Source organism: Plecotus auritus (genome assembly GCF_963455305.1).
Source record: "Plecotus auritus genome assembly, chromosome: 4".
In the NCBI taxonomy this organism is placed as follows: domain Eukaryota; kingdom Metazoa; phylum Chordata; class Mammalia; order Chiroptera; family Vespertilionidae; genus Plecotus; species Plecotus auritus.
In genome coordinates, this window is record NC_137775.1 from 98,290,424 (window position 1) to 98,404,925 (window position 114,502).

At 48.9% G+C, this 114,502-nt stretch overlaps 1 protein-coding gene and 1 pseudogene across 3 annotated transcripts; one reads left to right on the top strand and one right to left on the bottom strand.

Moving 5' to 3' along the window:
- Positions 1–23,580: 23,580 nt before the first annotated feature.
- PPARD (peroxisome proliferator activated receptor delta) lies at positions 23,581–106,279 on the bottom strand. 2 transcript variants are annotated; one of them, XM_080663376.1, is made up of 9 exons: positions 106,140–106,279; positions 101,745–101,828; positions 40,172–40,398; positions 29,307–29,461; positions 28,415–28,553; positions 26,978–27,180; positions 26,355–26,805; positions 25,495–25,743; positions 23,581–24,244 (listed from the first exon to the last, which is right to left on the bottom strand). In XM_080663376.1, exons 3-8 carry the CDS (start codon positions 40,299–40,301, stop codon positions 25,496–25,498), a joined length of 1,326 nt encoding a protein of 441 aa, XP_080519502.1. In that variant the 5' UTR covers positions 40,302–40,398; positions 101,745–101,828; positions 106,140–106,279; the 3' UTR covers positions 23,581–24,244; position 25,495. The 2 variants fall into 2 exon arrangements, with proteins under 2 accessions (XP_080519502.1, XP_080519501.1); XM_080663375.1 differs by having other exon boundaries at positions 23,581–25,743; positions 106,100–106,242.
- On the top strand, positions 60,140–60,398 carry LOC308246173 (small nuclear ribonucleoprotein F-like; annotated as a pseudogene). Its single transcript has one exon. The product of its transcript is annotated as a small nuclear ribonucleoprotein F-like (transcript).
- Positions 106,280–114,502: the final 8,223 nt, after the last annotated feature.

A 114,502-nucleotide genomic window follows, 5' to 3' on the forward strand; every position in this document is an offset into this window, starting at 1 on the left:
AAGGGAGCTGCTTCACAAAGGCCAAAATAGCAGCAAAGAGATTTTTTAAAAATATATATTTTTATTGATTTCAGAGAGGGAGAGAGATAGAAACATCAGTGATGAGAGAGAATCATTGATCGGCTGCTTCCTGCATGCCCCACACTGGGGATCAAGACTGCAATCCTGGCATGTGCCCTGATGAGGAATCAAAATCTGACCTAGTTCATAGGCCAATGCTAAACACTGAGCCATGCCAGCCGGGCAGCAATTTTAACTTTATAGGAGATGTTTTTGGTCCTCAAATGACAAGCTGCTGCTGGGGCTGACTCTAACAGGTTGTGGGCAGAGCCAAGAATGCCAAACAGCCTTCAATGCCTTGCCCATTCTCAACTACCAGCTTTACTTCATGCTGGTTCTAGTTTGTGCCCACCAAGTTCTGCATTCTGTTTGTTTTGTTTTGTTAATTCTCACCCAAGGATATTTTTCCGTTGAAGTGGAAGGAATGGGGAGAGACAAAGAGAGAAACATCAATGTGAGAGATCTATTGGTTGCATCCTGCACTAGGGCCAGGAATCAAGCCTGCAACTGAGGTACATGCCCTTGATCAGGATTGAATCTGCAAGCCTTCAGTTTTCAGGCCGAGGCTCTATCCACTGAGCCAAACTGGCTAGGGCTAGTTCTACATTCTTGACAATGCAAGGAGAGCAGGGAGGAAAGTTCTAAGCGTGGATCATGAACCCTGGGGGATCCTCTGCACACTTTTATGGGGTCTGTGATGTCACTAATATTTTCATAATTCTAAAATGTTACTTGCCCTTTGCACTCATTCTCTTATGAGTGTTAAGTCACGTTTTCCAGAGGCTAAGTGATGGGTGACACTGCAGCAGGTTGAATGCAGAAGCCACCTTTGGTTGGGGGATGGGACACCTGGGCTATGAGCAGACACTCCTCAGATCCAGCACGGTGGCTTAGGTGCATTTTATTGGCTTTCTGTCAGAATCCTTTTACAAAAGGGCAAAGTTAAAATCCAGGTCCCTAGTAAGGCAGTGAGAACCCTTCCCCTTCCCCCAGACCCTCCACCCTTCTCATGTTCATGGAGGTGGAGAGGGGGCTAATTCCATCCCACATAGTGGGCTCCATTAACGTCATAGACATCATACAAGTTTTACATTTGTCACAGACATGTGTTAGAAACCCCAAAAGGGGAAAGACTTACCACCTAGCACACCCTGCCCCTCAGCCCCATCCCCACACGTGGGTCCTGGCTATAGGAGCCCACAGTTACAGGATCCCACCATTAAGAACTGGTGTGATCCAGCAGGATTCTAACCCCAGGAAGGCCGCGGCCAGGTTATAATCCAGGAACATCCCATCCTCCAGCAGCGCTGTTGGGCCCAGCACCTGGAAGGGGAGAGAGGTCAGTGAGAAGCTATCTGCTTCAACCTCAATTGACTCAGGAACAGGGAACTGGGCTCACACTTACGATCAGGCTAGTTGTACATTGCACAAAGGTGCCAAACTTAAGTGGGCTCCATTACCGTCATAGATATCATACAGGTTTTACATTTGTCACAGTTGTGTTAGGAACCATGACCAGCAGCCTCTCCCGCACCCACATCCCTGCTGTTACCATCTCACTCCCGGAGGCCAGCTGTGTGCAATCTGGGCCGGGAGGACTCAAGGACTGGCAGGGAGGAGCCGAGGATGGGGCCTTGTCTGGGAGCTGGTGCAGGTAGATGCAGTCAGACTTGAAGGGGCAGCGGTCATTCCCCCGCGCGAAGTACCGGCATCGGATCTGGCTAGGAGGAGAGGACACCTTCAAGCCCTGTTGCCCAGGGACAGGGGCACTCTGGCTGACACACGGGTTTGGTAGGTTGAACACAGCACAGAGGCAGGCACCACCAGCGTCGCAGTGTTGATGTTACAGTTATTACATCGGCTTTCCAGCAGGTGGCAGGAAAGTCTCAAGGGGCGCCTTTCTCTGATCCCCCACAGTCTCGCCTCAGCCAGCAGTGATGCTGGGAATCTCTTTCCTCCTTTGAGCTAGTTTCAGTAATGCCACCAAAGGGGGGATTGCAGATAACCTAACATGTGTCTCTGTAACCAAGGCAAGGGGTAGTCTTATGATTTGGCAGTTAATGAAATTGATTAAGAAGTTTCCCCACTGCCGAAACCGGTTTGGCTCAGTAAATAGAGCGTCGGCCTGCGGACTGAAGGGTCCCGGGTTCGATTCCGGTCAAGGGCATGTACCTTGGTTGCGGGCACATCCCCCGTGGGAGCTGTGCAGGAGGCAACTGATGGATGTTTCTCTCTCATTGATGTTTCTAACGCTCTATTCCTCTCCCTTCCTCTCTGTAAAATATCAATAAAATATATTAAAAAAAAAAAAAAAGAAGTTTCCCCACTTCTGAGATGTCAAATGGGCAACTTGTGATCCACTTAAGTATGACCAGCTTTCTTCCTGTGAGAAAGACAGGTAGAGGGATAGAGTGCATGTCTGCAGCCTCTTTCCTGCATTGTCACTGCTGGATTCCAACACAGCTGTCTTTCCCACTTCCTCTGGTGCCAGGGGCCGCAGGACCCCACTGGCCACCCACACTGGAAGCCTGGGAATCCCTCTAAACGGCCGGCCATCCCTCTTTCCCCCTCACCCTCCCTTTCCCCCTCCTCCTCACATCTGACCAAAGCTAGCATCAGGACCACTCCATCCCAATAGCCTTTCAACTTGTGCACATTCCCACCAGCTTCCCCCTTCCCCCCCCGCCCCCTCCCACCCCTCCCGTGACAGCAGCAGCCCTGCAGTCACCAATGCTGGAAACATTTGTCATCTTACAGGTTCCTTTCAACCTCGTGGGCAGTTGGCCACCCAGATCTGGCCCTTCTTCCTCTCAAGTCAGTATCCCCCCCTCCCGCACCCCCCCCAACACACTCACACACTCCTAGCATGCACTGTGAGTCCCAATGCCGGGTGCAAACCCACTTCCTCACTCACGTCACACAGACCAGGCCTCAGTTTCTTGTTCTGCAGTGTAGGGATACTAAGAGCCCCCACTTTGTGGAGCTTACAGTGTGTACAAGTCTGTCATACATAATAGCCCTCCATCTACCTGGTCCCTCTGACACCCGGGCCTGGATGCTCCCAGCTGCCAGCATTCCCCACCTGGACCTCTCCCTGCCTGGGCTCTCCTCCCCTGAGGACCCCACTCCGTGCATCACCAGCACAGACACTCCCCTCTGTGGGACTCAGCCAAGTCTCTGTGTTAGTCACTTGGTTGACGGGGCGGTTACAGTTCTTGGGAAAAATCCAGGTGTCTTCCCAACAAGGCTGAGTGTCTTATAGGTAGACTAGACCTTCTTTATCCCACCCTTTATCCAAAAATACTTTGCATAGTGCAAGTGCAATAAACTCTTTGGGAAGGTGAAATTAAGAAACAGATTTTGGATAAATGCCTACCCTTCCCAAGAGATGAAAAAACTGCCCACATGTCCCTGTCTCCAAGGGCTGCCTGTTAGTTTCCTCAGAGACCCCTGTTTTCAAAGATCATCTAAGCCAGTGGTTGGCAAACTCATTAGTCAACAGAGCCAAATATCAACAGCACAACGATTGAAATTTCTTTTGAGAGCCAAATTTTTTAAACTTAAACTTCTTCTAACGCCACTTCTTCAAAATAGACTCGCCCAGGCCATGGTATTTTGTGGAAGATCCACACTCAAGGGGCCAAAGAGCTGCATGCGGCTCGCGAGCCGCGGTTTGCCGACCACGGATCTAAGCAAACAACATATATTCACACCAATTTGCTTTTCTGCTTTAAAACAATCTATATATATATAAAAGCCTAAGCAACCGCTAAGATGGAACGACCAGAACGACCAGTCACTATGACACACGCTGACCAATAGGGGGCAGATGCTCAATGCAGGAGCTGCCCCCAGCCCTCAGGCTCCCAATGCCGATGGGGCCTGCTGGCCAACCTACTGGTTTCTCCCCCTGGCTGGCAGGCCCCGATTGCCCAATTGGGGCCGGCCCCTGGGCTGGGACAGGTAATCGTGGGTGGGTGATAGCGGACACAGCCCCTTTCCCAGGGGTCCGAGGGCCGGCTCCCTCCTCAGGGCCAGCAGTCAACCTCCTGGGTCCCTCCTCCTGTCCCTACCCCCGGCCAGCAGGCCCCGATCAGCCCACTGCCCGCCTGCCCACCGCGGTGGCAGTTGGCCCCTCCCCTTGGCTGGCAGGTCCTGACTGCCCAATTGGGCCTGGGCCCTGGGCTGGGATGGGGAGCTGGGGGTGGGTGGTGGCAGATGCGGGCAGCGAAGGAAGGCGGGGGGGGAAGGCAGGGAGGTGGGGAGGCGGGGAACCGCGTGGTGGCAGACATGGACAGCGAGGGAAGGAGGAGGTGGGGAACCTGATCAGCCCTGATCGCCAGCCAGGCCTAGGGACCCCACCTGTGCACGAATTTCGTGCACCAGGCCCCTAGTCTGAAATAAAAGCCAGGCAGAGACTGAGTGGCCTGTATCACTTCTGAGCCAGGCTGGAAGAGAAACTGCAGTTTATTTATTGGGCTCTTGGAAATAGTGGAAACAGCTCAGTCCTTGCCTTCCATCTCCATCACTCTGAACCTCCAGGATTTGGGGGACCCGGGTGGGGAACCATGGCCAAGCTGGAATGGGTCAGAGGCGGTTCTCCCCTCTTCCCTAAATCCCGTCCCCCCGCTTCCAGCCTCACCTGGTCCGAGCCTTGAAGTTCCTGATGAGTTGCTCCTTCTCGGCCCCCTCGCTCACCCAGAATTTGTGTGGGATGATGTAGCTGGAATAGACACGGCACTGGGGACAGGCCCTGGAGGTAGGAGAACAGTCATAGCTCACAGGCCGGCCTTGAGGCCCACGTCCCTCTGGGGTGTTTCTCTCCCCCACTGCTGGCCTCTCCATGACACTGACTTGATGACATCCAGCGGGAAGTGCTGGCGGCTCTTCCGCCAGGTGCGCAGGCAGCCCAGGCAGTGGGCATGTGTGCAGTTGGGCAGGATGCCGAAGATCCGCTTGCCCTCTGGCTTGTCCCACACCTTGTCCATGCAGATGCCACACACGACATTCCGGCTGTCCTGCTCCCTCTACAGTCATGGGCAGGGTCAGAGAACATCATGCACGCATGCATGCGCATGCACACGCGCACACACACACACACACACACACACACACACACACGTGCGCACATGTACGCTGCCACCCCAAATACAGTCCCAGGGACCACAGAGCCCTCCTCCAGCAGGTCTGGGCATCCTAGAGGCCCGGCATGGCCTCCTCTGCCCCTCCCCCACCCATTTCCTGCTGTACCTCAAGGTCCATGCTCTGAAGTTGGGCCCAGAGCTCCTGGACAGGGTCTGACTTAGGCCGAGACTTCTGGGAGTAGCTGTGATCTCCATCAGCTGTCAGGGAAAACTGGATCCGTTCATTCATTCACTCACTCATGGGGCATCTGTTTGGCTGCTGCATGCAAGCTCTGTGGGTGCACGAAGTCCTGCCCCCAAGAGCTCAGAGTCCCATCAGAATTACACTGAGTGGCCAGATTATTATGATCTCTGAACGCATAATAATCTGGCCACTCAGTGTATATCCTATATAATAAAAGGCTAATATGCAAATTGTCCCCTCAACCAGGAGTTCGACCAGCAGGCAGGCCGGCCAACTGCCCATGTCCCCTCCCTCTGGCCAGGCTGGCTGGACCCCACCCATGCACAAATTCATGCACCGGGCCTCTAATATATATATATATATATATATATATATATATATATATATATATATATATATTCCTATATAATAAAAGGGTAATATGCAAACCTATCGAATGGCGGAACAACTGGTCGCTATGATGTGCACTGACCACCAGGGGGCAGACGCTCAACACAGGAGCTGCCCCCAGTCCTGCTGGCCACCTCTCGGTACCTTCCCCTTGGCCAGCAGGCTCCGATTGCCCGATGGCAAATGGGGGACTGGGGGTGGGTGGCGGCGGGTGTGGGCAGCACCAGGCCAAGGCCCCTGACCCACCAGTTGCCCCTCATACAGAGGGCGACTCACAGTGGGGGGTGGGGCAGACAAGCTGGCAGGAATGGCGACCTCTTGGTCCCTCCCCATGGCCTGCAGGCTCTGGTTGCCCAATGGGGAATGGGGAACTGGCGGTGGGTGGCAGCGAGCAGTGGGGCCACCTGCCGGCAGCCAGGTAAGATGGCCCTGATCACAGGCCAGGCCTAGGGACTGTACCTGTGCACGAATTTTGTGCACCGGGCCTCTAGTGTATACACACACACACACACACACACACACACACACACACACACTGAGTGACCAGATTATTATGCATTCAGAGATCATAATAATCTGGCCACTGAGTGTATGTCTCTAATGCAACTACTTATAACTGTGCTGCCCACGACAGCAGCCACTTGCCACAGTGGCTGCTGAGGCCTGAAATGGAGCTGGCCCAATCAGATGTGCTGGAACGCACATGGAGACTTTGGAGCTTAATACCAAAGAAAACTAAAATGTTTCAGTAATAATTTTTATATTGATTACATGTTGAAATCATAGTTTCGATAGTATATATACACTAAAGGCCCGGTGCACGAAGTTCGCGCATGGCGGGGGGGTGTCCCTCAGCCCAGCCTGCACCCTATCAATCTGGGACCCCTCAGGGGATGTCATCCTAAACTGGCAGTCAGATATCCCTCTCGCAATCTGGGACCGTTGGCTCCTAACTGCTTGCCTGCCTGCCAGCCTGATCACCCCTAACTGCCTCTGCCTTGGCCCCGCCACCATGGCTTTGTCCGGAAGGACAGGACATCTGGTCTAATTAACATATTACCCTTTTATTAGTATAGCTATACCTCTTGATATATTAGGTAAAATGAAACATTATTAAAATTAAATTTACCTGTTGTTTTATATTTTTCTTTAGTGTGGCTACTAGAAAGTTTTACATTACATATGTGAATTGTAAAATATGTGAACTTTGGAAAACAATTGGCAGGTCCTCAAAATATTAAACATGTTACCATACAGTCCAGTAATTCTACTTCTAGGTGTAATTACTGGATTGTATGGTAACATTTCTCTACCCAAGAGAAATAAAAATATATGTCCACACAAAACTTTGTACATGAATGCTCATTAACAATATTATTCATAATAGCCAAAAAGCAAAAACAACCCAAATGTCCACCAATTGATGAATGAATAAAACAGAAGCAGCATATCTATACAGCAGGACATTAATTGGCCACAAAAAAGTATGAAGTACTGCTCCATGATACATGAAACTAGAAAATAATATGCTGAGCCCAGGCAGTATTATTTTGAGCATCGACCTATGAACCAGGAGGTCACAGTTTGATTCCTGGTAAAGGCACATGCCTGGGTTGCAGGCTCAATCTCCAGTGTGGGGCATGCAGGAGGCAGCCAATCAATGATTCTCTCTCATCACTGATGTTTCTATTTCTCTCTCCCTCTCCCTTCCTCTCTCTGACATTATATATATATATATATATATATATATATATATATTTAAAAAAAGAAAATATTATGCTGACTAAAAGAAGACAGACCCAAAGGCCACATATTATATCATTCTATTTATATGAAATGTCCAGAATAGGCAAGTCCACAGAGACGGACAGTAGATTAGTGGTTGCTAGTGGTGGATGGAGAGTGATTGCTAATGAGTTTCTTTTTGGAGTGATGAAAACCTTCTAAAATTAGATAGCAGTAATGTTTGTACAGCTCTGAATATACTATATTACATTGAATTATATGCTTTAAATTGTTAAAGTTTTGGTTTGTGAATTATATCTCAATAACGCTGTAACCAAAAAAAGTATGTATGTGACATGTTTCTGGTAGATAGGGCTGATTACAGCAATACTATAGTTTATAAAACAACCACTAACATTTAATGTTTCCTCTATGCCAGGTATGCTAAGCACATCACACATATGAATCATCACACTCTCACACCACTTCATGCGGTAGGTACTATTATCAGTGCCCTTTTGTAGACGAGGCAGTGGAAGCCCAGAGAGGTTAAGTGACTTGTCCATGATCACACAGCTATTAAGTAGTGGAGCTGACATTTGAGACTGTGGTTTGACTCCACAGGCACCAAGGTATTCTGCTTCTAGAACACAGAGAGCAGTGGGGGGTGGAGTGGGGAGGGGGATTTCCCTCTGGCTGGGAATCTTGAGGAGGGAGAGGGATGGAAGGAAGTCTGGCTCTGAGACAGAGCAGGAACCCCATCTCAGATCCCACTTGTGCTCACCGCTGTGCCCCTGATGACTCACATGATGTCAATAGGAACTTCCAGGAACTGACACCAAGCTCCTCATTCTGGCTGGCCAGCCCCTCGAGGCCAGGCTCTGTGTCCCAGACAGCCTCAGCCTCGGCCTCAGCCCCACTCCAACCCACAGCCACTGAGGGCAAGTAGGTGGGCTCAGAGCCCCTGCGGGTCAGCCCCAGCAGGGGTCCTGGCTGGGTGACAAGTGGCTCCGAATGGCGTCGGCCCCACTGCAAGTGACCCAGGGGCTGCGGGTGCTGATAGCTGTGTGGGGAGGAGAACGGGGAGGAGACAGGGGATAGCCTCTCCAGGGCCTGGAGCTAGCTTGGCCTGGAGTGTGGGGCTGAGAGGGGAGAAGAAGTCTGGGGAGAAGCATGGCCCACAAAGGGACAGTCCTCCTGTGTCCCCACCCCACTCCCTTGGACGAGAAGCAGTGCTCACCTGCACCGATCTCCATGGAAGCAGAATCCTCGCTGGAAGTATCTGCAGACCTGGGATGCCTTCCTGTCTTGAGCAAAGTGGCAGCTGGACCCCGAGTGACGGGCCCCTCGGGTAAAGGTCCTAAAAGATCATCAGAGTCAGTCATATCAGTCATAGAGAGGCTGTGTGATGGGAGAAGGACACAGACTCCAGAGTTGGTTCTGTGTTCAAATCATAGCTCCACTGGGTGGGTAACCCACCCTGAGATGTGAGGGTGAAAATGCCTCAGGGTTGTTGGGAGGGTTTTTGAGTATTTTGCACAATGCACATAGCAGGTGCTTAGTAAATCACAGTGGTTACTATTACTTCCTCCAAGTGCTAGTGCTGTGGTCCTGGAGTCAGATTCTGGATTCAAATGCTGGTCCCAGAGCTGGCTTTGGGGCACAGACCTGTGCGGTCATGTGCTTTAATGCTCTGCTGTTGCCGTTTTGAAATTATTAAATTTTTGAACAAGGGGCCCCGATTTTCATTCTGTGCTGGTTTCCACAGGTCGTATGGCCGGCTCTGCCTGGTATTTCTTGGTAATGTGAGTGTGGACAAGGCATACAAATGAGAAAATGCATGTGAAGTACCTGGCGTACAGCAAGCCCTCAATAAATATTAGCTGCTATCATCACTCCACTGTTATCGTTATCATCCCCACCACCATCATCATCATCACTATTACAGGGGTTTTCGAGGGTCAGGGTGTGGGGCAGGAAGAGGCTGAGTTAGGCAAATGTTTATTGAGGGTCTACTATGTACCCAGGCCTGAGCCTGGGGCAGGTACAAGGTGGAGAGGACTGCTGCTCTTGGCATGTGCTTCCTTGCCTGGAGGGGAGTAAGCCCACAGGTGAAGTGACAAGGGCATCAGGGACGGGACAGAAGTCAGATACTAGTCCCCAGAGAACACAGACTGCTGGCCCAAGCAGAGGGTCTACCATAGAGTGGCCCGCACCATTCCCCAGGAGGTCAGAGAGTGAGGCCCTGGCAGAGAAGCCGGCGGAGGGATGGAAAGATGGGTGACAGGCACCCTCTTTTTGTTGTTGTTAATCCTCACCTGAGGATGTTATTCCATTGATTTTTAGGGAAAGTGGATATAGAGAGCACCTGGGAAAGGCCCCTGAGCTGATTGTCATCTGAATCCAGCGGTGCCTGGCAGAGCCATGCCCTGGAAACATACCTTGCCAGAGGCAGGTGTGTTGTCAGCCTGACCTTCAGCTCAGGCGCCAGGGGGTGGGTTTCATTATCTAAATCCAGCCAAGCACCAGGAACAAACACGATTATCCCGGCCCACAGAAGTGACAATTACAAAGAAGCCACAAGAATGCACATAATCTCCTTTGTCTTGGGCTTTAGTAAAACTTCCTGATATTTTGCTGTATCTGCTCTGGGTCACTGTCTCTCCATCAGAGGACAGCTGTCCCACCCGGCCCCAGCTTTTTCCTTCTATCTCTGTGTCTCTTTCTTTCATTTTGTCAATCCCCAGCCGCCCCTACACAGGAACCGGACCGCTCTCTAGCCACGCTGGATGTGGAAAAGAGAGAAATATTTATAAGTGGAAGGGAGGGGGACAGACAGAGAGAGAGAAACATCAATGTGAGAGAGCCCTGACCAAGGCCGGGGATCGAGCCTGCAACCCAGGTATGTGCCCTTGACTGGAATTGAACCCCACGGGACCCTTCAGTCTGCAGGCCGACACTCTATCCACTGACCCAAACTGGCTAGAGCGACAGGCACCCTCTTGCTGGTGTTGGACTGTTGTCACATGTCCTTTATCTACAACAGGAGCCCCTGGACCAGGGAACCTGCCTAGAAACTCTGTTGAGGTGACAGAGCAGAGAAGCAAGAAACCAGGGCCAGGACTGGGGAGGCCAGTGAGGCACTCGCCTCAGATACAAACTTCAGGGGACACCCATAAAACTCAGTGATAAATGGAAATCACACTTCAGAGCAATTTTAAAAAGATCAAAATTAATGCAAATACAATTCACAATGAACAAAAGATCAAACTTTTAAATAACTACAGGATTCAACTTTAAAAAGACAGGATTCAACCCTGCACCACTTACCTGATTCACCTGCCCCAGTGCAGGCCCAGCAGCCAGGGCACAGAGAACCAAGACAAGGGCAGATGTGCAAAGGGCTCCAGCAGAAATAAATGGCTGGTGGGCGGTGGGGTGGGGGGAGGGAGAAGAGGGGTGGCAGAGTGGGGGAACTGCTTCAGACAGGTGGCCAGGAAGGCCTTGGAGGAGGGGCCAGCAGTAATAGTCATGATTACAATCATGATTATTACATAATAATAACAGTAGTTGTTATTTTTATGGAAGCTTTTTAAAATATATATATTTTATTGATTCCAGAGAGGAAGGGAGAGGGAGAGAGAGAGAAACATAAATGATGAGAATCATGGATTGGCTGCCTCCCACATACCTCCCACTGGGGACCGAGCCCGAAACCTGGGCATGTGCCCAGACCGGGAACTGAACCGTGACCTCCTGGTTCATAGGTTGACACTCAGCCACTGAGCACACTGGCTGGGCTTATGGAAGCTTATAAAGGGGCCAGAGATATCAAGTGAGATCTTTAAATAGTGATTTCTGATGGCAGACCACTGTAATTTTTGGCATTTAATACTATTAACAAAGTGCCTTTCATTTCCATACACTTATTTGTGTGAACAAGATTCCTCAGTGCTCCCATTTATAATAATCACAAGTTGCAATTGATGTTGAACCCTGCCTTAATTTAGCAGTAAGTAATATATACCCATGGATACATGAGTTTTGGGGGGAAACAAAAACAATAGTCCCATCTACAGCAGGAGAAATTTTTCTAAAGAAAAATATTTTTATTATTTAGTAATTAACTGCTAAAGTGTATAATATATTTAAGTTGTTTTAATCAATTGAGTACTACTTATACCTAAATCTAGAAAATAAATTTTTGTTTCACAAATGTTTTCTTGCAGGAACATATAATATTGTGATCAGTAAAAGACTTCTGAGAGTAAAAATATTTATATTAGGATAAAATTCTAATGGGGGAGTAGAATAGAATAGGTATTCAAGGAGAAAAAGGAATTATGTAAAACTGTAAGAGCCTGTTTATATACTTTTAAATGGATGACACTATATGTTAAATTGCTCTAGTATTTAGATACCACTGGATACATGACAAGAATAATGTACTTATTCAAATCCACTGGCTCACCTGCCATTTCTGGTCCACTGCCCACACAGCAAATTCACTGGCAGGGCCGCATGCAAGCAGCCTGAAATACCTGGGAGCAGATTATACGCGGCGACACCTGTGGTGCCCTGCAGCCATTCTCACTGCTGGCCTTGGGAAAGCAGATGCCCGCAGGAAGACCCAGTTTTTGTGGGCTGACTGCTCTAAACACATCCCTCAAAATCCTGCTTGGTCCTAGCTGGTTTGGCTCAGTGGATAGAGCATCGGCCTGCGGACTGAAGGGTCCCAGGTTCATTCCCAGTCAGGGGCATATACCTGGGTTGTGGGCTCGATCCCCAGTGGGGATCAAGCAGGAGGTGGCTGATCCATGATTCTCTTGCATCATTGATGTTTCTCTCTCTCCCTTCCTCTCTAAAATCAATAAAAATCAGAAGATAAATCCTGCCTGAAGGGCCAGTCTTGGGGAAGAAAGGTTCAGAAATGGTGAAAGCATTTGATTCAGTGATGTAACTTCTCTTAAAACACCTTTAAAAGACCTTTTGGCCCTGGTCGGGGAGCTCAGTTGGTTACAGCATCCTGAGAGGCCAAGGTTGAGGGTTTGAGCCCTGGTCAGGGCACATACAAGAATTAACTAATGGGTGCATAAGTTAGTGGAACAACAAATTGATGTTTTTTTTTTTTTCCCTCTCTATCTAAAATCAATAAATAAAATTTAAAAAAATAATAAAAGTATTTTGGAATTAAAAAGTATAATAAAATCGTTTTATTTTTAAATGGGTAGGTAGAGGGGTGAGATGGAAATGAGAGTCGCTGTGGAAGGGGTGGGTGACCATGAGAGGAGGGCCCCTCATCTCTTAGTAACCCTTAGAGGAAGGGTTCACAGGCCTCCTGTCCCCAGTCCACCAATGGAAGCCTCTGGGAGGGAAGATGTGCCGGGAAAATTTTGCCTTTTCCCCAAAGACCACCAATAAGGCTGACCTCCAGGACAGCCTAGAGAGGCCACCCTACTAGGTCCTCCCACCTGGTAAGGCTCTCCCAGAACAGCCAGAGGGGCTCTCAGCCCATTAGAGGAAGTTAAGGGCTCTGTAATCAAATTGATCTGAGAAACTCTTCCTTCTGTGGTTTCTTGAGCCATGTTGCATCCTGCTTATTGTACATTAACACATTAAAGGCCCTAATAAGTTCTGCAATGGAACATGTTTGATTTGACCTAGCATTGCTTAAACTTGCTTTTGTTGTTTGTTTAGGCCCTCTACCCACAAACACTTAAATTACCAATAAAACACATTTTGTTTGGAGAAATGTCAAATTAGTTCATTTAATCCTCAAAACAAGCGTTGAAAGTCCAGAGTCATTTTTTGTTTCAAAATCTAAGGCTCAGAGATGAAAAGTAACAGACCTGGTACTATAACCCAAGTGTCCTCACTTAGCCCAACCCTCTAATTAACTGCGATTGCCTTGTCAGGGGTGAGGGCTGCTGGATTTGGGGAATTTCTCAAGCTAAATTCTGAAGCCAAGGGGTGGGGACAGAGGAGGCAGCAGAGGGACTTGGTGGCTGGGGGGCTGGAGCAGTGGACCCCTGAACAGTGAGCCTGGGCAATCAGGACCCGACTGTTGGGATGGGGCTGGGGGATGGCAGGGTGGGGGGTGGGGGTGGGTAGAAGAAGGGCAGGGACTAAGGAGGGTGGGATTGGGGAAGTAAGGGGAAGGTGGAGCCCTCTGACCAGGGTTTTGAAACTTGAGAGCCCAAACTTAGTCTAGGCCCCTACCTCCCTGGCTGTGCCCAAAGCTCAGGACAGAACAAGGAACATCTCCTTCAGTGAGCACCTCCTTGGTCTCTGTCTCCCTCTAGCTACCTGGCTGCCTTTCTCCCACTAAAAGGAGCCAGAAAACTACTCCACACCGAGACCTAAGACGTACAGTTATCTCTCCTTTACCCAAACTTCAGTTCTCTCTGGGGAACCGATCTCTTCCAGCTGTTGGCAAATTGAATTTGTAAGGTATTCGACTCCAACGGGAGGCCTAGTGAGGTAGGGCGCCCGAAAGAATGACTCTCTAATGGTGTAATGTTCCATCTCAAGTTTCCATTCAAATGTTTGTGAGCACCTGGCACCGCGCAAAGTGCTGGACTGCAAAGGTGATCAGGAAACCAGACCTCACCGCGGGGAGCTGTGCGCGTTTCCAGGCAGAGAAGCCTTTGTGGGTGGAAGAGAAAGCAGACAAGTGGCAATCCCTGCCTAAATGGTCAAACGCTGAGCTAGCCTCGACAGCTGTGCATCCTTAGTACACCTTTTACCCACTCTGGTCTCAGACTCCTTCTCTGGACTCTGAGGGGCTGGGGGATGATCTCTAGACCCTTCCAAAGTTGGGGTACAGGACAAGGAAGCCCCTCTTCATCTAAATTCACCCCCAAATTCTTAGAGAATGGGCTTTCAATGGCCAGGCCAAATCTCAAATGACTTTTCCCCACCTTCTTGTGTCCCCCTGAGACCCAGATTCCTACCTGAATGGCCACCGGGAGTGGGGTCTGTCCTCCCCACCATGGCTGCCGCCGCCGCCGCCGCCGCCGCCACCGCCATCCAACCCTGCAGCGTCCATCCCAGCTGCAGCCCCTAGTGCAAGTCAGGCAGTGCTCTCTGGTGCCCTTTATCCCTCCCTCTCTGGGCAGGGCCAGTGGGAGGCGGGGCTCTGCGGCCAGGCCCACCCCTTCCCAGGACCCCAGGCCAGCAGGCCAGAGGGCTTGAAGGGTGAAGGCAAGAGGGCCCTGGACCAGGGATGTCAGTGGGATGGGCATGAAGGCCTTCAGGGATCCCTCGGTGAGTCCTGAGAGAAACTGGGGGTTGGTTTAAGTACTTTAAGCAGGGGTCCTGAAACTTTTTAAACAGGGGGCCAGTTCACTGTCCCTCAGACCGTTGGAGGGCCGGACTATAGTTTAAAAAAAAAACTATGAACAAATTCCTATGCACACTGCACATATCTTATTTTGAAGTAAAAAAAAAACAAAACGGGAACAAATACAATATTTAAAATGAAGAACAAGTAAAGTTAAATCAACAAAGTTACCAGTATTTCAATGGGAACTATGGGCCTGCTTTTGGCTAATGAGATGGTCAATGTCCGGTTCCATACTTGTCACTGCTAGTCGTAACAAGTGATGCAAGTGTGCATCAGTTAGCCTAGATCTGGTTGGAGATTTCAGATGTTTCATTCTGGAAAAAGTCTGTTCACAGACATAAGTGCTGCCAAAGACGATTGCCATTTTGAGTGCATGGTTCCTGAGATTAGGCTATGTCTCAGAGGGGAGAGATGCATAGAAATTAGGAAGGCTGCTTGACTTGAATGCGTCTTTCAGAGAATCACAATTCTGCAGTTTAGCCAGTTCCATTTGGTAAATTGTATCCACATTTTCAATGTCAATAGAAAGTGGGTTACGGAAAAGCTGTATGTCCTGTTCATGGAGATGAAGCTCTTTATATCTAAATTGGAACTCCTTTTGCAACTTTTCCAGTGAATCCACACATGTTTTGTTTGGGAATGCAACCAATGGTTTTTCTGCTAACAGATTTTGAATTGTGGGGAGATGGCAGAAATTTTCCTCCTTCACTTGTTTGATGAGGAGGCCTAATTTTACTTCAAATGCTTTCACATGTGATTGCATATCACAGATGAGCTTCCCCTTTCCTTGAAGTTGCACATTGAAACTGTTGAGTAGCTCTGTTACATCTGTCAGAAAGGCAAGGTGCCATTTCCATTCTGCATCATTGAGCTCTGGTACTTCTTTGTTTTTTGAAAGCAGAAAAGCTGTAATCTGTGGAAGTAAGTCATAGAAATGTTTCAAAACTCTCCCTCAACTCAGCCAATGGACTTCTGTGTGGTACAGAACATCTTCATAGGCAACATTTAGCTCAGACAGAAATTCCTGAAATTGTCTGTGGTTTAGTGCATTAGCTCTAATGAAGTTAACACCAGATACCACAATTTTCATAACAGAGTCCCACTTCAGTGATTTACTACACAGCACTTGTTGGTAGATGAGGCAGTGTATGGCTATTGGATGAGAATGGTTATGTTTGTCCATCTCTTGGTTAATGCAAGCAATTACTCCTTTCTTTGACCCCACCATGCTAGGAGCACCATCAGTTGTCACACTGGCTAGTTTAGCCCAGTCCAGCTCCAAACCATTCACAGTCTGGCAAACCTTTTCATAGATATCCTCTCCTGTAGTTGTTCCTTTGATGCTTTGCAGTGCAGCAAGCTCTTCTGTGACTTCGAAATAGTCATTCGCCCCACGAATAAAAATTAGAAGTTGTGCAGAATCACGAACATCATTACTTTCGTCGAGTGCCAAGGAAAAATAGGAAAGTTTTTTTGCGGAGTTTTGCAAATGCTGATGCAAATTGTCTCCCATTTCTTCAATCCTTCGTGTAATTGTAGGTCCTGAAAGACTCACTGTACTAAATAAATCGGCCTCCTCTGGACACATCTCTTTGGCAACAGAAAGAAGGCATTCTTTAACAAATTCTCCCTCCACAAATGGTCTGCCAGTGCATGCTATTAGCTTGGCAACTTGAAAACTTGCTCGCAGTGATGAAATATTTAGCTGCTTCTGCTTCACAAAAGTATTTTGCTGAGTTGTCAATGTATTTTTCAGTTTTAATATTTTATCTTTTCTCACTTCTCTGACCAAACAATCATATTTATCTTTATGTTGAGTTTGATAGTGTCAATGCAAATTGTATTCTTTGCACACAACACTATATTCTGGCATATCAAACACACAGCTCTTTCCTTGTACTGCATGAAAAAGTAATCATAAGTCCACTGTTCTTTGAATATCCTACACTCCGAGTCAATTTTTCTCTTTCTTGATATCATTGTTTCCTAGGGATTCCAAATTGCTATTAGTAAAATACCAATATACATATACAGCGCTACAAAAACAATATACCAGCAATAACTTTGCCCACACAGAGACATATAGACTGCACTGCCCATCAATGCAGTCTGATCAGTGTACATCAATGCAGCCTTGCCAGTCCACATCATTTCAGCCTCACCAGTGCCCATATTGGTGGAACTCCGCTTTTACCTCAGGCTCACACTGGTGCGGAGCCGGTTCCTCCACCACCTTTCCAGTTCACACTACCCTGTGCGAACCGCACTGCGATCTATGAACTCGCACAGGAATCTGATCGCATGGGTGAGAAGACCCATGCGATCAGATTCCACTGCAGGAAAAAAGAAGGCACGTATGCCTTTTTTCTTCCGAATCTAATGCAAGTTCAGCCATACAAGCATATGGCTGAACTCGCACTGCTCAGAGATCGCAACAGTGTGAACTGGGGCTTACACAGCACACAACATACAACATCATACACAACTGAATATCAATCAAAATATAAATGCACTTACTGTCAATTAAATTGGGTTTCCTACTCCTCGGCTGTCTGCAGAGCCGAATTAAGTTCCCATGGGGCCCTAGGCAGATTACCAGTTTGGGGCCCCCATGCGATAACACTGAGCACTGACCATTTGCATTAACACTGAACACTGACTATTTGCATTACCTCTGAGTGCTGACCACTTGCATTACCTCTGAGCACTGACAATTTGCATTAGCACTGAGCGCTGACTATTTGCGTTATCACTGTGATGCAACCCCCCTAGAAACCACCCCCAACCAACTAACCAACTTAAAAAAAGGCTCTCCTAACTTCAAAAAAAAGGCGCCCCCTATCTGCAAAAAAAAGACCTCCTAACTTCAGAAAAAAAAGCCCCCCCCCCCCCCCGCTTAACCGCAAAAAAAAGGCCCTACTAACTGCAAAATAAAAAAAATAGACCTCCTAACTTCAAAAAAAAAAAAAAATCCTAACTTGTTCTTACCTCAGTCCTCAGGCAGCAGCAGGCTCTGCACAGGCAAGCTCGTGACTCATCGAGAGACAGAGCGAAGGAGGGGAGTTGGAGAGTGCGGTGCACATTCCTCACATGCGCACTGCGGGCCCAGGATGAGCTGGCTGCTAAGCAGGACAGGCAGCGGCGGCAAAAAGACCCAGCAGGCTGGATAAATGTCCTCGGCGGGCCGCATGTGGCCCGCGGGCCGTAGTTTGAGGACCCCTGACTTTAAGGGTCCAGGAAGGCGGGTGACTTGGGAGGGGCTCATGGGAACCAAGGACCTGGGAGTTAGGAGGCTGAGTCCTAGGGCTGGTGTCTGAGGGGAATTTCTAACTGAGGAGGCCAGAGGGGAGCTTCCCCCCAACTCAGGGCAGTGTGAACCCCACATGTGGAGCTGAAGTTGATGGACAGGTCAGAGGGTGGGCTGGGAGCCTCTGGAGCCTCCAGAGATGGTATGAGCCAGGTGAGGACTGCAGGGAGGCGTGTCAACTGGCCATGACCTGGACAGACCCAAGAGGCTCTGGGGACCTGCCTCCAGGCCCAAGATGTTCTTCCTACAAAAAGTCACTGTGCCTGGTCTGTGTTTGTCATGGAAGCCAGCATGTATCCTGGTCAGACGATATTAGACTAGTGCAGATGGCTCAGCAGGGGCCCTGAGAGGTGGCGGGAGGGGTTGCCTGAGGCGCTTTCCAATGAGGATGTTCCCATTGGGTCAGCCCATCAGAGGGCTCTCCTGGGCCTTGAGCTGCCTGGTGGACTCAGAGCTTGTAGTGGGAGGACCTTGGGCTGGGCCTTGGAGGGTGGGGGGTAGGGGAAGGAGGGCCATGAGCTTTAACAGCCCTTCAAGCTCTGACTATTTCTAAGACACCCTCTATTCCCATCTCACTCCTCCAAAGCCAATGCTCTCTCCAATATGCTGCACTGTCCCACGAGGGTGGTAAATTGGGAAAATTTTAAATCAGCAAATAAGAGGAATTTACTTAAATATTAAAGGAGAGCCCCAACCGATTTGGCTCAGAGGACAGAGCATCAGCCTGTGGACTGAAGGGTCTCCAGTTTGATTCTGGTCAGGGGCACGTACCTGAGTTGCAGGCTCCTCCCCGGCCCGGGCCCTGGTCAGGTCTAGTGCAGGAGGCAACCAATCGATGTGTTTCTTTCACATTGATGTTTCTCTCTGTCTTTCCCTCTCTCTTCCACTCTCTCTAAAAGTCAATGGAAAAATATCCTTGGGTGAGGATTAAAAAATAAGTAAATAAATAAATAATTAGAGATTTTAAAATTGAATTTAAACAACTTCCTATGTTTATCAATAAATTGAGACACTAGATTGGGAAACCAATAGTCTTGAACATCTAGTTACTTCTTTAACTTTTGCTGGATCAAAAATATTTAAAATTTTTTCATAGGTGCTGCCAGTGTGCGGTCTATAAATCTGTGCCAGTTTGTACTCCCACCAATAGCATGAGGGAGCCTGTTTCTGCACAGCCTTGCAGCACAGTTATCGAGCATTTTAGGATTTGTTAGTTTGGTAAGTAAAAATCTGTATCTCGTAGTGTTAGGGTTTTTTTTGGGCTGGTGACACGGGCTGTGAAAGAATTCACAACTAAAAGAAGAGATACACGTAGAGAGAAAGGGCCAGTGAATTGCTAATCAACACAAAGGCAAGGAATAAAAAACTGCTCCCACCTTTTCAAGCCTTGGACAAGGAAGGAAGGGGCATTTTCGGGCTGTTGTTGTTGCTAGGTGAAATTGAGCAGACATTGCGGGGGGGGGGGGTTGTCTTTGTTAGTTTTTAAATTTATTTTAAGGTATATATTTTTATTGATTTTAGAGAGGCAGGGAGAGGGAGAAATAGAAACATCAATGATGAGAGAGAATCATTGATCCGCTGCCTCCTGCATACCCTCTACTGGGGATCAAGCCTGCAACCCAGGCATGTGCCCTTGACCAGAATTGAACCCAGGACCCTTCAGTCCGAAGGCCAATGCTCTATCCACTGAGCCAAACCAGCTAGGGCTCTTTGTTAGTTTTTTTAGGAGATAGTCCGCACAGATGTCCTAGGGAGGTGTCTTATTAGTATTTTTTCAAAGTCTGTAAAAATATTTTTAGAGCAGAAGTTATGAAGAGTTCAAAAGAGACTTGTTTGAATAGTAATTGGTTATATAGGCTTTTTAAGATTTATTTTGTTTTAATTTTATTTACAAGGAATATTTAGATCGTTTTAGTCAGCCCCTTAGGGCATAGAAGCCAAGTTATATAGTTGCCATTTGGCTTTGCCTATAAGGGTTTGGGTAAATTTTTTAAGTTTCTGAGGTCCCCAAAATGTCTCGAGGTTGTTTTAGTATATTGTCTATTTCTCTTACCATGAGTGAGGTTAAACATCTTTTCATATATTTAAGTATTTATTTTTCTGTTCATATCCTTTGCTATTTTTCTATCAGATTATTAACCTCTTGCTCATTGATTTATATATTAGGGAAATTAACCCTCTGATTATGTGACAATTTTTTACATGGTTGATTTAAATTTCTTTTTTTTCCCCCCAGGAAGAAATTTAAAAAATGTGCATATGGTAAAATTTTCATTTTTATTTTTAAAAATATATTTTTATTGATTTCAGAAAGGAAGGGAGGGAGAGATAGAAACATCGATGAGAGAGAATCATTGATTGGCTGCCTCTTGCATGCCCCCTACTGAGGATTGAGCCCACAACCAGGGCATATGCCCTAGACCAGAATCAAACCCAGGACTCTTGAGTCCACAGGCCGACCTCTATCCTTTGAACCAAGCCAGTTAGGGCTAAACTTTTCATTTAAAAAACTAGTGACCCGGTGCACGAAATTCATGCACATTAAAAGGGGATTAGAGGAAATAATTTAATATTGCTATTTGCCCTTTCTCTATAATATGTGTCAGAGATGAAAGAAAACTAGTAAAATGTGTATGAAAACCTTCCTCCTGTCAGAGTCTGGGGCTCACCATGGGAACCAGAGTCAAGTCCCTGCCCACCCACATGCACCTCAAAATTGCGTGAGACCCAGACCTGGCTGGACCCCCACATTGGGCTAGATCAGCGGTTCTCAACCTGTGGGTCACGACCCCTTCAGGGGTCGAACAACCCTTTCACAGGGGTCGCCTAAGACCATCGGAAAACACAGATATTTACGTTACGATTCATAACAGTAGCAAAATTACAGTTATGAAGTAGCAATGAAAATAATTTTATGGTTGGGGGTCACCACAACATGAGGAACTGTATTAAAGGGTCGAGGCCTTAGGAAGGTTGAGAACCACTGGGCTAGGTCCAGACCTGGCCAGTCCCACCCTTGGCAAGCCCTGCCGGGCAGGAGGCATAGCCTCGGGTCCCTTGGCCCGATGCCAGGACGGGGGGCATGGCCTGAGATCCCCCAGCCCAGACCGGGGCGGGGGGGGGGCGTGCCTTGAGGTCCTCTGTCAAGCCCTGCCAAGTGGGGGACATGGCCTGAGATCCCCTGTCAAGCCCTTGGGTGGGGGGCATGGCCTAAGGTCCCCTGTCAAGCCCTGCCAGGTGGGGGGGGCGCAGCCTCAGGTCCCCTGTCAAGTCCCACCAGCAGGGGGGCACAGCCTCAGGTCCCCCATCAAGCCCTGCTGGGCAGGGGTGCGGCCTGAGTTCCCCTGACCCAGCACTGGGGTTGCACCTTGAGGTCCCCCGTCAAGCCCCGCCAGGGTGTGGTCTGAGGTCCCCTGGCCTGGTGCTGGGGTGGGGGGCGCGGCCTGAAGTCCCCTGTCAAGCCCCACCTGGTGGGGGGCGTGGCCTGAGGTCCCCTGGCTTGGCGCTGGGGCGGGAGGAGCAGCCTGAGGTCCCCTAGCCCAGCACTAGGACGGGAAGTGCACCTTGAGGTCCCCCGTCAAGCCCTTGGGTGGGGGGCATGACCTGAGATCCCGTCAAGCCCCAAGGGGGCGGGGGAGGGCATAGCCTTTGGTTCCTGCTGATTGCTCGTTAAGGCTCCTTATGGGAACTTGGCCTCAGCTGTGGGTGCAGCCATATTTGTGACAGAGAGATGGTCAATTAGCATATTCCCTCTTTATTAGATAGGATTGCAACAATAGAACCTTCTAATTCTCTTAAGGTTTTCTTCTTTTTTAGTCTAAATATTTGATTCATTTGTCCTGAGAATCATTAAAAATAGACCAGGTGCCCAGCTGGCATGGTTCAGTGGTTGAGCATTGACCTATGAACCAAGAGGTCATGGTTCAATTCGGGGCATGCAGAAAGCAGGCAATCAATGATTCTCTCTCATCATTGATGTTTCTGTCTCTCTCTCCCTCTCCCTTCCTCTCTGAAATCAATAAAGATATATTAAAGCCCTAACCAGTTTGGCTCAGTGGATAGAGTGTCGGCCTGCGGACTGAAGGGTCCCAAGGTTCGATTCCGGTCAAGGGCATGTACCTTGGTTGTGGGCACATACCCAGTAGGGGGTGTGCAGGAGGCAGCTGATCGATGTTTCTCTCTCATCGATGTTTCTAACTCTATCCCTCTCCCTTCCTCTCTGTAAAAAATCAATAAAATATATTTTTAAAAAAAGAAAGAAAAATTAAAGCAGATGTTAAAAAGTCTCTTTTGCTTCACCCATATCCAGAATCTTTTACAGATGACCAACTATGATCCCCAAGGTTTTGTTCATGGGTAAAAAGCAGAGAGCCTAAGGCCCTGGATGGGGCTGCGCTGCTGGCTGAGTGAGCCAGGCACACTCCCTACTCTGGTCGCACTTCCTCACCTTTAAAACAGCAGGAAGTCCTATTTGCCTCAGAGGCTGTGGTGAGGACGAGGTGATAAATGCACAACGCCTGGCACAAAACAGAAGCTTAATAAAGAACATCCCTAGTGATAGTGACTGGCCGGAGTGATGGGGCTCACCCTTGGCAGCACTCGCAGCCGGGAACAGAACACTGGGTCTGAGACTGAGCTGCACCTGTGTGTGTGCTGTCTAGGTGATTGGTGTTCTGTGCTCTTACCTCGTAGCATCGGGAAGAGGACTGGCCTTTCGCAACTGAGCCACAGTCCTCAATGATTTTCTCCCACCGATGGTGTAGGAAAGGAGAGGGAGGTGAGAAAAATAAACCAAGCAAACCAGAAGACTACATCGTGAACCAGGCGCTCAATTTCAGGGACGCCCCTTCCAAGCCTTCCTCCTCCCTCCTCCTAACCCGGGCCTGTCACTCCCAGCGGAGATGAGTCAGATGGCTCTGGTCCGCTGGCCCGAGGAGGACACAGGGAGGCGAGTGCGAGACGACCGCCACCTTAACCTGTGGGCTGGCTGGGACAGCTCCCCTCCGGCCGTGTGTGTACTTTATGCTCATTAGCCGCTGGGTCTGGCTCTTCCCCTGCTCCTCTATGCTACAGCGACTGGAGTCCTGCAAACCACACTCCTAGCTTCCGTTACAGCTGCTTTTCCCTCCCCCATCTTCCCCTTGGCTGTCCTTCCCGCCACAGGGACGGCACTTCTGGCAGGAGCAGCGAAGTTCCAGATGTGTCTCCCCGCCCACACACACCCCAAAGTCAATGCAGGGCAGGGATGGCACCTTCTCAGTGGTGAGCAGAGAGGGTGAAAGGGAGCTCCCACAAGCCAGGACCTGCCAGCACCCCAAAGTCTCATCTGCCAACTTTTTCCTTCCTCTCTGTGCACCAGATACAGAGGAGGGGGAGCAGATCAGCCCCCAGGAAAAACACACAGAGAACCGAGTCAGCCCAAGTCAACTCTTAAATACTTAATTCCCATTTATTTAACGTTCCATCAATCTGTGTACACTATTTATATTAAAAACACAGGAAACTGGGGCTCCTAGCAAAAATATACATTTCCATTTTGGAGATTGTTCAGACACGGAGAAGAGCTGTTTTCTCAGCACTAGAGCTGGGAGTGGGGGCGGGCACAGCGCCTCTCCCTCACAGTGCTGGCCCAAGGGAGCCCCTCGGCCAAACCCCGGTCAGCGAGGGTAGGATGGGAGAGGGAAGCCAGTAGAGAGTGGTCCTGGGCATGGAAGGCACAGCGCTGGCAGAACGGGCACTGGCCTTGTCCTCTCTTCAGGGCATTTCCTCCCAGAGCTGTAGCCGGGCAGCAAGGCCCCTCCCGAAGGAGCAGACAGGACCAGGAAGCCTGGGCTCTGCACCAGGTTCTCAGAGACCCTAGCCAGCTTCCTCCCTGGCAGCAGCCTCGGGCTCTGGCCTCCTCCTCAGACAGCACATCAGCTGAGCCTCAGCCCCTGCTCTGCATTAGGTGGGCGCTGAGTACCTCTGCGGAGGGGCGGGGGAGGGGCTGGGGAGTAGGGTGGCCTGGCGAGGTCCCGGTCACCAGGGGCTGTGCAGGGCGTTCCAGGAGACCAGCTGGGCTGAAGACAGGGGAAGGGAGGGTAGCAGAGCTGTGGGGACAGATGGATGTCTCAATCAGCAGGACCAGTTTATCCCTGGCACCTTCCCCGTGAGCAGGTGCTGGGCTGACATAGCAGGACGCCCCTGCTGACCAAGGATGTGGCCCAGCCCTGGAACAGGGGCCCAGCCCTGCCCATCCACCTGCAGGCCCCTCTGGGCACGAATCCACCTAGAGAAGGGGGTGTGTGGAACCTGCAGATAAAGTGAATCAGTGCTTGTGGTATGCAACGGAGTGGCAGCTCCAGGAGTGCGTGGCATGAGTTGCAGTGAGCTGGAGCCAGTGCCAGTGCCCCCAGCTGGAGATAGGATGTCATTGGGGGTGAGGCTGGGGAGAGGCAAGGGCTGTGATGTCGACAGAACACAGGTGGCGAGGCTGCTGCAGGCTAGTGGGGAGGGTGGGTGCTGGTGGAGGGCAACCCTGAGGCCTGCTCACTGCTTCCCCGCCAACCTGCACCTGCCTGGAGGCTCACTCCTCTTCATGGGGGTGTGGGGCCCCCACCTGCAGGGAACCCACCTCCTTCCAGACTGGGGGGAGGTCCCCCAGCGGCCAGCGCAGGGGGCCATCAGCAAAACTGGCCTGGAAGACCAGTGAAAAGACCAAAAAGGATGTTGGTGTGAGTGGGGCTGGGGTACGTGGCTGAAGTGGGGTTGGCTGGGTCAGGGGTGCCAGCCTCAGGGTGGGGGTACATGACAGTCTCAGGGAGGCATCCTGGCCTGCAGGGCAGGGACCCAGCGACCAAGGCCACGGCTACAGTCAGCCCAGGTCCTGCTCGGCTTCCCCAGGAAGCCGGGCCCAGAGCTTAGTGTTTCTTTGGGCAGCTCCAGCCTTGCTGCGAGGAGCAATGAGGCCTCTGCCCCTGCGGACGACTGGTGCAGAGGGCAGGCCCACTCCCTCTGCACTGGGGCAGGGGACAAAAGCAGAAGTCCTGTCCTGTGCTGCTGGTGAGATAATACAAACAGTCTCACAGGAAGACAAAGAGGGACAGATGTGGGGATTGGGGGAGAAGGAGGGCCAGGGAGGAAGGAAGAAAAAGAACAAAGAGAAGAAAGAGGAACTGAGGAGAGAGGGAGGAAGGGACCATGGGGAGTGAGGCATGGGTCTGATCACAGGAGTGTGTGATCAGGCGCCATGCTGAGTGCGCCCGTGGCCAACGGGGAAGTCCCATGTGGCCCCTGTCCAGCGCTGTCCCTGCCCCTGGTTCTCGGCCCCAAGGCCTGCTGGGAGGCCCTGGGTGTGCACCTCAGTACATGTCCTTGTAGATCTCCTGGAGCAGGGGGTGCAGTGAGGTCTCCGTCTCAGTCTTCTTGATCCGCTGCATCATCTGGGCATGCTCGGTAACCAGCTGCCGCAGGTCAGCCATCTTCTGCAGCAGTTTGGGGAAGAGGTACTGGGCGTCGGGGTGGTTGGCGTGCAGGTGGAACTCGAGGGCACGCAGGATGGTGTCCTGGATGGCCTCCACCTGGGACACGTTCATGAGGCCTGGCCGGTCTGTGGGGACACAGGGCCCAGGTGTGGGAGGGAGCAGGCACGCACGGGTCTCAGGTGGCAGAGGAGCACTGCTACCCACCCAGCATGGGGACCTGGCTCAGGGCACAGCAGGCCTCCTGGTCGTGACAGACTCGAGCCCCGTCCTGCCAGGGACAGTCCCCCCTCCTTTGTTTTCCTGGCTCAGTTTAGTCTCATGGCAACTTGGCCTGGATTCACATCCCGGCTCTACCAGGCGAGCGGTGAGGCCTGGGCGAGTTTCCTCACCTGCAAACTGGGGAAAACGGAAGCACCTGTGCACAGGGTGGTTGTGAGGATCAAATGAGTTATAATCTGGGAAAGGGAACTAGAACAGTACCTGGTTTGAAGTAAGCCAGTGTCAGCATAGTAATTATTACAATTATTGTGTTGGAATTGAAAAATATCAGTAAAATACAGATTTCTCCACCACCAGAAACAGCCCCATCAGCATGTTGGTCTGCGTCCCTTTGGTCTTTTTCTATCTCATCTCCATCTACCTAAGACAGAGCAGGTCCTGCACGTACAGCGGTGCCTCACACGTTCCACTGCCATCATCACACGCATACTTCCCCACGGTGTCCGACCTCGCTTACCTCCACACAGAATGATGGCTGCGATGAAGAGAGCCAGGTCACTGTCGTCGAGTTCCAGGGCATTGAACTTGACAGCAAACTCAAACTTGGGCTCAATGATATCACTGAAGGGCTTGCGGAGGCTGCGCAGGAACTCCCGGGTGACAAACCCCGTGCCATTGGCCACCAATAGCCCATCCTTGTTGACAATGGAGGCCAGCATGGCGAAGATGGCTTCGTGCACTCCGTACTTGAGAAGGGTCACCTGGTCGTTGAGGAAGAGGTTGCCGAAGCTGGGGATGCTCTTGGCGAACTCGGTGAGCTCACGCACGGTCTCCACCGTGGTGCACTGGCAGCGGTAGAAGACGTGCACGCTGATCTCCTTGTAGGGTGGCAAGCCGTTCACCAGCTGCTTCCACACCAGGCCCTTCTCTGCCTGCCACAGCGTCTCGATGTCGTGGATCACAAAGGGCTGAAAACCAGGCCCCATTAGAAGCCAGGCCTCGGGGACCCCATGTGTGCTCCCCATACTCCCTGCCTATACCATGAAGTTAGGGGAGGGAGGAGGTCCAGTTCTCCCAAGAGTCTGGAGGGCGGCAGGGGCCCCGAGCCAGGGACGCCGCCATGTGAGGAGTGACACTCACCGCTGTGTGGCTGGTCTTGCCGGTGAGGATGCCGCGGGCCTTCTTCTTGGTCATGTTGAAGTTTTTCAGGTAGGCGTTGTAGATGTGCTTGGAGAAGGCCTTCAGGTCAGCCACCTGTGGGTTGTGCTGACTCCCTTCACTCGCCGTCAGCCCTGCCACCAGCTTCCTCTTCTCGGCCTCTGGCATCCGGCCAAAGCGGATGGCTGCATGGGGAGCAGGGGTGGGGGCAGGAGTCATCGAAGAGTCCATGCAGGGCCAGCATCCCTAACCTCCTCATCCCTGCACAGGCCAAAGGCCTGAGAAATTCTAGAGGCAGCCAGCTGGAATGTTGGGGGACCCTCCAGAATGTAAGCTCCAGGGACAGGGGTCTGTCTGTCTGTCCTGTTCAGTTCCCACACACAAAGGCCCTAACTCGTGGAGCGCCTTGCCGCGCGGCCAAGAGGGGTGCGGAGTGGCAGGTGGAAACAGTCTGGGCAGCGGCCTGTGCCCAAGCCCCAGCTCCACAGCTTACTCGCCTCGAGACTTCAGACAGGCCACAGGCCACTCCGTCTTCTTTCTAATCAGAGAATCGGGGCTGACACTTAAAGCTCAGAGCAATTAGATAATTCCCTTGTAAGCACTTAATTGTCATCCTTAGTAATGGAACAGGAAAAAAAATCTGGCTTCTCTCAGAGAAAAAGCGAGAAGAATCAGCCCTGAGATCTCTCGGGGAGTCCCCTCACTTCAGCCAAGTAATGGGGGGCCCAGGCAGATACAGAGGGGAGGGATCAAACCACAGACCCCCAATCCCATCACCTAAGAAAAATCAGCAGATGGAGACTCAGATACTGCCCCCCTCAAAGATGCAAGGCAGTTAGTGCATCATCCATGGGTGTAGACATTTAAACAGGAGGCTCTCCTTGTCCTCTGGGGGTGTGACCCAGAAGGTAGAGGGGGCAGGTGGGCTTTGCAAAATCCTACTCTATGGGGTCTGAAGACAAGACGTGCCAGCTGCCAGAAGCCTGGAGCACAGGGCAGGGCAGGCTGTCTCCCAGGGGGGCTGGCCTCCAGGAAACGCCTGCCTGCTCCTGGCAGCTGGCACGCGTGGCCACTTACTGGCTCCCGCCTGCCCTCAGTAACCAGGAAGGGCAGAGAGGTCCCAGGCCTCCCCAGGGGCTTTCCATGCTGTGCCTGGCTTGAGGTCCTGGGAGTTGGGGTCAGTTCCTGCTGTCTGGGCCAGACAGGGTGAGCCTCAGGTATAGAGGTGGGCATAGCCCGACCTGGCACCCATGGGCTAGGGTGTGCTGGCTCTGAGACTCAGGTCCAGATCAGCCAGGTCAGCAGCGGACACAGCAGGGCCCATGGCTTGCCAGGCACACGGAGGTGCCCCTTTCTGTTCCGAGACTGGCTTCGCGGTGTGGGGCTGGTGGCCGTGCTTGCACGTGGGCGGGCTCTCACCGTTGTGTGACATGCCCAGTGCCAGGCACTTCTGGAAGCGGCAGTACTGGCACTTGTTGCGGTTCTTCTTCTGGATCTTGCAGCTCCGCTCACACTTCTCGTATTCCAGCTTCATGCGGATCGTCCGCCGGAAGAAGCCCTGCAGGATGGTGTACAGGGAGGAAAGGCCACAGGGAAGGGAGAGAGCCACCTGGGTGTACTGGGGCCCAAGTGTGCATGAAGATGTAGAAACTCCTGAACTCTGGAAATAGGAGGGGAATTTTGTTGGAAGGAAGTGGGAGAAGGTGAACAATTCTAAAACTCTTGAAATAATTAAAATAATATGCCATATTATGCATATTAAATATGCCTCTTTGTTAATCTGGTAACAAAACTGAATCATGACTAACTTGATTTATTCATAAATGTATCTGGTTCTGTGTATTTTCTAGGTAGTGGTTTAATAAAATAATATGTGAAAATGTGATGGGTGTGCGGTGAGGAGAAAGAACCCAAAAGAAATGTAACATTTCTTTTTTCTCCCCTCAAAGAGCCCCCTTCAGGCTTAGAGGTGCAGGAACCGGACCTCAGGAAGAAGCCCCAGCCTAAGGCCCGCCCCTTTCTGTCTTTCCCAGCCGTGTCCCCAGGGGGCGCAAGAGGCCAGGGAGCCCAGGTCAGTGGCTAGGTCAGCGGCTAAGGTGCCTGGCAGGGCAGCCCTGACAGGAAACCCTCCTCTCCAGCAGGCCCAGAGCTGAGGCTTGGAATGAGCCCAAGGCCCTGGCGGTTGCCCAGGCAGGAATTCCACCGTGGGTATTATCAGGGACCCACCCCTGGCAGGGAAAGCCTTTTTGGCAAGTTAACTCACCATGTGGCCACAGCCCTGCCGGCCAGCCAGCACTCCCACTGCCCCTACCTTGCAACCCTCGCACGCATGGACGCCGTAGTGGAAGCCCGACGCCTTGTCCCCGCACACGCGGCACTCCATGTTGAGACTGCTGCCCGGGGCCCCGTCACAGCCTGTCTGCAGCTGGTCCAGCAGTGAGGGTGGGGAGGCGCTCCGGGAGAGGTCTGCAGACACACGACACGGGCACTTCACATTCTGCCGCCTGAGCCCGTGTTTCTCACACAGCCCTGGCTCAGCCATTTAAGAGCTGTGTGCCACGCGGGCCAACCTTTCTGAGACCAGTTTCTTCGTATGGAATGTGGGGTTGACAGCGTCTCTGGGAAGATGGCGAAGTTTCCAAAGCATCCCCCCAGAGCTGGCACAGCAGGTGTCCCAGAAATGGCAGCTCTTCCTGTGGGGGGTGAAGCAGTGCCTTCCTGGGCTGGCCGAGCCCATGGAGAGGAGAGAGTATGAAGGGATGGCTGTGTTTTGGGTGGAGGGGAGGAAGCAGAGTCTCTTTATTTATTTATTTTTATTGATTGCAGAGAGGAAGGGAGAGGGAAAAAGAGAAACATCAATGATGAGAGAGAATCATTGATCAGCTGCCTCCTGCACACCCCCTATTGGGGATCAAGCCCACAACCCAGGCATGTGCCCTGGACCGGAATCGAACCCAGGACCGGAATCGAACCCAGGACCCTTCAGTCTGCAGGTGGACGCTCTATCCACTGAGCCAAACCTGATAGGGCAGAAGAGTCTCTTTAGATTGTCCTTAGGAAGGGGCCCACATGGGGTGTGGAGTGTATTTTGAGAAGATGGCAGAGTGCAGATCCGGGAAGTCTGATTCTTGCATGGACTGCACAGATGCTTGTAAAGGCACTCCCAAGCTCAAGTTCACTCCCACGAAACGTGCTCACACAGGAAGAGCGTAGGTGTCAGCCACACTGGTTGGGCAGCACCCTGAATTTCCAGTGTTTTTCTATTAAATGTACAGATGTCTGAACCAGGTGCTGACTTAGCAAGGAGTGCACTTGGCATGGCAACGACTTCAGGGCATACACACCGTCGGAGGACTTAGTAAGAACGGCTGGGAGTCTCTTCTGAATCTCTCCTTTGTGCACTCAGAAGTGAGCCCTGCCCGTGGAAAGGGGCCCTGCACTGAGCCCCAGCCTCCTGACCCCACCTGTCCTGCCTCTGCCACGCTAGTCTGCCCATCTGCTGCTCTCTGCTGTCTTCCCTGATGACCAAGCAAGTGCTTGGGGCAGGGTCCACATCCCAAATCAGAGCATCAGGGCTAGGAGACCCAAGCCCAGACCTAACATTTTCCACTCCCCAAAATATCTGATTTTCCCCACTGTAGGGTAACCTTCTTCCCCTTCCTCCCCCGCGCCCCCCGGTCCAGGAGTGACAGGAGGAAAGCTGCCACCCAGCCCCCCGTCCTGGACACAGAAGGGGAGCACAACCAGACCACAGCAGAGGACCGCGCCTCTGCCCTCCCTGGCGGGTGAGGCAGGGGTGACACAAGTTCCTGGTTCCTAAAACTGCCTGCCCTGTCCCAGAGCCTCAGCTCCCAACCTTCAGTCATTCCAAGGTGTATACCGCCCAAGCCCACAGATGGGGAGAGTGGGCTCCTCCATCTCCTGGGCAAGGAGCTGCAGGGAGACTGCAGCCTGGGACGGCAAGGCTGCATGGTCCCCCGGACAGCCTGTGTTACACAGTGCTGGGCTCCGCCACTACAGTAAGGCCATGGGCAGGTCCTCAAGGTGCCAGGGCATCCTGGCCAGAGGGGCACACGGCCTCTCCTGGAGGCACTGTAGCAGGGGCAGGAGAAGTCCCATTCCCAGTTGGGAGAAAAGAGGCACCGTGTAAAACCCTGTGCAGAGACCTGCGCAGATGCTGGCCCAGAGGGTTCCGGCACTTCCTGCTCTGTGGGCTGTGTGCACGTGGGCTTTGTGGCCCTTGTAACCATCAGTGTTGTTTCTGTGGCTGCACGTTTGCCTCCTCTGCTAGACTCAGAGTGTCCCGAGTCACGTCCCCTTTAGATCTCAAGCCACAGGGACCAGTTGCCTCAGTGTTCCCACCTCTTGGTGCTTCCTCGTTCTCCTTTGTGGCCCTGGGGACTTGGCAGTTGTCTGGTCATTTGGTTGCTGCTGTTGCTGCATGTGGCAATGCCACCCTCTCTGTTTTTTTAAAATTAAAAATATATTTTTATTGATTTCAGAGAGGAAGGAAGAGGAAGAGAGAGATAGAAATATCAATGATGAGAGAGAATCATTTATCAGCTGCCTCCTGCAAACCCCCCACTAGGGATCGAGCCCACAACCTGAGCATGTGCCCTTGACTGAAATCAAATCCAGGACCCTTCAGTCTGCAGGCCGACCCTCTATCCACTGAGCCAAAGCAGCTGGGGCTGTCACCCTCTCTTTTCACTCAACAGACATTGACGAGCACATGCTTGTGCAGGGCAGGACCCAGACCCTGCCCTCAACTAGCGGAGGTAAGAAAGGGCTAAGAAAGCTGGAGCAGTGCAGCGCGCAGCCACACCAGCCCAGGCAGGCAGAGTGTGCAGCGCTGCAAGAGAGCATCACCGGGGCATGAGGGCCAGGAAGGTGGCTGCTCCCTCTCTGGCCCTAAGGTGAGTGCTTTGGGGCTCAGTTGTTTGGAGTGTTGTCCTGTACACTGAGGGGTTGCAGGTTCAATTCCCAGTAAGGGAACCTCCTAGGTTGTGGGCTTCATCCCTGGTTGGGGCAACCTGTTTCTCTCCCTCTCTTCCTTCCTCGCTAAGAATCAATAAAACATAACCTCAGGTGAGGATTAAGAAAAAGGTGCATGTTTTAGATCAGCGGTTGCCAGGTGGACGCTCTATCCACTGAGCCAAACCTGATAGGGCAGAAGAGTCTCTAGTGTCAGTAGTGTCTGCGACCATTGGTGGTCTATGAGGTCCAAAAGGTTGGTGACCGCTGGTTTAAGGAAACCTTTAGATCAGCAGTCACCAACTGCTGGTCCGTGACCATTGGTGGTCTGTGGGGTCCGAAAGACTGGCGACCGACCACTGGTTTGGATGACCTCCAAGGCAGCTTCCCGGAGCTCAGGCAGCAGGCAGGGGTAAGAATGCGGCCCAGGAGCCCTGCAGCCCAACTGCAATCGGTGTCCTATGCTCAAAACCCAGCTCTACCTCTGGGCCTCAGTTTCTTCCCCTGTAAAGGGGAGAACTCTCTGTCTCAGAGAGTCACAGTGAGAATCCAGGAATTAATACAGAGAAAGCTCCTGGACTCGGAAGTGTGGTGTAAATCCCAGCTCAAGCGCGGGTGATGCTCACTAGAAAGCTGCCATCCACAGTTTCTGAGCCTGTGACCCAAATGGCAGGATCATGCCTCTCTCTTCCTCGTTCTGGTGTCTCTTTCCCCTACAGCTTCACAGAAACCCAAGATATGTGTGTGTTTGTGCGTGTGTGTGTGTGGGGCGGGGGGTGTCTCTGTTTATGAGCCTCCGGAACAAGACCCAGCCACCTCTCTCGTCGCCTGGCCTGCTGCTGGCCCCTGGCTCAGGGGTGTCAGGATTACCCCAAACCCTGGGAGAAGCCAAGATACCCAAGCCCTACTGGCTGCGGAGTCAGCCAGAGCTCTGGGTTGTGAGGTGAGACCCGGGCAGGAAGAGCTGCAAACTGCACTGGGGAGAAACAGGCCCAGGGCGGGGGGCTGGGGTCCCTGGGAGAGGTCCTGCCCCAGGGGGTGAACAGTTGTAGGCTGTTGAACTTGAGGGCAGTCAGGGAGGCCTGGCAGTCTCAGGGCGACAGGACAAGGGCACCCCCTGCCTATCTGAGAATATGGAAACACAAATGACTGGTACACCAGACAGAGAGAGGCAGGGTGATGCGGCGCTGGGTGGGCAGCAAGCAGTGCACGCATCCCGCAGGGGCGCCTTCTGTTGTGGGGTGTATCGGGGATACTGAGGTGGTGGTGGTGTTGGGGTGGGTTTCCCAAAGATAAAGGTTTCTTTCTGGTTGACCACCTGGCTTAAGGGTTTATCCTCAAATCTCCATCATATCCTACCTGAACGTAATGATGGTGGGATGCCCCATCCTAGGGACCAGGTTCTCAAGGTTCCATCACCTCCCATGACCTCCGGTGGGGGCCGGGTCCTGAGAAGCCCTCCCCACACCGGGGACCCCTGCCTCAGTGCCCCTAAGGCAGCCAGAGGAAGTGCCCTGGGCTTGCTGTTTGAGGGCCACTGCCTGCACAGCCGCTCTCTCCAGCCCGCCCAGCGCATCCTCTCTTAGCCCCTCCCCTGCTCTCAGGAAATGCACTTGCTTACTCGATGGCCATCATGTGGGCCCTAAGCCCTGCCTCTGAACTTCCCCTCTAGCCACACCCTGCCTGTCCCCCACCCCCAAATGTCTCTTACCTTTACCACCCCTAGGAGAGGCAGGGGAAAGAACCAGCGTTTATCAAGCCCCCACAAAATGCCAAGCACTTTAGTGTCGATGCCTGTATCATTCATATGGCTCTAGAAGACAGTAACTGCCCCCATTTAAAGATGAGGGCACTGAAGCTCGGTGAGGCTCAGGGATTCACCCAAGGTCACCTGAATAATGGTGGGACTGGAACCGGAACCTAAACCTGACTTCCCTGCAACCGTTGTGTGTCTGCACCAGTCACACCTCTCTCAGCACATGCCTGCTGTGCCCTAGGCACTCCACCGGGTACTTTACATCATCAAAACCACCTTTCCAGCAGGTCTTCTTATCCCCATTTTATAGGCAAGACAACAGAGGCTCAGAAGGTTAAGTAACATGCTGACAGTGGCTGATGGTTAATGTGATGTGCCTACTTGGCCAGGCCATGGTACCCAGTTTTTGGTCAAACATCAGTCCCGATGTTGCTGCGGAGATATTTCTACGGGGTAATTAACATTCAAACCATCACTCTGTGATGGGAGCAGGCCTCCTGCAGGAAGGAGGAATTCTGTCTCCAGACTGTATCTGGGCTTCAACATCAACTTCCCTGGATGTCCACCCTGCTGGCCTCTCCTATAGTTTTGACTCGCTAGTCCTCACAGCTGCTTGAGCCAAGTCCTTAAAATAAAACTCCCAGTCTCCCTCCCTCGCTCTCTATACACACTCTCACACACACGTGCTATTGGATTTGTTTCTCTAGAGAACCCTAACACAGCGGTGGTGAGGTTTATATCTCGCCTTGGGGCTTACCCGCTGCACTCTTCAACTTCCCATACATATAAACACGTGCTCATTCTACTGATCAATATTGTGATTATGATAAACAACGAGACACACCACTGCTGGGAATGACACTGTGCATCACTCACTGTTTGGACTTCGCATAAACACTAGCCCCTCCCCCAGAGAGTGAAGTATCAGTGGCACTATCTTTGATTACAAGTTGGGCAAAAAGACACTACTGACCTTACTCCTTCACTAAGTGCGGCTGAGTACCCCTGGGTGTCTAGGCTCCATTGCTAGAGGCATGCTGTTGTCTGACTGTGGGGGCCCAGAGGGGCTGGCCCTATCTATTTACTTTGCTGGCAGAACCCCACAGAGCACAGCTTCTGAAGTCAGGGCCAATTCTGCAGGGTTACCCACCAGCCTCCTTACTCCTGCTGTCCTGTGGGCTCCTCTGGGCAGCCACCCAGCCTCGCCCGCTGAATGGCTGCCTGAACACCCACTAAGCATTTGCTGAGAGGAGGTGCCAAGACCAAGAGGAAAGACACTTTATCTTCCTCAGCCTCACACTAGGCCCCTGACCTTTTTCTCGGGGTGACTGGAATGTTCATCACTGAAAAGAGGGGGGTGAAGACAGGAGTGGGGTGTGAGCACCAGCTCCAGCTCCCCCGCCTCCACCCAGTCCGGGACCCTGGGCATGTGAGTGTCCTGAGTGCTAACAACGAGGCCTGTCCTCCCTGCCTCCCTGCGGGGGAGGAGGAGGTGCTGGCAGGTTCAGAGATGCAGTCTGTGCAGAAGCTCTGGAGGGTCAGGAGGAAGCAACTGTGCAGCCTTCCTACTGTTTCAGGCTTGAGCGGCATGCCATCTTCACGGGTCCCCGAGGGGACTCTGGAGGGTAAAGTCACAGACTCATGGGGTGGGACAGGGAACCAGCAGGTGCCAAGACCTGTGGCGTGTACCAGCATCATTTACTCCTCACCTGGCTGGCCCTTGTGGTGGGTAGGATGAAGCCTTTAAGGTGAGGAGACTGGCATGGTGAGGGCCACAGCTCCTCATGCAGACCTGGGACTCCTGCCCTGGTGTGAGATCCCCAACACGGACAGGTGAGGCTGCCTCCAGAGCCCTCACCTGCAGCCTTTTTGTTTTTAACCTTTTAAAGAAAAGCAATTTAATCGCTTTTAAAAGTATGAGAGCACTCCAGGCTTGCTGGGAAAAACACACAGGGTGTGGAGCAGCTTATGGCAGATCCTCTCCACCCATGAGCCGACTTGTGAGTCAGCCCCTCTCGTCCGTTGTGTCTACTCCCCAGTGCCTTCTATGATGCATAAGGACTGTTTTTAGGTTTTCAGCTGATGGAGTGGAGATTCCTTTTTATTACTATTACTAGAGGCCCGGTGCACGAAATTTGTGCACGGGGGCGGGGGGTGGTTGTCCCTCAGCCCAGCCTGCACCCTCTCCTATCTGGGACCCCTCGAGGGATGTCCAACTGCCCGTTTAAGCCCGATCCTGGTGGGATCGGGCCTAAATGGGCAGTCGGACATCCCTCTCACAATCCAGGACTGCTGGCTCCCAACTGCTCGCCTGCCTGCCTTCCTGATTGCCCCTAACCGCTTCTGCCTGCCAGCCTGATCACCCCCTAACCACTCCCCTGCCAGCCTGATTGATGCCTAACTGCTCCCCTGCCAGCCTGTTTGCCCCTAATTGCCCTCCCCTGCAGGCCTGGTCACCCCTAACTGCCCTCCCCTGCAGGCCTGGTCACCCCTAACTGCCCTCCCCTGCAGGCCTGGTCACCCCTAACTGCCCTCCCCTGAAGGCCTGGTGCCCCCCAACTGCTCTCCCCTGCAGGCCTGGGTCCCTCCCAACTGCCTTTCCCTGCAGGCCTGGTCGCCCCCAACTTCCCTCCTCTGTCGGCTTGGTCACCCCTAACTGCCCTCCCCTGCAGGCTTGATCGCCCCCAACTGCCCTCCCTTGCAGGCCTGGTTCCTCCCAACTGCCCTCCCCTGCTGACCATCTTGTGTCCACATGGGGGCAGGATCTTTGACCACATGGGGGCAGCCATCTTGTGTGTTGGAGTGATGGTCAATCTGCATATTACACTTTTATTAGATAGGATAGAGGCCTGGTGCATGGGTGGGGACCGGCTGGTTTGCCCTGAAGGGTGTCCCGGATCAGGGTGGGGGTTCCCTTGGGGAGTGGGGTGGCCTGGGCGAGGGGCCTGTGATGGTTTGCTGGCGACCCAAGCGGAGGCCCTGGTATCTGGGGTTTATTTATCTTCTACAATTGAAACTTTGTAGCCTGGAGCAGAGCCAAGCCTTATGCTTGCTCCATGGTGGCAGCCATTTCTGTTGCGATTTATGTATCTTCTATAATTGAAACTTTGTAGCCTTAAGCAGAGGCCTGAGCCGGCCAGGGTGTGCGGAAAGCTTGGCTTCCTCCATTGCCGGGGGCAACCCTAGCCTCCTGCTCTTTCCAGCTCCCTGGCTGCCGCCATTTCTGTTTGGGTTTATGTATCTTCTATCATTGAAACTTTGTAGCCTTGAGTGGAGGCCTAGGCCGGCAAGGGCAGGCGGAAAGCTTGGCTTCCTCCATTGCCAGGGAAACCCAAGCCTCCCTCCTGCTCTCTGTGGCCATAGCCATCTTGGTTGGGTTTATTTGCATATTCGCTGATTGGCTTGTGGGTGTGGCTTGTGGGTGTAGCAGAGTGATGGTTAATTTGTATATTACTCTTTTATTAGATAGGAGGAGGATTACTGATATTTTTGAGAGAGGGAGGGAGGGAGGAAGAGAGGGGGAGAGTGAGAGGGAGAAATATCAATCGGCTGCCTCCTGCATGCCTCCTACTGGGAATTGAGCCCAAAACCTAGGTATGTGCCCTGACCGGAAATTGAACCCTTGACCTTTTGGTGCACAGGACGATGACCAACTGAGCCACACCAGCCAGGGCATACGTAAGAATTTTTAAACATTGGGATGTCCAATTTGTCAGGAATGTGCTCCCCTGTCAGCACACTCAGACCTACCTTATCCTTTTCAATGACTCGAGCATTCCACAATATGGCTCTACCACAGTTTACATAACCAGTTCCCCACAGATGGGTGCTTTCCAATTTTTGCTTTCATGAACAGTGCTGCAGTAAACAAGTGTGGACATCTCCGTGCACACAGAGCGAGTGTTTACAGGGACACACTCCTAGGAGGGGACGTAGGGCCCAGGGAACGCACATGCAAAGTGCTGGCTGCTGCCCTCCACTCCCATGGCTACAGGGCCGTGTCCTCATGCTCTGGCCAACACGTCCTCTCTGCCAATCTCACCTGAAGACACCTTCTTTGATTGGGGAGACTGAAAAATGTTTTGTGTTTTCTAGCCATTTGTATTTGTCCTACCGAGAACTGCCTATTTCTACTTTTCTGTTGCGTGGCTTGTCTTGTACTCTGTGGGAAGTTTCCTATATTACGGCTTTAACATATGGTAATTATGTTAAACAATCCCTTCCTATTTCAATTACTGAACAAGGAAGTCTTTTTACCTCCACTTCACTGATGTATTTTTTTTTAAAATATATTTTATTGATATTTCACAGAAAGGAAGGGAGAGGGATAGAGAGCTAGAAACATCGATGAGAGAGAAACATCGAGCAGCTGCCTCCTGCACACCTCCCACTGGGGATGTGCCCGCAACCAAGGTACATGCCCTTGACCGGAATCGAACCCGGGACTTTTCAGTCCACAGTCCGACGCTCTATCCACTGAGCCAAACCGGTTTCGGCATTCACTGATGTATTGATAAACGGAATCCATCAAGCACAGGGTGGCTGGGCAAATTCTTCCCCAGACATCCCCCCTCGTGCCCTAAATCCCACTGATAAAACTCCCCAGATGCTGTCACCGCGCCCACCTCACCCTGCCTGTGGGCCCAGGCACGCTGGTCTGCATGTGAATAGCAGGGTCGCTTGAGGGGGGTAGGAAACCCCAGGACAGGACATTAGTCTGCGGGTGAGTTCTACGTACGTGCCTGGGCCCAGCTATAGGGCCAGGGAAAGCAGTGAGGCCACAAACCCGTGCCCTCTTATTCCCTTTCCTCTTTTGATGTCCTCAGTGACATCACTTGCTCATTATGAGCCCCCAATGTCTTCCCTCTGTATCCTACCCCTCCTCACCTGTCTCAAGTTCAGAGCAGTATGTTAGTGCTGAGGGACTGATCATGCCTGGCTAGCCAATCCTCTCCTCTGAGAAAGGCTGGGTCCCCAAAGCCATCCCAGCCACCAGCCAACGAACAGCGGGGCGGTTACCTTCAGGATAGGGGATACCTTTTCTTGGGCCCTGAAATCACACATGCCTACTTTGGTCATTCCTGGGTGTCTGGTGGGGTCAGAGGGCCTGGGTGATGGCTCTTCCTCACCCTACCCACCACGTGCCTGAAGAGGAAGCTCTGAAAAACCCAGGACTTGCTTTGCAGGTTGAAAGCAGCATAGCTCAAGGATTCGGGCTTAGTGCAGGCCAAGGTAGGAGCCTGTCCTACCTCAACAGTGCCTCCCCATAGCCTTAACTCGTTTTACTGATTTTTAGAGAGAGAGGAAGGGGGGAAGAGGGGGGAGGGGGAACATCAATGTGAAAGTGAAGTATGTTTTTATTGATTTCAGGGAGAGGAAGAGAGAGGGAGAGATAGAAACATTAATGATGAGAGAATCATTGACTGCTTTCTGCATGCCCCCTACTGGGGATCCAGCCGGCAACCTGAGCAGGTGCCCTGACAGCAAAAGGAACTGGAAACCTGTTTTGGTAAACAGGACAACGCCCAAGCAACTGAGCCACACCCGCCAGAGCCCCCCCACCTTAACTTTTAACTCTGACACCACCCACCACCTTCTCCTCAGGCAGGCACAGGGATCCAGAGCCCATCCTTATGAGACAGGCCTGCTCCTCTGCCTTGAATCAGCAGCTGTGGCAGCATCTCCATCAGCTGAAACCAGCAGCAAGGTCAGGGTGTCCCCTCCTGGCAGTATATCCTGGCCCTGAGTTCCTCCCCGAGGGAAGGGAGCAAGGACCAGCAGGCTTGTGATGGCACTCAGGCAGCTGGGCAGGGACAGGGTAAGCCAGGGGCTGAGAGAAGTGGGTCTAAGAGCCCTTGAAGGTGGACACAATGCCATGATGGGATGATGAAGATGCTGACAGAGAGTAAAAGGTACCAGAGAAAACTGCCTACACTGCTGCTGACAGTGGATAAATAAAGGGAACCAACAAGTGAAATAAGAGGAGCTAAAAACTGGCTGCACAAAAGTAATATTCGTTACAGTTAATCACAGCAACTGCTCAGCACTGATGCCGCATACAGTGCAGCTCGATGGCGTGTACAATTAGCACAAGACAACGGAGCTGTGTGTTCTGAGTGATCATAACAATCACAGCTACAGGGATCTTTCTAGTGTGTGGTGGTTAATCAGATGGGTCCCTTGCAGTAGTGGTGGTGGAACAACCATGACAACATGCATGATGCACGCAAATTCCAGTAACTCTCACAGAGGCCACTCTCCATCCCCTGGGATCCTGCCTGGTGTACAGAAAGAAGTGGTGCTCCTGCCCACAGTCCTGCAGCTGATGAGCAGCACAGCGGGGACTGAGCCAGGCGTGCGGCTTCAGCACTACTGGAGCCCTATGACTGCTCCTCTGCACTCCCTGAGGCTGTGTGAGGGCCAGCTTCTGTCCCCGCCCTCCTCACCTGTGTAGCTGCTGGAGGGAAGCGGGTGCTCTGGTTCTCCATTGAGCTTTGCGGCTCCTTGTGTCTCTGCCACTTCCTCTTTCTCCTCCTCTTCCCGGACCTCAGGGGCTTCCTCCGGTGGCTGCTCCATGGCTGATTTCCCCTCGGCGCCACGCCTGCAGGCCCGGTCATAGCTCTGGCATCATCTGGGTCTGGACGCAGTTGGACCCCAGGGCAGTTCCGTCAGCCTGGGCAAAGGGGAAGACAGGAAGAGGATGAGGGCGGTGAGAGTGGGGCATGACTCAGGGCCATCCGGGGCCAGCAGAGCAGGAGCACCTCACCTGCAGGGCTCTCCCATGGTCTCCATTCCTCGCATCAAGGTCACTTCCCTTCCCACCCTTTGCCCACTGGCTCTTGCAGCAGGTCTGTGGGGCTCAGAGAAGTTCCTATCACCCAGATGGGGTGACACAGCCCTCTGCTACCTTTCCCTGCCTCCTCTGCAGCATCCTGCCCTTTGAGTTCCTGAGTCTTCAGGAGACACACGAAAAAGCCTTGAGGGGCTTTTCAAATGCTCAGTCCCCCTGGAGATCCTGCTACGCATCACACCTCCCAGCCCCTTCCTGCCGCACCAGTACCCAGGTCCTAGAATCACTGCCCTCCAAAGCCACCTTCGTGAAGGAAGTGTTAGGGTGGATAAAAGGCGAGAGCTCCCACCAGGCTCGCTCACAGCGACAGCAGATCTGCAGAGCCATCAGGCAAGGGGAGACACACTCTGTCCTGGCATCTCTCAAACAGTGGGTTCCTAGATGGTGACCCCCATGTTTACACCACCAGGAAGAGATGGTTCTAACCCTCTACAACTAAGATATTGTCACAAATGCCACAGTTAGAGGTGTAAGTGCCTGAGGGGAAGTCTTCCTGGCAGGGAACAGTAGGGCGAGGTCCCGAGAGGGGTGGGTTTTGACCAGGGGAGATGGTAAGGAACTCCGCTTGGGGATACAGCTTAAAAAAAGACTTGGAGGCAGCACAGTGGGGAGCAGAGAGGAGTCCTGTTGGCTGGGGAGTGGGGTGCTAGGAGAGAGGACCTGGCAGGGTGGTGGTGGGGAAGGTGGGTTGTGGCCAGGCATGTGTGCTTCAGTGCCCTGGCCCGGGGAGTGAAACTGACCTCATCCCACGTCAGGACAGGCCTGGAAGGATCAGGAGCAGAAAAGACCTGCTCTAGAGAGATTCAAGCATCTGTAGAACGCCTTATCTTGAGGTCCCACAGGCACTCAAACTCAACCTATCCCAACGGAACCCACTGTCTTCCCCCACTCCCCCTTCTCTGTAACCCCCATTTCAGTGACCCACAGGCCCATCTACCCACTTGTCAAAGCCAGAAGGCAGAAGCCATTGGAGACTCCTCCCTCTTGCTCACCCTGCTCCAGCTTGCAAACTTGGCTGTACTGGAGCCAGCAGGGAGTGTGATGATCTGGATGTCTGCACTCCTCCCTGGGAGCAGCTTGGACATTTTTGTTTTAATTCCCCTGGTGATTCCTTCCCATCAGGCCTTCATCTTCCCCTGCTTGGACTGACACAATAACCTCTCAGTTGGTCTTCCGAAGGCAGTTTGGAAATTCAGCCCTAGAGTCTAAGAGCTGGGGAGTTGGAAACCTATAGTTGGGGGCATCCTTGTTGATGTGACAGACACAGGAAGGGATTCAGTTCACCAAGGGAGACAGTGACATATCAGGGAAGGACAGAGGAAGAGGCACCAGAGCAGACAATGGGGCAGTGGCCAGAGGCAGGATGGACTTGGGACAGCCTGGCGTCTCAGAGCCAAGGGAAGGGCTGTTTTTCAGGGGGAAGGGGTCAACTGGCTCAAATGCTACCGAGTTTTAAGGGCGATAAAGTGATCCCACTGGATTCAGTGACTGTGAGGTCATCAACGACCTCGGGGAAACAAGTTTCAGCCAAGTGGTTGGGATGGAAACCGGGGCTCTAAGAATTAGTGCTAGTGAGGAAGCTGGGACAGTGGATGGAGATTAATTTTTGGTGACTATGTCAGGGAAAGAAATGTATACACACTAGATTGAGAAAGTAGTAAAGCTGGGGAGAGGTTTTTCATAATAAAGGAAACTCAAATAAATTGTGGGCAGAGGAGAGGTCTGCGGGGAAAGACAGGAAGATTCAAGGGGGAAGCCAGGGCAGGATGACTGATGGGAAGAGAATGATTCAAGGGCCCAGGATGAGGAAAATACAAAGAAGCATCACAGCAGTGTGTGTATGGGGGGCGGGGGTAAAGTTCATGTGGCATGGCCTCACTGAGAGTAGAAGATGGGACTTGAAGAAAGCAAAGGGCTCGGGGGAGGAGAGGCACTCTGGCAAACATGGTAGGGAATGAGCTGGAAAATAAAAAGAATTAAAGGAAAGCTAATATAATTGAAACAGGGAGGTACTGGCACTTGAACAGACAATCAATAAAGAGAATGCAGAAGTCTATAAATAGATGCAAACACATATGGAGCTTTAATATGTTATAACGACAGCACTTCAAATCAAAGGGAAAGGTGGATCCTTCAATAAATGGTATGTATTGATCCCTACCTTACACCTTATACCAAGAAAGGGCCAAACAAATCAATGATTTTAAAGTTAAAACAAACATACACTATACCAATAGTCTGGAGAAGGGGGGAAGAGCTAAGAATGACACAAAATCCATAAAACTTTATGGGTTAAAAGAGTATGGGTAAAGATTAATACATTTGATTACAAAAAAACATAAACTTTCTACACAGTAAAAAAAAAGCATAAGAAAGAAACAGATAATAAATTGAGAAAAAGATTTGCAGCTCTCATCAGATAAAGGGCTAATTTCCCTAAATAGTTCCTGCAAATTAATAAGCAAAAGACCAGCAATCCAATAATAAAATGGGCCAAGGATATAAAAAATGTATACAGAGCCCAGCTGGTGTGGCTCAGTTGACTGAGCATTGTCCCATGCACCAAGAGGTGGCTGGTTCGATTCCTGGTCAGGCACATGCCTGGGTTTTGAGCTCAACCTCCAGTAGGGAACATGCAGAAGGCAGCTGATCAATGTTTCTACTATCTCATTGATGTTTCTATCTCATCCTCTCCTTCTCCCTTCCTCTTTCTCTCTCTAAAAAAAAAAAAAAAAAAAAAAAAAAATCAAAAAAAAATCAATCAAAACATATTTTAAAAATGCATACAGAAAAGCTATACCTGTAGCTCTTAAATATGTGAAAAGATGCTCATCATTCATAAAAAGAGAAATGCAAATTAAAACAACACTGAAATACACTTTTTAAGATCAGATTAAAACAAATGCTAACACATTGTTGCTAACCATGTGGAAATATAATCTCACACATCCCTGGTGGAAAGGTAAACAGTGCAACCTCTAAAGAGGCTAATTTGGCTACATCTATCCAAATTACAAGCACACATTCCCTTTGACCCAGAAACACTACTTGCAGCTTGTAACATAAGCTATACTTCCACTGGAGCAAAATAACACAATGTATTAGTACAAAGTTACTCATTACAGTATTATTTGACTAGTACGAAGTGGGGAACCACCTCGAAGTCCATTAACAAGGGCCTTATGAAATAAATCATGACATGAAAACATGCAGTTCTATGCAGCCACAAAGAACAATGACGTCATGGACTGGTAATGAAAGTCAAATACACAAGGAAAATTTTCAAAGGTAACAAGATACCATGCATAGGAACATGTAACTTCCAAATTATTACGGCAGGATGGGGAAACTTAGAAGTCATGTGGAGCGCTAGCTTTCTGCCTGAGAAAAAAGTCTCACAGATAGGACTATGGAGACAGAACAACTAAATGCAACATAGGATGGTGGACTGGGTCCTGAAACAGAACGGACAGTGGTGGAAAAACTGGGAAGTTCCAGACAATTCTGCTGAGCTGAGTGAATGGCGTTGTCCAGTGCCCATCTTAGTTTTGGAAGGGGCATGATGCTTACGTATGATGTCAATGTTGGGGAAAGCGGATGACACCCGAAGGAGCCTGGTCACTGTTCTGTGGAGCTGCGGAACTAGCCCTGAACGCCCACCTCAGACTACTTGTTAGGTGAACACATTAAAGGCCTGTTTTCCACGGCATTGCATACAGCTGAACACAGTCCTAAGTGAGACAGGACATAAGGACCCTTAGCTACGGAGAGTGGGACTGTGGGGAGGGGCTGCTGACAACACTGGCAAAGGACCTTGGCGATCACCGAGGGCAGTCTGTGACTGCCGAGGAATGTATTTAACTCTCTAAAGAAATCAGCTTTTGTCCAAATCACAAGGACCAAAGACATTGATTCTTCGTGTTTCACGGAACTGAAACGTCTGGAGGTAGAGGGGCAGGGGCTGGTGAGGGAGGAGACCCTCAGCCAGGCCCATGCATGAAGGGCTGCAGGAGGTTTCTGAGGAGTAGCATCAAGAGGATGAGCAGCTCGATGACAGAGGGCCAGACAATGTAATATCTACTAGCCATGAGCTCAGTGGTGGCACTGGCCAGAGGGGTGAGTGGACACAGGGAAATGCACACCAGTGGTGATGAGCCAGTGAGTGGGGGACATGAAGATTTGGGGGTTCCCCCTAGCAGGTAGAAACAGAGGAGCAAAAACTGCAACACTGCCTTGTATAGATACTTGACAAAATATTTTCTCACACATTGCCTCATGACCTCTGAGTGACCTTGGGAGTTGGGAGGCAGAGTTCATTGTCATGACTGAATCCTGGAGGGCGGGGGAGGCACCTGCTGGGTACATGATAAAGAGGCCCTGCTCAATCCTCCAAGCCCCATAAGGAGAGCCTTGTGTGCTCCCCTGGGCAGATGAGGGAAATGACAAAAACCCAGGCCCGCAGAGCCTGACAGGGTGTCCTTGCAACACACCACAGGATGACATCGATGACCATGGGGTTTCGGACATAATGGAGTGGCAGCCTGGCTAGGCCTTGGCGATCTGTGTGCCCAATACCCCTGAGCCTCAGCTTCTGCTTCCCCATGAGTTGGCTGGTTAGGTCACCATGCTCAGGGCTACTGTTCTCAGAGTCTGGGGTGCACATGGCAGTTGGAGTTTTGGATTCAGGGCCAGGGTTCCTGGATTCCAGCCTGGAATGTCTCTCTGGCTGTGACCTCTTAAGGACACCAGCGGAAGGGGGAGGGGAGCCGCAGTCTGGTTACTCCAAAACCCACAAACATCCCTTGGGCTGTTTCGTATTTAGATGCAACCACAGTACTGTGCCCATCCCTGCATTTTGCTAGAAGCCATCCACCAGCATCAAGGCTGCCCCACACCCACCACTGTTCCTAGTTTGTCTGGCAAGGAGCTACTCTGACACTCCACCCCCGCTCCCCAGGCCCAGGCCCACAGGCTGGATTTTCCCAGGTAGCTGCCACTCACCACTGGCCTTGCAATGAATCCTATTCTCCTCTTCCCTCTTCAGGCCTGGCACTAAAAATAGCACATGTGGCACTAGGTTTAAATTTTAAGTGGCTGTGCTGAGAAATCCTGGTCTTCGCTGTGCCCCACCCCTGCACTGTGCCAGTGCCACCAACTCTGATCATGGCAGAGCTTCACCCCTTAGGAGGTTGGTGCTGACCTCAGACAGGTAAGGGTCCTGCAGCCGGAGTGGGGAGGCCTGCTCTGCTGCCCCTTGGGGACAAAAAGTAGTATCTAGCAAAAGAATTTTTACCAAACAAATGCCTGGACTGCTCTGACCCTGGTGCGGCGCGCGCACGCACACATACACACACACCTGCAGCACACATGTGACCCCAGTGTTTCCATTCCAAGACCCTTTGCCCCAAGAAGAAACTCAGGCCTTTTGGGAGCTAAGCGGGGGGAGGGGGCATAACTCCATTCAGTTCCCATTGGGCAGGTAAAGTTAGGAGCTTACACCAAGTGACCCAGAGCTCTAGAGACGTCTGGTCTAGGACCCGAGCAACAAAGCCACCTAGAGCCTTAACCTTTCCAAGTCTAGTTGTCCTCAGGAAATGGAGCCTTCCTGACTCCTGCCACTGGCAGGCTGTACTTCTGAGTGGGCTCAGTGAGTGTGCCGGGGCCCCCTCACCATGTGGCACAGCCTCAGAGGCCTCGCTGGTCACCAGACCCCAGGCATGGTCACAGCTGCAGAGCCTCAGGCTCACCACTTCCATCACCATGGTCCTTCCATTCTCCAGGGCTTACTACACACCAGGTAGGTCCATGTGTGCAAACACATCTCATCCTCACAACAACCCTGAGTCAGGTACTATTCCTATCTCCATTTAACTGACGAGGAAAGTGTGGAACAGAGGGAAAGTAACTGCTCCAGGTCACACATTAACGGAAGGAGCAGGATTTGAGCCCAGGCAGGTTGGCTCAAGTCCCAATCACTATGCTGTACTCCGTCGTGGTGCTGGGTGAGCCTGGACCCGAAGCTGGTACGTCCCTGCCCAGCTGGGGCCCTGAGGGCTGGAAGCTGCTCTTAGACTCAGTCTGGAGCCATCACCCCTGAAACCTCTGTCTAGCCGCCAGGTGCTATTTCTGTCAAGAACACCCCGATCAAAGCCCTCTGGACACTCCCTACTAGAAGACAACCGCTGTGTGCTAAAGACAGCCACCGGCGCTGGTCCTGGCTCCCTCTCCAGCCCATCCCACGCGCCCAAGTTCCTACAGCACTCCCTGAACATGGGGCTCAGCCTGGAATGCTGCTCCTCTACCAGCTGGGCCTGCTCCTTCAGACCCACCTGCACCTCCTCCTTCCGGAAGCTCTCCTTGACCGGCTCCATTCTGTTCCTTCCTGCTGCAACCCTGACCCAGACCCTCCAGCTCTGCAATTACTGTGCCAAACTGCCAGTGTGTTAACTGGTCTGTCCTCACCACGTTATCAGTATCCCAGGCAGTGCCCTCTATCTTGCCAAGGTAGGACCCAGCGCCCGGCACAGGGCTCGGCATTTAGTGGGTATTCAACATACACTTGTTGAATGAACATGCAGACTAAAAGCATTAACCACTGTCACACTGTTCTCAGTCACAGTATTTTCTACTGTACTGATTCTCATGTATTACTGCCTTTGAGATGCAGTATCTCACAGAAATTAATTCCACTGATTTCTGTGTGAGGCCTGGATTCAAACCCTGCTTCTGCGCCCCCTGCCCCCCTCACCCTCCAAGTTCAGGTGAAGACACCAGCCCCTCCGAGTTTCTCAGCCCTAAAACTGGGACACCACCTAACCTGAGCAGCTGTCCTAAGGATTAAACACACACACTGCTTACTAGTGCTGGCATACAGTAAGTGTCCAACAAAGAGGGAATGTGGCTGCTGCTGTTATTGTCAGCTCATTTTAGGGACTGAATGGAGCAAGTGGTATCCAGGCCCAGAACTGTACCAGCCTATTGGAATTCCAGGGACATAATCACACAGTTTCCCACTCCTTCCTTACAATCCACTGTGGGAACTGAGAACTGACAGGGAGCTCCCTACTCTGGCCCAGGCTTTGCTGTTTAGAGAGATGAGTCCAAACCCTCTCCACTTCTCCCCGCTCCGCCCCCCCACCGCATAGCGGACCCAGTTGCTTTATTTCCTCCCCCTGTCCCCCATAGCGGACAAGGGTCAGCAGCCCTAGGCCCACGTCTCAGGACCAGCTAGCTGTAAGGGAGGCCATGAGAGAATGGGCCTGATTCATTCTCTCCCAAGCTTTCCAGTCTGGGTACTGACCAATGCCCTGGTTTCCCTGAAGAGCAACTCCAGGGTGCTCTCTCCCCCCATCTGCCAATCCGGGCACCCCACTCTCCTCAGGGCACGCAAGGGGCCTGTGTGGCTTTCTTGCTGGAATGGACCCACCCCAGCAGTTCGACCCTAGGCGTGGCCTGGGGCTGATTTTGTTCAGAGTGCTAGAACCAGAGAAAAGATAACCAGGAGGCCACCCTGCCCCTCACCTCCGGGGTTCTTCCAATGCCACCAGGAGTCAGGCCCTAAGCCTCGTGGGCTGTGGAGTGCAGCTAAACTAAAATAAAAGGAAAAGCTGGCCTCAGGGAGCTACTGAGAATGTGCCTGGAGAGAGATCCGAGTGGGAAAGAGGCTGTCACCAGGGACCAGCAAGGCACCCCTGAGGGTGCCTGCAGCCCAAGCAGGGGAGACTCCAGCCAGCGACTCCCCGTCCCAGCCGCCTCTGCCTGTAGCCACTGAAGACTGAGGAGAGGCTAAAAATCTACAGTTTTCACAAGAAACACAACCTCAACATGGTTCTTTTTTCTGAGCGGGAGTTATAGGTGATCCGAGTGGGAAAGAGGCTGTCACCAGGGCCCCTTCCAGAACCTTCTCATCCCAGGACCTCGGTGCTATGGCTGCTGATGCCACCGATGCCCCTCCACTCTTCCTCTGGTCCCTGCCAGCTGCTTTCATTCACTCATTCAGCAAGTATCTGTTAAGCACCCACCACCATGTGCCAGGCCAACACAAATACACAACGAGGAAGCATGGCCAGGCTGTGGAGGACAAGTGCCGGCACAGTGGCAGCACTCTCGGAGCATGCCCCTCTAGGATGGGTACTCAGGAAGGTGTTCCTGAGATGTGGCCTTTGACCCAGAGGCAGGGCAACGGGGAGACAGATGGGAAAGGCCCATCAGAGGGAGGTTGGCATGGACTCTCGGAGGGGTGGAAGGAAGGGCTGTGTGGCTGGCATGCCAGCAAGGCAGGGAGGCTGGTCTAATGGAGGCTGGCAATCCCTCGGGCCTCAAAGGGCAAGTGAAGGGTTTATCCAAAGAGCAGCAGAGAGCCTAGGAGGGTTATGAAGACGATGGACAGGTTCAGAGCTGCATTTGAAAAGAATTCCTCCGGCCACTATGGAGGATGGAGTGGAGATCATTCCGGGGAATCTGAGCCAGGGTTGCAAAGCTAGTGGGGGCACTGGTGGGAGGGAGAGGCCACCTCCTGGATCCCCGGACACCTGCCTCTTCAATTCCTGGGGAGAGCCAGGCTGAGGAGCCAGGCAGGAGAGCCTCACCCAGAGCCGCATGCTCCCCGGGGCCCACCTGTACCGCACCGAGTGAAGCGGCAGGGCAGGGCAGGGCAGGGCAGGGCAGGTCAGAAGAGCTCCATGGGCCCTGCCTGCTGACTCCCTGGCTCAGCCTCCCAGTGCTGTTCTGATCTTGGTGACTCCCAGCTACGACGCACTCCCATCTGGGAGCACAAGTGGCACCTGGCACAGTTGGCAAGAGACCAACTGACTCGAACAGCCACATCCCTAGGCCTGACAACTCCATCCAAGCCCCTCAAACTTCTGACACACATCTCTAGGAACTATGGGCCAGGCATGCTACTCACACCTTTTCTTTTTAAACATCTAAGACTAGGACACCAGCCAGCCCCTTAATGTTCACGAAATAATCTCTCTAATCTCAGGGAGAAGAATGCAGACAAAACTGAGTGTGCTGAGCAACCACACTGCCCTCTGAGGGCAGCTCTGACCAATGCCTCCTGCTGGATGTGGGGACGGAGACTGGTGGCAAGGAAAGGGCAGTGCCCTGACAGGAGGCAGGCCCAGCGAGAGGGAATGAAGCTGACCAGCCCAAGAAAAACGGGACACACAGCTGGAGTTGGAAGGCAGAGGTGTCAGCAGGGCTGAGTGACTCCTGAGCCTCCCCAAGGACAGAGGGGGCCAGAAGAGCCCTCTGCGAAGCCAGGATCAGCCAGTTCAGCCCAGGAGAAACTGTGGCTCCTAAGTCCAAGCTCGCCCTGAAAGTGCTCATGCCTGTAACCTTGTAATTCTCCTCATAGGAAAATGGACTAGGCTGTTCGATGCAGTGCTACTTATAAAAAAGAAATCTATTTTTATAAGAATGAAAATTTTGTATTAATGAAAAATAACAGAAATATCTCAATGTCCAATAGAGAAATGGTTAAATAAATGAGGGCACCCCCAGAAAATGGAGTATTATCCAGCCATGAAACTCACGTTTTCATAGAATATTTAGTAACTTTAGTGGAAAATAGCAGAATTCAATTATATAGCAAATATTCTATAAAAATGACTAGAGAAAGAATGGAAGTTTCCATGTACGATTAGGGCAGCAGGTGATTTACTGTTTTTATGTCACTGTATGTCTTAACCTTTCTGTACTGAACATGTATTATCTCCACCTCACTTGACCTATCAGAGCATGTGATGCATTGCGGAGTCCTTCCTCCGTTATGCCTTCTCCTCTCTTGGCTCCAGGTTTTCCTCTAACCTTGCTGGCTGTTCCTTAGCAATTTTTCTGCTGGAGCCAGTGAGCAATTTCATCCTGACTACTTAGGGTCTTCCTCAATCTACACTCCTCCCTGCATGACTTTATGCTTGCTCGTGGCTTTTGATACCTTCAATATACTGATGGCTCCTATATATTTCTCCAGCCCAGATTCTCTGATATCTCCACATGGATGCCCAATGCTATCACAAGTCTAACACATCCAAACTGAGCCCTTGACCTCGCGCCCCCCGCCCCCACCAACATCATTCCCATCTCAGTAAATGTCAATTGCAAGTTTCTAGTTAGTCAGGCCAAAATGTTGGTGCCAGCAAATCCTGTTGGCTCTGCTTTTAATAAATACCCAGATTTGAATCACTTCTCATCACTTTCACTGCTATGACCCTGGTCCGAGCCAACATCCCCCCCCCCCCCTCTCTCTCTCTTTTTCTTGTTAATCCTCACCCAAGGATATTTTCCCATTGATTTTTAGAGAGAGTGGAAGGGAGGGGAGAGACAGAGAGAAAAACATCGATGTGAGAGAGACACATCTTGGCTGCCTCCCGACTGGGGCTGAGGATCGAGCCTGCAACTAAGGTACGTACCCCCTTGACGGAATTGAACCCACAACCCATGCTTTCCAATCAATCATTAGTCTGGGTATTGACTAATTTGTGTTAGTTTCTTGACAATTGTGGCCTGGCACATGGTGGTAGGTGCTTAACAATATTTGCTGAATGAGTGAATGAAAGCAGCAGGCAGTCTGCAGGCCGACACTCTATCTACTTAGCCAAACGGGCTGGGGCTCTCTCTATCCCTTTTATTGTTGTTAATCCTCACCCAAGGATATTTTTTCCATTGATTTTTAGAGAGAGTGGAAGGGAGAGAGGGAGGGATAGAGGTAGAGAGAGAGAGAAAAACATCGATGAGAAAGAGACACATTGATTGGTTGCCTCCCGAATGCACCCTAACTGGGGCCAAGGATTGAACCTGCAACCCCAGTACACTACATGCCCTTCAGTAGGATTTAAACCCACAGTCCTTTGGTGCTCAGGCCGACATTCTAACCTCTGAACAACACCAGCCAAGGCAAGCCAACATCATGTCTTTCCTGGATTATTGCAATAGCCTCCTTACTGGCTTCACCTCCCCCCACCCCCCCGGCACCCTTCCCACTACAGAGTGATCCTTTTCAGTCAGATCCGCCCCTTCTGTGATCATATCCCTCCAGGAGCTTCCTGTCCATCTTTACACTGGCCTGTGAGGCCTTCCCTCTCCCCTCCTGGTATACTCGGCCAGGCTGGTCTTGATCAGAGCAGGGGCATTTGCCTCACGGGCTTTGCAATTATTCCCTCCAGCTGCAAATGTCCTACCTATTTACATGGTTGGCTGCCTCACCTCCTCAGGGCTTTGCTTAAACATGACAGTCAACCTGACCACAGTCAACCCAGCCCTCCCTTGGGTACTTCCATTTCCCTTCTCTGCTAGTTTTCTCTGTAGCTCTTACCACTATCTGGAATAGTATGCATGCATGCAGGTATACACACATGTATAAAAACATACGTGTGTGTGTGTGTGTGTGTGTGTGTGTGTGTGTGTGTATACACGTATATATGTACTAGAGGCCCGGTGCATGAAAATTCATGCACTGGAGGGGGGGTCCCTCAGCTCGGGCTGCCCCCTCTCACAGTCCAAGAGCCCTCAGGGGCGGGAGGCGATCTGGAGATCAGGGGAAGGCGATGCCCCATCACACCTCTGCTGCTGCCACTGCCGGCAGCACAAACCTCGGCTAGCCCTGGTTACTGGTGCGCCTGCTGCCCCGGCGGGGCTGAGGGGACTGGGCACCACCATCTTATGGTTGTGGGTGTCGCCATCCTTGAGAGCATGGCAGTCAATTAGCATATTCCCTCATTGGCTCTGGGCACCGCCATCTTTGAGGGCGGGGCAGTCAATTAGCATACTCCCTCCTTATTGGCTGTGGACGCCGCCATCTTTGCAATGGCGTGAGGATCAATTAGCATATTTCCTCTCTATTAGATAGGATATGTATTTTTAAAACTCATTTGTTTACTGTTTGTGTCCCCCCAAAAGGATATAAACCCCACAAGGCAGAGATTTTCATGTTAGATTCATACTGATCCTCAAGACAGGGGAGCGACTTGCAGATAGTAAATTTGCTGGATAAATGAATAATTTTTATAACTGGAAAAAAGGATTTCCATTCATGGACCCGCCCCATAGAGATCACCTGTCCTCAGGCTTCAGTTGTCCAGGGTGCCCAGCTGCTCTCAGCCCATCCCAGTCAGACGAGGGGCTCATCGAGATTACAGTTAACAGGTAGAGCTGCGAGCAGGGGACGCAGGAGTCCAGGCAGTGACTCTCCTGCTGCCCTGCCAGGGGACCTTGGAGAGGTAGCTCATTTGTCTTGGCTTCCTTTCCCCCTGCAGAGGGGTGCTGGCTGCGTCTGTCCCCCTTTGACTTTGCAGTCGATTACTGAGCAGACCCCACAAGCAGTGCTCAAAGGAGCCCGGGTCACTCACAGGACGTGGCTCTCTGAAGGGCAGGGAGTGGCGAGGGGGCAGCTAGTCCTCAGGAGCCTTTAATGTTTACACTCCAGTCAGGGAGGAAGATAAGACCAGCACCTGCCATGACTTTGGGTAAGGCTGTACATAAACAGGGGAAGGGAGGAGGGAGGCCAAGTCCTGAGGAGGAGGAAATGGCCTCTGCTGGAGGCCTCAAAGGTTCAAGGCCAAGCAGAGCTGGTTCATCCAGAAATGACCTTACAAGTGAAATATGCTCATTAGAGAAAAAAGAGTTCAGAGAAAAAAATAAAATCAGGAAGTGGTTTTATTTTGTATACAGACTAAGGGGTAGGAGGGGGAAATGCAGGCTCCTAGGCCCCAGAGAGGTGGGTGGCAGGTCCAGAGCAGGCTGGGGAAGCAGGTCACAGCCAAACACACACAGAAGACTACCATGACTCTTTTTACACGGGGCCTACTCAAATTCTGACTGAACCAAACAGCACATAGCGTTTCTGTGTGCCAGGCATGACTGTAAGCTCCTTACGCAGGCATCACAAGTGAGGACTATGAAGCATTTACAGAGGACTAAACCAGAGCAAGGAAGAGGGAAGTAAGTTGTATGACCGCCGGAGCCTGGATGCAGAGCCAGGAGCCGTCTGCCTTCGGGGTGGGGGAGCCCCACGGTACTGCCTCTCGCTTCCATTCCTGAACCCCTAATGCTACAATGTGTCCGTATCCTGGCGAGTGGACCCTTCCTAGTCCCGTCCTGCCTGACCTCTGGGTACACAGGCTCAGCCTGCACCACCTTCCTCCCAAAACCAGCATCCCAGGTGAAACCTCTGTTACTGCAGCATGTGTCATTGAACAGCTTCCCGACTCCTCCTCTCTCTATCACTCCCTCTTAATGCGTGGCCTCTAAAACCCCAATAACCAAGATAAAGCGGAAGTGTCGGAATGGCAATACTTTAAATCAAAAAAGCCTATCTCCTATCTTTTCTCCTAAGTCACTGAGAGGCCAAAGTGTCATCTAGGCGCCATGTGATTAACCCGTGGATAAGACGATTCAGCAGATCAGAGCCCCTGCCCAGGCTCTGCTGCAATCCAGGAGGTGAGAAGAGAGGGAGAGGCTGTATGCCAAGTGCACTCCCAGCCCTGCCAGCACCAGGCTATGCCCCTCTGGGCAACCTCTAACCTCTCTGGCTCATTCTCCCATCTCTGAGATGGGATTAATATCCATGTGCCTTCCCTAAAGAAGGCAGCAAGGCTTAGATGACAGAGTAAATGTGAAAAACATCTGTGTTATATATAATTCACATACCAAAATGTTAATGATGAATATTTCTTAGGGGTAATTTTTATTTCTTCTCTTGTTGCTTATCTGATTTTCCTAAATTTCCTATAATGAACATGTGCTGTGTTTAGTAAACAAACAAAAAAAAAATTGAAAGCATGATACAAACATGAGACATCATTAGTTTAGAAAGTAGCAAGAAGCAGCAGAAGAAGCCGAAGACACCGCCTCTCTCAGGATGTGGCATTCTGGCACTCGGTGTCACGGCGTTCCCTGCCGACCTCCAGAGCAGCGGGCGGTGCGCAGGCAGGACGCCGCACACAGCGAGTGGGTGGACTGCATATCTGCCTGGCGCCCACTGTGTGTAAGAACGCAGACTAGCACACATCTGCCCCACAGCAGCTGTGGAGGGCTCGCAGCCTGGACTGCGAGGGTGGGAAGGAGGAGCGTGAGGTGGGGAGACGGTGACGGCGGGGAGATGGGCGGTTTTCCGTGTCTAGCAGTCTTTCTTTCATAATGAAGCTGAGCAGAAGCTAGTCTCCTTCCAACACTGCTTGCTGCCTCCCTCGCCAAAGCTCTGGTTCCCCCTCGAGTGAAACCGGCTCAGGAGCAAGAAGCTCACCTGGCTCTCCTTCTGTGTTTGCTTTCTGTTCTCCCTTTCCTTGCCAGGCGCACGCCTATCTGGTTGCTCTCTGAGGTCCCTGATAAGGGCCTAGTCAACAAATACTTGAAAAGCATGAAGTCCCCCAAAGAGGGATGGGCGAACCAGAGGTGAGGGAGAGAAAGGACAAATAAGAGAATTCAACCTCAGGGAGCCCAGAGCAGCTTCTGAAACATCAAAGCACCGTGGAGTCAAAGAATCGGCCCAGGCCCTCACCTTCCATCTTCATTTGGCGCTGCCAGCGAGCAGCTCCTGAATGTGTGCCAACACGACAGCCTGCGAGAGCTCAGTGAGGAAGCTGGTCCCAACTGCCCTGGCGCCTCAGGACCCAGGGCCGGCCAGGAGGGTGTGCGGAGCGACGGGGAAGCACTGGAAGTGCCGAGACTGGCGCGACTTAGTGATGACTTGGCGAATTCGTTTAGAAAGCAGAAGGCCTTACACGTCGGGTCATGTCAGCTCCCAGTCTGGATTTCAGCCCCATCTGGCAGGAGGGAGATGGGGTTCCCACAAAAGAATCAAGGTAAATCGCCGAAACCAGTTTGGCTCAGTGGATAGAGCGTCGGCCTGCGGACTGAAAGGTCCCAGGTTCGATTCCGGTCAAGGGCACGTACCTTGGTTGCGGGCACATCCCCAGTAGGGGGTGTGCAGGAGGCAGCTGATCGATGTTTCTCTCTCATCCATGTTTCTAGCTCTCTATCCCTCTCCTCTCTCTTCCTCTCTGTAAAAAATTAATAAAAATATATTAAAAAAAAAAAAAAAAGAATCAAGGTAAAGCCCAGCCACTGCTCCCCAGGTGCTACCTGGAAACACTGCTTTCCTGTGGAGGTGCCCTCTCCAGGGAGCCTTCTGCCCCTGCCTACCTGGCTGCCAGTGCAGTGTGTGTGTGTGTGTGTGTGGGGGGGGGGGGGTCCTCCAAAATGCACTGCGGGAGCAGCTAGAACTCCCAGAACCCCCTCAGGGCCCACCGGGCACCGCCTGCTCCTGGCCAGGCCACTTTGGCCCTGGCCCCGAGTTCATCCCTGTATCCTGCAGACCTGTGAATGTGGGACAAAGACTCTCCTGGACTTTCAACTCTACAGCAAGAGGACAACATGGCCTTAACAGACCGAGCCAGAGCCACTGTTTCCCTCAGAACAACTCCTCAGGGGAAGAAAACATGATGGCATGAGGAGCGACGCTACTCACCAGGTGCTCAGTGCTCCTGCCCTTGGGGAGAGATACTAACCAGGAAAATGACAGGTTGGTGGGCCAGTCGCCAGTGCAGAGGGCTGGCAGGGCAGTCCTGGAGTGCCGTGTCGCCACCATGGCCCTCCTTGCTGGCTGCCTCCTCAAGAACCTCCACCCAAATCCTGGGGCGTGAGAGCACGCAGGTGGTAACTCCCCACCCACAGCGATCTGCTTGTCAAGGCTCTACACACCTTTCCCCCATGAATGATTCCGGTCTCTCTCCATGCCCCCAGGTACCCAGGCAGGCTTAGGCAATACCTTCTCCATCCACCCGATTGCCCTCAGGACTCATGGGCCAACTTGGGGATCCTAGGCACTGACCTTAACCCAGGCCATGGCCAGGTACATGAGGCCTGCACTTCCCTGTCTGGACAGGCAGGGCTGGAACAACACCAGCAGCTCGTCTTTGTAACATCCACATGAAAGTATTTATTCCAAAGGTGGCTGAGCAGCATCCAACTCCTGCCTACCAGTTGCCTGAGGTGCCGGGCCTTCCTAGGGAACAGCCTGCCACATGCAGGAGAGCAACGTGGGCGAGAGGGGTACCTCTCTCTTCCCTTTCATCTTAGATCCCACAAGGGCTGGTGTTCTGCTAGGTTTTCAGCACAGGTACCTAGTGGTTGGTGTCACCATAACGATGATCAGCCACCTTAGAGGAGGCAGACTGACAAAAGGGCAAGTATAGGACTTTAGCCCAAAGAGAACTGGGTTTGAATCCTAGCTTTGCTACTTACCAGCTGAGTGGCCTTGGGCAAAGTGCTTCACCTCTCTGAATGTCTATTTCCTTATATGTACAATGGCTCAGCCCAGGGAGATGACATACTTATCTACAAGTCATGGGGAGAGATGGTTGTAGAGCTTGGTCCCAAATCCCATTTCCTGGCTCACAGGGCTTTTTTGACTACATCAGCGATTTTCAACCGGTGTACTACAGGAATTTTTAAAACATGCAATACCTAACTATTTAGTCAGGGGCACTGACCTCTTTTCCCTTAGATTTCCAAATAAAAAAATGACAACAGCCAGCAAACAATAGCTGTCAGACGTGAATGAATAAAAATTATAGCTATTTTATTTTTCAGATTAGCAAAAAATCTATTTTTTGGTGTGCCACATAATTTTAGTAATTAGTTTATGTGTGCCATGAGATGAAAAGGGTTGAGCATCACTGGACTACATCAAGATGTTTCCCAATAGCAGGTATAAATGACAGAGAAATAGTCTCCTTTCCAAAATGGCTGTCAGCTATCCCAAAAGTCAGTGAAGAGTTCCTTCCAAAGTTCTCTGCCTTCAAAACCTAACCAACCAACCACTACCACCACCAAAACCCCAAAGTTTTCTGCCTTAAAACGAAAGCAGTCTTCACGGCTACCAACTTAACCAGGTGATTACAGTTAGCACCATCTTTACTGGGGCCAACTGGCACCATTAGCTTCCAGATGTGAAGCAACAGGAAGCACTCATCACCCTTGTAAGCTCCCACCAGAAATGTTAATGTAAATTTAATCACAAGGAAACACTCATACAAGCATGGACTGTGGACAATCTATGACACAATGCCAAGAAAATGTAACAGCCCTGGCCAGTGTGGCTCAGTTGGTTGAGCGTCCTCCCATGCACCGAGAGGTCGCTGGTTCAATTCCCAGTCAGGCACATGCCCGGATTGCAGGCTTGATCCCCAGTAGGGGGTGTGCAGGAGGCAGCCGATGGATGTTTCTCTCATCCTATTTCTCTCTTTTTCTTTTTCCTTCTCTTCTCTCTAAAAAATCAATAAAACCATAATTTAAAAAGAAAGAAAGAAAATGTAACTGTTAGCAATTGGTGAACCTTAGTGAAAGAAATGCAAAAATTCAAAGTAGTATTCTTTCAACTTTTCTGTAGCTTTGGCATTTTAAAAAAATATGTTTATTGATTTTAGAGTGTGTAACATTGATGTCAGAAACATTAATCATTTGCCTCCCATATACACCCCAACCAGGGATCAAACCCGCAAGCTAGGTATGTACCCTGACTGGGAATCAAACCCACAACCTTTTGGTGTATAGGACAAAGCTCCAACCAACCGAGCCACCCGACTAGGGCAGCTATGGCCTTTGGGTTAGATAAACAACAGAAAGAAAAAAGGCTGCTTGGCCCTTAGTTTACCACCTGGTTATGAGCCAACAAGGACTCAGCTGTATCATGTTTGATTTTCTCCCCAGTGCCCAGAATATAACAATCCAAGCTCCTATGCCTATTGTTCAAGGCTTGGCACAATAGGGATCTTAGAGTTTTCTAAGCTCATCTTCCGCAGAACTCTACAACCCGAACTATCTTGTCAGCCACAGTGATTTACACAGTGTTTCCCAACAGCCACTGCCAGTGAGCCATTTATTCAGCCAGTAACTTCCATGGAGCACCCTCCGTGGGTCAGGTGCCAAGCTGGTTCCACAGACACTGTGATGGATATGACAGAGCGGCTGCCCTGTGGAGCTTACCTTACAGGTTACCTTTCAACACTTGGCTTTCCTCAAATCCTGCCTTATGACCTCTCTTAACAAGTATTTCCATGCAAGACTTCTTTCCCAACTTTTCTTAGGAAATTTATGTTTCAATGAATCCCAAATTCAGAGACAGATCCCAAATATTGACAAATTGGGAAAATGGGAAAAGGTATAATCTTCTGGTGAGAATTAAAGCTTAACAATCAAACCTTAGAGCTGTTATTGGTTTCAAGGAATCCACTAACTTCACGTTAAAGAAAGAATAAGAAATTAACATGCAGAGTTGAAGGTCAAGGCTGACATTTCTGGGAATCAGGACAGGAGTGCCACAATCTGATCAAGCCTTGCTTGTAGCCATTGCCATGTTGTAAGTGTATATTCATGACCCTGTCTGCTGCTAATGGTGAGTCATTCTTGCAAATATGTGTTAATAATATATTAATATACATAGTATATAGAAATCCTACAAGTAGAATTCTAAGAAGTAAGTTTGGAAACAAGTCCTTAAACTGGCAATTCTGACACGTGACTCTATACAGTGCTGTTAACTTTCTTAGGAGATATACTTGTTAGATTATTCAAACACTACCCAATAATGTTCACTGGAATCTTCTAGCATTTGACTATTTGCTACAGGAAAGAAGAAAAAAAAAAGTTGAGTATTGTGGAATTCTAGGACACAAAATCAGAAACTGATCTTAATCTGAATTAGTAAAAGCAGTGCCCTGGTGCCCTGGCCAGTGTGGCTCAGTTGGTTGGGCATCGTCCCATGCACCAAAAGGTTCCTGGTTCAATTCCTGGTTAGGGCGCATGCCTAGGTTGCAGGTTCATTCCCCCATTGGGGGGTGGGGCATGCAGGAAGCAGCCCATCGATGTTTCCCTCTCACATAAATGTTTCTCTCTTCCTCTAAAAAAAAAATTAATAAAATTTTAAAATAAATAATCAGTATTGGTTAGTAAAGGCAACAGCTAAACCAAAATTGGGGCAAAGGAAGTGTTTTCATCACTAAAAAAGAAAATGAACTTATACAAAGTAACTATACCTCGATGTCCATCTTGAAAATAGTTCTGGATACACGCTTTAACTATTCAACCAACATCAAGTCAAAAAGAAAAAAATTTTTCTACATCTGGAGTATTTGCTATGGAACAAAGATCAAGATTATTAGAAAGGGCAATTAATGTTTTGTGTATTTTACAATTTTATTTTAGACCCACACAAATATTGACTTTTTTAAAAAATCCTCACCTGAGGATATATTTTTTAGATAGAGTAGAAGGGAGAAGGGGGGGGGGTGAGGGAGGGGGGAAAAGAGAGAGAGAGAGAGAGATCCTTGCAAGAGAGACACATCAATCGGTTGCTTCCCACACTTGCCCAATAAGGACTAGGGATTGAGTTTGTAACCAAGTTACCCAGCCATGACCAGGAATTGAATCTGCGAACCTTCGGTCCACGGGCCGGTGCCCTAACCATGAGCCAAACTGGCCAAGGCTGACCAACGGATTTTTTACAAAAGAAAATGGCAATTCAGAAGAGCTGGGTAGCCTACAGCATTTGCTAGTCGTCGCGATGAGTTTGCCTCTCAATCCCAAAACTTACCTCAATAGATTAACAGAAAAGCCAGTAATGGTGAAACAAGTGGGGAATGGAGTACAAAGGTGACCTGGTATCTGTAGATGGCTATATGAACATGCAGCTTGCAAACACTGAAGAATACATAGATGGAGCCTTGTCTGGACACCTGGGTGAAGTTTTAATAAGGTGAAATAATGTCCTTTGTATCAGAGGTGTTGAAGAAGAAAAAGAAGATGGAGAAATGAGAGAATAGCATCTTTTGTGGGAAAACTTTTTTATATATATTTCTAGACAATAAAAATTTGTTTTTTCAAAAAAAAAAAAAAAAGAAAATGGCAATTCAGTAAAAGAGAACAAATTGTCCTTTATTAACTTTTGGTCGAGAATATGTTTGTATATTTTCAGAAAACAACTCCAAGACCATGTGGATTCCTGCAACAGAAAGGAATTGACAGGTCTGCTCCAACCACGAAGACAAGAGGAGAAACAGTCCAGAGATGGGAGACGCTGACGATGCCTTGCCACGCTAGCAGTCAGAAGCTGTGCGATGCAGCAGCTTGCCTAGGACCAAACCAGAGAGGGTCGGACCTGCATTGCTACCATGTGCCCACCATCCAGATATCATTGCTGACATGTACACATAAGGAACTGTTTGACATTGAAACGGGGACTCAGAACTGTTGGACATTGAAATTGGGACTCAAACATTTTTTGTTATTATATGTTTATTTCTAGTCTGCAGAGGCAAGATTTTTTAAAGGAAGGAAAAGGGGAAAAATAGATACAGAAGCAAAGAAGCATTGAACAGACTGTGAAACTACAGTGGGAAGGCAGAGGAGGTTTTGGGGGGGGGGCTGTAAGAGATCAACTGAAGGACTTGTACACATGCATATAAGCATAACCAATGGATAAAAGACACTGGGGAGGGGGCAGGTAAAGGCATGTACTGGGGGGAAGGGGAGGCTGGGGGGAGGTCAATGGGGGAAAAAAAAGAGACATATGTACTACTATTTGTAATACTTCAAACAATTAAAATAAATAAATAAATAAATAAATAAATAAATAAATTTTTTTTTAAAAAAGAGAACAAATTGTTTTGAAACAATAGAAACAACTAAAATGGAAAAAAAAATTTTAAAAGAACCTTGACTTATGCTTTACATCTTTTATAAAATTAACTGAAAATGGATACATCTAAATTAAAAATTATAAAGTTTTTAAAAGAAAACATGGGAAATTCTTTGTGAGCTTGGGTTAGGCAAAAGGTTCTTAGATACAATATCAGAAATAGGATTCATTAAAAATTTTTGAAGCCCAGCCGGTGTGGCTCAGTGGTTGAGTGTTGACCCATGAACAAAGAGGTCCCTGGTTTGATTCCCAGTCAGGACATATGCCCAGTTGTGGGCCTGATCTCCAGTGGGGGTCATGCAGGAGACAGCCAATCGATTATCTCTCTCTCTCATTGGTGTTTCTATCTCTCTAGCCCTCTCCCTTCCTCTCTCTCTAAAATCAATAAAAACATATTAAAATTTTTTAATAAATTGGATTTCATCAAAATTGACTTCTGCTCTTTGAAAGGCACATTAAGAGAATGAAAAGACAAGCCACCCTGCCGAAACCGGTTTGGCTCAGTGGATAGAGCGTCGGCCTGCAGACTGAAGGGTCCCGGGTTCGATTCCGGTCAAAGGCATGTACCTTGGTTGCGGGCATATCCTCAGTGGGAGGTGTGCAGGAGGCAGCTGATCGATGTTTCTCTCTCATCGATGTTTCTAGCTCTCTATCCCTCTCCCTTCCTCTCTGTAAAATATCAATAAAATGTATTTAAAAAAAAAAAAAAGATAAGCCACCCACTGAGAATGTACTTGCAAATCGCTTATCTAACAAAAGACTTGTGTCTAAGATATATAAAGAACTCCCCACACTTAGCAGTAAGAAAACAAACATCTCAATTAAGAAATAGGCAAAAGATCTGAACAGATACTTCACCAGAGAAAATATAGAGATGACAAATAAACACACGAAAATGATGTGCAACATTCTTAGTCATTTGGGAAAAACACCTATAGAATGGCCAAAACAAAACAAAACAAAAATTGACAACACCACATGCGAACAGGGCCATGGAGAAGCTGGAACTCTCGTACATTGCTGGTGGGAAACATCTTGGCAGGTAACCTTATTCTTACCATACACCCGTCAATCCCACTCTTAAGAATTTACCTAAGTGAAATGAAAACCTATGTTCCAACCGGCAAATGAATGTTATTCAAAATTGCCAAAACCCAGAAACAACCTAAATGTGCTTCAAATGAAGAATGGATAAACAAGTTGTGGCCCATCCTTACAATAGAATACTTATTCAATAACAGAAAGGGACAAATCCTGATATATGCAGCAACAACGGATAGGTACAGTCTATACATTGTGCTAAGTGAGACTCAAAAGGCTATGACTCCATTTCTATGAAATTCTGGAAAGAGTAAAACTACAGGAACAGAATAAATAATGGGTTAATGATAAGGTGAGGTTTGACTGCAAAGGAGTAGCACAAGGGAATGTCATTTTTGGGGGTGATAGCACAGTTCTTTATATGGATTATTTATCTGGTGATGATTAATCACTATGGATTTGCCAAAACTCAGAACTGCACACCAAAAAAGGATGAATTTTAGTGTCTGGAAATTTAAAAATAAAAATTTTAAATGTCACATTAAGAATAACTTTTACATATTAAATATTTGTGGCATTATCCTTAAAAACATTAAATGATTTTTATTAGGCATTCATTTATTAAATAAATATTTTTTATTTATTTCAGAGAGAAAGGGAGAGGGAGAGAGAGATATAAACATCAATGATGAGAAAGAATCATTGTCTGCCTCCTGCACGCCCCACACTGGAGATCAAGCCCGCAACCTGTGCATGTGCCCTGACCTTCTGGTTCATAGGTCGACACTCAACCACTGAGCCACGCCAGCCAGGCAAGCATTAATTTTGTTAATGTTCTCTTTCTTTAATATTTTCTACTATCAAATATCTATACTAGGTGAAGGTCATATATACATGTTAATAAAACAATCTTTTTACAATATACTGTTCCCAAATAATAATAAACCATGCATTTACTATTATATATATGCTAGAGGCCCAGTGCATGAAATTTGTGCACGGGGGGGGGGGGGGGGTCCCTCAGCCCAGAATGCACCCCCTCCAATATGGGACCCCTCGAGGCAGTCGGACATCCCTCTCACAATTCAGGACTGCTGGCTACCAACTGCTCACCTGCCTGCTTTCCTGATTGCCCCTAACCGCTTCTGCCTGCCAGCCTGATCACCCCCTAACCACTCCCCTGACAGCCTGTTTGATGCCTAACTGCTCCCCTGCCAGCCCGATTGCCCCTAACTGCCCTCTCCTGCAGGCCTGGTCCCCCCAACTGCCCTCCCCTGCAGGCCTGGTCCCCCCCACCAACTGCTCTCCCCTGCAGGCCTGGGTCCCCCGCAACTGCCCTTCCCTGCAGGCCCGGTCGCCCCCAACTTCCCTCCTCTGCAGGCCTGGTCCCACCCAACTGCCCTCCCCTGCAGGCTTGATTGCCCCCAACTGCCCTCCCTTGCAGGCCTGATCCCTCCCAACTGCCCTCCCCTGCTGGCCATCTTGTGGTGGCCATCTTGTGTCCACCTTGGGGCAGGATCTTTGACCACATAGGGGCAGCCATCTTGTGTGTTGGAGTGATGGCCAATTTGCATATTACTCTTTTATTAGATAGGGTAGAGGCCTGGTGCACAGGTGGGGGCCAGCTGGTTTGCCCTGAAGGGTGTCCCGGATCAGGGTGGGGGTTCCCTTGGGGCGTGGGGTGGCCTGGGCGAGGGGCCTGTGGTGGTTTGCAGGCCGGCCATGCCCCCCGGCGACCCAAGCGGAGGCCCTGGGATCTGGGATTTATCTTCTATAATTGAAACTTTGTGGCCTTGAGCGGAGCCAAGCCTCCTGCTTGCTCCGTGGCCGCAGATATTTTTGTTGGGATTTATTTATCTTCTATAATTGAAACTTTGTAGCCTTGAGTGGAGGCCTAGGCCAGCCAGGGTGTGCGGAAAGCTCGGCTTCCTCCATTACTGGGGAAACCCAAGCCTCCTGCTCTCTCCGTGGCCGCAGCCATCTTGGTTGGGTTAATTTGCATACTCGCTCCAGATTGGCTGATGGGCGTGGCTTGAGGGTGTAATGGAGTGATGGTTAATTTGCATATTACTCTTTTATTAGATAGGATATTTCTTTTACAGGAAAACTTCTGAAACTTTTATCACAGAAAAATAATTCACAGTTTATCATGGTCTCTCATTCTTATTTAAAAACCCATAAATACAGTGTTACAAAAGAGATGACTTTGGGAATTCCCGGGAAATTCTATGCCTCTTCCCCCAAATTGTGAAAGTAAGTGCTGGGAATTTGGCAGCACCAGTCTTGACGCTTTCCCAGGCAGCCTTTCCTAAGACCCCCAGGGCAATCTTCCACCCACCTCCAGCCTGAGCCCCCTTCAATTAACACATCGTTTAGGGATTGATTTGGGGAAACTGCAAAAGCACTAACTTAGACTGCTTCAGGGGGGAGATGCCAAAAAGAGCAAGTGAGAGACTGCCCTTGAGGAGGTGGACGTACAAAGAGCTGCGTGGGGGAGGCCGCACAAGAAGTGGACACTTCAGAGGAAGAAATGTTCCCAATCAGGAGAAGCAGGATGAGTGTGGAGTAGGTGTTACAGCCTTTCTTTCAGCTGGGCCAGAAGGCTGGGAAAGGCACATCCAGGGCAGGCCTCCCCCAATGCCTACAGTTCATCCTGAGGGTAACCTGAAGGCAGCCTATTTAAACCTGGGCTCAGGCCCCAGAAGGCATCAGATTCTGTAACAGGCTGGAGGCAGAAGTGGAAGAGATGAAAACCTCCAGTGAACTCACTCAGAGCATCCCCTGGGGCCTTGTAAGGAACAACAACTGATGCAATTCCACCTTTGTCTGGAGGTGTAAAGCTGAGAGCTGACAGCCTAGGGCCAAAGTGGCAGCTAGGGGTCAGGACCAATGGCAGGTCAATACTGCCCACCCTGTCCTGCGGCCCAAACTGACTCGGGCCTGAGAGAAGCCTGGCTTTCCTGCCTCCCGACAAATATGCAAAACGAAAGTTGGGAGATGCAACCCAAGGAGAAGGCATAAGGACAAGGGCCTATAGGCGCTGCTAGCCTTCCCAGCTCGAACAGATCCACACAGCACATGGCAGGGCTCCCTGGGGCCAGAAAGAACCACACGCACCTCCTTTTTTCCTTTCCTGCCACCCCCACCTGCTCCTCCCCCAACACTTCCTGTACCAATCAATGGGACACCAACCTCTAGTCATATGCTGAAATGCCAATGTCATCTGGTTGTCCCTAATGAGTTTCTTTTCAACCACCCACTGTTCCCTTTCCCTGACCTTGTGGTGGTCCTGGCTCAGGCCCTGCCCACCCCTCACCTGAACCTGCCTCTCACTTCCTTGCCCCAGTCCAGCCTCCCTACTCCTGCTAGTGACATTCCTAAGCCTAGACATGATCCGTCAGACCCCTGCCCACAAATCTCCCATAGCTCCAGTGCCCAAAGAATAAAATTCAACTCCTTAATGTGTCATGCAAGGCCTTCCACAATCTGGCACCAACCTATCAGTCCAACCACAGTGGGTAAAAGCAGTAGTAATGGAAGAGAAACCAAGATGGTGGCATAGGTAAACACCTAAACTACTGCCTCGCACAACAATTTCAAAACTACAACTAAAAGACAAAATGGACATCATCCAGAACCACAGGAAGGCTGGCTGAGTGGAAATTCTACAACTAGAAGGAAAGAGAAAAGCACACTGAGACTCAGAGGAGCTGCAGGAGGCAGAGATACTGAGACACGCATGCGGAGAGGAATGGCAACTGAGTGCGCGGCTGGCTTTCTCAAGCGGGAGGGAGACAAAAGCTCCCGACTGCTCTGAACTCCAGTTCCGGGCGAGACTCTGGGGACCCAGACTCATACGGGGAGAAACTGGACTGTCTGGCAGCAGGCGAAACTCGAGGGCAGCTTTCTCTCAGAGCTGCTTGCAGCAATTACCACGGGACACTGAGACCCAGGGGTCTCTTAGGGCAGGGCTGACGGAAAGCCATGCTGTTTGCTCTGCCCTGAGATCCCGCCCCATGAAGCCATTCCTGTTTGCTCCGCCCTGAGAGTCCACCCCATCCAAGCTGAGCACAGAGGCTTTTGCATAAGAATGGCCTGGTTCTTTGAATTCTAAACTTACCTAACAAACTGCAGCTGAGTCAGTAAGACCCAGAAAACCCAAAAGAAGGCCCAAGGTCCCACAGCAGCTTGCATTGCTTCACAGCTGGGCCTCATCTGGGCACCTCCAAAACCCAAACAAAGAAGAGGAATCTGCAGATCTCTCCATAGCTCCTGCTGGGAAGCCTCAGGCAGAGGCTAAATTAGCACCTCCTTGGAGATCCAAGAGCCAGTGTACCCAGGGGTCAGAGTGGGACCATCCAGATTACAACTCCTCAGATCCATAAGGGTGTGGGGGCAGACTCAGTGAGCACCAAAGCCCCAATGGAGCAAGTCTTGTCTCATAAGGGTATCTCCAGCACAGAAGTTCTCCCATCGTAGACACAGCTGATCCTCACAGCCAATTGGCCTGAAGGTCAATTCCTCCCAGTGATACCAACAACAATCAAGGCTTAACTACAACAAGACTGTGCACACAGCCCACAAAGGGGTGCACCAAGAGTGTCCACCTCAGGTAACTGGGGAGGCTGAGCCACTGGGCCCTATAGGACACCTAGCACACAAAGCCACTCTATCAACTCAGGGAAGCAGCCAAAATGCAGAGACAAAGAAACAGGTCACAAATGAAAGAAATGGAGGAAAGCAAATGATTGGATATAGAGTTCAAAACCATGGTTATATGGTTTTTCAAGAATTTTCTAGAAAAGGCCGATAAATTTAGCGAGACCCTCGAGGATATGAAAAAGGACCAACTAGAAATTAAGCATACACTGACTGAAATAAAAAATAATATACAGAGATCCAACAGCAGACTAGAGGATCACAAGAATCAAGTCAAAGATTTGAAATACAAAGAAGCAAAAACACCCAACCGGAAAAGCAAAAAGAAAAAAGAATCCAAAAATATGAAGATAGTGTAAGGAGCCTCTGGGACAACTTCAAGCGTACCAACATCAGAATTATGGGGGTGCCAGAAGAAGACAGAGAGCAAGATACTGAAAACCTATTTGAATAAATAATAACCAAAAACGTCCCCCACCTGGTGAAAGAAATAGACTTACAAGTCCAGGAAGCGCACAGAACCCCAAACAAAAGGAATCCAAAGAGGACCACACCAAGACACATCATAATTAAAATGCCAAGAGTGCCGAAACCGGTTTGGCTCAGTGGATAGAGCATCAGCCTGCGGACTGAAGGGTCCCAGGTTCGATTCCGGTCAAGGGCACGTGCCTTGGTTGCGGGCACATCCCCAGTGGGGAGTGTGCAGGAGGCAGCTGATCGATGTTTCTCTCTCATCGATGTTTCTGACTCTCTATCCCTCTCCCTTCCTCTCTGTAAAAAATCAATAAAATATATTTAAAAAAAATAAAAAAAAAATAAAATGCCAAGAGCAAAAGACAAAGAGAGAAAATTAAAAGCAGCAAGAGAAAAACAGTTAGTTACCTACAAGGGAGCACCCATACGATTGTCAGCTGATTTCTCAACAGAAACTATGCAGGCCAGACGGGAGTGGCAAGAAATATTCGAAGTGATGAATAGCAAGAACCTACAACCAAGATTACTCTACCCAGCAAAGCTATCATTCAGAATTGAAGGGCAGATCAAGAGCTTCCCAGACAAGAAAAATCTAAAGGAGTTCATCACCACCAAACCAGTATTATATGATGTGCCCCGCCAGCACAGCCAAGGGTTCGGTGAGCCTGAGGGAGGGCCTGTGAAGGATGAAGAAAAGACAGACAAAGAGAATAAGCTGGGTCTCGGTGGATCTTCTGTGCGTGACTAAGACCACAGAACAGACCCAGACTGTAAGCTGATGCTTTATTTTATAGTCAGAGGTAAACAAGGTAATTTACAATGTTCTTGTAAGTTTTACTTGTTTTGGCAGCACTTGCTACACCTCCCACAGCCCATTAGCTACCCAGGAAAGATCTAGGGAGCAGTCACAAAATCAAGCTTAATTATGCTAAGAGGGCTGTGCCCTCTAAGCTGGGACTTGTTTGCGGCTTTGCCAGCACGTCAGTCAGAGGCTTAACCCTATAACCGCTCCCTACAATATGAAATGCTGAAAGGTATTCCTTTAAGAAGCGGAAGAAGAAGAAAAAGGTAAAGATAAAAATTATGAACAACAAATACATATCTATCAACAAGTGAATATAAAAATCAAGTGAATAAAAAATCTGATGAACAGAATAAACTGGTGAATATAATAGAATAAGGGGCATAGAAAGGGAGTGGACTGACAATTCTCGGGGGGAAAGGGGTGTGGGGGGTGCGGGAAGAGACTGGACAAAAATCGTACACCTATGGATGAGGACGGGGGTGGGGAAGGGGAGAGGGGGGGGGTGGGAACCAGGTGGAGGGGAGCTATGGAGGGAAAAAAGAGGAACAATTGTAATAATCTGAACAATAAAGATTTATTAAAAATAAAAAAAAGAGCAGAAGTAATAACAATTCAACGTACTAAGTGCCCACACACCTCCTAATCCTGGTAACAACCAGGATTACCTTTTGATAGACAGAAAACTGAGCACAGGAGGGTTAAGTAACTTGCCCAGGGTCACAGTCCAACCTCATAAGGAACGTACTGGGTTAGAACTAACAACGTTTTAACCCTTCTGACTTCCTTAAAAGATTAAACCCTTAAGGGCTGGGATATACCTTTTTTTAATTGTTGCAGCAAGCTCTCCACTGCCTCACTGACTTCTCAAAAGGAATTGGGTGAGGGGTGCAGACGGAGAGAGGGCAATAGGTATCCCTAAGATGGAAATCAAAGATACTGCGGGTCACATAAATTGTTCCTAAAATTCTCCTTGAGTTCCAAGAAGGAATACCAATGTTTAATGGCATGGAAATTGTATAGAAAGCAGAAGCTGTATTTTTTCTTTCTTACATATGAGTGACTATAGCATCCTGAGACTCCTGATTAATCAATGCAGATAAAACACTCAGACCTACTTACGAGACCCGGAGAAGGATTTTACTGCTATAATGGTTTCATTTCACGATGAGCTGCCAGGGACAGCACATTGTAGCAGATGCCAGGTGCCTGGTGAGGAACACCCCTCCAGATGACGACCCCACTCCTGAGCAGTGTCTCCTGGCAGTGCTATGGCACGTCTAGGAACAGGACACACTCCTGCCACTAGCCTCTCATTGCCTATGGGCCTGGCACCTGGCTCTTCAAACGGGTGGCTCCCATCCCAGAGGCTCCCACTAAGCTGCCAGCTGTTCCCACTTCCTCAAGTTCTAAGGGCTATTCCTGGGGTGAGAAGGAAGGGGCGAAAACAACCCAACAACAATGACAGTGCCGATAAAAGAGAGAGAGCAGGGGAGGGCATAGAGCAGCCGTGGGCAAACTATGGCCCGCGGGCCGGAGCCGAAAGAGCGGAGGGTTCTCTTGCTCTCCCCTCCGCTCCTTTACTTTGAATTTATATTAGTTCACACAAACACTCCATCCATGCTTTTGTTCCGGCCCTCTGGTCCAGTTTAAGAACCCATTGTGGCCCTCGAGTCAAAAAGTTTGCCCACCCCTGGCATAGAGGAACTAAATGGATAAAGTTTGGAGGCTGCTCTGACGAACTCCTGGCAGGTGTGCAAGGCACTTTCTCAAGCCTTCCTCCATACTTCCTCTACCATCCTCACTTTTCACTCCCCTCTGGAATGGGCACTCCTTGACTAGTCCTAATAACTGGCTAAACTAAAGTTGAATAAATGGTGGCAGACCTTGCAAACTCTTTACCCCATTATCAACACCCCCTTCTCCCTTAGTCAGAAAATCCCAATTTTATTTCCAGCAGTCATGTGGATGGCTGAAAGACTTCTCAGCCAGTTCTGCAGCTAGGGGAGGCCAATATGAGAAGAGGAAACTACTGGGTGAACTTCCAGGAAAGGTCCTGAAGAAGGAGACAAACAGCTAGCATCCGTCCTTTTTGTCTCTCCCCTTATTCCTGGAAACCTGACAGGACAGCTAGAGCCCAGGAGCCATCTCAGACCATGACACAACCCAAGGTGGCAGAGCAGAGGGGCCAGCTCTAAACTGTCTTCCCAGATGTCTCTTAAACACCTACAGAGAATAAACCTCTGTTAGGTTAAGCCACTGCTATTTCTGGTCTCTGCTTACAAACTGCCAAATGTAATTTCCAACTGATTCAAGAATAAGCCAATTAAACTTGGTTTTCTTAAATTATGCATCGATGACTTATGCATAATTTCAAAGGTCAGTCACCAACTCTAAACCTTGTAATATAATGATACTTTGCCATTAATTAGGGACATCAGGAAGAGAGACAGAAGCAATACAAGGAAGAGGTAGTAAAAGGTGGACAACATGAGGATAAATAAAGATGATGATGAGGGATGAAGGCAAGAAGGGACCAGGAAAATTAGGAGCAGAGAAGAGGAGATGTGGGGGGAAGGCAGTGTAGGAATACAGGGCAAAGGTGCCAGAACAAAGGAAAGGGGAGACGAGGGGCAGGGTAGAGACCATGGAGAGACAGGGCAGGGGAGAGAAGGGAGAGGGGAGGGTGTCAGGGTGTGCTGTGGCAGCAGTGACCAGGAGCATCGCTCAGGCGGAGCACTGTGCCAGGCCTCTGCGGCTCTGAGATATTAAATAACTTTCCCTCACAGAAAGTGGTTAGAGATAGAAGACTTTCTTGAATGGGAGGAAGGGGGTCATCCTCCTCCCCTCTCTCTTTATGCTATGGCCTGGAATATGGAGGTGATAGCTGGATCCATAGCAGCCATTTTGAACAATAAAGGCAATAGTCATGCCCTAAGAATGGCAGAGCAGGGAACTGGCAGAAACTTAGGTTCTCTATGACCTAGTGGAGCTTCAAGAATTGCCTGATGCTACAAACTATGTAACCCACTTGGAGTCCATCCATAAATCCATCCGTAACTGCTTGCTCCATTTCGTCCAGTCCTCAACAACAGATTCTAAGGCCCATTCCCAGAGATCCTGATTTCACAATCACTTTGAGATATACTCTCCTAGAAAAATGGAGTTGGACTAGAAAAGGTAAAGAAACAATCTGAGAGTCCACAGGAAAACCTTAATGCCTCAAAAGCAGCAATGGCTGGTGACCTGCCCTCAGGAGCCCTTGGAGATCAGCAAGTGACACTGTAAAGTTAACCTTCATTATTTAGAGAAATGGAAGAAAGGAGAAGTTCATAAGGTCACATTTGAGGCCATTCCTTAGAAACATAAAAGGTGGTCCTAGTAATCTCAGACCAGTTTGTATTGATGCTAGAGACCTGCACAGAAAAAGCAGAGGTCACTCTGCTGAAGGGTTGAGGAAGGCAAAGGGAGACAGGCACTTCCGGGAGGGACAGGCATGTGCAAAGGTGCAGGAGCCCAAGGGGACTAGCAGGGGCAAGGTTACCATATGGCAGACATTGCCATTTGACAGATGAGAAAACAGAGGCAGAGAGGATAAAGAACTTGTCCAAAATTACAATTTATAAAAGAATGAATAAAGGTTCTAAATCCAACTTTTAAGCATGTTGAAGTGTGAAGTTTAAGAGTTAAGTTCAACCCTAGCCGGTTTGACTCAGTGGATAGAGCATCAGCCTGTTGACTGAAGGGTCCCAGGTTCAATTCTGGTCAAGGGCACATGCCTGGGTTGCGGGCTCGATCCCCAGCAGGAGGTGTGCAGGAGGCAGCCAATCAATGATTCTTACCACTGATGTTTCTATCTCTCTCTCCCTCTCCCTTCCTCTCTGAAATCAATAAAAATATATAAAAATATATTTTTTTTAAAAAGAGTTAAGTTCATACATGGGAGGCAGGGGCTGCATCATGAAGGGCTTCATCCCCTATGCTAAGGATTTAGACTTGAACTTTCAGCAATATAGTGGACTGAATGTGAAAGCACTTCCCCTTCCCACTACAGTCACCGAGAAATACTACATAAAACCAATGATATACTTAAACATACAGTCAAACTTAAAAGAAAAATAAATGCCCCACGTGCCGAAGTCACAAGAAAAATTGAAACATGAACAGTAAGTGGAACTTATACCAAAGTGACCAGTAGATTTTGAAACCACATACGATGTGATTTAATGCCTCGCTGTGGCTTTGAGCCCTGATATCAAGTGCTGCCCAGTATAGGGAAGCAACAAGAAGCCAGCCATCTCTCCAAGGTTGTGTGGAGGGGGAGGTCAACCATAACAAACTACTAAGCTAGCCCCACCCATTGATATGAACCTGGCTTTACACTAACAGAGTTGGGTGAATGGGTTGCCAAACTGAGAAATGAGCATAAAAACAACCAGGATCAATGAAACACTTATAGCCCCCACCAGAAGCAAACTTCTTTGAGGAATACTTTCACAAACCAGGGCACAAAACTTGCCCATAAAATAGAGTCCATCCCAAAGATGAGCTCACAACCCAGAGTTACAAACTACACAAGAAAATACATCATCAAGAGGGGCAAGCATCAGACACAAAACGATTAAGAATCAGAACTAGCAAAACAATCTGAAAGAGACTGCAAAATGATAAAACATAGATGTTTAAAGAGATAAAGCAGCACACACACACACAAAAAAAAAAAAAACAGAGAGACTTGGGTGGTAGAATGGCCAACTTATGTCTAAGAGGAATTCCAGAAAGCTAGAGGAGGGAAAATGGGAAAGAACCAAAGAGATAATGACTGAGAAGTTCCCAGAATTTTTTTAAAAAAATTAAATGTTAACATTAGAGGGACCTGGGTGAAGAGATATAGAAACCCTGTAAATCTAAATTTATCTAAAATTATTCCAAAATAAAAGTTTTTTAAAGTAAATCTTCAGACAGAACTAGCACAGCAATCCTAATCAAGGAAGTGAAAAACAAATCCAAATGGTTCTAAACAACAGTATATAGAGAAATGTATTAAGTAAATTAAAGTTAAAAACACAGATGTACGCTGTACTATTTTCATATAGTAAAAAGATGAAGGGAAAGAAAAGACTAGAAATAAGATGTATAATTTTCAAACTAGTAAAGAGAATAAATCTCAATCTAACATAAAGCAGAAAAGAAGAAAAACAGGTAAAAAGAAAGAGATATGGAAAGTACTAAAAACGTGATCATATATTTACATAAAATCCCAAAAATGTAAAGTAAACGCATTTGGACAGATTTTTCAGATTAGCCACATTCTGTTTATGAAAGAACCTCCTAAAACATGATGCGACAGAAAGGTTGAATGTGTGAGGCAAATAACCACAAGCTGAGGCAGCATTAGCATTATCAGACTTAAAGGCAAAAGCAGGGGGGATATTAAGGAGGAAGAATCAATAAGACTCGGTGCCTGATTAAAAGAGACACGGAGGAGAGGAGACAAATGGAAGACAATCATCATGTGAGCAAGGACATGGGGACACTCCCATTTAGGTGGAGACTGTGGGAAGAGCAGGTCTGGCAAAAAAATGTAAGTAGTCATTTGGGGCATGATGAATTTCAGGAGCTCTGGAGACCCTCGGGTGAAGATGTCCCATAGCAGTTAACAGATACACTCACAAGGTCAATGGGTTATTCTGGAGTTAAGACTCTCTTTTTTTAAAAAAATATATTTTATTGATTTCAGAGAGGAAGGGAGAGTGAGAGAGAGAGAAAAAAACATCAATGATGAGAGAGAATAATTGATTGGCTGCCTCCTGCATGCCCACCACTGGGGATCGAGCCCGCAACCTGGGCATGTACCCTTGGCCACAATCAAACCCAGGACCCTTCAGTCTGCAGGCTGATGCTCTCTCTATCCACTGAGCCAAACTGGCTAGGGCTCAGAGAAGATTCTTAACAACACTCAGTATTAAGAATGTACATAATTCTTGTTTCTTTATTTTTATTTTTTGTTAATCCTCACCAGAGGATATTTTTCCATTGATCTTCTAAAGCAGTGGTCGGCAAACCACAGCCTACGAGCCACATGCGGCTCTTTGGCCCCTTGAGTGTGGCTCTTCCACAAAATACCACGTGCGGGCGCGCACGTACAGTGCGATTGAAACTTCGTGGCCCATGTGCAGAAGTCGGTTTTCGGCTCTCAAAAGAAATTTCAATCGTTGTACTGTTGATATTTGACTCTGTTGACTAATGAGCTTGCCGACCACTGTCCTAGAGAGAGTGGGAGAAGGAAAGACAGAGAGAAACATTGATGTGAGAGAAACACTGATTGCTTGCTTCCTGCACGCACCCTGACCCGGGGCCCTTTGGTCTGCAGCTGACGCCCTATTCACTGAGCCAAACCGGTTAGGGCTCTTTCTTTAAAAAAAAAAATCCAAAAAGCAACCAAATCCCAGTCCCAGGACTTATCATGACCACGGCAGTAAACCCATGTTTCCCATGATGCCTGGCCCATCCAAGCCCTGCTTCTGCCGGTGGTGAGAAGATGGTGAGAGACTCCGAGTGTGGGAGTGCCTCAGGCTCCCAGAGCCACTGAGTCCCGTAGACAGCGTGGAAAAGCTCTTTGGAAGGAGGAACCCTCTATTTGTGCAGCCACAGGAGAAGCAGACCCACCAGAATGGGGATCAGGAGCCTGACACCCTATGGTTTGCTACTAGTGGGTTGACCACTCCCACTGCTGAATCCCAAAGTTCAATTCAAGTAGTCAGACAGTTCCCAGTGCCCAATCGTGCTCTCAGGTGGAGTAACCATAACACAAGAAAGACTATAACAAGTGCCACCAGAGAAATACCAAAAGCGCTGTGGTCTGAAGAATGGCAAGCCCCTCTGTGCAGCTCACTCATGCAGAACCATGAGTTCATGGAGCAGAGGACACTGGAAATGTGCTTTTTCCAAGTCCCCTTGCTACGTAATTCCGCCCAGTGGCTCAGGCCTCAATGCATCTACCACACTCCACAGTAGAAGATGGTCATTTCTACTAACATTTATCAAGTGCTCACAAATGTGCATCCTTTCATTTAATTCTCCCAGTTACCCTATGAGGTGTGTACCACTGTTGTTCCCATTTTACAAGTGAGGAAATTGAGGCTCAGAGAAGCAAAGGAAACTTTCCCAAGGTCACTGAAGTAGGGTCACAGAGTCTGACTTTGAACCCAGGTCTAACTCCAGAGCCCACACTCCTTTTTGTTTGTGTGTATGTGTGTTTTTAAATATATTTTCATTGATTTCAGAGAGGAAAGGAGAGGGAGAGAGAGATAGAAACATCAATGATGAGAGAGAATCATTGATCAGCTGCCTCCTGCACGCCCCACACTGGAGATCCAGCCCGCAACCCGGGCATATGCACTGATCAGGAATCAAACTGTGACCTCCTGGTTCATAGGTTGACACTCAACCACTGAGCCATGCCAGCTGGGAGAGCCCACACTCTTAACCTTATCTATGCCCATGTTCTGTTTACCCTCCTAGACCATCAACTCTACAGGTCACCATCATGGCCCCTGCCACGGGCAGCACAGAGCACAGTGGACAGACGAGAGCTGCGGCAGGACAACAGAGGGAGAGGCTGGATGTGTCAGAGCTTCCAGGCTTGTCCAAACTTCAGATACTCAATGAACAGGCTGAATGAATCTCTCCAATTACAAAGCACCGTGTCAGGCACAGTGCTACATTACATCATCGGATCCTCAAAAACAATCCATTAGACCCATTTTCCAGAAGGGGAAACTGAAGCTCAGAGGGATAAATAATCTGTCCAAGGCCCTCGGCTAATGAGTGAGAGAACCAGGATTCAAACCCAGACCTGCCTCCAGGGACCACACTTGCAGACACCATGCACACGGCCTTGCTCATCTCCTGTCCTAGGCACTGGGGGAGAGAGGAACTTTTGGACTTGGGAAGTAATGAACATGTAATCACTGTAAATTGGAAACTCTGTCCCTATTTCAGGCCCAGGGACCACAGGAGGCCCATGAGCACAGATTTATGCACATCTGCAGCACCAGGAAGAGTCCTATGAAGCCCTTTTCCAAATAAGGTTACATTCACAGGTTCTGGGGAGTAGGATGTGGACATACTTTTGGGGGGAACCACTATCCAATCCACTACAGGCAGTGAAATCAGAACACTGAGAACAAAACCAAGAGAAGGAGGAGGACACCTGTGGATGGCAGAGAGAGGGGTTCAAGCTGTCATAAGGCTCAGGAACTGAGAGAATGGCACATTATGAAAGAAATGGAGGTGTGGGAAGAGGGGATATAGGAGCTCTGCTTGAAAGAGCACTGCAGCAGGCAGGTGGACACGTGGGCCCAGCATTCTGCAGAGAAGGATTTGGGGCAAGAGGTTCAGTATTGGTATCTATAAGAGGTCACAGCCACAGGAAGGGCCTAGGGGAGAGGGGGAGAGAAGCAGAGAAAGGGCACAAGTCCCCAGGGGCTCACACTCAGGCAGGAGCAAGAGGAACCTGGGCAGCAAAGGTGCAGTCAGAGAGGAAGGGAAAATAGGCCGGAGGGGAGATGTGTCGCTTCTAGAAGCAGGGCCTACCTCTTCCTGCTGTGTATTTCCACAGCCTAATAAGGTACTGCACACAGCTGCTAAAGTAATAATAGGACAGTGAACAATTATGTGAGAGACTGAACATATGAGATTCCTGAGATGCAAATAAAAGAACTAAGGCGTCTGTAACACGGGTGATCTCTGTAGTTTCCAGAGGCAGAGGGAAGGGTTAATGAGGGAAGGCTTGGAGCATACTCCCAGGGAAATGTGATATGAAAACCATGAGAGATGAATAAAAGGATGACCGGCCAGATGTTGTTGAAGGTGACTTCCTAGGGCCTCACCTGACCCCACACAGGGACATATGCGCTCTCTGCTACACAAACGCTGCCTTGCCAAGCAGCTCTCCCTTCCAATCCCAAGTGTATACTCCACCTACTTAAATAAAAAACAAGCAGATGCCGCAACTCATCTTTGAACGAAAGAACAGCTGCAAATCCACGAGTGGGAGGCTGCTGCCATCACCTGGGGAGACCTGTCCCGAATCCCTGGCAACGCTCCTTGTCATGGGTGGTAGCAGACTTTCCCAGACAGGAACTGTGGAGAGGAGCAGCCAGAGGTGACTCAGGTTGTGCTGGCCAGCATGTGGGTGCCAACCACCTCCGAGGGGGCAGACTGAGCTGATTGTGTCAGACTTCCTGGAAATATTTCTTCACTTCTATTTTTGAAGGCACACAACTTCCAGAGTGACATCTCTCCTGATGACTTCAAACGGCACTTCAATCAGCAGCTGAAACCAACATCTTCTTACATATACACCTGACCAACCCAACTTGACTCACTCCCGACAAGTCCACACGCGACAGAAGTGGGCAGAGAATGCCATGCAGCCTCTGTAAGCGCAACAGGAAATGAAGTAACACCACAGGGCTAATGAGGACCAAGGAGGTCAGAGCTCCCAGACACCAGGGCATGTGACCCCTGACTCCCAAACTAACTGGTTCACAGGTCAGAGTGTGTTATATTTCAAAAGATCGCAGGACTTCCTTTACAAATTAACTCAGATTTAGTGAGTCAGGCACTCTCATATACTGCAGAGGGGGTAAATTAGCATACTAACTCTCTGGAATTTGGCAATCTGACAAAATGTATCAATATCCTCACATTATGATTCATTCCAAATTTCACATACATGCATACACACGTGCGTGCTAATACACACTTTTAAAATATACCTATAGCCGGGGCCGGGGTGGTTCAGTGGTTGAGCTTCAACCCATGAACTAAGAGGTCACAGTTCAATTCCCCGGTAAGGTAAGGGCACATGCCTGAGTTGTGGGCTCAATCCCCAGTAGGGGGCATGCAGGAGGCAGCTGAACGATGTTTCTCTCCTATCAATTTTTCTATCTCTGTCCCTCTCCCTAAAATAAAAACGCATTTTAAAAAACACACAAACAAAAACAGTACCTATGAAGTGCAGGACTCTGCCAAGTAGTGTGAAGGCCGTGTTGACAGGACACAGAAGGTGGCCGCCCTCACAGTTCTAGTCAGGGATTCAGACATTTAACCAATAAATTAACAAGATGGTTTCTGAGTACAGGAAGCATTAGATATAATAGTAAAAGTTAAGAAAGAGCCTAAATATTATCAGCAGAACTGGTTAAATATGCTCAGATACACTCATAAGATGGAATACTGCTCTGCAGTTAAAAACACATTCTTGAAAACTATATTCAAATTGCTAGTGATATAAATATTTAAAGCAAGTTTCAAAACAGATTCACTATTATGTTCAGTGGAAGAAGCCAATCACAAAAGACCACATATTGTATGACCCCATTTATATGAAATGTCCAGACTAGGCAAATCTGTAGAAACAGAAAGAAAGGGGAAGAATGGATACAAGATTTCCTTTTGTGATGATGAAAAAGTTCTAAAATTAGATTCTGGTAATGGTTGCACAACTCTGCAAATATACTAAAAACGAACAAATTATACTTTGTTTATTGATCCTATTTTATTTATCTTTCAAAAATTAATTATTTTTATTAAATTTATTGGGGTAACACTGATTAATAACATTATCTAAATTTCAGGTGTACAATATTAGAATCTGACCGAAGTCTAGTTTCCCTCCATTACCATATATTTGACCCTCACTACCTTTTTTTTTTTAATCCTCACCCAAGGTTATGTTTTTACAAGAGGCCCGGTGCACCAATTTGTACACATTGAAAGGAAATTAATTAGAAGATGGCCGGCAGGGCAGGACTGGGTGAGACGGGCGGACATGCCCTGGAGCCAACCTCGCGTAATTCCTCCCCAGCCAGCCGCACCTGGGGTGGCTCCAGGGCTCAAAGGGCGTCCATGGAGTGAGCAAGGTCCCTCTGGCAGGTGGGGTCCCTTGGCCTGGCCTGTGGGGATCAGGCTGAAACTGGCAGTTTGACATCCCCCGAGGGGATCCAGAGTGCGGGAGGGCACTCTTCAAAGTTGCTGTCGCTCAGCAGCTCCTGCATTGAGCGTCTGCCCCCTGGTGGTCAGTGCACGTCATAACTACCGGCCAATAGCTTAGCCTTTTATATAGATTGATTTTATTTTTTATTTTTAAATATATTTTTTAAATTGATTTCAGAGAGGAAGGGAGAGAGAGCGAAACATCAATGATGAGAGAAAATCATTGATTGGCTGCCTCCTGCACGCCCCCTACTGGAGGGGGATCGAGCCCACAACCTGGGCATGTGCCCTTGGCCAGAATCGAACCTGGGACCCTTTAGTCTGCAAGCCGACACTCTACCCACTTAACCAAAATGGCTAGGGCTGTTTTTATTGATTTTAGAGAGAGAGGGGAAGGGAGGGAAAGAGAGAAATATCAATGTGAGAGGGAAACATCCATTGATTGCTTCCTGTATGCACCCTGAGTAGGGATTGAACCCACAACCTAGGTATGTGCCCTGACAGGTAATCAAACCTGAAACCTCTAAAATCAATAAAAACATAGCTAACTAAGCAAAGGAATTTTGCATTCCAGGTAAATCAGAAGAGCAGGTCCTGGTTAGGAAGGATTTGTTGACCGCTACAGAGCTTGCTCCCCTCCACAAACACTTTAAAAGAAAACCAAATGTCACCATAAAGCTCAGACACTATCAAAGAATATCAATTATTTGAACAAATGCAGTTGGAAACCTGGACACTTTCAGGAGTCACTTCCAGGTTGTGAAGTGTGAGGCCCTCATTGGCAGGCCCCTCATGACCTCTAATCAGTGACTACAGGCACCTCTGAGAAGTCAATGGTTCTCCAACCAGGCTCCTCATTCAAGTCAATGGGGAGTTTTAAAATTCCAGGAAATCCTAATTCAAGAGACCTAAGACAAGGCCCAGGAATCTACATTTTCCCTAAAACTCCCTGGTAAATCTGCCAGCTGAGCCATGTCTGGGAATCAATGGACAGACACCATCTGGGACAACTCGCACCAGGGCCAGTCTGCACATCTGGCTGCAAGAATCCCACAGGGCCAGCACTGTGGATCAAAAGTGTAGAGAGGGAAACTCCATGGGGAAATTCCATGAAATTCCATGCACAGTAGACAATCGGTACTGAAAACTGAGGGGCAGCTAGCAAATCCCTAGGACAAAGCCTATTTGGAAGGTTCTCTCAGGCCCACTGATCTTAGGTGCTAACCTGTGAAAAAAAAGTGACAAGTGCAACTTCCTCTCTGGGAGGTCAAAATAAAAATCAGTTCCCTCTAACACACATGAGCCAGCAAGCTTGGCAGCTCCCAAAGAGTCAGAAACAAAAAGAGACACAGTTTGGTGTTGCAGAAAGAGCCCGGGTCTGAGTCACCCAGATCTGGGCTCAAAACCCCCACTCTCCATTACTTACTGGCTGTCTGTGGACTAAATATGGCTACAATCTCTTTACCACTCCTCCCATCAAGAAGTGAAGTCTAGTTTCCCTCCTTGAATCGGACTTGCCCAGTGACTGCCTTCCCAGCAGAATGTGGCAGAGGTCCTGCCACCTGGTCTACAGGCTGCGGAGAGAACAAACAACAACCCCACAGTACCCTTTCACTAACAAGCTCCCACTTTGAGCCCTTTTGGCCAAGGGTACATCTTCATTTATAATGTACAGGAATATTTAAGCTTGCCCTATAATTGGGAAGGACCCTGCCAATAAGTGCCCAATGTTCCAGGATGACTCCCCGTCCCACACCACACCAGTGTCCCCACTGGCCTCTCTTCTTCCTGTTACAGTGTCATCTTTGTCCCAGTCCAAAAAGTCAACCTCTCAGACTCCTCAGCATCTAGGGAAGGGCCAAGACCTGGCTTCCCCAGTCACCCGACCTTTCCATTCCCACCAACAACAAAAGATGGTCTTCAAGGCCAGGCAGACTTGAAGACTTACTAGCTGTGGACCACATGCAAGTTTCTTAACTTCTCTGAGGCTTAGTTTCCTCAGCTACAAACTGAATATAAGTCAGTAGTGCCTTCTTTTTGTGGTCATTTCAAAGATAAGAGAAAGTGCAGCCAAAGTACATAGTACAGAGGTACTTGATACGTAGCCAGTGTTACTACAGGCCAGAAACTTTTACCTGGGTAAACTCAGACATTGCCTAATCAAAGTCTCCACCTGGATATCTCTCACCATTTTGACCCCCTGGTAAAATGCTAACAGATTAACTGCCCCAGATGACAGCTGTCACATTTATTCTCCTGTGCAAAGGCCTTCCATGACTTCAATTGTTCTCAGACCAACCCCAACTTCTCAAACATATATTATTATAATAATGGCTCCATTCATCTTGTCACCCTGGTTTGCAACTTATTATTATTGGAGGCAGCCTTCTAAAATGCCCCACAGTAATGCCTGGTCAGGGCACATACAAGAATCAACCAATGAATGCATAAACAGAACAGCAAAATGATGTCTCTGTCTCTCTCCCTTCCTCTCGCTCTGAAATAAACTAATTAATTAAGTGGCTCACAATTATACCTGCCTCCTAGTATTCATGCCTCCTGGGACAGTGAGTCATTCTGGAACATTGGACACTTGTTGGCAGGGTCCTTCTCAAAAAACCCGGGCACATGCCCTTGACTGGAATCAAACCCAGGACCTTTCAGTCCACAGGCCTATCCACTGAGGCAAGCCGGCTAGGGCAATTAAAAAAAAAAATATATATATATATATGAATGAAGTACCATTACATACGACGACATGGATGAACTTTGTAAACATTATGCTAAGTGAAAGAAGCCAGACACAAAGGCCACATATCATATGAGTCTATTTATAGGAAGTGTCCACAATAGGGAGTCCATACAGAAGGATGGTAGGTTTGTGGTTGCCAGGGGATGGATGAGGGTAGTATTGGGACTTTGGGTTTGTTTTAGCAGTGATGAAAACGTTCTGGAATGAGACAGTGGTGAAGGCTGTATCCTAAAAGAGACAGTATACTAAAAATCACTAAAGTGTGTACTTTATTATTTTTAAAAATGTTTTTTTATTGATTTTTAGAGAGGGAGGAAGGGAGACGGAAAGAGAAGGAGAAACATCTGTGTGAGAGAGAAACATTGATCAGTTGCCTCCTGCATGCCCTCTACCAGGGATTGAGCCGGAAATCCGGGTATGTGCCTTGACTGGGAATTGAACCAGAAACCCCTTGGTGCACAGGGCATGCCCAACCAACTGAGCCTTACCAGCCAGGGCCGAAGTATGTACTTTAAAGTGATGAATTTTATGTTATGTGAAATATATATCAATTTTAAATGCTACCAAAACATATAGAATATAAGAGGAAATAAACTGCTCACATTCTGCCTCATGGCTCAGTGATTTGGAAGCTTGTCCCTACCTACACCCTCCCACTCTGCAAGTCTGTCTGTCATCTTCTCCACCTCTGTGTCCTCAGGCACTCTGGCTGCTCACCAGCCCTTCCTTTCCCCAGGACTTTCTGCTGCCTCACTGCACCCACTCCTTTTCTAGTGAGTCCCCACCTCCTACTCAGACCTATCCAAGACCATCAGTAGGTTGAGATACCAGCCCCAGGAGTCACCCCAGATGAGCTGCCCAATGACCAGGATTGTGGTTATAAGCGTGTGTCAGCTGAGGGATATAGTTTCATATAGGAACTTAATTATAGCTCAGGAGTGGAGGAAGACAGAAGAGCAGTGCAGGCTTTGAGGAACCATACAGGAAGCTACCCAGCCCTGCAGCCTCTCGCCAGGACTGAGATCCACAGGAACAGACAGCTTATGGAAATCATCCACTGTCACGCACCACCAGCCTGTGTGCATACAAGAGTGGCTCAGACAGGCCTTCTCACCTACTGCCAGGGACCCCATGTTATTCTGTAAGAAGTAAAGGGGAGGTGTAGCTTGTTCCTCCCAGAATGCCCTTCTCAATTTCCTCCCTGGTTTTGAGTTGTTTTTCTGGAATGGAATCTGAGCTGTCCATCCAAGGATGCTGGGAACATCTCCCCCGTGCCTGACTACTACTACCCAGAGAAGTGCCATGGAGCAGCTGCTGGCACACAGGTGTCAGAGGCACGTGATGGCCAGGATACCAGACCTGCCAAACCACCTGGCCTCTGCTCCTCCGGGTGGGGAAAGCAGACCAGGTGAAGGTTCATGGAAAGAGCAGGGCCTGGTGCAAGAGCAAATTTCATCAAGACATATTTCTCCCCTATTTCTGGCCCATATGTGGGCCCCTTAGTCTCCAGGCCTCTTCCTGGACAGCTTGCTTGCCATCTCAACAAGAAGTCCTCACAGCTACCTGCTGCCTGCCCTCCCTCTCACTCCCCCATATACCACCCAGTTTGTTCTCACTGCTTCAAGACAGAGCCAGGGACCCAGGCCCTCCTCTCTGTCATTCTTCCCAAGACCTCACCCCCAGCCCAGGCATGCCCCTTCCCATCTCCCCTTTGTGTACCCCGCTTTTCTGAGCTCCTAAGAGGCTTCTCCCTAAAAGCTATAGAAAGATACTTTCTGACTGGAGGTGGTATCCTTTTCCAGGTTCGCATTGAAGGAAGATAGCGAGAGTAGGTAGGGATAGCTGACTTGGGGTGGGGGAGGGGGACAGGAAGAAACATGGATTGGGAGAGGCAGAGACAGACTCCATGCACCTCTCTGCCCTCTACCCTTTAAGCAATTACCAATGAGCAACCAGAGGGCTCTTTCCAAATGCCCCCTTTAAAAAAATTTTTTTTAATTGACTTCAGAGAGAGGAAGGGAGAGGGAGAGAGAGAAACATCAATGATGAGAGAGAATCATTGATCGGCTGCCTCCTGCACACCTCCTCTTGGGGATCGAGACCATAATCCAGGCATGTGCCTGACCAAGAATCAAACCATGACCTCCTGGTTCATGGATTGATGCTCAACCACTGAGACACACTGGATGGGCTCAAATGCCACCCTTTGAACAAAATGCCTTTCTTTGCTCACTCACAAAGGGAAGGTCAGAGAGCAAACAGAGACCTAATAAAACCACCTAAAAAAATGGGAAAGGCAAGTCACAAAACTGAATGTTAAACAATATCCCATTTTTGAAAGAAAAAATAAATATACACAATCATGATAAAATCTGAAAGAACACAGACCAAAATGTAACACATCACTTATAGATGGCATGGTTATTTATAACTTTTATTTTCTTCTCAGTGCTTATCTGTATTTTCTAATCCTATCTAATAAAGAGGGAATATGCTAATTAACCATCACTCCATCACAAAGATGGCTGCACCCACAGCTGAGGCCAAGTTCCCATAAGGAGCCTTAACGAGCAATCAGCAGGGACCTGAGGCTATGCCCTCCCCTGCCCCTGTGGGGCTTGACAGGGGACCTCAGGCTGCGCCCCACACCCTGGCATCAGGCTGGGGAACCTCAGACCGCACCCCTCGCCTGGCAGGGCTTGACGGGGGACTTCAAGGTGCACTTCCTGTCCTGGTGCTGGGCTAGGGGACCTCAGGCTGCTCCCCCCACCCCAGCACCAGGCCAGGGGACCTCAGGCTGCACCCCCCACCAGGTGGGGCTTGACAGTGGACTTCAGGCCCTGCCCCAGCACTGGCCCAGGGGACCTGAGGCTGCACCCCCTCCCCCCGCCTGGCGGGGCTTGATGGGGGGCCTCAGGCCATGCCCCCCACCCAGCAGGGCTTGACAGGAGATCTCAGGCCGTGTCCCCCACCTGGCGGGGCTTGATGGAGGACCTCAAGGCATGCCCCCACCCCGGTCTGGGCTGGGGGACCTCAGGCCACGTGCCCCCGTCCTGGCACTGGGCCAGAAGACCTGAGGCTACGCCCCCTGCCCAGCAGGGCTTGACAAGGGTGGGACTGGCCGGGTCTGGATCTAGCCCATTGCGGGGAGGGGCCGGCCGGGTCTGGGTCTCACGTGATTTTGAGGTGCATGTGGGTGGGCTCGGACTTGACTCTGGGTCCCATGCTGTGCCCCAGACTCTGACAGGAGGAAGGTTTCAATATACATTTTACTAATTTTCTTTCATCTCTGACACTTCTATTATAGAAAAAGGACAAATAGCAATATTAAATTATTTCCTCTAATTAATATCCTTTTAATGTGCACGAGTTTCGTGCACTGGGTCACTAGTTGTCTAATGAATAAGCATTATTTATATAATTAAAATATTTTAAAATAAATTAAAAATCACACACATGTAAACTCTTTGCCCAAGTGTCAGCTCCACATCCTAAAAGAGGCAGTTTCCCATATTCCCACAATCCTGGCCATTGGTGGCCATTAATTTCTAAGTCCCCAAATACAAGTTTCCAAAGGCGCCTCTCATTATTATTAGTTAGATAAACAGCCTGTCAGTGGCAAGCCCTTCCTCCAAAACCTCAGGCCCAACCACCCAGAACCACCTGGCAGTGTCTGCTCCCATGGGACATAGGCTCCGACTGTCTCAGAGCTCACACCCAGAAGTCAGAGCCTCAGAAAGATACAAGAGCAAAAATAGGGCTTGGGGACTACTGACACCTCAGGTTGGAAGACTCCTCACCCTGCCTCCTCTTCCAGAGCTACAGCAGCAGACACCACGGGAATGACCCTGTGGGGTTGAGTTCTGGGCAATCACTGCCCGGAGTCAACAGCCACTCCAGCCAACATCCAGATACAAAGAGAAAGACAAACAGTCTTGAAGTTCTGTTCAGTGCAACCAACAGTTACTGGCACCCATCTACAGTGCTGGGTACCCGTGGTCCAGAGATATGCTAACAATAAAACAATCAACACTTACTGACGGCCTCTTCTGTGCCTTTATGTATGAGCTCTTCTAATCCTCAAGTCATTGCTGAGCAGTAGGATCCATAGTTACTCCCCCTCACTCCCCATTTTACAGATGAGGAAGCCACTGAGGAATAAAGCCTAGCAGAGGCAGAACTTAGTCCCACGCAGTCTGGCTCTTAACCACTACCCCTCTGCATTCCCTCAAAGCCCTTATCCTCAGAAATAGACAGTGAGCTGGAAATACAGAGTGCCACCTGTGGCTTCCTGTTCTGCTCCAGGGGAAAAGCTCATTCCTTTCTGAGAAGCCAAGCCATGAGGAGTGCCTCGTCCCTCTGTCCAAGATGTTCTGGCCTACTGTTGGCTTGAAGCAGGTGGGCACAGTCCTCAGAGCTCAACCAAGGCCACCAATGAGATGCCATCTATGTCTGCCTCTTCTGATTCCCTGCACCTCAACCTCTGCCTCCAGCCAAGAAGGGGGAGCAGAAATAAATATAGCTCTCCAAAAATAAACCAGGATGACAAGGGGCAAGGGAACCAAGTGAAATGCCACTGCTGGTTTCAGCCAGTGAGTCCTACTGGTCTAGGAAGGGTCAGTGTTTGAGCAGGACAGGTCCCCTTCAGCCTCTGCTCACAGCCGGGGGTGCATACTTGTACACATTTGCACTTGACTGGAAAGCCCAGGCCAATGTAACATGAACAGGAACAGCAGAGTTACTGAACTGAGAAAAGGGGCTCCAAAGGGCTCAAACCCCAGCTCCATTATTTGTCAGCTGTGTGACGTCAGCAAGCTATTGAACCTCTCTGATCCTACCTACCCCTCCACCTCTGCAAGTGGGAATAGCACCAATACCCACATCTTGCAGGCTGGTGTGAGGATGAGGAAGCTCCTCTGTTGCAGAAGGACTGGCCCAGGGGAGAATCTGAATAAAGGCAATTTCCCTTCCTTCCTTCTCTCTGTATGTGCATATCTGGGCCAGCTTCTCTTTCTTCTCCCTTCACCAGACTGAAAGCAGGCTAATCAATCACTTAGAGCAGATACTGTGTTTTCTCTTATGAGTCCTTTCCACCCGACATGAGTAGCCCACCAGTTAGCTGGTTATTTCTGTGGTTCTGGAAGGCTGTTCACTGCCTTGGAGCAGATCCAGGCAGCCACTAAGCACAGCCATTCTCAGGGGCTCCTCTGTCAACTGACCTGGAATGAGATGCTGCAGGGGACCCAAAGCCTGCCAGCGTTTTGCTTCTGCTCAGTGAGCAGCGAGACTGCTGTGTTGGAAAGCAGGGAGTGTTCCCTGAAGCCAACTCCAGGCTGGCCAGTCTAGCAGGTATTTTCTTAAATGGAAGAATTAGATTCAGCCAGCCAGTCCTCTGTGGGGAGGCCCTGCATGTGGTGATTAAAGACACTGCTGTAATCACCTGGGTTCAAATCCCAGCTCTGCCACTTATTAGCTGTCCAGCTTTCGGCAACTTTAAAACAAGGTAATGTAAAATGATTAGCACAGCGCATTCAACACATGAGAGCCATCTTCTACTTGGCTGCTGGGTATCTACTGGCTTCGGTGGGAATGGAAAGGGGATTAGACAGAGGAGAGTCCAGCTCTTGGAGAACTCACAGTCCAATAGCAGGGCCTGGAATGTAGGCAATAACCCCACCATAATGTGCCATGGTAGGTGCCCAGGCAGAGATGTGAGAAAGGAGACTTACCAGACCCACAGTGGAGAGAGGGTGGAGAAGGAGGCAAATGGGAACAACTGTAAAGACCCAAAATCCCAGTTGTCTCTAGTGAGCTTCAACCAAAGGGAGGGGCAACAACTGAGAAAGGGTCCACGAGTGAACACAGCAGCTTCGGTTTCCTTCTATAGATGTACGACTATTGCCCCATGAAATGACCTCCCAGACAGGGCTCTGGTGCTGGTGTAGGCTAGTGCCAGGACCACTCTGTAGGAAAAAGGCCACTTAGGCTGGCCATCCAGTCACCATTCCATCCAACAAGTGTTTGGTGAGCATCTCTGCACAAGGCACGTGCCCATTAAAGAACCAATTTCTAGGGAGATGATCTCTGATCACAGCTGATGAACACCTATCAGGACTGAGGACATGACTGTGCATTGCAAGCTGTTTCCTTGAGACTCAACAAGGTCTGACTCAGAGAACATCAGATGGATGAACCAGTTCTTTCTCATGATAGAAGCAGAAAGCAGAAAGGAGGGCAAGGTTCAGGCTGCAGTCCATTGGGAGGAAGAAGGCTATGGGCAGAGGCTCTGGGAGTGCTGGAACCAGCTCATGAGAGGTATTCCTTGGTTATGCAAGACATGCCCAGGGTGGGGGTATAAAAGTGAATCAAAAATAGATGGTCCTGCTAAGTGGGAGGAGACAGGTCTACCCTAGGCTTGCAGGGGACTGAAGCAGGCCTTGGTCTGAGAGCAGATATACACACTGGGTCAGGGAATGGGCCATAAAAAAGACTGAATGTTTTTCTAAAAGGTGACACACTGCAAGGACATGAAAGGCAAGTTGTAAGTAGATGCTGTAAATACACTGGGGCGTTAAGATGCCAAAAACACAGTCATAGGAATCAGACACTATAACAGTATAAACAGGGCTGGCCTGAGAGTTTTGATTGGGTGCATTCTGCAGTTTGGGAATAACCAGTGATTTTCACTTGGAAGATAGGAATTACTACTGGTCATTTGTTTATGACCAAAAAATTTTTAGTTTTCAATGGCAATCACTTTGTTTATTACCAAAGATTTTTTTATTTTTTTCAATAACAATCCATTGGTAAAAGTGAGTTCTGGCCCAGGCGGCGTGGCTCAGTGGTTGAGTGATGACCCATGAACCAGGAGGTCACAGTTCGATTCCTGATCAGGGCATATGTCTGGGTCTCAGGCTCAACCGGTGTGGGGCGCAGGAGGTAGCTGATAGATGATTCTTTCTCATTATTGATTATTTCTATCTCTCTCTCCCTTTCCCTTCCTCTCTAAAATCAATAAAGACATATATATTTTAAGAAGTGGGTTCTGGGAGGAGTCATCTAGGACTATGAAATAGGGGACACAGGCACGGAGGGTTTAGTCTGTAGAGACAATCTGTACCTGGCCCCTAGGACAACACAGCTCAGCACAGACGACGGACAGACTGTCGTGGAAAGCTGCCAGAGCAGCAGAACTGTCATGAGGACACTATGCAGGGAATGACTTTTCATGCTGGGCTTACTTGACCTTTTGGGATTTGATTCTTAGAAACCCAAGCAACACTGTCCTGAGGTTTAGAACGAGGAGTGGCTCAGGAACATGGGGGGGGGGGGGTGCTGAGCACCCAGCTGATGGCCATGGCTGTGCAGTGGCATCAGTTCGTGTGCTCCGTTCTCTTTCTCTGGCAGCCCCAGGCACCTGAGCTGAGTAACAGGGAAGAGGGCAGGCTGCAGTGCTCATCTGGGAGACAAGGGCAGGGAGAAGAGGGGCTCTTAAGGAGGTATTTCAGGTGGGCGACTGTGGGAGCCACACTGGATAGACCAGGAGGGGTGAAGTGGAGAGAAGTGGCAGGCTTGTGGCTGAGAAGGAGAGTGATAGTGAAGTCCCTCAGAAACTACCCCAGAAGTGCCTGTGAGAGCGGTCAGCCCGCATTTCGAGGCGCGCAGCACCAGACCACCACTGCCAGTGGAACTGCCGTTATTAGTCACAGAGACAGTTGCTCCTCCCCCTTCTAATATTTTAAGTTGATTATGTTTACCTCCTAACATTCCCTAGGTATGATGTGACAAATATTCTACAGAAAGGAATTGAGGAACACAGCCATAAAGACCAAGAGGTGGTGTGAGAAGGGAGGGAGGAAGGAAGGACAAGACAAAGGGCCATGTGAAATAAAGAGATTTTATAGTATTTCAGGATCCCTGGTGAGTGGCCCCCAATCACATCTCTGGCCTCATCTCTTCCTCCCTCTCACCACTCAAGCAACACTGGCCTCCTGGCTATTCCTCAAACACACCAGCCACGTTCCTGCTCAGGGCCTTTGTACTTGCTTTCCCTCTATCTATAAGATTCTTCCCATACATGGCCCAGTCTCCTCTTTCAACTCAAATATTACCATCTCAGTGAGGCTGTCCCCAGCCTTCTATTTAAAGCTGCCACTACCATCCTGGCTGGTATGCTCATTGGTTAGAGCATCGGCCCCTACACCAAAGGGTTACAGGTTCGATTCCCAGTCAAGGACATGTACCTGGGTTACAGGTTCAATCCCCGGCCCTGGCTGGGGTGCATGCAGGAGGCAACCAATCAGTGTGTCTCACATCAATGTTTCTCCCCAACCCTCCACTTCTCTCTTCCTTTCACTCTCTCAAAAAATCAATGAAAAAAATATCCTCACATGAAGATTAACAAAATAATTTAAAAAATAAAGCTGCCGCTACCTATTTCCTGCTTTATTTTTTGATAACAGCATTTATCACCACCTGACATGTTAGTTACTTAATGCTGGCTCTCTCCTCTGCCCCCATCACAACAACCATAAAAGCAGGAAATATTTTTATCTTTGTTCAGTCCCTCATCCCCAGTGCTTAGAACAGTGCCTAGTACATAGAAGGTATCCAATATACCTACCGAATGAATGGAAGGAAGAAGAGAAGAGAAGGTGAAATTAGAGTCAGATTTAAACTGATCCTGGATCCTCAACAGTCTAAAAGAAACCCTTTATTACTGACTTAACTGAACGCGTGAGGTGAGTTCCAAAAGCAATTGATCAGATACTATCTGAGGCCTTTTCTTTTGCTCCCCAGTAGTCACTAAGACTCCCCTGAGAGCATATTGTCTAATATTTCTGGAAAGAGGCTGGACCTAGATCTCAAACTGTCATGAAAGGGATGCTCCTAAAATTGTTATAAATAAGAACAAGGGTTAGTCAAGTCCCTGGAGGTGGATGAGCCCTGTGGTAGTTTCCTGTTGCCACTGAAACAAATTACCAAAAACTGTGGCTTAAAACACAACAAATTTATTCTCCTACAGTTCTGGAAGTCAGAAGTCTAAAATCAGTTCCACTGGGTCAAAATCAAGGTATCGGCAGGGCTACCCTTCCTCCAGAGGTTCTAGGGGAGCTTTTGTTCCTGGCCTTTTCCAGCTTCTAGAGCTGCATTCCTTGCATTCCTCAGCCTCTTCCTCCATCTTCAGGGCCAGCGGTGTAGCATCTCACTGTGGTAGTCACACTGCCTTCTTCTGCATCAACGCTTCCTTTGCCTCCCTCTTAAAAAGACACTTGTGACTGCACTTAGGGCCCATTCAAATAATCCAGGATAATCTCTCCATCTCAAGATCCTTAATTTAATAGCATCTGCAAAGTCCATTTTGCCATAGAAGGTAGCATCTACAGTCCCAGGGGTTGCAGCCTGGATATCTTTGGGGGCCGTTACCCAGTCTACCACCATAAAAGACAGACTCCAAGAGTTTGGAAGAAACACAGTTCAGACCTCGGGTCCACATGACCAAAGTCAGATGGGGATGGTGGAGCACCCCAGGCCAGGGTTTTTCTATGGCTATAAGTGCTGCTGTGCTGTCAATTACCTTGATTTTGGCCCAATGAAATGAATTTTGGACTTCTGACCTCCAGAACTGTAGGAGAATAAATGTTTTAAGCCACAAGTCTGTGGTAATTTGTTACAGTGACAACAGGGGGTGTAATACTAAGGGGTATAGAATTCATTTCATGAAACTGAGCATTTTGACCCTTGGAAGACCTCCTTAGGAGAGGAAAGGTAGTTTTCTCTTCTTTGACCTGAAGCCCCCAAAGGACCACTCAGGAGTTCATCTCAGGATGCATGTGCTGAGGGTCAAGGGGAACCCATCAGGAAGGCTTTTATAGGAAGGGAAGTGCAAAAAAACAACAACCCAAAAACACAAAATCGTGTGGGTCAGACAAACAAGCTTGAGATCAGGGATGGCAGGTAAGCTCTCTTATGATAACCGCCTGGATGGAGAGCTCTAAGAACCCGTCTGGGTTTGGAGAGGAAGACTGCTGTGAAAGAGCGCCAGATCAGCTGGTGATCTCTGACACCAGGAACTGGCAGGTTAATGACGGTTCATATGCCACATTACCAACTCTGCTCTACATGGCACACTGGGAGCTACAGGAAGAGGACTTCTGCCCAGACATGAAAAGACCTGGAGAAACACAAGAACTCCAGGAGACAGCCTTTGCCTCGGACACTCCCTCTGTAGTGTAGACATCATATGGTCTCTTACTAAGATGGAACATGCTGCTCATTGTGAACAATTTCATTCCAACTCAAAACCTTCAGTGAGGTGGCTTTGAACTAGAGTAAATTACCAATGTAAGAACTATATGCTTATCTTATTGATTTTATTGATATGTTCACCAGTGGACCCAGCTGGCCAGAAATATTTAGAGGGAAATGACAGAGCAGTGGTTCTCAGCCAGAGGTGTTTTTGCCTCCTAGGGGACCTGTGGCAATGTCAGGAGACAGTCTTGGTTTTCACCACTGGGGGTGAGGGTGGAGGGGGGGTACTGGCATCTAGTGGGTAGAAGCCAGGGGTGATGCTAAACATCCTATAATACACAGAAAGCCCGCACAATGAAGAATTACCCAGCCCAAAATGTCTATAGTGCTGGGCTGAGAAAGCCTGAGACAGAGGAAATGGAACTGGAGGCAATGAAAGTAGAGTTATGAACAAGAAAGTGTTTTAGGCAATTAAGGGAAACTGAGGGAAAACGTGCCATGCTTGCTTGTTTGGAAAAGGGAGTGATGAGTAGCGCTCTGGGTTCTGGCAAATTCAGGGGTGGTCTGTCTGTGAGGAGAGTGGGCCCCACACTGTGTATTCAGGCTGGTTGGCTAATGCCGCTGTTAAAAGAGCAAACTTGGCCTTTATTACCATCCAAGCCAATGCCTCTGCCTCTGAAGTCACAACTCCTAGATGAGGAAAGTGTCAAAGCAGTAATAAGATAAGGATCAAGGAATCAGAGCAGGTTACAAACAAAAGCAATGAACATCTATTTTAAAATAATAATGTAGAAAGGAACTTAAGCACCAGGCGATGTTCCCACGCCACCCGGGATCCTCTCCCTTCAGTGCCTCCCCATGAGAGAACTCCTCCAGAGCTGGGTCGCTGTTAGCTGTGGAGAATGTGGGAATGGTCTCAGGAGAGCGCTGTGATGACAGCACGGCTGGTAGAAGTTAGGCTTTGAACACGGGGCTGGAAAGAAAAAGGAGGGTGCCCTACTGCACTGCCCAACGCCAACACTGTTTACCAGAAGGTGAAGACTCCCCGTCGGAGGCTGGGCTCCTGGTGCCACAGCCGGTACATTGGGGAGAAACTGGTTCAGAAACGTGTTTCTCCCTGAGTCCACCACCTCAGAACTGAGCTCAGCAGGCAGGGAATGAACCAGCACTTACTGAGGTTCATTTTCCTCATTAAGCCATAATTCCACATGCGGGAGCTAAGAGTCACCCAGATCTGCCCAAAACCAAATCCACAACAGCCGGTCCCATGGCCTCTTCACAGACAGAAAGAGCTAGAGACAGGTCAAGGACAGGAGGTGCCCAAACCCAGAAGCCAGGGCCACAGGGAACACAGAAGGAGCCAGCTCTGCTAACACAGTCCACACGGAGCCTCCTCTCTGTCTCAAGCAGTTCCTCCAAGCTTGTCCTCCTAATTCTTTTTCCATTTTCCCCTCTTGACTCCCCACTACCCCCACCCCACTTTGTCTTTCTCTCTACCACTCTCTAATTTGTTGGCCTCTTTCTTCTCATTTCCTACTGGTCTATGATACTGAAACTGAAGTGTATTTGAAGCATTGTTAGTAGTGTTACATGAAGTTGGACATTTTCTGCTTTTTTCAAAATAAATCATGATGCCCGGCCAGTGTGGCTCCGTGGTTGAGCATCAACCCATGAACCAGGAAGTCACAGTTCAATTACATGCCCAGGTTGTAGGCTCAATCCCCAGTAGGAGGCGTGCAGGAGGCAGCCGGTCAATGATTCTCTCTCATCATTGATGTTTCTAGCTTTCCCTCCCTCTCCCTCTCTCTGAAATCAATTTAAATATATTTAAAAATATATAAATAAATAATGATTAACTTTTTAATGTACCTTGACAATAAAACCTAAATTTAATGGCTCAACTTTTTTAAATCCTCACCCAAGGATATGTTTTTATTGAATTTATTTATTTTTAAAATATTTTTATTGATTTCAGAGAAGGGAGAGGGAGAGACAGACAGAAACATCAATGATGAGAGTGAATCATTGATTAGCTGACTCCTGCATGCCCCACATTGGAGATCGGCTCACAACCCGGGCACGTGCCCTGACCGGGAATCAAACCGTGACCTCCAGGCAGGCTGTTTTTATTGATTTTAGAGAGAGAGACATACACATTGATGTGAGAGAAAAACATCAATCCCATATGTACCCCAAACCCACAACCTGGGTATGTGACCTGACCAGGAATCAAACCCATCACCTTCAGGTGCACTGGACAACGCTCAAACAACTAAGCCATGCCGGCCAGGGACAGTTGCCTCAACTTTTGTGAACCCTTAAATCTCTCCAGTGTATCAACATTCCTAAATAATGGGGGTGGGGGTGAGTGCTACTCCACCCATGCTCTAGGTACTTAATCTATGTGGCAAATAGATCAAAATCAATCATTTTAACAGCAACTAGAGAAACTCAAATTTAACACGAGGAAGAATTCCCTAACTTTTAAATTGCTGCAGTAGTCCCCTACCTAATCTATTTACCTCCATTTTTTCCCCATTCAATCTGCCTTTTTGCAACATTAACACTCCTTGCTTCAAAACCACCAACGGCTGCCCAGCCAGGTGGCTCAGGTGATTGGAGCATCATCCCACAGGTTGCAGGCTTGATTCCTGGTCAGGGCACATACCTAGGTTGCAAGTTTAATCCTTGATGGGGCATGTATGGGAAGCGACCCATTGATGTTCCTCTCTCAGATTGATGTTTCTCTCTCTCTCCTCTCTCTCCTCTCTCTCTCTCTCTCTCTCTCTCTCTCTCTCTCTCTCTCTCTCTCTCTCCCCCACTGCCCAAAGATCATAAAGTGCAAATTCCTTCACCTGGCATTCAATAGCTTCTATCAACCTACTAGAAAGTTCCTAACAATGGTTTCCATTTTCTCCTAAAAGTATTCAGATACAGGCTAGGTTATCTCACATAAAAGATGCTGGTCTCGCCCTGACCGGTTTGGCTCAGTGGATGGAGCGTCGGCCTGCAGACTCAAGGGTCCCAGGTTCGATTCTGGTCAAGGGCATGTACCTTGGTTGCGGGCACATCCCCAGTGGGGGGTGTGCAGGAGGCAGCTGATGGATGTTTCTCTCTCATCGATGTTTCTAACTCTCTATCCCTCTCCCTTCCTCTCTGTAAAAAATCAATAAAATATTTAAAAAAAAAAAAAAAAAAAAAAAGATGCTGGTCTCCAAGAAGGCCTTTCTCACTCCCAATAAACCATGACCTCTTGTCATTCACACCCTTGTGTAGTCCCCTCCTTGAATGTGAACTGGTCCTATGATCAAGAAAATATAGAGGAAGTGACATTGTGTGACTTCTAAAGCAAGGTCATAAGAGACCTTACCACTTATGCCTGGATCTCTCAGTACACTCACTCTTAGGATGTTTCTGCTCAGAATCCAGCTGTCATGCTGTGAGAAGCCCATGTAGGCACTCAAGTGAACAGCCAGCCTCAAGTGCCAGGCATGTGAATGAGCAAGTGGGAAGTCCAGCCCAGCTGAGCCTTTAGATGACTCCTGCCCAGCCTCCATTTGACTACAGCAAAAGAGAGCCCCCAAGTGAGGACCACCCAGCTGAGCCCACTCAACACACAGAACCATCCTATATAATAAAGAGGTAATATGCAAATCAACCCTCACAAGATGGCTGCCTACGACCAGGTCGGCAGGGAGGTTAGTGAGGGACAACCAAACGACTGAACAGCTGGCTGCGTGGGGCAACCAGGCCGGCGGGGGGGGCGGGGGGGGGGGGGAGTAGTTAAGGGTGACCAGGTCGGCGGGGCGGGAGGGAGGGCAGTTAGGAGCGACCAGGCCGGCAAGGAGGGGGCAGTTGGGGGTGACCTGGCTGGCAGCGGGGGGCAGTTAGGGTGATCAGGCTGGCACACAGAGGCAGTGAGGGGCGATCAGGCCGGCAGAGGGGGGCAGTTAGGGGCGACCAGGCCGGCAGGCAGGTGAGTGATTAGGAGCCAGCAGTCCAGGATTGTGAGAGGGATGTCTGACTGCCGGTTTAGGCACGATCCTGGGGAGGGATCCCGGATTGGAGAGGGTGCAGGCTGGGCTGAGGGGACCCCCAGCCCCGTGCATGAACTTCATGCACCGGGCCTCTAGTTAAAGATAATAAAGTACCCTCCTGGCTCAGTTGGTTAAGTGTCATCTCCTGCACCAAGAGGTCTCCACTTCGATTCCCAGTCAGGGCTCAATCCCCAGTAGGGGGCATGCAGGAGGCAGCCAACTGATGTCTTTTTCAAACATCAATATTTCTCTCTCCCTTCCTGTCTCTCTAAAAACAATAAGAACATAATTTTTTTTTTTTTTTTTCATTATAATAGCCATCTTTATTTGTAAAAATCCAGATATAAAATGTATTCTTTCGGTCTTTCCATGATTTCCTTTTTACAAAAACAAAAAGGCACATAAAAACCTTCCCCGCTGTCATTCCCACAGACGGATGTTTGTCAGGCAGCCCCCCCCCCTCCCCCCAAGAACATAATTTTAAAAAAGATAATAAAGTGCCAATTTCACTTAGGAATGTCCTAGATGAATCACTAAAAACTAACTTATTAAATCTTGACCCTTAAGTGCACATCCTTTAAAAATTCCGTGTAACAAAATAGGAATTATATGAAAAATCACTTGTGTGAGTGAATTGAAAGCTAAACTAGCCACTTTTTTCATGAAACACCATTTTTACTTGAAAGAAAAGATGAACAAATTATAATTACTTAGCCCTGGCCAGCTCTGCTCAGTGGTTAGAGCATCTGCCATGGGTCACAGGTTTGATTCTGGTTAAGGGCATGTACCTCGGTTGCAGGCTTGATCCCCAGCCCTGGTCGGGTTGTATGTGGGAGGCAACCAGTCCAAGTGTCTCTCTCACATCAATGGTTCTCTCTCTCTATCTCTCCCCCTCCCTTCCACTCTCTCTCTCACAAAAATCAATGAAAAAAAATTCTCAGGTGAGGATTAACAAAAACAAAAATTAAAAAAATATCTAATAACTTAGACTTGGGTATTCAACAAACTTTTTCTTGAAAATAAATGAAGTGGCACAGTCACTTCAAGAAAAAAAATCTGACAGTATATTACCAATGATAAAAATCAAGCTTTCATGAGAAATTCAAATTATAGAAAACCTGCATCCACCACTGTAAGGTTAACAGCTTCTCAATACTTAAAGACTTAAAAAAAAAATATATATATATATATATATAAAATTGATTTTAGAGAGGAAGGTAGAGGAAGAGAGAGAAGGAAACATCAATGATGAGAGTGAATCATTTATCAGCTGCCTCCTGCACGCCCCCTACTGGGAATCAAGCTGGCAACCCGGGCATGTACCCTTGACTGGAATCAAGCCAGGGACCCTTCAGTCCGCAGGCTTAATGTCACAAAGCATAAAAAGTTTGTCGATGACCAGCTGGCATGGCTCAGTGGTTGAGCGTCGACCTATGCACCAGGAGGTCACAGTTTAATTCCTGGTTGGGGCACATGCCCAGGTTGTGGGCTCCATCCCTAGTGGGGGACGTGCAGGAGGCAGCCGATTGATGATTTTCTCTCATCATTGATGTTTCTATCTCTCCCTCCCTTTCCCATCCTCTCTGAAATCAATAAAAATATATTAAAAGTTTGTTGATAAGGTTTTAGACTCCACATTACAACTAACCTTTAAGATTATCCTACTACTTATCAAGTTTTGTTATCACATCAAAGAAGAATATCCACAATTACTGCAAAATATATTAAAACTAGAGGCCTGTTACACGAAATTCGTGCACGGGGTGGGTTGTGGGGGGGTGTCCCTCAGCGCAGCCTGCACCCTCTCCAATCTAGGACCCCTTGAAGGATGTCTGACCTAAACGGGCAGTCGGACATCCCTCTCACAATCCAAGACTGCTGGCTCCCAACCGCTCACCTGCATGCCTGCCTGATTGCCCCTAACCGCTTCTGCCTGCCAGCCTGATCACCCCCTAACCCAGGTGTGGGCAAACTTTTTGACTCGAGGGCCACAATGGGTTCTTAAAATGGACTGGAGGGCCGGAACAAAAGCATGGATGGAGTGTTTGTGTGAACTAATATAAATTCAAAGTAAAGGAGCGGAGGGGAGAGCAAGAGAACCGGATAGAACAGCCGGATCTGGCCCGTGGGCCGTAGTTTGCCCAAGGCTGCCCTAACCACTCCCCTGACAGCCTGATTGATGCCTAACTGCTCCCCTGCCAGCCTGATTGCCCCTAACTGCCCTCCCCTGCATGCCTGGTCCCCCACAACTGCTCTCCCCTGCAGGCCTGGGTCCCCCACAACTGACCTTCCCTGCAGGCCCGGTCGCCCCCAACTTCCCTCCTCTGCCGGCCTGGTCACCCCTAACTGCCCTCCCCTGCAGGCTTGATCGTCCCCAACTGCCCTCCCTTGCAGGCCTGGTCCCTCCCAACTGCCCTCCCTTGCAGGCCTGGTCCCCCCCAACTGCCCTCCCCTGCTGGCCTGATCACCCACAACTGCCCTCCCTTGCAGGCCTGATCCCTCCCAACTGCCCTCCCCTGCTGGCCATCTTGTGGTGGCCATCTTGTGTCCACATGGGGGCAGCCATCTTGTGTGTTGGAGTGAGGGTCAATCTGCATATTACTCTTTTTTTTTAGATAGGATAGAGGCCTGGTGCATGGGTGGGGGCCAGCTGGTTTGCCCTGAAGGGTGTCCTGGATCAGGGTGGGGGGTCCCTTGGGTAATGGGGCGGCCTGGGTGAGGGGCCTGTGGTGGTTTGCAGGCTGGCCACGCCCCCCGGCAACCCAAGCAGAGGCCCTGGGATCTGGGATATATTTATCTTCTATAATTGAAACTTTATAGCCTTGCCAAAACCGGTTTGGCTCAGTGGATAGAGCGTCGGCCTGTGGACTGAAGGGTCCCAGGTTCGATTCCGGTCAAGGGCACGTAACTTGGTTGCGGGCACATCCCCAGTAGGGGGTGTGCAAGAGGCAGCTGATCGATGTTTCTCTCTCATCGATGTTTCTAACTCTCTATCCCTCTTCCTTCCTCTCTGTAAAAAAATCAATAAAATATATTTTAAAAAAAAAATAAATAAATAAAATAAAATAAAATAAAATAAATTTAAAAAAAAAAAAAAAAAAGAAACTTTATAGCCTTGAGCAGAGGCCAGGGCTGGCCAGGAAGTTTGGCTTCCTCCATCGCCAGGGAAACCCAAGCCTCCTGCTCGCTCCGTGGCCGTAGCCATTTTTGTTGGGATTTATTTATCTCCTATAATTGAAACTTTGTAGCCTTGAGCAGAGGCCTGGACTGGCCAGGGTGTGCAGGAAGCTTGGCTTCCTCCATTGCCGGGGAAACCCAAGCCTCCTGCTTGCTCTGTGGCCACAGCCATCTTGGTTGGGTTAATTTGCATACTCACTCCTGATTGGCTGGTGGGCGTGGCTTGTGGGTGTAACAGAGGTACGGTCAATTTGCGTATTATTCTTTTATTAGATAGGATAAGCCTCTCATTCTCAACTGTGTATCTATGTGAAACCAGATTTTTTTTCATATCCTTCAAATAAGACATATTTTAAGAGATTGGACTTAGAAGCAGTTATAAGAACACACCTGCATTCAGTTAGACTAGGCATTAAAGAGATTAGCAAAAAATGTAAAACTGTCACTCCTCACAACTTTTTTGTTTTAAAAAATAGCTATTTTTCATTAAAATTTTCATCTGTGATAAATGTAATGGGTTTTATTGTTATTATAGTAAATGACTTAATAAATTAGTAATTCTTAAAAATTCCTAAGTTTTAATTTTTAGCTTGGTAAACAAAAGTTCTTGGGGCCCTTAATAAATTTTAAGAGTGTAAAAGGGTTTCAAGGCCAAAAAGCTTGAAAATCACTGTTTTACAATATTCTAAAGCTGACTTCAAAATAAACCAACTTTCTTTCAAAGCCCAATCTGAACTCAGCTTCTTCAGGGACAAAGCCAGTCCTCAGTGGTGACTTGCTCCTCTCAGTGAGTACCCTTGAGTGGCATGTTCTCAATACCCACCAGCTCCCTAATGTCTTGAAAATCTTTGTGTGCATACATCTTCTCTCCCCAACTAGGTTCCACACACATGGGGTGTGAGACCATGTGTGAAACATCTGTCACAGCACCTGGCCCACAAAAGTGCCTCAGATAGGAAAGACTAAGATGACAACACCAGTTTTGTAGATTAACACTGAAAAAAAATCTGATAAAGCTATAGGCTTACCTTTGCCAGGAGAAACTGCAAAAGAAAAATTTTAGCTGAGAATGGGAGCACACAGCTCAGGAATGAACTGGACAATTGACCCCTAGACAAACACTACTGCCACTATGGCTAGCTGCTGCTGAAACAAATGATAAAGCAAATCAACTCAACTCAGTAGCTCTTCCTGCTCAGGGGAACTCCTACTTCAATCCCTCTCAGGGAATCTCAGAAGTCTCCCCAACCCCCTCCTTCCTCCTTCACATTTCCTTCAGAGGAAAGGACTTGGTGTGGGTTTGAGAACAGGGGTGGCCCCTGCCTGAGGGCCTTCCTGCAAGATCCACAAACAACCTGACCCCCACAAAAAGACAGACACATAGGCTCAGCACCCTGTTTGGCAACAGGAAAACCTGCTGGGTGTTAAAGGCGGAGAAAGGGAAGTAAAGCCCATAAACAGCTACTGGAACCATTAAAACTTGGAGATTAAAACAAATCAGACAGGAGCCCCATGTTACCCCTGGCCCCCAGCAGGGACCCCATCACAGCCCAGCCTCCCAAATAGTTGGGACAATGAACATCGAATTCCCTGGAGCTCCCCCTGAGAATTTATAAAACCTGCCAAGCATCCGGAGAACAGGGAAACAGCAATGGGAAGCCCAGAGCATTGTTCAGACTCTGGTAAGGACCCACTACCTCAGCAGAGATGGAAGAAACAATTCTGTGTATTATGCCCAGCTCTCATATATGCCAGCAAATACCAACCCATGAGACAGGGATTGATTCTGTTTTTTTATCATCCTTTCCCAAGTGCTGGTACTGTGCCTGGCACATAGGAGACACTCAAAAATGTTTAATGCACAAATGAAAGGGAATGATGAACACCATCTTTGTGGCCTGGCATCTATATGGGCAGAGAGAAAGTGTGTGCATTTATTCAGTCAACAAATATTTATTTAGCATCTTCTATGCCAGACACTGTCCTAGACACAATAGGAAACAAAATAAGTCCCTGTCCTTGTGGAGACTATGTTTAGTGGTTGTAAAGGTGAAAATCTCAATGCTCCCCAAAAAACTATGTTAACTCAGAGACATTCAATAATTGTTTAGTAACCATCTGCTATGTGCAAGTGATGAGTACCAGACGCTATGACAGGCACCTGGGATCTGGGACTCAGTCCTAGTGAAATTATTTCATCTTCTAGGCCAGGACCCTAACTCTGAATGTGTGTGTCAGCTGTTAGAGGCCCCTGGGTAAGGAGAATGCGATTACCTCTTTGGCGCATCTGTCCTCATCTGTCGGTGAGCAGAAGCCACTGCGTGAGTACCACGTACATGCCCAAAACACCACACAACACTGCAGGATAGAAAGAAACCCAACATCTTTAGTTGAGAGGTGCCGGGGTCAGAAAAGCAGCTCTAATATCTATAATAATAAAAGCGTAATATGCTAATTAAACCAGATGTCCTTCTGGACGAAGCAAGGGAAGCCCAGGTCCCGGTTGCCTGCTGGCGGCCGTAGGGAAGCCAGGGTCGCGGGGTGCCAGAGGGAAGCCAGTGCTGGCAGCCGGGGGAAAGAAGGCCTACTCTTGCACAATTTTTGTGCATCGGGCCTCTAGTGTTATAATAAAACACTAGGACACGTGCCCAGGTTGTGGGCTTGATCCCCAGTAGGGGCATGCAGGAGGCAGCCAACCGATATTTCTTTCTCATCAATGTTTCTATTTCTCTCTTCCTTCCCCTCTCTCTAAAATCAATAAAAACATTTAAAAAAAATAAACAGTAGGGCTCAAAGAGTACTCCTAAGGCAAGCTGGCTCCTCCTCTGTCCCTCATACACCCACCCTGAGATGTTGTTATTCTGAGCCTAAATAGCAAACATTTCCCAATCCTAGAAGTAGTCTGCTCATTTCTAAGTAAGAAGACACTGGCTCTGCTGATTGTACCAGGGTGGGGCAGAGGAGCTGGCAAGATGAAGGAGGTGCTAGAGCCCAACACTTCCTATGGTTAACAACTCATAAATGCAGATACCCCGAGTCATACTTGATTCCTTGACCAAAGCCCCATGGAGACAGGACTGGGGTCACACCCCAATCACCAGCCTCTGAGCTATGAAGGCCAGGAACTATCTACCAAGCAAGAAGACCCATATGTCTGAAATCTGACGCAACGGGACATTTCCTCCCTGCCAGACTCAAGCAAGGGCCCAGCTCCCCTCTGACAAAGTGTAACTCAGCTGCTTCAAGTAGCTCCTTCCCCTAGATCCAAAGGCACAGAAAAATGCTCAGGACATCAAGCCATCTATAAGCAGGAGCCACTGGGCAATCTGGGACAACACGGCACAGTCAAGGGCATCACGCACAGAACTTCTGACATGACACAAACGAGAGCCTGGCAGGACAGACGAAGTCCATGGAGATGCTACGTGGAAAGGAAGAAGAGTGTTCCTAGCATGGAACTGCTGGGCTGTAGGGCAGCTCCTGGCATTTCCAGGAGGGCCCACAATTTAGCCTCCCAGATGTCAGGAAACACCCTGGCAGGGGAGTCTCAGGGACAGGACAGAGCTGAAGCCTTTAGAAGAGCCAGGTCCAACGTCTCCTGAGAGAGAGGAGCTGCAATCCCAGGACACACCAGCATCCGAAGGCCCTGAAGACAGCTTGCCTGGCAGCCAGGACATCTGCCGTCTACCCCAAGCAGGGGCCTAGAAGCTTCCCAGGCCAGCATCCAACACTGGCTGTTCTCTCACCTGGTCAGGGGAAGGGGTCTGAGGGACCACAGGTGGAGTTGGCAGGCTGAGTAAGGGCAATTCTTCCTCAGTTGGTTGAGGCACACCCCAAAGAAGAAAAAAGTAGTGGTGGAGAGGCAGGGAGAAAGGCAGCCAAACAAGAGTGGTTTAGTATACTTAGTCCATTCAACTAGAAGTGATGGGCTACACCATCTGTAGATAATGTCAGAGGCCTGTCTGCTCACACCTTTGAAAGAGGCAGGCTGACCCTGGCTCTGTAAAAATCACTAAATGGGAACTTGGTGACTGACCATCATAAGTACCCATGTAGAAAACGACAGCATGAACAACCTGCAAGAAACTACCCGGCCAGGCTGCTGGTGCCCAAGCTGCTCCACAAGGACTGGGCTTGACCTCTTCTCAAGCCCTATCACCTACCACCTCAGTGGGGAGTGCAGGTGAGCAAAGACAGAGCAGCAGCAAACTGCTCAGAGTCAGATAAAATCCTTGGGAGCCAGAGATTAGACTAAATTATTGCCAAACCCACAGCCTCAACTTCATTAGAATGACCCATGAAAATCCTGCTTTTCATAGGAACAAGGGACCCCTTTTGGTCCATTCTGCCCAAATTCCCCCAAATGCTGCTTAAGTGGGGTCTCAGGGGTCAGTGGAAAGGGGTGGAAAGGGGACTGGCTCAGCCATCCTCGATCCTATTTCTTTCACAGAAAAGTTCAGTGCACAAGAGGATTCCAAAACTTGGCCTAGCTAGTTCAGTTGGCTCTCCACCAAAGCCCCTGAAAGTTGCCAATTCTGTGTCCAATTCTGGCTCAAAGACAGAGAGCACGATCCTCAAAAGAGAAGACCTAGAAACCCAGAGCCATGTGAAACAACAGGCCCTCATTTCTAAACGTGAGAGTAGGTCACGCTTTCTGAATCTTCCAAGACCAGACTGGGCAGAAACAGAGGGGGTATGTTATTTCCTGACCATTTCTCTAGACCAGTGGTCGGCAAACTCATTAGTCAACAGAGCCAAATATCAACAGTACAACGATTGAAATTTCTTTTGAGAGCCAAATTTTTTAAACTTAAACTTCTTCTAATGCCACTTCTTCAAAATAGACTCGCCCAGGCCGTGGTATTTTGTGGAAGAGCCACACTCAAGGGGCCAAAGAGCCGCATGTGGCTCGCGAGCCACAGTTTGCCGACCACGGCTCTAGGGTACCAACTCCAAATAAAGGAGTTCAAATGGAAGACATCTGAAAAGAACTTTCTGCCTGGCGAGAAGGTTAAATACCCAGACACACCACAAAGGTGGTGGGCTCTCTGGCCCCAGACAGAATCATCTCCATGACTAGAAGAGACTTAAGTTCTTGACACAGTCTAACTAATGTAGTCCCAGACTGCCTGGGCTGACAGTGACCTGACATTTGATGTAATGCCTGGGCAAAGGGAACAGAACTTAATGTCAACTTCCCTCTTGGATCCACAGGAAATTAAGCTCCCAAGGAAAATGGAGGGAGAAACTTCAAAAGAACCTGCTCAGTGAGTGACAAAAATCAGAGGCCCTGACACAGTCAGTGGATGAGATGCACGAGAGAAAATCAGCAGCTGGTTCAAGCCATCAAAAGATGTCTGCCAGCCCTAGAGCTATCAGGCGGTAATTTGTTTAAAACTCAAATGGGAAAAATATTGTCTGGAGTCAGTACAGAGGGTAAAGATTGAGAACCACAGTCATTCTTGGAGCATATCTTCTGGAGACTTCCCTTAGCTCTTTGGGATGAGACACAGGTCAGAGGGTGGGAGTCAGGGCTGCGATGGGCTGGGGTATCACGATTTAAATGTGTTCAGTACATCCAGAGTGGAAAGACACACAACCCTGTTTCCTGGAAGGGGAAAAGGGTTGGATGAGGCCTCCAGCTACCCCTGGCGCACGCCCAAGTCAACAGCCAGTCTCTTCCCAAGGGTTCCTGGAAGTCAACAGGCCCATAAAGAAGAAGTATTAAAGCTGAGATTAGAAGAATGATCTACAAATTGCACATCATCCCTGATGCAACATCCCAGTAAATTCTCCAACAAAGACATAACCTGCTATTTACCTCAGACATTCAGCACCTTACTTCAATCGGGGACTGAACGGCCTCACCCCACTAATATCTCAACTGCAGGTCAAGGGTAAAGCACAGTAGTGTGTGAGCTAATGCTTCTCCCTGAGGCAGAGGCAAGGCCCTGGGAGGGAAGGGGAGGTAGGTGACAAGATTAATAAGGAAATCAAAGAGAGGGGCAAAAACAGGGCCTCTGAGGGGAGCCGGGACAGGAGAGGCTTAGGCAAACAGGTAAGCAGCACGGGGTTGAAAAAGCCTGTAACATCGCGAGGGAGATGAGGAGGAGCCCCAATACTGAGAGGGGCAGGCAGCGGGGGACGGAGGGGACAGGGATGGAAAAGAGCAAAGTCTGAGGGCGAGGATGGAAGGACGAAGGCCGGAGACAAGGATAGCCAGGGGGCAGGGAAGATCCCCGAGGAGACCCCGGTAGAGGGCAATGCATCTGGGGACACCAGAGAAGAGACGAAGCAAGGTCAGAGGCCAGGGTGGGGAGTGGGAAACAACCCGAGCCTGAGTCCGGGCTCTCCCAACACTGAAGAGGGAGGAGACGGGGCCACGAGGCCCAAGTGGGGTCACAGTCGGGTGGGGAGGCCTGCAGCTGGGCTCAGACAGCGGTGAAGGTCCAAAGAGCTGGGCACAGGGGCGCCCGGCAGCAACGGACCACCGCAGACCGGCCCGAGTCCGAGCGTCGGGAAGCGACGGCGGCTCGGTCCTCGGACCCCGGCTGCTGTCCCCTCCCCACTCCCCTCCGGGCCTGGCGTCCCGGCCGCGTGGGCCGCCTCGGCCCGGACCTGCTTCTTACCTCCGCTGCGTGCCGACCTGCCTCCCCGACCCGGACTGACCTGTCCCGGCCGCCTCTCGCGCCGCCGCCGCCGCCGCCGTCCCGCAGGCTCCTCCGGCTCCTGCCAAAACTTTTCCCATTAATCCCCAGCTCCGCCGCGGCCTGGCGTCACACGCAGCGCCGCCCCGTCCCGCCCCCGCTGGCGTGACGTCACCGCGCAGCTCGGCTTCACCTCCCCTTCCCACGCCCCTTTCCGCCGAAGCCGGCCAATCACCGAGCCCCCTGGAGGCTCCGCTGATCCTGCCACTCCGCCCACCGCACGCCGTCTGGCCGGTGAGCGCCCTCTGGTGCGGGATGCGGCCCCGGCCGCTTAGGGAGGAGGGGAGGGAGTTCCAGGCCAGTAAAACAGGTCTAGCAAGTATATACCACTAAAGGGAATTTAAAGCTGAAAGGGAACTAGGGGTCATCTGGTATAGCCTCCTCATCCAACAGTGACGTGAAGGTGCGTGACTTGCTGTAGGAAGCAACAGAACCCGAATCTTCAGACTCCAGACTCCACTGGAGGAGATTGTGCTGCTTGTAACTTTAATAAAAGGACTTTCCTCCCTCGAGAGGCTTCTGCAATAGGAATTGATGGTTCTGGGCTTCTTACCTATCTTCCCATGTACTTATCGAATACGCTTGCCCACATAAGCAGGGAGCATCCTCCCTACGGTTGAAGAAAATTTCGTTCTCGCTTCTAACTCAGGTCTTTAGGGTCTGCAAGGGACCTGTTGTCCCAGCCTGTGCTTTCAGATATACCATACAAAGGTACCTAGCAGCTGGGAGGCAGTCTGGTGGAAGAAGCTGGGCTTGTCATCTTGACTCATGAGTATATGATCAATGGGTAACTTCCTCCTCTTCACCATCTTTAAAGATCACCCCTCCCCTTTCCCATACACTCCTCAGGCCACTCCCTCAGATATCTGGATGGTAGAACTATTGAGTGATTTTTTTTTCTGCTTCTCTTTTTATTTTCTATTCTTTAAAAATGAATATGTATTACTTTTGTAATTCAGATGTCAACCTCCTTGCCCTTTCAGATTGAAGTAAGAATGGATTGTGTAGGTCAAAACCTTCCCTAAGATTTCTGCAAGGTTCTGAGGATTCATATTCTCCTAAATCTCTCTGCTTCTAGGCTCCTGCTTCAGCCAGGCTATTGTAATACCACAATTCAGAAATACAGAGCGGAACCCTTCCTGAGGACTGTCCGCGCCTCCCCCTCCCCCCCCCCCCCCCCCCCCCGCCTTCCCACACAAAACATTCACGGGTATAGAAGTCATTATGATACTCTGGGCCCTGAGGCAGGGTCAAATGATACTTTACAAACAGTTTAAACTCACACAGCTGGCATTCTTTAAAGTTCTTTCCCGCCGAAACCGGTTTGGCTCAGTGGATAGAGCATCGGCCTGCGGACTGAAGGGTCCCGGGTTCGATTCCGGTCAAGGGCATGTACCTTGGTTGTGGGCACATCCCCAGTGGGAGGTGTGCAGGAGGCAGCTGATCGATGTTTCTCTCTCATCGATGTTTCTAGCTCTCTATCCTTCTCCCTTCCTCTCTGTAAAATGTCAATAAAATATATTTAAAAAAAAAAAAAAAAAAGTTCTTTCCCATCCCCAAATGAGGTTTTCTTTTCTTTTTTAAGGAAGGTTTTATAGTTTAAAAATATACTTTAGGTTTTGATAAACAGTTGTAAATATTCTGAGATTCTACACAAATAATTTTATGGCTTTAAGAATTCATACATTTGGGCAGCAAAATATCAGACACATGTCGTAGCAATATCTTTACCCATACAGCTCCTAGGCCAATGGAAACTAAGGAGAAAAATAAACAAATGGGACTACATCAAAATAAAAAGCTTCTGCACAGCAAAAGAAACCATCAACAAAACAACAAAAAGCCCACTGCATGGGAGAACATATTTGCCAATGTTATATCCGATAAGGGCCTAATCTCCAAAATTTATAGGGAACTCATACATGTTAACAAAAGGAAGATTAAACAACCCAACCAAAAAGTGGGCAAAGGACTTAAATAGACACTTTTCAAAAGTGGACATACAGAAGGCCAAGAGACATATGAAAACATGCTCAAAGTCACTAATCATCTGAGAGATCCAAATCAAAACGACAAGGTACCATCTCACACCTGTCAGAATGGCTATCATCAACAAATGACAAGTGCTGGCAAGGATGCGGAGAAAAAGGAACCCTCGTGCACTGCTGGTGGGAATGCAGACTGGTGCAGCCACCTTGGAGAACAGAATGGAGTTTCCTCAAAAAATTAAAAATGGAACTACCATTTCACCCAATAATCCCACTTCTAGGAATATATTCCAAGAAACCAGAAACACCAATCAGAAAGGACATATGCACCCCCATGTTCATAGCTGCACAATTTACAATAACCAAGATTTGGAAACAGCCTAAGTGCCCATCAACAGATGAGTGGGTTAAAAAACAGTGATCCATCTACACAATGGAAGACTACGCTGCTGTAAAAAAGAAGAACTCTTACCATTTGCAACAGCATGGATGGACATGGATAGCATTATGCTAAGCGAAATAAGCCAGTTGGAGAAAGCTAAATAACACATGATCTCACTCATTTGTGGAATATAATGAACAACATAAACTGATGAACAAAAACAGATTCAGAGACAGAGAAGCATCAAACAGACGTCAAACTTCAGAGGGAAGCAGGGAGGGGGGGGCCGGGTAAGAGATCAACCAAAAGACTTGTATGCATGCATATAAGCATAACCAATGGACGCAGACACTAAGGGGGTGAGGGCATGTGCTGGGGAGGTGGGGGTGGCCAGGGAGAGGTCAATGGGGGAAAAAGGAGACTTATGTAATATTATATGTAATACTTTAAACAATAAAGAATTTTTTTAAAAGAATAATGAATGGATAATTATTAAAAAAAAAAAAAAAAAAGAATTCATACATTTGGCCCTGCCCGGTGTGGCTCAATTGGTTGGAGCATCATCCTGTACACCAGAAGGTGAAAAGTTTGATTCCTGGTCAGGATACATATCCAGGTTACGGGTTCTATCCCTCAAACTAATTGATGTTCCTCTCTCTAAAAAAAAAAAAAAAAAAAAAAAAGAATTGATACATTTGTTGCCTTTCTATAATACATACACCTTCTTCATATATAATAAAAGTGTAGTATGCTAATTAGACCAGACGTTCTTCTGGACATCCTTCCATCCTTCCGGACGAAGCCAGGGCTGTGAGGGAAGCCTGGGTCCTGGGTGTCAGAGGGAAGCTGGTGCTGGCAGCCAGGGGAAGGAAGACCTACTCTTGCACGAATTTCGTGCATCGGGCCTCTAGTATATATATAATTGATTTCAGAGAGGAAGGGAGAGGGAGAGAGAGCTAGAAACATCAATGATGAGAGAGAATCATTGATCAGCTGCCTCCTGCATGCCCCACACCAGGACAACCCGATCAAGCCTGCAACCTGATCGAGCCCGTAACCTGGGCACATGCCCTTGACTGGAATGAAACCTGGAACTCTTCAGTCTACAGGCCGACACTCTATCCACTGAGTCAAACCAGCTAGGGCCCTTCTTCCTTTTAAGTAGGTATAGGTAAGACTTGTCAACATGATCAATTCCCCAACTGAGGTTTTCTAACTGGCCCTTTACCCCTTAGGGCCTGGCCTTTTCCCAAATCACTACCTCTCCTCTCTTCTTTATCCCACCCTCTCCAGAGGAAAAAAACAAATTCCTCTAGCTTTCTAGGCAGAAAGAGACATCTTAGCTACACCTCTCTTTTTTTTTTAATGTTATTTATTTTTTTAAATATGTTTTTATTTTTTTATTTCAGAGAGGAAGGGCGAGGGAGAGAGAGATAGACACATCAATGATGAGAGAGAATCATTGATCAGCTGCCTTCCACATGCCCCACACCGGGGATCAAGCCCACAACCCAGGCATGTGCCCCCACCAGGAATTGAACTGTGACCTCCAGGTTCATAGCTTGAAGCTCAACCACTGAGCAACACCAGCTGGGCTGTTTTTATTGATTTTAGAGAGGGATTTATAGAGAGGGAGAAGGAGAGAGAAACATCGATTGAGAATTGAACCGGTAAACTTTTGGTGCATAGGCCAGTGCTCAGCCAACTGAGCCACACCAGCCAGGGCTTAGCTATATTTCTTTATTGCAAGGTTTCCTGTCAACACTCACGCCCTAAAGATTGCACTCTCTACCCCTAACAGGCTTATTTCCCCTAATAAAGAGAGTTCTCTCCCTAAAAGAAATTCTGGGAGCACTGTGGAGATGCTACATTTTCACCTCATTTCACTTTTATATTTAAAAGGATACATACCCAGATTGAGAGTTCGGTCCCAGTCGTGTGGGAGACAACTAATTGATGTTTCTCTTTCACATCATGGTTCTCTCTCTATCTCCTTCTCTCTTCCAATAAAATCAATAAAAACGTATTTTCAAATACAGTTACGAAAAAAACATTTCTTTAAAAAAAAATGATGCCTACAAAGATTTGCTTAAAAAGTGGGAAATGTTATGATCTGATTTTCAGTAGACATAAAGCAGGATCTGATGATATGTATAGCATATATAGATAAGTATATCATTTGGAAAATAAAAAAAATAGAAAAAACTGGGAGGAAGCACACACTAAAATGTTATCAGCAGTTGTCTTTGGGTGGGGGTTCTGTGAGTTTTTATCTTTCTATATTTTTATTCTGAGCATTTTTTTCATAATGGAAACAGGATTTGTTTTTTAGGCACAAAAAGAAAAATCTACCTTATATTGAGGAAAAATTTGTATCCTCTGGTTATCCTACCCAGTAGTCTTAGTTCTAGTCCTTGAAGGTGCACTAAGTCAAACTGTTTTTCTTTTTTCTTTTTTTTTAAATATATTTTATTGATTTTTTACAGAGAGGAGGAGAGAGGGATAGAAAGTTAGAAACATCGATGAGAGAGAGACATCGATCAGCTGCCTCCTGCACGACCCCCACTGGGATGTGCCAGCAACCCAGGTACATGCCCTTGACCGGAATCGAACCTGGGACCCTGCAGTCCGCAGGCCGACGCTCTATCCACTGAGCCAAACCGGTTTCGGCAAGTCAAACTGTTTTTCATATAAGAGTCCTTTTGATGTTTGATCCCACTCATCTATATTTTTTCTTCTTAAGCTACAACATCCCTCGTTCCTCATATAAAATGATCATAGTGCCTTTTGCCATCCAGATTGCTGGCCTCAGAATGTGCCAGTTTATGTATATCCATTCTCTTCAAGGCTTTCCTTGGTTTGGGCCTCCTAACTTCTGAATCACCTACCTAAATTTGGGGAATCTCCCAATTTAGAAGCTGAAAGCGTCAGGCATTTGCTTCCAGTCTCCTTTGCAGCTAAGGCATAGCCACATGACCAAGGCTCCACCAATCAGACGCACTGGAAACTGGGAAGATGAGGCAGTGGGCAGCACAAATAATGCACTAAGGTAAGAGGCAGAGCGGCAGCTACACCTAACTTCCTATTGTAAGAGCAGCAGTTGTAAGAGCAGAGTCCAGCACTGCTGACATCAGCCACAGAAGCATCTGCACCTAGAGGTGGCGGCAGCTGGGGTGTCTTCATAATGACTGTGCCATGATCTTTGGTATTGTTCCTCACTATACAGCCTCCAAACTGTCTCTTTCATCCCCCCCCCACCCAATTACTTTTTAAAAAAATATATATATATTTTTATTAATTTCAGAGAGGAAGGAAGAGGGGAAGAGAGACAGAAACATCAGTGGTGAGAGAGAATCACTGATTGGCTGCCTCCTGCAAGCCCAGGCATGTGCCCTTGACCAGAATTGAACCTGAGACCCTTCAGTTCACAGACTGACGCTCTATCCACTGAGCAAAACCGGCCAGGGCCCCCCCAATTACTTAAGGAACTTCTCTATACTCTATTAATAAATTCAATTTTTACTAATCTGTTACTTGAATCACAAACCCAGACTACTATATGTGAATGACTACTATGGTTCAGGGTTCAGGCTCTGGAAGAGGGGCTGCACGCAAATGAAAGAGACAAGACAAGAAATAATAATTTGGAAATATTGGGGGACTGGTCTTGCCACCCTTTTATTCAATTTGGGATACACCTATAGCCCTTAGGCAGGCAATTTCCAGTAACAGGCAGACTATCTTATCAGTAAGGATTTACATGACTGTCAGGTGGGGAAGTTGCTTCAGCTACCATTGTCTCCACTAAACAGTGGGGGCATAACTCTGACCTTTGCCAGAGCTCAAGGGTCACCAGCATTCCGGAATCCTTGTCCACACCTCTCTGCTAGTGAAGACAATAGGTGGTTTCCCGCAACTATAGCTTCCCCAAATCTTCATTTTGACTAGATTTGCTCACAGGCACTGCTCAAAGTGGGAAAAGTTGGGAAAAGCCTCTGAAACACTTGCCAGACCCACCAGAGATCTCAGCTATGAAAACCTGCTCTGGTGCCCAATTACAGTGTAAATGAATGATAACCTAAAATGTGGAGCAAGAAGGCTAGCTAGATCCACTTTGAATTACCAGTAGATGCTGACCTCCTCCACATCCATTTCAGGCTCTGGCCAGCAGGTGGGGACCTCCTGAAATCAGCCTCCTTGGCATTCTCTCTCCCCACCCGCACTCCCTATCCCACCAACAACAGGGGCCAGAGAAGCGTCTTTCAGCTGGCACCTCTTCAGCTGGGTAGACACTGTGCTTGAGGAGGAACCACCTTGCATATCCTGGCAACAGTTTGCAACAAGCTTCTTGCTCTCCAGCCAGCCACATCTCCTTATATACAAACCACAATGGGATGACCTGGGATCACAAGGTCTGTGCTCCTCTCGTGGCCCCGAGTTTATGGGTATTTCTGAGAGCATCAGAGATTGGATACACTCAGCTTTATCTGGAATGTTGGAAAGGACAGAGGAATTATTTTCTAACCTTGGAATTAAAAAACTGGGAAATATCTTCTTCTGCCCCCTAGGGATGCCCCCCACCCCGAGACTGAGAGCTTCCTCTGCCAGTTCCAATGTGGATTGCATTCAGACATCCGGTGATGTTTCTTTTCACTATCTCACACACCCACCCTCTATGCCTTCCTATGTCCCATCATAGATATTCAAAAGCCTTGACTGGACCCCATTTAGGTGAGGAAACTGAGGCTTAGAGATCGGCTTAGCAGCTAAGTCTAAACCCTACCTAGCTTCTAAGAGTCAGGCCTCATTCTACCTTTCTAGTCACAGGTGTCTCACAGTAGTAGCCTCCTGAAGGAATATATTGGAACTGTGCAGCTCCTTGCACATTTTTAAGGTGACATCTAATCTTTTTCATCATTAACTTAGAACAATAGTTTCAGAGGAAGAATGTAATTTCTACTCTTTAATAAATATTGACATTTTAATATAAAACTGCTGTGTTATCCCTTTAAATATATTGTATAAAACGCGAATCCCAAAGTCATTTGATGCTCACCATTATCCATCTTAAAAATAACATGAACAGCCCTACCTGGTTTGGCTCAGTGGATAGAGTGTCAGCCTGTGGACTGAAGGGTCCTGGGTTTGATTCTGATCAAGGGCACATCCCCAATAGGAGGCATGCAGGAGGCAGCTGATCAATGATTCTCTCTCATCACTGATGTTTCTCTCTCTCCCTCTCCCTTCCTCTCTGAAATCAATAAAAATATATTTTTTAAAAATAACATGAACAAGCTTTTCTTTAGCAATAAAAACAATTTACATTGTTTCTTTTTCTCCTTGTACTTGTATTTCCATTCCTCTTTCCCCTCAACAATCTAATGTCAATGTAACATATTTTATGCTTGAAAGTCTTTTATTGATCACAATATCATACATCTCTGCAACCAAAGTATGTATATAAGTTAAAGTTTTAAAAGAATTTAAGTTTTATGTAACTATAAAGCTCTAAGTGAGAAATTTTTTTTCTGGTTAGAGTGGCCATCAGAAATACTAGTAGTACTCAGTTGAGCAAAACAACATAAATATCATGATTTTTATACATATTAAACATAAACACAAAAATACATTGGAAATGTATTTATCAATGAAATTCATAGACTACTTCCCCCCACCCCCACGCTCAGGCAGTTCAGATGTTCATAGTTGAAAATTATTTGTTAGAATGAGACCGAATTCAGCATCAATTCTAGTTCCTTTTTTTTTTTTTTTTTTTTCATTTTGAATCTGAGAAACCTTGTTCACTTGATAAGTAGATGGGAAGTGAGAGTTTGATTTAGCAATGGCATCTACTTCTGAGTTGTCTCCCCCGCACCCCCCCCACCAAAAATCATAAAGATCTACGATAAAAAAAAATATTGTTAATGATTCTTCAGGGTTTTGAAAGCAAAGATC

What these genes read in the sequence shown, in the direction of transcription:
- PPARD (XM_080663376.1), bottom strand. Translation starts at nt 40,301, where the DNA reads ATGGAGCAGCCACCGGAGGAAGCCCCTGAGGTCCGGGAAGAGGAGGAG. An exon ending in ACTGGGCATGTCACACAACG is followed by an intron (nt 27,181 to 28,414) that starts GTGAGAGCCCGC and finishes CTCCCCATGCAG; the next exon opens with CCATCCGCTTTGGCCGGATG. An exon ending in GCAAGACCAGCCACACAGCG is followed by an intron (nt 26,806 to 26,977) that starts GTGAGTGTCACT and finishes CCTGGTTTTCAG; the next exon opens with CCCTTTGTGATCCACGACAT.